The sequence below is a fragment of the Anguilla rostrata genome, chromosome 11 (assembly GCF_018555375.3).
Source record: "Anguilla rostrata isolate EN2019 chromosome 11, ASM1855537v3, whole genome shotgun sequence".
NCBI lineage: Eukaryota > Metazoa > Chordata > Actinopteri > Anguilliformes > Anguillidae > Anguilla > Anguilla rostrata.
In genome coordinates, this window is record NC_057943.1 from 1,128,810 (window position 1) to 1,256,469 (window position 127,660).

Here is a 127,660-nt window from a genome sequence, read left to right on the forward strand (position 1 = left end):
TTCAATCAAGACCTTGATAAATAAAATCAGGTGTTAAGTGTCGGGCTAAAGAAAAACTCTGCACCCACACCGTCCCTTTTCAGATAAGATCTGACTCCCCTGGTTCAGTCGCTATGAAATGTACCCCTGTTCTCCGGGTAAAGGGGGTAGGTGCAGTGGGTACAGGAGACCCAGGGTCTGGGAGCCAGTTTGGGCTGAAATCGGTGCGCTCTGAAGCATCGCTGACACAGAGCTGTGAGCTGAGCCTGGAGCTCAGGAGTACTGGCAGACTGCCCTGCCCTCATTAAAACCTGGGGCTTTTTATTAAACACCCATCAGACACCCCGCGCCCCGCCCCCGCACCCCGCCCCGCGCCCCGCCCCCGCACCAGCGCACCAGGAACACAGATTCGGGGGACGGACCGAGCGGGACAGTCACCCCACTAACCTTGCCGGTCCAGGTAAGGGATACGGGTAGGACGGCGGAATCTCACACAACGGGACAGCTGATACTCTTCTCTTATCCCCCATGACCCCGCCAGAGGCTGCACAGTCACTGCTGGCCAGCAGCCAGCCCAACCCCCCCTCCACCCCCCCGCCCAGGGAAATAAGCCGTGAGCAAGGTGTAAATGCAGCTGTCTGTGCATCTCACCCACGCTGTGAGGGTGTGAAAGATTAAAGTGGGAGGACCCCGCCCAAAATAAATCACCCTTAGCAGGAGCATAAAGCCCCCACAACCTGGGTTTCTCACCTCAAAGGTGCCATCTGCCAAATGCCAATCAGAACCAGCCACAGACCTAAAGGCCACACCTCCACACACAGAGCTGCATCCACTCACCAATCAGAATGAGCCACAGACCTAAAGGCCACACCTCCACACACAGAGCTGCATCCATTCACCAATCAGAATGAGCCACAGACCCAAAGGCCACACCTCCACACACAAAGCTGCATCTATCCACCAATCAGAATGAGCCACAGACCTAAAGGCCACACCTCCACACACAGAGCTGCATAATTCACCAATCAGAATGAGCCACAGACCCAAAGGCCACACCTCCACACACAGAGCTGCATCCATTCACCAATCAGAATGAGCCACAGATCTAAAGGCCACACCTCCACACACACAGATCTATCCATCCATCAATCAGACTGCACTACAGACCTCACCACTACACACAGAGTTGCATTCACTGAAAGGCTCAGGCGCCAGAGGAGACTGAGACAGACTCAGCTAATTCAAGGCAGACTGGGGTAAACTGAGACAGAGATAGACTAAGCAGGAAGGCACATGGGAGACCCACTCCAGAACTGAATGTCTATTTCCTCTTTCACACCTGGCCCCTTCTCCATGCTGGGATAAACACATCCCTCCAGCTGAACCCTAACCCATTCAACACAGACCAAAGCAACAGAAAACTGATCACAGAGCACTGATCACACAGACCACAGCCTTGCTTTCACGTTCCAGGGCGCTTCCTGTACACCACTCTTGTCCCTCTTCTTTTGTCTTCCCCTAATGCACTTCCTGCACAGAACTTCCTGTCTCACACCTCACTTCCTGCCAATCCGGAGCCAGACGGAGAGCAGCAGGAGACTCACCACTCTGAAGTCCTCCGCGCTGCACTCGCTGCCACGGTAACGGCAGGACAGCAGCATCTCCCTGATGCTGTGGCCGGAGCGGTCGTAGAACTCCCGCATGTTGAAGGGGCGGGGCTTGAAGTTGTGGAAGTCCGCCTTGACCTTCAGCGTCTCCAGGACGCTCTCCTCCACCAGGTGGGTGTCCCGAATCTCGTACCTGTGCAGGGGGAGGGGGGGGGGGGAGATCAGAGAGAGTGCCTCTGCTTTCCTTCCATCCTCCTTGCAGAGGAGATTCTGGTTGTTGAGGGAGCAGTTCTGGAGCTGATCATTTTGGTGTGCTGGTCATGGATCACCACGAAGCCTCTTTGCAAATATTCACAATGAGCCAACAGGACCGAGATGACTGAGCCACAGGAACAGGTCAGACAGAGTGAGCAGATGTGAGTGCATGCTGACCTGAGTACGCTCTCAGTAAAGGAGTAATCAGTCACAACAGGCAGCCGCAGAGAAAATGGCTCCGTGAGTTCATAAAGAGTCAGACAGAGGCTCCATTTAAAAACCCACAGTCCCCACAATCTTACTTCGGCTCCCAATTAACCTGGGACTACTGACGCCGTTTGTGTTATTGAGTTTTCATTGCGCTGCGAACATTCCATTTCTTCAATGCTCTTAAAATAAACTTGTGCAGAAAGTCCAGAAAAATCCCTCATTTAATGATTTTTATATCGTAGTCAGGTGTGCTGAATGCCTGATAACGACAGAATATGGAATTGCTGCAAACTCACTTTAAAAACATGTTTTATTCCTACGCATTCGGGTATTGTAATTCGTTCTGACAGTAAATCAATTCTGACAATGTCATGTATTTCATTAAAGCAAAATGGAGTACACCACGGAGGAGAGAGAGATGAAAATGAAATGAAAATAGACTATTAGGACTGTACCGGAGTTAAACTGGCAACCTCCCGCAGTGGAGGAAATGGTATCCTCTTTCACTGGCAGGGAGGTTGTCTTTCACTTTCAGCACAGATCTGGCTGACCCCAGGTCAGTATGAAGGATGTCATCTCTCTCTCTCATTGACTTGAAGCACTGATCTGGCTGACCTGCGTGTGTGTGTGTGTGTGTGCGCATGTGCATGTGTATGTGTGTGTATATGTGCGTGTATATGTGTGTGTGTGTGTGTGTGTGTTTGTGTGCAGCTTGATTTTTAATGTGAAACTGCAATGTTTATCCCCTTCGCTGGTAATTTCTTTGTCTCCACTAAACCCATTTGCGTCATCAGGCACTGGGTGGGGCAACAGCAGGTGTGACAATAAAATCCTTGGGCACTGTGCCAGTTTGGTGTTGACCAATGGGGTTTGGGATTTGAGCCCACCCAGCTTTGTACTCTAACCTGGCGCATTGTGCGATTCTGGCGCTACTTTAGAGACATGAACGGTGAAAATATGGGCCAGACAAGCGATCACATGAGTCGGTTTGAGAGGCGTTTATAAAGAGACAATCTCTACACCTGTCAAATTGTCTAAGATATGAAATAAATGCATGAATGTACAATAGAGTATCAAAGACAAAAAAACATTTTAAGGGAATTAAGGTTTTTCAGAACTCAATTTCTTATTCCAATTTTTACAATCCAAGTTGTTTCACTGTTACTTACATTACTGTTATCTTCTTGTTTAAATAGGCAATTCTCATTTTGTAGCCATAGACCTAAATTTAAATCAAGTTGTAATCCAATGAGCTGTAATATGGATCTCATTAGAACAGTTTTTTCAACATCTGTTTCTGAACATATTGATCCTACTCAGTGACCCATCTTTGGTTTCCTTTCCGACAGGCTTCATTTCAGTCTGTTCTTTCCTTACATCACCCTGTTAAGGCCGTCTGGGTAGTGTAGAGGTATAAGCACTTGCCTACCAGCTCAGAGGACCGGGTTCAATCCCAGCAGTGGTACTTCCGGCTTGGCCAGACGTTCCTACGAACACAGTTGGCAGTGTTTGGGGAAGCCAGTGAGGGTATGAGTCCTGATCGTTGCATTAGCGACTCCTACTGGTTGGTCTGGGCGCCTGGTCAGCAGGGAGGGGATCTGGGGGAGATAGCGTGAACCTCCGCACGCGTTACGCTCTCCCAGTGAAACTCCTCGCTGTCAGGTGAAAAGAAGCGGCTGGCGACTCCACATGTATCGGAGGAGGCATGTGGTAGTCTGCACCCTCCCCAGACCGACAGAGGATAGCGCATCGACCAGGACCGTGTGATTCACACAGGGAATTGGTATAACAACTAAATTGGGGCAAAAAAAAACAGCCATTGTTGACGGGGGCTACCTAACAAAACTAGACAGTGGCGCGTAGCCTACATGTGTACAACAGGAAAAAAATAAAACAAGTAATACCCAGAAGCGCATAAAAGCGTTAAACTGAGCGGAGGCAACCCGCTTTGATCTCCGCTGTTTTATGTGCTAGTCAGTGCCTGGGTATTTATGAGCTCTTCTGCTGCACGCATTCGAGTCGGGCTTACGGTGCTCGGCAGTGATGTTAATTAATTCTACACTTCACTAATACAGAGTGATAATGTATTTTTCATTCGTCGAACATAAGCTATGGTTTCTCGCAACAACCATTTCACTCCAAAACTTCCATAATTTCCCGACTTGTAGCTTATTCATCAGCAATAGCCCTGAGACATAAAATAGTAATTAGTACAATTTTGATAGTATTTAGATTTAGTATCAGTGAAAAGTAGGTCTAATTTGTTTCGGTTAAATGCTCGCCTTTTTGCACTAGAGCTTGACAATGATAAAGAATAATTGTGTTGCTGCTCAGAAGCTTGATCTGCACTGGATCTGTTGGCTACTGAGCATCCATGAAACCAAACTGAACTGGAGAGCATGTACTGTGTCGTTTAAATAGTCTGGTAAATCAAAAAACAAAAGTTCTAATGTCTATCAACAAGTCTTAGTACTACAGTGTTTAATAATAAATAACTATAACAAATAATACATTGATTGGCTACATTATAGGCTTATTTGAGCAAGACACCTAACCCCTAACCCCTAACTGCTCTGGCGAATGAGAGGCATCAATTGTAAAGCGCTTTGGATAAAAGCGCTATATAAATGCAGTCCATTTACCATTTATTTCCAAAACCGAAGTACACAAACGAAACATCTAACACGTGCCGCGTCTTCATGTGCCAGATGAGACTCGCCTGAGGTTCCGTGAATGTGGCGACCTGAGCGAAACGCAGCAAAACGATATTTTTCAAATTTAAGGAGAGAGCCATAAAATACGCTGAGGTTGCAGGCGAAGGACCCAAACACCACCTGCCGAAAATACAACTTACATGGAACAGCTTTCACTGACTCCCCTCCCCTTCGACAACACGTCCACCAGTTACAAAACTTCCAACCACACGCACAGGTAATTAATTCCTCTTATCTCAAATCCATCTAAATTAGCCCTGCCCCAAATCCATCTCAATTAGCTCCGCCCCCAAATCCATCTGAATTACTCGACCAATTCTCAATCATCCACTCGAATACACTCAGCTTAGACACTCAGCTACATCTGCCCACTAAACAACACTACACCAGCAGCTAACACTTCCACACACACACACACAGCAAGCACGCATCTCACCACAAATAGCCGCCCAACCACGCAACTCGCAACCACTGAACCACCAATACACAACAGCCCCACCAGATACACCCATGCCCAGGCACACTCTGACCCCATACACACACACACACCAGCAGCAGTCTCCACACCCACGCACACACACAGCACACACACGCCCACGCACACGCCCACACACACACACACCACACGCACACACGCACACACACACGCACACACACACGCACACACACGCACACGCACACGCACACGCACACACACCCACACGCACACACACACAACACACCACGACACACGCACACACACGCACACGCACGCCCACGCACACACACGCACACACACCCACGCACACACCCACACACACACACAACACACACGCACGCACCAGCACACACACGCACACACACACGCACGCACACACCTCACACACCACGCACGCCACAACATGCACACACCACACAGCACGCTACCACACACGCCCACACACACACACACGCACACACACGCAACCACAGCAGCATCACACACACACCCACGCCACACACACACACAAACACTGCCTGTCCGCCACGTCACGTCAGCAGCACACACGCACACACTCACTGCACACGTCGACACGCCAGCCGTCCACAGTCTGACACGCCACCACGCCGCATCACACGCACTAATTAGAAGGCTAACAGATCCCTGGCCCGAGGGTGTTTCCGAGAGGCTGACCATGAAGGGTCTCTTCTAATCAACGCACAGCTGTGCCTTTATAAACTGGCAACTGCTGAGCTGATTCCAAATCAGCCTCAGCCAACCGTGCATGCAGAAGAGGCTGCCGCTGTCCCTGGTTCTGAAGGCCAGCGCTCTCCGTGGTGCTGAACCCCTCGCTGGCAGAAGCTCGCTCTCCACCTCCGTTAATGCGCACAGCTCGAGCTGAACCTACTAGCGTGTCTAACACTCAGACCCCAGTAATCAGGCGCTGAACGGCCTGGAGGACGTCTTACAGACCAGGTACGCTCACCGCCTCTATTCACTGCCCACATTAACGGAACAAACCAGCTGTGACAGGACTGTAGTCCAGTGGCCTGGGAATGGAAGATTAGGCATCAGGAGGACCTACTCACCTCAAATAGCTCTGGCGTCAAGGAGGATTTCATTAATTCATTCATTTTTCTTCATTTTTAATAATTAAAAAATTATAATTACATATAAATATAACACATATATGATATACTGCATTATAATGAAAGGAAACACACACCACACTTAACCTCACACACACTGCATGACAGAGCATGGTTTCTACCTTAAACCGCCCACTTAAGCAAATTAATTACAGTGATCCTTGCGCCTTAATGGATTCCCTGAAGTGAGCTGGACTCATAAAAGGAGAGGCCTGGAGGGGGGGGGGGGCTGGGGCTGGGTGGGGCTGGGGGGGAGGGCTGTGGGGTTGGGGGCGGCGGTAGAGCTGGCGGGAGCTGGGGGGCATGACAGCGCTGCTCTGTTTCAAAGCCTCCTGCAGCTGCCAGCCCTCCTCCTCAGCGCTCCTTTGGTTTGATTAAGAAAACAAATGTAACTGAGAGGCTCCCCCAGAGCCCTGAGAACCACAGCAGCACTTACACAGGGAGGAATAACCAGCCCTGAGAACCACAGCAGCACTTACACAGGGAGGAATAACCAGCCCTGAGAACCACAGCAGCACTTACACAGGGAGGAATACCCAGCCCTGAGAACCACAGCAGCACTTACACAGGCAGGAATACCCAGCCCTGAGAACCACAGCAGCACTTACACAGGGAGGAATAACCAGCCCTCAGAACCACAGCAGCACTACAAACACAATAACCATAACAATAATAATAATAATAATAATAACAAACACAAGAACTAAACAACAAACTCAACAACAATAACAAAATAACAAACACAACAACAATAACAAAATAACAAACACAACAACAATAACTAAATAACAAACTCAACAACAATAACTAAATAACAAACTCAACAACAATAACTAAATAACAAACACAACAACAAATACAACAACATAATAACAAACACAAAACCAACTGAACAACAACAGACTAACAACACAATGAACATGTGAGTTTAATACTGTTCTGGTGGAAACTCCCCACAGCAATCACGCCAACAACGGGCAGAGCAGGGAGGCGGGGGTGGGGGGGTGGGCACTTTACTGGGTGATTCGGCCCCGAGAATGTTTTCTGGGGGATGTGGGTGTGGAGAGAATGTTTTCTGGGGGATATGGGTGTGGAGCTCACAACTTCAGAGGCAAAGCGAGCGCAGGGGGAATAAAGACCAGCTCCCGTTATTACAGCCTCCAACGATGGAGCCGGGGTTTGGGGGGGGAGGGGGGGGGGGTTAATCTCCACTTCCTGTTCGCAACAAGAGTGCTGTTGCACTGCAGGCTCCGCCCCCCGCTCCCAAAGGGAAACACGGCAGCCATGTTGGCTTCATCATTTGTGTGATGCATTTGCGTAGCGTTACCCTCACAGCAGAGCACTTGCATATGCTATTTTTTGCACCCGTTTAATTTTCAGAAGCTGGATGCTCACTGAGGTGACTCAGCACAAGGGCCTTCAACTCGCCACTATCGCGGCTGTGCCCAGTCCTGGATTCAAACCTGAAAAAACAAAGAATGAATAAAATAACGATCTCGCACATCCGCGGTTATTTAAAGAATAGAGTTCGGAGAAAAGGGAACGCACTCGTTTTCAGCGTGATTTTTCTCTTTCGCTCCCGCTTTGGAACGCTCGGGTGTTTTTTTGTGGAGTCGCCTGGTCACCGCTGTACCCTCTGCTCACCCTGCACATCCCGCTATCCCGCCACGTCCGCTCCCACTGCAGGACTCGCGCACCGCAGTGGGAGCAGGCGGACTGCAGGCCCCAGCTGGCCAGTAGAGGGCGCTGTTGAGCAGTGAGACGAGAAGAATCACGCCGCCCCCGCCCCACTGTCGCCCCCTTCTGGCTGCATGGGTGGTGCCTCTACAACAACAACATGGCCGACGCTGCCTCTCTAAATCAGACAGACCCGCTGGAGGAGAACTGAAGCACCAGACACAGAGCTGAAAATCCCCACACCCGCGGGGGGGCGGGGGGGGGTGCGCTGGACTCCACAGCCCCTCGCTGCCTCAGAGAGGAGGGGCTCTGTCTGTCTGTGGGGGAGGGGAGGGGAGGGGGCGCCTCGAGGGGAAACGCTGATTTTGAGCTCTTAAAGAGCCCGCTCGGCTGCTCGATACGCTGGCCGCGCGCGGTGAGGTGGGGGGGGGGGCGAGTGGGCGGGGGGGCGGAGCACTGTTTATCAGCTCCACAGCAGCGGCGTTTCAGACGCCAGACTAATTACAGGGGGGAGAAGCCGTTCATCGCGCGCCGTTCCGCCCGCCAGTCAGCTGCCTCCGCGTGCAGCCGGCCCAGCCCAGTGCAGGCCTGCAGCCCGCCGCCACGGTCACGCGTGTGCAGAACACGCAGAGGAACACGCTAACCAGCGCACACACGCAGAGGAACACGCTAACCAGCGCACACACGCAGAGGAACACGCTAACCAGCGCACACACACAGAGGAACACGCTAACCAGCGCACACACACACACAGAGGAACACGCTAACCAGCACACACGCAGAGGAACACGCTAACCAGCACACACACACAGAGGAACACGCTAACCAGCGCACACACACACACGCAGAGGAACACGCTAACCAGCGCACACACACACAGAGGAACACGCTAACCAGCACACACACACACACACACACACACACACAGAGGAACACGCTAACCAGCACACACGCAGAGGAACACGCTAACCAGCACACACGCAGAGGAACACGCTAACCAGCACACACACAGAGGAACACGCTAACCAGCGCACACACACACACAGAGGAACACGCTAACCAGTGCACACACACACACACAGAGGAACACGCTAACCAGCACACACACACACACACACACACACACAGAGGAACACGCTAACCAGCACACACACACACACACACAGAGGAACACGCTAACCAGCACACACACACAAACACACAGAGGAACACGCTAACCAGCACACACACACACATGCAGAGGAACACGCTAACCAGCGCACACACACACACACACACACACACACACACACAGAGGAACACGCTAACCAGCACACACACACACACACAGGAACACGCTAACCAGCGCACACACGCAGAGGAACACGCTAACCAGCACACACACACAGAGGAACACGCTAACCAGCGCACACACACAGAGGAACACGCTAACCAGCACGCACATGCAGAGGAACATGCTAACCAGCACACACACACACACACATGCAGAGGAACACGCTAACCAGCACACACACACACAGAGGAACATGCTAACCAGCATGCACACGCAGAGGAACATGCTAACCAGCACGCACACGCAGAGGAACATGCTAACCAGCACACACACACAGAGGAACATGCTAACCAGCACACACACGCAGAGGAACATGCTAACCAGCACACACACACACACACAGAGGAACATGCTAACCAGCACACACACGCACAACACAACACACACAGAGGAACACGCTAACCAGACACACACACGCACACACACACACACACACACAGGGAACACGCTAACCAGCCACACGCACACCACACGCCACACACACACAACACCACACAACACGCAGAGGAACTGGCTAACAGAAGCACACACACACAGCAGAGGAAAATGCTAACCACCACACACACACAGAGGAACCCGCTAAGCACACTACGCCACACGCCAGAGGAAGCTAAGCAGCACACACACACACACACACACACAAAGGAGCACGCTAACCAGCACACACACACACGCAACACACCCCAGAGGTACACGCTAACCAGCACACACACAACACACCACACACCACACCACAGAGGAACACATAACAGCACACACCACACCAGGAAACGCTAACCAGCGACCAGTCACACACCACAGAGGAACACGCTACCAGCACACACACACACAGAGGAACAGGCTAACCAGCGCACACACGCAGAGGAACACGCTAACCAGCACACACACACACACACACACAGGAACACGCTAACCAGCGCACACACAGAGGAACACGCTAACCAGCACACACACACACACACACAGAGGAACACGCTAACCAGCACTCACACACACACACACACACACACAGAGGAACACGCTAACCAGCACACACACACACAGAGGAACATGCTAACCAGCACACACACACACACAGAGGAACACGCTAACCAGCGCACACACACACACACACACACATGCAGAGGAACACGCTACTCAGTGGGAAGTCGCTAACCAGCTTTACATTGCTGGGTACAGGAGACGGTAAAAGCCACAGACTCACACAGATCAGCCCTGCTCCAGGGGTCTATAATACCTGCCACATTGTGTGCATTACACACAAATCTTGTGTTGCCAAAAAATGGAATTCTCAGGAAGAGCACGTATAAATAAATAGCCAAAACACAACGTAGCCATTACAATTACACACGTCACATGACTCAATGCTTGTACATACAGGGAAGAGACAGCGCACAGATCCACATCAGATCAGAAACGTTATCACTAAATGGTGGAAGCAGCGGCACTGTGTGCTACTTTTTTCTTTATTTGTTCATTTATCACAAAGCTCTTAACGCTCAAACTCCCACTCCTTAATAACTGCAGTGTCCTGAGGCAGATGGGCCTCGTCTACACATTTAACTAGTGCTTTTCCAGCTAGCAGCACCTGCGATTGCATTACAGAATGCATTGCAAGCACAGGCTAGCCGAAGTGCCACAAATAAGCGTACAGATCACCACGTGCGTGTGTGTAACTCCCGCTGAAGTCTGACACCCTTTGAGTCTCTCCTGCCTGGCAGCTGAAGCTAAGCAGGGCTGGACTTGATTAGAATTCCAACCGGGAATCACAAACTATTGTGATGTCATCCGCTGCTTTTATGACATAGTTAAGGGAGGAAACTGCACGGTCTGCAGAAAGGCGATCGATACCTCCCAGCCGTGTCCTCAGCGTTGCTCGGCCAAGCCGTGGTCTGCTGATGTCACAGAGGGACACCTTTAACACACGCCTCTTCCGCAGAGTCTTTTTTTACCCTGTTTTTTTTTTTTTACTCTGAGGAAGACGCTGTAGACTTTGAAGCGTCAGTACCACCCCGTTCATTAAAACGGTGTCTTTTGCCCTGAGCAATGTGTGCACTGGTGTTCCTTATTTTGGGCCTGTCCCAGTGAAGTGTCCGGGTCAGGAGTTTTTTACTCTAGTTTGACCGTCCTGGCCATTGAGCACCTGCCCAGTCCTCTGTTATTCAGCTGGTTTAAAGCGCACTGGGCATCTTCATCACTGCATTTATCCACTTAGACACATGGGCACCGCAGAGGCATAGATTTGGATGGATGTAAAAATGCGATGTTCATATTTTAACATGCGGCAGGTTACACTATAACGAGGGCCACAGGTAGTGCGTTTAGCTCCTTAAGCGGCCCGCGGGCTGAGAACGCTTCAGAACCACAGAACCATGGCACCCAAAGCCCTAAAATAACATCCTTACCCCAGCGCATCCTTACCCCAGCGCATCCTTACCCCAGCGCATCCTTACCCCAGCGCATCCTTACCCCAGCGCATCCTTACCCCAGCGCATCCTTACCCCAGCGCATCCTTACCCCAGCGCATCCTTACCCCAGCGCATCCTTACCCCAGCGCATCCTTACCCCAGCGCATCCTGCACCCCAGCGCATCCTTACCCCAGCGCATCCCGTACCCCAGCGCATCCTTACCCCAGCGCATCCTGCACCCCAGCGCATCCTGTACCCCAGCGCATCCTGTACCCCAGCGCATCCTGTATCCCAGCGCATCCTGTATCCCAGCGCATCCTGTACCCCAGCGCATCCTGCTCCCCAGCGCATCCTGTACCCCAGCGCATCCTGCTCCCCAGCGCATCCTGCACCCCAGCGCATCCTGCACCCCAGCGCATCCTGTACCCCAGCGCATCCTGCTCCCCAGCGCATCCTGTACCCCAGCGCATCCTGCTCCCCAGCGCATCCTGCACCCCAGCGCATCCTGCACCCCAGCACATCCTGCTCCCCAGCGCATCCCGTACCCCAGCGCATCCTGCTCCCCAGCGCATCCCGTACCCCAGCGGAGTACAAGCCTGAGCTACGTGCGCTTATTTATCCTTCTGCTCATCCGCTTTGCACTAGTGATGGCATGTGAGTATTTGTGAGCTTTGCACTAGTGATGGTGTGTGAGTATTTGTGAGCTTTGCACTAGTGATGGTGTGTGAGTATTTGTGAGCTTTGCACTAGTGATGGTGTGTGAGTATTTGTGAGCTTTGCACTAGTGATGGTGTGTGAGTATTTGTGAGCTTTGCACTAGTGATGGCGTGTGAGTGTGAGCTTTGCACTAGTGATGGCGTGTGAGTATTTGTGAGCTTTGCACTAGTGATGGTGTGTGAGTATTTGTGAGCTTTGCACTAGTGATGGTGTGTGAGTATTTGTGAGCTTTGCACTAGTGATGGTGTGTGAGTGTGAGCTTTGCACTAGTGATGGCGTGTGAGTGTGAGCTTTGCACTAGTGATGGCGTGTGAGTATTTGTGAGCACACACATTTTTTAGCTTGATTACTATTTTACTGTTTCCTCTGTTAGTCCTTCCCTGTGTCGGCTGTGATTGGGTAATTCTGCATTCATTTCCTGACCTGTGCCTTTTATGTTCTCAATGAATAAAGAAATTAATAGAATGTGTCTGATTCACAAAAAACCACAAGCAAGATTTCCTACACATATAAAGCTAAAATTTTAAAACCAATTTCACACCTTTGAATTATAAGCAGTTTAAATGAATGCGTAAATGAAAGCTTCCCTGCGGTTTCTTTTGGATTCAAACAGCAAACGCACATTTACAGCGAGTCTAAAAGCACAGACTGTGTAGGCTGCAGTGTGCGCCGTAGCGGGAGGTCAGTTCCCACGGCATGCAGCAGTCAGAATGCCCTGAAGCAGATTCAGAAGTTTTTGAAACGGTTTTGTTATTTTACTTGAGGAGCAGATAAAATAAACATGACATCCTGCAAACTGAAAAGACTTGGCAGCTGTCTTCTGGACAACCTTGAATATTGTTTCCCTCTGTCCCTCAAACATAATGTTACTACTCAGAGGTACTTTAAGGACAATACTTTAAGGACCCCCGTAATAATAGTAGTAGTAATGGAAGTAGCAGTAGTTGTCGTGGCAGAAGAAGGCGAATGTGATTGAATCGCTTCCTTTTTCTGGGATTGACAAACAGGCACGGCTGTAGTCCGTGTCTTAATTTAAGGTTTTGCTCACCTGCGGTTGAGCAGCGCGAGGAGCTCCCCGGCGTGGTACAGGTCGTTGCGCGTCACTTGGCTGAAGCGGAAGGAGTTGAGGTTGCAGAAAGTGACGACCGGGAACATCATCATAGGCGCCATCACCTCGTCCAGTTTGGTGACGTGCGGGTACTCGAAATAGAACTGGACGCGGTCAATACACACGCAGATCAGGAAGGCCAGCGAGCCCAGGAAAAAGGCGACCCAGAGACAGCGCTTGACGAACGCCCGCTCGTAGGAGAAGATGTGGGATATGCCGTGCAGCGTGGAAACACCGGCGAAGACTTCTATCGGAGGCGGTTGGTGGCAGTCCATCTGGTCCGCTTCCTCTTTCAGATCCATTGTCATCAGCAGCAAGTTTATTGAGCAGTTTACGCTGAAGAAAATAAAGGTTGTGGGAGAACTGGTTACTCGTGAATTAGCGCGCGCCCTTTTTTATGTGGCAGCAAGTATGCGCTGTCCGAAAGAGTCGCGCGAACGAGCTACCTCAGATTAATTTGCGTAAGAGAAAGCCACAGGTCTCTTTTGTTCATACACTGCCGTGACTCATCGGCACGGCCGCTTTCTCTTCCACCCATGAGCTAAATTGGGCGGCAAGGCTAGGGCAGTGTTTACCAATGATGATATTATGTGTTGAGCCACAGTAATTCATCATTTGATATAATGCAGCGCAGCTTCGGCGGTTCAGTGATGGGATTCCCATGCGCGACGCTGCCAAGCCAAGGGGCACTGAGAGGCGCTTCCCCCATGATTAAAAAACAACTGCCGACATGCACATGAACAATCTGTGCAATTATGTTAAAATATCTCACACATATACAATAAAAATATAAGAAAACAGTACATAACTGTAAAAATAATAATCATAATAATATCAACAACAACAACAACAATACAATTGTAATAACAGTCCACCTATAGTACACACTAAATAATCGAAGCCACAAGTATGCCAATAACAATAACTTGCTGACCTTGGTGTCGCTAATCAAGCCAAGCTCGCCGTCCTGTGAAAAATCAAACCGCAACGTGGAGAACAGTGAGCCGCCAGGAGAGGAAATAGCCACGGAGCACCGGTGGCGTTTATTTCCACCTCCGATGAGTCAGGAGATTCAGTCCCCAGAAAGCCGCAACATTCCGCTCGCGCAGTCCGGTGACCGAAGAGCGACAGGGATGGTCCGGTAATGCCGTTTTATCACAACCACTTCACCACGGTCTCGTTCAGCGAGGCGCAAAATAGGCTACACGAAGCGAGATGAGATGACAAGCGGCAGAACAATGACTGCGAGCCTTCGGATGTGGCGGGAGGAAAGGTAGGCTATCTGGCTGCGGTTTGTTAATTCTGCCACGAACCGAGAGGAGCGCGTGATTGGTGGGTGTGCATGTTTACGAAACCGGTGTGTGTGTGGAGGAGAAGGGAGGTGCGCCGAAACCCCCTAATCAAAAGACCCTACCCACAGGTCGGTTTTGCTATGATGGTGAGGTCATATGCGTTGCTCGCCTTTCCGGCGTTCGTTAAGCGGTCGCGGTTTCCAGATTGAACTTGACAGTCGAACGCGGGGAGGGAGGTGTTAAAGCGAAGGGAGCAGAGGGAAGACTTCCACGCGCTGCGACCCTACTTTATGCGCGCGGAGGGGGAGTAGGAGGGGGAGGGGGTGATAAGGGGGAGGGCGACTGGATGCGAGGGTGGAGACGCAGCACCACTGAAATACGGCGATTCCTCAGGCTGATGTGAGCCTTAAAATAGTTCCGCAGGTTAGATACGCAGCGACGACTCACTTAACCCAGCGTGACCTCCCCCCTCTCCCCACGTGCACACGTAATAAAATAAAAACATCACTGAACGCGAGGTTCGCCGGGATGCGGAGCAGTACCTTATTGGCACCGTAACGTCTTTGGCAGCGTACCGCCGGCCCATTTGAAAAATAGAAAATTTGTTGTACGTGTTCTGATTTAGGAGAGATGGTGGGGGGGGGGGGAGGGGGGCTGTCGAATGTGCCTTGAGAAACCTACCGCCTGCGGGCGAAGGTAACCCACCCATGAAATTGCTCAGTACGTCGTCCTTAACCCTCATTTGTCATCGCATCGACGGCAGCGTCCTGCCGCTGTCAGGACAATCGATAGCAATTAAAGATTGACTGTAAATGCCGGTGGTTCTGTGTCACGTTTTTTTTTTGGCCCCCCACCTGTAGAGATAAGTTTTTTGTTTTCCTCAATTCTCTGACTTCTCGCGACGAAACGACTGCGATTGGTGTGAATTTAATAAGGAGAGCCTCACCGCTGTACACACGCAGGGCAGTCTGTTCGCCGAGGCTACAGGATTTATGAAGAACATGACCCGCGAGCGGGAGTTCCCATACCGAGGCTCAGTGCTCCATCAACGCCTTGAGAACACATTAATATTTATAATACCTCTGGGGGATACGGTGCTGCCGGACTGCTGAAATTAGAACGTGTGTATACCGTCCAGCCCCCATCAGGACTGATATAAGGCAGGGTATTAATACTCTGCTATTAATAGGACATTAATACATAATTACGACTGTCATAACAAAATATTTATTACTGTGCATTAAAAATGCACCACGCATAGCTAAGTGCAGCAGGGCAGCGGGACCTGGATGCCGTTTGATGAAAGCGAGTTTAACATGACACCGCAGCGAGGGGATATGAGCGCTGTGTGACGTCACACACGCGCGCTGGAGACGGCAGGAAGACAGACGTGCCGTCGTCCCGCGTATATATATATTATAAGAATGAAGGAAGACGACGCAGGCCTTATCCCCGTGAGACAAGCCAGTGACAATACGGGTGTGGGCAAAATGTCCTCCGCTGCCTCTCTCTCCCTAAAACACACACTCTCTCTCTCTCTCTCTCTCTAGATAACAGATCTATTTCATGTTAATCACTGGGCCATGGGTGCCACCTGCAGCTGTGGCAGGATTGTTTGGGATGGTGGCGTATGGCAGAGTGTTAATACAGAGCAGAGGATTTGGGCCTGTGTGTCCTTTTGGAGGAAGTTAGCTTTGGGTGGGGGGTGGGGGGTGGCCAGGCTGATCAAGAAAGACAGAGCACTAAACTGCACAGGAAAGGAAATCAGGAGACGACTGAATGAGATGATTGTGTGTGACGGAAGCCATCTTTGGGCCGGAGGGGAACAGCTGAAGCTGTATCGGGGGGGGGGGGGGGGTGTTCCCCCTGATTCTGAGGTACTCCCTGTCCCAACACGACATGATTCTCCCCGTTACACAAACAGAGGCTCCTCTGAGCTCCCGTTCCTGCAGTTTGGCTGGGTCAGTAACCAGCAGGAGCAGCCGGTATATACGGCCTGTCCTGAGAGGTTTGCCGCTGAACCTATCAGATGAGTTATTAATAATGAAGTGGCCATTTCTCCCTGGTAAAGGCCACCGGCTGGCCGTTTGGAAGGGTGATGCTGCCCTGAGGACAGGTCTAGTGAGAGACAGAGGACTCCCCCTTCCACCCCCCCGCGTGACCACATGATAAGGACACGACCCCGTCTACTACCCTGTCCATCATGGATCACCAGCCCGGGCAAACATCCTCAAACGCCCCAGCCGGTGGACGCCGGTACACTCTGGCCTGAGTGATGGACGCAGGTACACTCTGGCCTGAGTGATGGACGCAGGTACACTCTGGCCTGAGTGATGGACGCAGGTACACTCTGGCCTGAGTGATGGACGCAGGTACACTCTGGCCTGAGTGATGGACGCAGGTACACTCTGGCCTGACTGATGGACGCAGGTACACTCTGGCCTGAGTGATGGACCGTACACTTGGCCGATGAGCAGTACACTCTGGCCTGAGTGATGGACGCAGGTACACTCTGGCCTGAGTGATGGACGCAGGTACACTCTGGCTTGAGTGATGGACGCAGGTACACTCTGGCCTGACTGATGGACGCAGGTACACTCTGGCCTGAGTGATGGACAGGTACACTCTGGCCTGAGTGATGGACGAGGTCACTCTGGCCTGAGTGATGGACGCAGGTACACTCTGGCCTGAGTGATGGACGCAGGTACACTCTGGCCTGACTCTGGCTGATGATGGACGCAGGTACACTCTGGCCTGAGTGATGGACGCAGGTACACTCTGGCCTGAGTGATGGACGCAGGTACACTCTGGCCTGAGTGATGGACGCAGGTACACTCTGGCCTGAGTGATGGACGCAGGTACACTCTGGCCTGAGTGATGGACGCAGGTACACTCTGGCCTGACTGATGGACGCAGGTACACTCTGGCCTGATGTGGATTTGGAGCACCTGCTGAGGTGGACAGGTCATCTGGCCTGACTGGTGATGGCGTGACACCGCTACCAGTTATCTGGCACGACGATGACGCAGGACAGCGAAACTGCAGATGAATGGGAGACGAGAGAGAGAGGAAGACGAAGCAGAGAGAGAGAAACCAGAAGAGAGAGAAGGAGACGCGAGAGAGAGAGAGAGGAGAGAGAGAGAGCAGAGAGAGAGAGGGAGAGAGAGAGAGAGAAGAGAGAGACGGGGAGAGAGAGGAGGAGAGAGAGAGAGAGAGGAGAGGAGAGAGGAGAGAGCGAGAGAGGAGAGAGAGAGGAGAGAGAGAAGCAGAGAGAGAGAGGAGAGAGAGGAGCAGAGAGAGGAGAGAGAGAAGCAGAGAGAGGGGAGAAAGGAGCAGAGAGAGGAGCAGAGAGAGAGAGGAGCAGAGAGATAGAGGAGCAGAGAGAGGAGCGGAGAGAGAGAGGAGCAGAGCACCAGGACAGCTGCGGAGCATGAAAGAGTGCAGCCTTTCCCAGATGCTTCATTAGCGGCATCAGGAAGGCGGGGAAAAGGGAATATTTTGGGGTCATGGGGGGGTGGGGGCTAGGGAACAGATCACACACATCTCCCGTTTACGTTTTCACAGCATTCGCAATTATTCATATCTCCAGTGCAGGCGAGCGAAGGAGGCAGCGGGAAGAGAAATGACCTCTGACCCCCTGAAAGCACATCGCCGGCTCTTACGCGCCCGAGGGGCACTGACTTCTGGGTAAATTACCGGAGAGCGTGCGGCCAGCTAATGTCCCTCTCTCCCAGCTTTCACAGAATGAGCCGTACTCACCGCTGAGGACACCCACGCCATGTCCAGCCAGGTATGCCCCCCCCCGCCCCGCGCCCACACCCCCCGCCCAGGTCCATTTCCAAACCCTACATTTAATCTCATTCTTTAGTGAGAGCACCAGTCACAATTCAGTTAGGAGGCAACTGAATGGTCTTCAATATTTTCTCTAATTTAAGCTTAATCTAGAGGTGCATGTACAGCATTTACACCATACAATGTTTCCTCAATTTAATGAACAAATTAAAGGGGAAAAAATAACATGCCCAGCCTGATCCCCCTCCCCTCCCCTACACACACCACCCTCACCGAATCTCTGGAGCACAGTATTTCTGAGGTCCTGGCTACACCCCTGTGAACAGCCTGTGTGGTTTTACACATTAAGGACTTAAACGACGGGATGTGCAGCCATTTTCTCTCACCACAGTAATTCACCAGTGAAATAAACAAGAATGGGTAACCATGTTATCATGACAAATAATAACAGTAATAAGATTTTTTTTAAATCCATCACTTTATCACAACCAAAAATTCCCCAGCTGAGCCCCCTGCCGTTTCTGCAGGCTTGTCTGAGGCTAATCTTACAGGCCTGTGCGTTTTTACTGAGTAACATGACTGTGTTCAAAACATGTAAAAAAAAATTTTTTTAATGTATAATTCGTTTTACCACACCTCCATGTCTAGACTAGGAGAACACATTATGCTACTTTCAACACAGTCTTTCAGAAAGCGTCCCTCGGGAGCTCATAAATTGTATTTATGTAACACAAAAGTAGTAACTATGAAACTAAATGAGTAGTAACACAAAAAGAGCGTTGGATATTGACATCCTTTTCGAGAGTGGCTATAAACGAAAAACAGAAGTCTGGGACTGTGGAAACTTAAAAGGGAAAAAACACTCAAACCCTGACCTTAAAATGCTCTTTCTGGCACAGTTACCATTTACACTTGAACATTTTGTGATTTAGCAGGTGCTTTTAGCCAAAACAAAGTTGCATTTCTCATGGTAGGCAAACACCATGTAACGGAGCGAACCCTCCCGTTCCTGCCGGGACACTATTTTTTTTTTTTTTTTTTAAACGATCGGGTTTTAACTGTGTATCTGCTTATGGTAGCGGGTGTTTGGCGAGTACGTTGCTCTCATAAATGTAATACGCACAATTTGTTTGCCGGTTTGCCAACTCAACCACATTCGCTATTGTACATCTGTTCACCACCATAATGTACTGCAAATACGTTAAACATACACATCTTGTTTCAAACATTACATTTATTAATTTTAGTATACCATGTTCGATCAGTGCAATGTTAGGAGTTGCTACTAACCGTTGTTCCATTTTTTCCATGTTCAAACTGGAATGACGTAATCCGAATGTCACGATTCTGGGCAATTTTATTGGAAGCGCTGGACAAGAAGAAGTGGCTATTTTAGACGGGGGGAGACCGTAAAGTGTATTCGGTAATATTTTCTCGTACCCAATTACACATGTAATTATTATATATAAAGTAGCAACTGATAATACATATATAAAGATTTCTATATGTAAAAATATACTGTCATTTCTTCTGTGAGATAATTGAATATTGTATGGAAATGGTATAAACCGATAATGTGTAGTATATAAGCAGGTAATTTGCTGTCAGTAGTGTGGGCATAATGTGTATAAATGATGTGCTGATTTTTTTGTGTGTGTTTTGTATATGTATACAAATATTTGTATAATAGTTGGAGGCACTTATGTAAATAAAACACCGCACTTGGGTTGCACAAGTTTGAGTCTCATCACCATGTTCACAGTAAAATCTGCTGACCAACCATCCTTGTAACACACAAAAATCTATAAGTGCCATGTACAGTCATATTAGTGCCACAGTAAAATTACTGCCACAAGACCAGTGCGATGAAGAGGAAAAAGGGTTTGTTTTATTTTTTTAAATAGAAGCACTGATGTGTGCTCTGAATAGATGAGTTCTGAGAGGTTTGTGGAGAACAGCCAGTGAATCTGCCTTCCTGACTGACTGGGGAAGGTCACTCCACTGTCAGGGGGAAGGGGGGAGGACAGCTGGGGCCCTTCCAAAAGCTAAATGAGTCTGACCCCGCCCCCCCTCAGATTGGCAGCGGTTTGACAGACAGCTGCTGGCCCTGACGCCACCTGCCAACGCAAGAGGATCGCACCCGCGCCACACCTGCACTAAACCTGCACCAAACCTGCGCCACACCTGCACTAAACCTGCGCCACACCTGCACTAAACCTGCGCCACACCTGCTCCACACCTGCACCAAACCTGCACTAAACCTGCGCCAGACCTGCACCAAACTGACACCTGCACCAAACCTGCGCCACTGCTCCACACCTGCACTAAACCTGCACTAAACCTGCGCCAAACCTGCACCAAACCTGCACTAAACCTGCGCCACACCTGCACCAAACCTGCACTAAACCTGCGCCAAACCTGCACCAAACCTGCACTAAACCTGCGCCACACCTGCACCAAACCTGCGACACACCTGCGCCACACCTGCACTAAACCTGCGCCACACCTGCACCAAACCTGCGACACACCTGCACTAAACCTGCGCCACACCTGCACCAAACCTGCACTAAACCTGCGCCAAATCTGCACCACACCTGCTCCACACCTGCACCAAACCTGCGCCACACCTGCGCCACACCTGCACCAAACCTGCACCAAACCTGCTCCACACCTGCACCAAACTTGCTCCACACCTGCACCACACCTGCACCACACCTGCTCCAAACCTGCTCCACACCTGCACCAAACCTGCTCCACACCTGCTCCAAACCTGCTCCAAACCTGCTCCACACCTGCTCCAAACCTGCTCCACACCTGCACCACACCTGCGCCACACCTGCACCAAACCTGCTCCAAACCTGCTCCACACCTGCACCAAACCTCCAAACCTGCGCCACACCTGCTCCACACCTGCTCCACACCTGCACCAAACCTGCAGACAAGCCGCACGACCCCTACGGATCACCTGTGCCTGAAGGCTCACAGAAAAACAGAAATCTGGCCCATTTGAAAGACCAAGAAATGCGTTCTCTTTTCAAATCACATCTTTATCTTGCCATCGCGAGAGTGTTTATTTTTATTTTTATCTTTTAGCAGAGCAAGATGAGACCACTCTCACTCAGTTTTTCTGAATCCAGCATTGTAGTCAGTCGAGAAAGGAGTTTTACGCCACAAACAGAAATCCTCACCTCTTATACAAGAAGAATCAAGGTGAGCAAATGCAATCAGTATTTAGCCTCTGAAAGAGGTTTTAACCAATTTAACCAATGAGAGAGCTGGGGAACTTAACCAATGAGAGAGCAGGACAATTTAACCAATCAGAGAACAGGAGAACTACCTGAGGTTCACATCAGGTAAACAGGGTAGCACACAATGCCTTCACCTATTACAATAGCAAAATGAGCAGAAACAAATGTTGGCTTGAAACCTAGAGGTTGCAGGTTTGATTCCCCCCTGAGCACACTAAAATTAAGTAAAATATCCAACTGTATACATGCACTCAAAGCCTACATTTTTTGCAATGTAAAAATGAACTCTTGTAAACAAACTGAGCCAATGAGTGGGGCATAAAGAGACTGAAACAAAAACATAAGCAGCTGGCCAGTTAGAATTTTAAATACCACTAATAAGGTTATTCTGTAAATGTTACGGTGCTTTGAATTTGTCCCTAAACTGATTAAAGCATTCAGAAAGCGCTGAGGGGTGTGAATAAAATGGAACGGTTTGACCCAAACCTTTTTATTTAAACGCAGGTGGAGGTGAGCTTTCTGTTCTACCCATGCAGGCCTGGGGGGAATCCAGGAAAAGGCTATCTGCCTCTGCGGCTCGGTTCCTCTCGGCCCGAATGCAGTGGGCAATTAGACCCCAAAAACTGCCCACTCCTGCCTCATCTGGAGCTCCTGATTAGGCCACAGGGGGATTCCTGCAGAACCACAGAACCAAAATGGCTCCTGTCTCTGAGCCAAGATGGCGTTCCTGTCCCCTGGCAGTGAAGGGTACTCTTGAATGTTGCTGCAGCTCCCCGGGACAGAAATTAAACAGCAGTCCAGTGCCATCTGCCAGTTTCAGCGTCCTTTTACCTTCCCTGAACATAAGTTATTTGTTGCTAGGTAACGGTGCAAAAGTTAGTAACTAGCTATACAGCTAATACAACATAGTAAACTGCAAAATATTTTTTTATTATTATTATTATTATTATTTAATCTTGGGTAGATAAAATTCTTAGATATAATTCACCCGAGACAGTGGGGATTCTACACTTTTTACAGAAGGGGAGGGTGATATGATGATTATTTTATGAATTACAAGTATGACACACATAACGGCATCTGTTAGCTAGTTATTGAATTCTCCCTCTCCCAGTTGATGCAGATCAATAGCATCATTTATAATCTAGTTGTGAAAACAGAACCCTTTCACACAAAATGTTCTACAGAGTGATTAGATCTCCCCCAATCACAGCACAAACACACGTACACACAAACACACACACACCATACACACACAGTACACACACACACCACACGCACACACACACTACACACCACATACACTACACAAGCACATACACTACACACACACATACACAATACACACCACCTACACTACACACACACATACACAATACACACCACATACACTACACAAACAAACACACTAACACAAAAAATATTTGTTCCCTGACCATTGAACAAAAAAGACCCACCAGATCAACGGCACACAACACACATTAATACAAATGTAGGAACAAAATAAGCAGCAGCTTCTTTTCGAGAAGAAAAAGGATAAGAATTACTGTCCGTTTTAATTTTTAAAACTGAGAAGTCCCAAGATGGCTGACTGTTAGGTATCATATATAACATAATGTATCAGATTCATGGATCTTTGGAGAGACGAGGTAAATGGTTTCATAATGTCTGCTTATTTCATCAGTAACCATTTGTTTCAGGCATTTGATAATAAGATATAACTAAAGATGTAAATTTAAAAAAACCTTTCAAATGCAGCAGTACATACTGCGTGCATGTCTGGCTTTCCACTTCATCCTTCATTTCATCTGCAGTTTTTGAAAGTTTGCAAGAGGCACTGAACTTTTATTGGGTTCCCAGAGTAAAAAATAAATGTAAAAACTGCTGCTCTCTTGAGTTAAAGACATCCAGGCCTGTGAGCATGTGAGATTAAACATGAATTTAAAGGTGTGCTTTCATAAAAGAACCTGCCGATCCAGCAGTTTCAGGCTCCTGCAGAAGCTGAACTAGATGATAACCTCTCAAATTAAAATAAAAAATAAAACTTTTTAAACCGTTATCTTTCCATTTAATACACATCAGCACAGGCCCTGAGACTCAAGTTTTGTAAGACAAAAAATATCCTGAATTTCAAAGACCATATTCAGAGTGGGGGGGGGGGGTGTGGGAATGTCTCAGTGACAAAAGAACTGAACAATGAGACTCCTGGTTGCAATTAAACTGGAAATAAATTGCAATTAAGTCACTCTAATCTGCAGATTATAGCAAAAAGGCAGGGAGGGGAGGCTAAGAACTGTGAGCAATGGCAGCAGCTCCATCTGGCCCCGATCAGCGCTCTCTGCAGAATAACCTCCAACACCCCGCCTTTTTCCCACTACTGTTTTCCCCTTATATAAGAATACATATGTGTGTGTGTGTGCGCACGTGTGTGTGTGAGTGTGAGTGTGTGAGTGTGTGTGCGTGTGTGTGTGTGTGAGTGTGCATGTGTGTGTGTGTGTGTGTGTGTGTGAGTGTATATGTGTGTGTGTGTGTGCATCTGTGCGTGAGTGTGTGAATGTATGTGTATGTGTGTGTGTAATGTGTGTGTTTGTGTGACTGTCTGCCTGTGTAATGCGTGTTTGTGTGTCTGTCTGTGTGTGTAATGTGTGTGTGTCTGTGTGAGTGTGTGTGCATCTGTGCATGCGCGTCTGTGCGCACGTGTGTGTGTGTATGTATATGTGTGTGTGTGTAATGTGTGTGTTTGTGTGTCTGTCTGTGTGTGTAATGCGTGTGTGTGTATGTGTATGTGTATGGGTGTGTGTATGTGTAATATGTGCGTGTGTGTCTGTGCGTGTGTGTGTGTGTTTTGGCTCAGAGCTGCCACTGACAGAAGAAATAAGATTAATACAGTATTCCAGACTTGACTCTATCACACTGCCAGTTTAAAATCTGATTAAGTTTTGTTAATCTCTGCTAGACAAGGGGAACGGTGTCTGCATTTAATTAGCCGTGAGAAAATTACATTTGAGCATCTTTGACATTTCCCAGATTCTGATGGTGAGATGTGAAATGCACACACACACACACACACACACACACACATGCACATTAGCTCTCTCTCACACACACACGCACACACACACTCTCTCTCGCATTCATACACACACACACACACACACAGCCCTGTTCCCCTCTCTGTACAGCCCTGTTCCCCTCCCTGTACAGCCCTGTTCCCCTCCCTGTACAGCCCTGTTCCCCTCTCTGTACAGCCCTGTTCCCCTCTCTGTACAGCCCTGTTCCCCTCTCTGTACAGCCCTGTTCCCCTCTCTGTACAGCCCTGTTCCCCTCTCTGTACAGCCCTGTTCCCCTCCTGTACAGCCCTGTTCCCGTCCCTGTACAGCCCTGTTCCCTCTCTGTACAGCCCTGTTCCCCTCCTGTACAGCCCTGTTCCCCTCCTGTACAGCCCTGTTCCCTCCCTGTACAGCCCTGTTCCCTCCTGTACAGCCCTGTTCCCTCCCTGTACAGCCCTGTTCTCCCTCCCTGTACAGCCCTGTTCCCTCTCCTGTACAGCCCTGTTCCCCTCCCTGTACAGCCCTGTTCCCCTCCTGTACAGCCCTGTTCCCTCTCCTGTACAGCCCTGTTCCCTCCTGTACAGCCCTGTTCCCCCCCTGTACAGCCCTGTTCCCTCGTCCCTGTTCACAGCCCTGTTCCCTCCCTGTACAGCCCTGTTCCCCTCTCTGTACAGCCCTGTTCCCCTCTCTGTACAGCCCTGTTCCCCTCCCTGTACAGCCCTGTTCCCTCCCTGTACAGCCCTGTTCCCCTCCCTGTACAGCCCTGTTCCCCCGCCCTCCCTGTGACAGCCCTGTTCCTCCCTTACAGCCCTGTTCCCTCTCTGTACAGCCCTGCTTCCCTCTCTGCACAGCCCTGTTCCCCTCTCTGTACGAGCCCTGTTCCTGTCCTGTACAGCCCTGTTCCCTCCTGTACAGCCTGTCCCTCCTGTGCAGCCCTGTTCCCCTCCCAGAACAGCCTGTTCCCTCTCTGTACAGCCCTGTTCCCCTCTCTGTACAGCCCTGTTCCCCTCTCTGTACAGCCCTGTTCCCCTCCCTGTACAGCCCTGTTCCCCTCTCTGTACAGCCCTGTTCCCCTCCCTGTACAGCCCTGTTCCCCTCCCTGTACAGCCCTGTTCCCCTCTCTGTACAGCCCTGTTCCCCTCTCTGTACAGCCCTGTTCCCCTCCCTGTACAGCCCTGTTCCCCTCCCTGTACAGCCCTGTTCCCCTCCCTGTACAGCCCTGTTCCCCTCCCTGTACAGCTCTGTTATTACCGTTCCTTTAACAGAGTCTTTAGCCCGATCCTATAGCATTCCAGGTCTGCAGGTAAGACCCGCATTCCAGTTCCACATGAAGAGGAAAGGCACACTGCTGGGTGCTCAGAGATACGAGGTTTCTGCAGTGTGAGCGGTGATGTCACGCTTCTGGCAGCAGGAAAACCTGCGTCCTGTTTGCCAGCAAAGTGCTTTTAATTCCCCACAAGAAGGGCTTTTTCATTTTGACGAGAAGCACCCGCCTGTACTGCTTGTCACGTGACAGAACTGAAATCATAACAGAAGCAATTACTCAACTTTAATCTTAAAGTAAACACATTACGGCATTACAGTCCTTAACCTTTCACTAATACTGCCTCTCACCAAGTCAGACATGCATGATATATATATATATATATATATATACACTCACAGATACACACATACATGCACGCATATACAAAAACAGTATATATGTACGTACAGATTGAGAGAGGGTGGGGATTGTCTGAAATGGCCTGTTTCGGGGAGAGTAGCAGTACCCTTTACTCCACTGCACTCATCTCCCCTACCACTGCAGTCTCACACTGTCAATCTGTGCTGATCACAAATTATCCTGTTTATGCACCTGTCCCCCCCCCAGCTTGGAGGAACAGGGCGCATGAGGATGGTACCGCAGCCGACGCCCGAGAGAAGATGCTCCCGGCGAGCACGACAGAGATCGATGGACAGCACTCCCCACGGATCGATCACGCGCTAGCGAGCCTCTCCGGATCACCTTTCCCCAAGAACCCCCCCGCCACCCTCCCGAGTCTCCACCCCGCCCCCCCTCCGCCCCATTCGTTACCTTCTAGAAAACCGGCCGCAAGAAGAGAGCTGAGCTGCTGTATTGATTGCTTCCACTGCGGTTTAATTGCAATTAAATATTGTAAATAGCCATATCAGGATCGGCGTCGCTGTTGACACACACCAGCGGGCTTCGGTTACAATGGCGTATGTATGATACTTAATCCAGGGAATGAACACCAGCGTCACTCATCACGGACCCGCAACCTTCTAAACTCACATTTCGCACTGGAACCGTTAGCCTGCCCAGAAGAGCGAGCCCAGCTGCTAAAATAAGAGCTGGCACCATCAGGTCCTGGTATTGCAGATGAGCTAACGCGGGGAACGGTTCGCCCGCGGCAACGTATCCAGTTTAAAAAGGCCTGCCATTGTGAAAAATAGAGCCAGGGGTAAAAAAGCAAACAATTCAGACGGAACAAAATGGGAAAAGGCAGGGACGCTATTGTTTCATTAGCGGCACAGGGCAAGGAGAAAATCTAATTCATTCTGAAGGTGCAAACAAATTGCACTATTGATCACAGCCCCAGTGCGTCCGCGTGGCCCAGCGGCGGTTAGCGCGCGTAATCGCGACGTTTGTTTTCTTCAGACAACGCCGTTAAAAGTTCTCTCACTTTGATTTGGACACCTGCACAAACTGTACTAACCGCGAGCTACGTTTTCCATTCAGCGACGGAAGAACTGTGGAATAAGACAGTGACAGTACTTTACACCCTGCAGACGATCTGGATGCGGTCAAAAAAGGCTATTGACCAGTCAAATGCAAAGCAAGTTTAGGTGTATTGACAACAAGGTTGTAGTTTTGTTTATTAATAAATGTTTCATTGCTCGGTTTTTAAGCAGTGCACAGTGACAGGTTTTAAAGGGACATGATAATGGGACTTTATGACATTATTTTGATTTATTAGTTTTTGATTGGCCCAGACCGTTTTTTTTGTGACGAGGGACACACGAAGCAGTTCTTCACAGCCTTACGTCTGTGCAGTGGCCGGTGTCGGGGCATCGACATATTTGTCGCGAATGTTCTCTTGGACGTAGACGACACGGGGACCAGCACAAAGAGATCACACGAGCGCGCTGCGCAAACTGCAGGCGTTGAAGATGATCACAAACAGGCGCTTCCAGGGTGGGCTTTGTTTTCATCATTAAAGAACAGACTGGCATCCACAGAGCAGCAGCCTCCAGCTGAGACTGCTAGGGCACCCCTAACCCCAACTCTAAACAACAGACAGCGTTTTCTTTCTCTTTTTTCATTTTCAAAGGGTATTGCTGGAACTAATTAGAACCTGAATTGAACAAATTTGCATTCCAAATGAACGTTCCATGTGCTTGTTAAAATGACTGTTTAGAGAGAAAAATTAATCTGTTTGATCATTTTCTGGTTCATTATTTTTTATACAAGCAAATTGCATTTCCAGCCAAATGTTTTGTTGATGCAGATTTGCATACAATGCAAATGCTCGCTCGGCAGTTGCATAGTAACTGATGTTACAACTGCCGGATATTTGTGATAAAATCAAATTCAGCGATATAATAGAGACTGATACAGTGCCGCACGTACGTATGTGGACAGTGACACAAGTTTTGTTGTTTTGGCTCTGTACTACAGCACATTGGATATGACATAAAACAATGAATATGAAGTTAAAGTGCAGATGGGTTTAATTTAAATGTGTTTACATCTATATGCAGTGAGCCATGTTGGAATTACAGCCCTTTTTATACATAGTCTCCTTATTTTAAGGGACCAAAAGTTATTTGACAAATGAAGATCATCTTAAATATAGTCATCATATTTAGTAATATTTAATACTCTTCTCATCCGTCTATAAGAGTTTACTCCAGAACTAGTTTTTTTTTTTAATGTCATTTTTAACTGTCTCTAACCTGGCCTTTCTGTTCTTGATGTTCACCAGTGATTTGCGTCTTGCAGGACCCCTCTGAGGTCATGCTGGTGTAGTCTTCTCTTTATTTCAGTCTTTCGCACATCTGTGCCTGGATCCTGGAGAGAGGTCCTGATCAGTTCAGCAGCTGAAAATTGGTTTTTTTCTCACAATTGAAAGTATTCTTTGGTCATCCACTACAGTGATCTCCCATGGTCTACCAAGTAGCTTGCTATTGCTCATTACGTGTGTTCTTGCTTCTTAACGTGCCAAACAGTCGATAGACACACCCAATGTTTTGGCGGTTTCTGATGGATTTATACAGATTTTTCCACCTTGCAATGGCCTGCTTTGCTGCCACTGACACTTCTTTGGTCCTTGTGTTGAAAGACAACAACAACAACAGACTCCAAATTCCAGACCTGGAATCAACTCTAGACCTTTTCTTAGCTTTCTGGTGCATGAACTATGATGCAACAACACACCACTGGCCTAGAAACAGCTGAGAAGCTGATTGCACAATCACTTTTGGTCGCTCAAAATAGGGGGACTATGTATAACAACAAGCTGTAATTCCCACACGGATCACCCGATACGGGTGCAAATACGCTCAAATTAAAGCAGCAGGTCTGCACTGTGACCTCATGTCCACAGTTTCATTTGACATCCAGAGAGCTGGAGGACTGCACTGTATCAGTCTCTATTATGTATCCGTATTGAGCTTCACCTGGTGAATATCCTGCAGTTGTACCATCAGTTACCGTGGACCTGCCCAGCAATGGAAATTAATATGTCCACAGCATGTATTTTGGATGTTATGTAAACCATATGATTTTAAATACCCATACTGATGCACTATGTATATTCTTAAAAGTGACAAGTGTCTCATTCTGTTACGACATGGGATACTTCACTTAACTTGGTGTATTTGAAAAGCACAAACAAACTATTTCAAAGTCAGGTTGTCAAAACATGGTTTAGTCCCTAAGACCATCAGCTAGCTAGCTAATTTGTGTACGTGAAACAACATTTGGTATCTGTGGATTCTTCGTTTTGAACGGGGTGATACAGTCAACAGCTCCTTCATTGGTGACGCAGTGTACAGACGAAAGGGGTGTTCTGGGTGCCCAGAACAGTCTGTGGATGCTTCACATTCCGTCTCATCTGCTCATAATGGTCGTGAAAACTTTTTCAAAGAGCTGTGAGCGCCATCTAGTGTGGAAACATTCTATATGCACAACCGCTGCTTATGTTTTGTACAAACATTGTTCAAATAACACGTGTCGGGAAAGTTCAATGGAATCCTTTATTTCCACTTTTTTTTAACAACGAGAAGCGCCAAATGCATTGCGACTCCACAAAAAGAGAGCAATTACAGACCTGTTTGCGACAATGGGGTCCATCCACAGAACATTTCTGTGTATCCATGACAATGGGAAAACCAGCCTTCCGGTTCTGAATTGCGCGCATGCGTACGGTAAGTGATATACTCGCAGTGTTGTTCAAGATCGGGGAAAGATGGCAGCGCCCCGGAGCCTAGCGCTGTGTAGGCGCGCGGGGCCACGAGCCCTTAACGCGGTCCTGCACAGCCAGTCTCGCGTGCTGTGTCTGTCGCCGCAGCGGCGGTACGTCAGCAACACAGCGGGGAACTGTGAGTAGCCGATGCTACTTCGTTTATTCGTTCCTTTAGCATGACTCCAGGCAGTCATATGCTATCTAGAGGTCAGATTGGGTGTGCGTATGTAGCTAGCATGCTAATTCCATGCTGTTTACCACTCTCTTCGTCTCACGTCGTTCATTTGGTAGCTTGAGTTAGCTCACGTGCAACTTCAGCCAGGAACTCTACTCTTTGTTCAAAGTGATACGACTGGGTAGACGTTTTAAACATTGTAGTTCACTCTCTTGAGTCTCATTTAACTCTGTACATTTATATGTCCGTAGACTAAGGTTTTGAGGGTAAACGGGGCTGACCATTCGTGTTTTTTGTGTGGAGTTTGACTTGGCGTGTTAGCTAGCTTAGATATGGGGCATAACTTACATAACTAGCTAACTCATGGTTAACCAAGAGGTATAGCTTTAACCAGATGAAAAGCCCCTAAATGATGCAATAAAAGAAGGAGCGATTGCGTTTGCAGTGGCGAATGGTTGGTAAATAGCCATACTTGGAGCGAAATTTGTGCAAATGTGTTGCTGTAATACCGCAACACACTTGCACAAATTTCACTCCAAGTATAATTATTAATGTGTTACACTGTCGTGTAAATGCAGTGCGATATGCAAGTGCAACGTCGGGTGCTCATGTTTACACCCCACCCCTCAAACCAGGTCTGCAATTTAAACTGGACGAGCGAACCGCCCACAGCAGCCTGGACCTCTTCAAGAAGAACACGGGCGTCATTTACCGAATTCTGGGTCTGGACCCCAGCCTGGTTCTGGACAACCCCGAGCGGTTCCGGGACTGGGCGGTGGTGTTCGGGGACGGGCGCGTGGACGGCGGGCGCCACTACTGGGAGGTGACCGTGCGCAAGTCCCAGGAGTTCCGCATCGGCGTCGCGGAGGCCAGCATGTCCCGGGACGACTGCGTGGGCACCAACAGCTGCTCCTGGGTGTTCGCCTACATGCAGCGCAAGTGGTTCGCCATGACCACCAACGAGATGGTGCCCGTGTCCCTGGCGGGCAAGCCGGACAGGGTGGGGCTGCTGCTGGACTATGAGGCAGGCTGGCTGGGGCTGGTGGATATTCAGGAGCCCCTGGTGATCCACCGAATCAGGGCCCCGTTCAGGGGTCCGCTGTGTCCCGCCTTCGCCCTGTGGGACGGGGAACTGCTCACCCACTCGGACATGGAGGTGCCCCCGGGTCTGGAGTGAGACTGATACACATTCAGATTTACACCCAAAACTGTGGGAACCGGGGGTTGTGATGTCATCGGCGGTGAGGAAAGGAAGACTCGAGGATCTCGCACTGCGGTCTCCGTGCACGTGCAGAGCGGTTTCTTAGTGCTGTTCTTAGTGCTGCACACAGGTTCCCTCCTCAGTTCTGGCGCAGTGGCGAGCAGGGACTAAGTGTGGCGTGTCCATTTTGCATGTTTTCAGGTTATAATGCCCGAGTCAAACTCCTCACCCAAAGCTCATTTTCTGCCTCATCTTGTCAGGGTGTCTTTGCAATAAACTTTACATCGTGTTAAAAGATGTGCGTTACGGGAGTTGCCTCCAGGCAGTTATGAGAAAAGCCATAAAAAGTTTAACCAGTTTTTTTTTTTACATTATTTTGTTAAAGCAAATTTAAAGCATTTCACAATGTATTAATTAGGACCTTGCTTGGACCTGTTACCAGAAACATTTACATAATAAAATAAAGTGCACTACTTGTTCAGTTGTTCATCTTTATTTACAGTAGAGCAGTATGTAGCTCAGACTTACATCCATACACATTGCAGTGAGTTTTCTCCTGTTTTGGCAAGTGACCTCCAAAGCTGTTCGCTCTGTAGGGCTAAGACCTCAAAACCATTTCCCACAATCCTGCACTGTCCTCAGGGACGCATTAATGGTGATTGAGCAGCACACATCAGACTTCTAAAAGTTGCTCCCATTTCAAGAGAATTTTCTCCTGAAATTTGATGTGCTAACTGGAAAAATAATTTCGGAGCACATCAACTAACTAATGCATTAGTGTGTTCCAAGCTTTTTCAAACTCACGTGCTCCCTGGAAAAAATGTTAGCATAGCGCCCTGCTCATTACAACAGGCAGCGTTTAAATTCCCATATCACCACCAGACCTTTCATCAGGAGGGATGAGTGCAGAACCGCCTGTGCTGTGCGAGCCAGACCAGCCTGGCACAGCAGGGCATCTCAGCAGCCCAAATTCATACGAGTGAAGACGTCCGGCAAAAAGGCACAAGTCTTTGAGTAAAAGTGATTTACAAAAATGTGAAAGGCTTTGTGGCCCAGACAGGTGGCACCTGTACGCTTGGGAAACCTGACTGGGGGGACATCCAGATGAAAGCTGTACTGGCCGCAGGTGTATCCGAGGTAATCAAAGGTTCAACGTAAGACTTTTGGGACTATCAGCATTTGCTCTTGGCAGTTTTTTTGTTTGGAAGGCACTCACTGGTTTTCACATTGGCAATATTACATACATTCATACACCATCTTGCATTAAATATACAGTTAAATACGAAAGTATTGGGACAGTGTCACAATTCTTCCTGTTTTGGCTCTGTACTCCAGCACATTGGATTTGAAATAAAGCTATGAATATCAGATTTACACAACAGTAAATTATTTTACAAAACCCCAGACTAAACGCACTCAGGAACAACAGGAAAGTATGAATACAACGTGTGCAACACCAGTTGTTGGAAAAACACTGGTACATAGAGATGCATGCTAGCGTCTGTGTGTGTGTGTGTGCCTGTGCGTGCGCATTCATGTGTTTGTGTTGTGCGTGCGTGTTCATGTGTTTGTGTTGTGTGTGCGTGTGTTGTGTGCGTGTGTGAGAGTGCCTGCGTGTGTGCATGCGCGTTCATGTGCTTGTGTTGTGCGTGCGTGCGTGCGTGTGTGTGCGTGTTAATGTGTTTGTGTTGTGTGTGAGTGGTGTGTGCGTGTGTGTTCATGTGTGTGTGTGGTGCGTGCGTGTGTGTTCATGTGTGTGTGTGGTGCGTGCGTGCGTGTATGTGTGCGTGTTCATGTGTGTGTGTGGTGTGTGAGTGGTGTGTTCATGTGTGTGTGTGGTACGTGCATGTGTGTTCATGTGTGTGTGTGGTGCGTGCGTGTGTGTTCATGTGTGTGTGTGGTGCGTGCTTTGTGTGTGTGTTCATGTGTGTGTGTGTGTGTGGTGCGTGCGTGTGTGTATGTGTGCGTGTTCATGTGTGTGTGTGGTGTGTGCATGTGTGTTCATGTGTGTGTGTGGTGCGTGCGTGTGTGTGTGTGTGGTGCGTGCGTGTGTGTATGTGTGCGTGTTCATGTGTGTGTGTGGTGTGTGCATGTGTGTTCATGTGTGTGTGTGGTGCGTGCATGTGTGTGTGTGGTGCGTGCATGTGTGTGTGTGGTGCGTGCATGTGTGTGTGTGGTGCGTGCGTGTGTGTGTGCGTGTTCATGTGTGTGTGGTGCGTGCGTGTGTGCATGTGTGTTCATGTGTGTGTGTGTGCGTGCGTGTGTGTGTGCGTGTGTGTGTGCGTGTGTGTGTGTGTATGTGTGCGTGCGTGTGTGTGTGTGGTGCGTGCGTGTGTGTTCGTGTGTGTGTTCATGTGTGTGTGTGGTGTGAGCGTGTGTGTGCGTGTGTGTGTGGGTGCGTGCGTGTGTGTGGTGTGTTCATGTGTGTGTGTGGTGCGTGCGTGTGTGTGTGTGGTGCGTGCGTGTGTGTGTGCGTGTTCATGTGTGTGCATGTGTGTGCATGTGTGTGTGTGGTGCGTGCGTGTGTGTGTGTGGTGCGTGCGTGTGTGTGTGCGTGTTCATGTGTGTGCATGTGTGTTCATGTGTGTGTGGGTGTGTGTGTGTGTGTGCATGTGTGTGTGTGGTGCGTGCGTGTGTGTGCTTGTGTTGTGCGTGCGTGTGTGTGTGCGTGTGCATGTGTGTGTGTGGTGCGTGCGTGTGTGTGCATGTGTGTGTGTGCGTGTGCATGTGTGTGTGTGGTGCGTGCGTGCGTGTTCATGTGTGTGTGTGGTGCGTGCGTGTGTGTGTGTATGTGTGTGTGTGGTGCGTGCGTGTGTGTGTGCATGTGTGTGTGTGGTGTGTGCGTGTGTGTATGTGTGTGTGTGTGGTGCGTGCGTGTGTGCATACAGACAGATCTCTCTCTCTGCAGAAGTGAAGGCGAGTCGTTGGCTTGTCATTGGCACAGCAGAGCTCAGCCCAGCCTGACCGCTCTGCGCCGGAGCCTGTGGTGGGGCCTGCGCTCCTGTTGGTTTGAGTCCGTCGTCCTCGCTCAGAAACTCCGCAGAGAGAAGCGAAGCGTGGCCGGGCCAATCCCGCCTCTGGGTTGTGGTCGTAGGAGAGCGAGGCCCGGGATTGGCTAAACCACGCTGTCCACAGCCTTCAGCTTCCCATGGTCCTCGGAGTCTGACTGCGACTCCAGCAGCAGGTGAGTGCGCTGGTACTCCTGCAGAACTTTCACCACGCTTGCCTGCCCAAACTGCATGGCATCATCCAGTGCACTGTTCCCCCACCTGACAGAAGGGGGCAGCAGAGAGTCAAGGAAAATGTGAAATCTGTATTCATTGCATGACTGTAGAGACAAACCCAGAAGGCCTTCGGCCTGATAGAACAGGTTTGACTCTGCTACAAGCCTGAGCTGAAAAAGGCCAGATTCAAACTGAATGTGACTGTGAGAGAGAAACTGAAGGAGGAAGTCACGACTCTTACCTGTCCTTGATGAAAGGGTTAACTCTGCAGTGCTCAGTCAGAAACACCACAGCGTCCACATGTCCTGCACACACAGACACGCACACAGACACGCAGGCAGAACAGAAATAAGTGGGTAAGCTTCATTCATTTAGCACTTTAAGCTCACAGTAAATCTCTCAAAAATAATAAAAATGCCAAATCCTCCCGTATGACTGATACAGTTGCCATGCTGTCACTTCACAGTCAGGTGTCAGAGCTGTAGACACATTTCCCAGCATGCTCTAAACAGCTAACATGAGCATAAAGGCACAACAATCACCTGTATTTATCAATCGCTGGAGTTTAGCAAACGCTCTTATCCAGGATGATTTACAATGAGAAATAATGCAAAGTGCAAACAGGTAATCCACTCGCTCAAGAACAGTGCAGAGGACGTCACTCATTGGATAAGAGAAGAGGTGTGTCTCAAACAGAGCTTTTAATTGGATAAGGGAGCAGGTGTGTCCCAATCAGAGCCCTGTAGACACTGACCTTCAGCGGCGGCCACATGCAGAGGCGTGCGGGAGTCATAGTCCTGCTGCTCCATGTTCATCGCAGAGAGAGCAAACCTGGGGAGGGCGGGGGGGAGGAGGGAGAGGAGGGAGAGGCGGGGGGGGGGGAGGGGGGAGGGAGGAGGGGGGGGGGGAGAGAGGGAGGAGAGGGCGGGGGGGGGAGGGGAGGGAGGGGAGGAGGTGAGGGGGGGGAGGTTTAGAGCATGTAACAAGGAAAGGAAATTTGGGTTGTTGGAGTTAAATGTCGTCTTATGGATCTTGAGCCCTAGTTGGTTCTTGTGCGGTTGGTTTTGGCGGACTGCTTAGTTGGTGGGTGGGTGGAGGGGGTGTTGGCTGCTCTGGGCTGGTTTGGCTGCTCAGTGGGATCTGGTGTTGGCTGCTCTGGATTGGTTTGCGCGGTGTTGCTCTGGGTTGGTTTGGCCCTCTGGGTTCGCTCGGGTTTTGGCTGCTTGGGCCTGTTGGCTGCTCTGTTGCCTTGGAGTTTGGTGCTCTGGCTGGTTTGGCTGCTCTTGCGGTCTGTTTGGCTTTGCTGCTCTGGGGCTCTGGTTGTGGCTGCTCTGGGTCTGGTTTGGGGTCTGCTCTGGTGCCTGGTTTGGCTGCTCTGGGTCTGGTTTGGCTGCTCTGGGCCTGGTTTGGCGCTCTGGGCCTGGTTTGGCGCTCTGGGTCTGGTTTGGCGTGCCTTCTGGGCCTGGTTTGGCTGCTCTGGGCCTGGTTTGGCTGCTTCTGGTTGCTCTCGGTTTGTGCTGCTTTGGCGTCGGGTTTGCGCTCTGGCTGTTGGCTGCTCTGGGTCTGGTTTGGCTGCTCTGGGTGTCTGCTCGGGGTTTGGCTGCTCTGGGTCTGGTTGGCTGCTCTGGCTGGTTTGGCTTTGCTTTGCGTCTGGGCCTGGTTTGGCGCTTGGGTCTGGTTTGGCGCTCTGGGCCTGGTTGCTGCTCTGGGCCTGGTTTGGCTGCTCTGGGCCTGGTTTGGCTGCTTGGGTCTGGTTTGGCTGCTGGTCTGGTTTGGCTGCTCTGGGTCTGGTTTGGCTGCTCTGGGCCTGGTTTGGCTGCTCTGGGTCTGGTTTGGCTGCTCTGGGTCTGGTTTGGCTGCTCTGGGTCTGGTTTGGCTGCTCTGGGCCTGGTTTGGCTGCTCTGTGCCTGGTTTGGCTGCTCTGGGTCTGGTTTGGCTGCTCTGGGCCTGGTTTGGCTGCTCTGGGTCTGGTTTGGCTGCTCTGGGCCTGGTTTGGCTGCTCTGGGTCTGGTTTGGCTGCTCTGGGTCTGGTTTGGCTGCTCTGGGCCTGGTTTGGCTGCTCTGGCCTGGTTTGGCTGCTCTGGGCCTGGTTTTGCTGCTTGGGTCTGGTTTGGCTGCTCCGGGCCTGGTTTGGCTGCTCCGGGTCTGGTTTGGCTGCTCCGGGTCTGGTTTGGCTGCTCTGGGCCTGGTTTGGCTGCTCTGGGCCTGGTTTGGCTGCTCTGGGCCTGGTTTGGCTGCTCTGGGCCTGGTTTGGCTGCTCTGGGTCTGGTCTCAGGCCTGGTTCGGCCTGTTTGTCAATCTGAGCTCAGTTAAGGAAGGCCATCGTACCTCCTGAGGGCTGAGACGTCCCCGCTGTAGGCCGCAAACATCACGTTGATCACAGATATGTTCTGAAAGAGGGAGTGAATGCGTTAAACAAAGAACCCTGCATTTAAATCAACAGATATTTCACAGTTCTTGTAGCTTTTCAGAGCTTTCCTTGTGTGTGTCTGGGAGGCAAACACATATAAGTGAAGCTAAGATACATGAAGCTTGCATAGATGTGCATGAGACACAAGCGTGTGTGAATCTTGCATGTGTGTGCATCAGTCTTACCCTGTCGTCCCCGGCCGGCCTGCGCGGGTCCAGTTTTTTGGCGAAGTGTCTCAGGTTGTCATAGTTGTGGAAGTTGAACAGGGACACCAACTCCTGAGATTCAGACAAATTACACCAGAGAACCCAGGTCAGCTTCCGATTTAACACACAAACTGGCACTTAGACTCACAGCACCCCAGCACCCCACAGTATATTCCCCTCTGTTCTGCAGCAGAGGTTTACACCAGGAGCACAGCTTTACTGCCAGAATGAGCTGCGCGAACATCGCTAATAATCCCCATATTCTTCCCCTCACTCTACAACCTGGAACACCTGACCAAACACTCACATCCCCATTAAGAAAATGAAACATTCTGAATCTTTTGTCTAAACTTTTGATTGAAATTTGGAGTATTAGGGTTAGGGTTAGCTATTGAGTAGAGGAAGCAAAACTAGATATTCTTGTAGTTGTTGTTATCCAGAGAGATTTACACAGATTACAATCTTTGTACATGATCCATTTATACAGCTGCACATTTACCAAAGAACTGCAGGTTAAGTATCTTTCTCAAGGGCACACTGGCAGCACCCCACCCAGTAATCAAACCTTCAACCTCAGTTACAAGTCCAGTTCCCTAACCATTCTGCCACTGCTCCACCCATTCTTATGTTCTTAATGGTCTTTAAAACTGGAACCAGGACCGATGGCAAACTGCAGCTTTTCTGGGAGGAGGTGATTGCTTCAGTCTCATGCCTACCTGGCAGAAGTGAATCCCCCGGATGCTATTCCCAACCTTGTCCAGAGGGGGCGACCAACACATTAACCCCATGATGTTGGGAACCACCAGTAACACTGCACCTGAAACTCCAGACTTTGCAGGTAAGCCCACCTGAGAGAGTGAGAGAGGGGGGTAAGGGGGAGAGAGAGAGAGACATGAAAGCTTTTAAGTGTGTGCGTTTCCATGGTGCAAGTATATTTGGTTGACTGATGTGCATGTGTGAGTGTATGTGTGTTTGTATGCGCGAGAAAGCATGTGTGTTTGTGTATGTGTGAGAGTGTGTATATGTGTGCATGTGTTTGTGCGCACATGTGTGTGTGCGTGTGAGAGCATGTGCGTGTGTGTATAGTGTGTCGGTGTGTGTACTGTGTGTGTGTGTGTGTGTGTGTGTAACTCACGTGGAAGGCGAACTGGCCGGAGAAGTCGTACATGTGTATAGTGTGTGTGTGTGTGTGTGTGTATAGTGCGTGTATAGTGTGTGTGTGTGTGTGTGTGTATAGTGTGTATATAGTGTGTGTGTGTGTATAGTGCGTGTATAGTGTGTGTGTAGTGTGTGTGTATAGTGCGTGTATAGTGTGTGTGTATAGTGCGTGTGTAGTGTGTGTGTATAGTGTGTGTATAGTGCGTGTGTGTATAGTGTGTGCGTGTGCGCGTGTGCCTGTGCGTGTGTATTGTGTGTGTGTATAGTGCGTGTAGTGTGTGTGTGTAGTGTGCGTGTATAGTGCGTGTATAGTGTGTGTGTAGTGTGCGTGTATAGTGCGTGTATAGTGTGTGTAGTGCGTGTGTGTATAGTGTGTGCGTGTGCCTGTGCGTGTGTGTGTGTATAACGTGTATTGTGTGTGTGTATAGTGCGTGTATAGTGTGTGTGTAGTGTGTGCGTAGTGTGCGTGTATAGTGTGTGTGTAGTGTGCGTGTACAGTGTGTGTGTAGTGTGCGTGTATAGTGCGTGTATAGTGTGTGTAGGATCAGAGCGTATGTGTATAGTGTGTGTGTGTGTGTGTGTGTGTATAGTGTGTGTGTGTATAGTGCATGTATAGTGTGTGTATAGTGTGTGTGTAGTGTGTGTGTGTATAGTGCGTGTGTAGTGTGTGTGTATAGTGTGTGTATAGTGCATGTGTGTATAGTGTGTGCGTGTGCCTGTGCGTGTGTGTGTGTATAACGTGTATTGTGTGTGTGTATAGTGCGTGTATAATGTGTGTGTAGTGTGCGTGTACAGTGTGTGTGTAGTGTGTGTGTAGTGTGCGTGTATAGTGCGTGTATAGTGTGTGTGTAGTGTGCGTGTATAGTGCGTGTATAGTGTGTGTGTATAGTGCGTGTATAGTGTGTGTGTAGTGTGTGTGTATAGTGCGTGTATAGTGCGTGTATAGTGTGTGTAACTCACGTGGAAGGCGAACTGGCCGGAGAAGTCGTACATGTGTATAGTGTGTGTGTGTGTGTGTGTGTGTATAGTGTGTGTGTGTGTGTGTGTGTGTATAGTGCATGTATAGTGTGTGTATAGTGTGTGTGTAGTGTGTGTGTGTATAGTGCGTGTGTAGTGTGTGTGTATAGTGTGTGTATAGTGCGTGTGTGTATAGTGTGTGTGTATGTGCGTGTGTGTGATAGTGTTGTGGTGTGTATAGTGCGTGTATAGTGTGTGTGTAGTGTGCGTGTATAGTGCGTGTATAGTGTGTGTGTGTGTGTGTATAGTGCGTGTATAGTGTGTGTGTAGTGTGCGTGTATAGTGCGTGTATAGTGTGTGTGTATAGTGCGTGTATAGTGCGTGTATAGTGTGTGTATAGTGTGTGTAACTCACGTGGAAGGCGAACTGGCCGGAGAAGTCGTACATGCCGCAGGAGTGCATGAGGCTGAGCGTGTTACGCACGGCCTCTCCGCTCAGCACGCGCTCGCCTGTGATTGGACAGATACCCCCATTGGCCAGGGTGGCGGCCATGACACTGCCCGACTCACAGGTGGTTTCTATGGAGCAGAGCTGCAGGTAGAGGAACAGCACAGGTGAGCTCACGTGTGCCCAGAAACACAGTCAAACATAGTCCTGTCCAGGTGTGCAGGAGCACAGAGATCTGCAGGGTACCTGGAAATAGAAGTCCAGCGCAGCAATCATATCTGCTCCTCGGGGAAAGCACTGCAGGAGAGAGAGAGAGATATGAGAGAGAGAGAGAGAGAGAGAGATATGAGAGAGAGAGAGAGAGAGAGAGAGAGAGAGAGAGAGAGAGAGAGAGAGAGAGAGAGAGAGAGAGAGAGAGAGAGAGAGAGAGAGAGAGAGAGAGAGAGAGAGAGAGAGAGAGATGCACGGGCTAAAATAATACTAGTCATAATAATAATAATACCACAGTGCTCTGGATGACAACATCCAAAAATGAAAGAAGAAGAAAAAGAAGCAAAAGAAGAAGTCTCAACTCACACGTTTCTCTTTGAGGTAGTATCCAATGGCAAAATTCCTGTCCCCAGTTTCTTTCTCTGACTGGAACCTGTCAAACCACACAGATGTGACCTTATGTTCATATGAGTGTCCTAATATACCACACTGCTCCCTACTATACCACACTGCTGCTGTACCAGCTAGTACCACACTGCTCCCTATGACCACATGCTCTGAAACTCTGTCTATGTACCACACTGCTCCTCTGAACCTGTCCCACTGCCTGCTCTACTGTACCACACTGCTCCCTACTGAACCACACTGCTGCTCTACTGTACCACACTGCTGCTCTGCTATACCACACTGCTGCTCTGCTGTACCACACTGCTGCTCTACTGTACCTCACTGCTGCTCTGCTGTACCACACTGCTGCTCTACTGTACCTCACATCTGCTCTGCTATACCACACTGCTGCTCTGCTATACCACACTGCTCCCTACTGAACCACACTGCTGCTGTACCACACTGCTCTCCTGTACCACATGGCTGCTCTGCTGTGCCACACCATGGCTGCACCACATTGCTGCTCTGCTGTACCACACTGTTCTGCTGTACCACACTGCTGCTCTGCTGTACCACACTGCTGCTGTACTGTACCACACTGCTGCTCTGCTATACCACACTGCTGCTCTGCTGTATCACACTGCTGTTCTAATATACCACACTGCTCCCTACTGAACCACACTGCTGCTGTACCACACTGCTCTGCTGTACCACACTGCTGCTGTACTGTACCACACTGCAGCTCTGCTATACCACACTGCTGCTGTACTGTACCACACTGCTGCCTGCTGTACCACACTGCTGCACCACACTGCTGCTGTACCACACTTCTCTGCTGTACCACACTGCTGCTGTACCACACTTCTCTGCTGTACCACACTGCTGCTGTACCACACTTCTCTGCTATACCACAGTGCAGCTGTCCATGCTCTGGGAGACTCACGTTGCATTGCTGAAGCCCACATACTCTCCGCCGGCCATGCCTTTGAGGAAGTCCATCATCTGTGAACAGAGAGGTGACAGTGAATCTGATGCCCAGAGAACCGCTCATGTGAGAGGTATCCTTTCTTTATTAATCCTCAGAACGATATGGCTGTAGCCATCAGTCGATCCTGTGTGTAGAAATTCCGGTTGGGTCTAGCAAACCTAAAATGGGTCCCAATGTATCCAGTCACAGGTCCATTAAACTAATGATACAGGTTCTGTGTGTGTGGAGTCACTACACTCAAACATGTAAAATGTAATTCTACCATAATTCAGGGACATACCATTTCCAAATGAATGCCAGCGTAATAGCAAAAAAACAAAGAAGAAACACCATATCAGGCAAAGATTGAGAAGGGGGTTTAGCACAAGAGACTTACGATCGTTAGGACTTTAAAGAAATACTCACAAGGTCAAACTTCTCTGCTTTATTGGATCCAGGCTGGAAGTAAAAGAACAGAAAAAGGTTAAGGGTTCCAAGCCTTTCTCAAAGCCCCCTAGAGTAGCACCCCTCTGATTGGGGACCCCAACATCAGTACAGCAGGCCCTGCAGCGACTATTTAACTCATGAGTAAACAGATGTACATCTAAGATGTGATGTCATATACTATCAATCAATATCAGGGGTAAACACAGTGAAAAATAACAATAAGATTTACAAGAATGACTAAAGACAAGGTTGGTTTTATCTTAAAATCAAATATATTAATTTACAAATAATTACAATATTTTATCATAAGAAACCAAATGTTCTAAAATACACTCTTCCAATTTCCCATTTCGTCAATCCCTGATTTAAGCGATCGAGTGTGAACAGCAATAAGGTGCAATAAACCCTTCTGCCACAAGATGGCAATGCAGTCTCATTTAAGTGCTGCAGATGCCGTGGTGAGGTCTTTCATTGGCTGGGGCGGTTTAGTTATTAATGAATTTGTCCCGGGATGGTAATATGAAGCCGCATTCAGGGTGTCCTAGGCCTCAAGTCATGATTGGGTTTCAGTGTCCTCTAAGATCACAAATGGGTCATAACGACCCTGCCAAACACACATGCTTCCCCAACTGCTGGGGCTTATATTCTCCTGAAAGGTCAGAGGTCATGTTGAATGTGGCTGGAGTGAGCATCTCACTGGGGTTATAATGTCCGGGTTGTGCCTTGGGTTTTTAAAAACCTGAGGTTCCCTAGGGGAGTCTTCAGGGTCTAAAACCTCAACCCCAATTTCCGTCCCAGTCCGTTCAACCAAGACCGTCTACGGTCAATCAGTCCCCCTGTGAATGCACGTCCCCAACTGCCAAACAGTCTTCGGTTTATCTGATGTCAAAAACTCACTGAATCAATGTAGACAGATTCTGAAATGTTTTCAGTTTAATAAAGAGCTGTGTAGGAGTCTGTGGTAGAGTCCGCTCTAAATCCTCAAAGAAAATGAACAAATAAGAGCTTTCATTTCATAAGCCATCGTGGATCTTTTGTTACAGTAAAAAAAAAAAAAAAGGTTTCACGTATTCTGGCCATTTTGTAATATTAACAATCAGATTAAGTATCATGTTATGTTAGATACATGTAAACATGGGACTCCGGTAATGTTAGGCCTTCCCACCCTATCAGACACAGTATCTACGTCCTTCCCACTGTCAGCCCACCCTATCAGACACAGTATCTACGTCCTTCCCACTGTCAGCCCACACTATCAGACACAGTATCTACGTCCTTCCCACTGTCAGCCCACACTATCAGACACAGTATCTACGTCCTTCCCACTGTCAGCCCACACTATCAGACACAGTATCTACGTCCTTCCCACTGTCAGCCCACCCTATCAGACACAGTATCTACGTCCTTCCCGCTGTCAGCCCACACTATCAGACACAGTATCTACGTCCTTCCCGCTGTCAGCCCACACTATCAGACACAGTATCTACGTCCTTCCCGCTGTCAGCCCACACTATCAGACACAGTATCTACGTCCTTCCCGCTGTCAGCCCACACTATCAGACACAGTATCTACGCCCTTCCCGCTGTTACGTAGATACTGTAGATACAATGGGGGTACCTGCCCATTCCCCCGAGAGTCAAATCTAAGGACAGTCTACGACAGGGTCACAGACTGCTCTTGGGGAACATGACCTGCACTGACTCCCGTTAATGTGGAAAAAGAAATTCTGGGCCGTTACAAGATTAATGATTACAGGCGTAGCTGTGTAAAGGTTATCAGCCTCCGGCTGTTGAAATACAAATTGTTGTTTGTTAGGTTAATATTAGACTTATTGCGCCTTCTTGGCGATGCTGCATATTTGTATTGCTGACGTTCTCCAGTACTGTGTGTCGCTCTGGGTAAGAAACACCAGCCAAATAACTGTAATGCAATGCATTACCACAGATTGCAACAGATTAAACCTGACCTCATATTGCCTGCTTGAGACATGTCATCTTTATTTCCTCTCGCCTTCCCTCTCACCCTCTACCGCTCTCGCTCTCTGTCTCTCTCTCCTTCTCTCTCACCCTCTACCGCTCTCGCTCTCTGTCTCTCTCTCTTTCTCTCTCTCCCTCTCTCTCTGCTGACCTCTGTGCATGTTTTACTGATGAAATTCCACACACACCTCCCGCAAGAGTCCAATCGGCTGGCTGACGACACGCCCGCACACACACACCCACTCCGTCTCACATGCCCCCCCCCCCTCCCCCTGTGACACGCACAGGAAGCAGCCAATAAACAGCCAGTCAGGAACCAGGTCACAACATTAAACACAAACGAACCCGTGTGGGGTGAGGCGGCTGGCAGGTTGCCGTGTGGATATTGAGGTTTGGCTGAGGGTGCGAGTGGACTGACCTGATGTGGTCACCTGACCTAGACTGAGGACTGAACTGTGAAAAGGCAGAGGGGAAAGACTAAATCTGCACTAACTGCTTCACTGTCACTCCATTCTGTTTATCAGTGATTAACTGCTCTCGTGTGTAAAGGCATCCAACGCAAGGCTTAATGCAAGGATAATACACACAGCGGTAGGAACAACATTATGCCACCTTTCGCAAAGCAACCGGAGAGGAGCTCTCCACCAATCACAGAGCAGCTGCCTTGAAAGATCATTTTTTGGCACAAATAGTGTGTTTTGCGTTCAAAGGCAAGAAATCCAGATGAATTAATGATTGATTTTATGTGTGCTCTGCAAATAAACACTGAGGATAGTGTCCTACATACCTAATTGTGAACCTGAGTCATTCTCAATGACAATAGTGCCCTAAAAACCTCATTCTGAACCTGAGAGTCATTCTCAATGACAATAGTGCTCTAAATACCTAATTCTGTGCATTTCTCAGTCATTCTCAGTTTTAATTTTCTTGTAATCTGGAGTCAGTCTCTGCCTCAGTGGCGGCTGATGCGGATGTTTTTGCTGACAGTTTACAGAAGACCCCCAAAAAATCCCCCGAAAACGCGACTCGCATCCATGTCTGGCCTCCAGGTCAACCAGCAGCCAGTGACGCAGGTTGCATGTTTATTTAACCTACAAATCTGGCATCACTTGCCAGCACACACACAACACGCAAACACACACACACACACGCACGCAGGCACACACGCACACACGCAAACACACACACAAACACACACACACACACACACATAATGATGCATGCTCAGAGCAGTGTTTTCAGGTGTTTTGTGCTTTACCTTGATGAGAGAGCTGACGACTATGGCACCTGCATTGACCATGGGATTGTGTGGCTTTTCTGCAGAGAAACAGGGAGAATCAGGAGTGAAACTACAGCCCAATACCTACACACAGACAGCTTCTGTTAGAGTGAGAGGGTGAATGTGTGAAGTGAGAGGGTGAATGTGTGGAGTGAGAGGGTGAATGTGTGGAGAGAGAGGGTGAATGTGTGGAGTGAGAGGGTGAATGTGGAGAGGGTGAATGTGTGAAGTGAGAGGGTGAATGTGGAGAGGGTGAATGTGTGAAGTGAGAGGGTGAATGTGTGGAGAGGGTGAATGTGGTGAGGGTGAATGTGTGGAGTGAAAGGGTGAATGTGGAGAGGGTGAATGTGTGGAGTGAGAGGGTGAATGTGTGAAGTGAGCAGGTGAAAGTGTGGAGAGGGTGAATGTGTGGAGTGAGAGGGTGAATGTGGAGAGGGTGAATGTGTGGAGTGAGAGGGTGAATGTGTGAAGTGAGCAGGTGAAAGTGTGGAGAGGGTGAATGTGGAGAGGGTGAATGTGTGGAGTGAGAGGGTGAATGTGGTGAGGGTGAATGTGTGGAGTGAGAGGCTGAATGTGTGAAGTGAGCAGGTGAATGTGTGGAGAGGGTGAATGTGTGGAGTGAGAGGATGGATGTGTGGAATGAGAGGATGAATGTGTGGAGTGAGAGGGTGAATGTGTGGAGTGAGAGGATGAATGTGTGGAGAGGGTGAATGTGTGGAGTGAGAGGATGAATGTGTGGAGAGGGTGAATGTGTGGAGTGAGCAGGTGAATGTGTGGAGTGAGAGGGTGAATGTGCAGAGTGCGAGAGTGAATGGGTGTGGGCGGGACAATGGGCGTGGCCTCACACACCTTCCTCGTTGAGTGACAGCTTGTTGAACTTGAAGCCGCTGGGCTCCTTGCCGATGTAGCGGTGCACATGCTCAGTGCCGGCCTCATGCACAGCCACAGCGTACCCTAGAGGCTTCACACAGGACTGCAGGCAGAATGGCACCTTGGTATCGCCCACAGAGTGCCTGAGCATGGAGAGAGAGAGAGGTTTTTGCTGAATTTGCAACTGTTTTTGCACCTTTTTTATACCACCCTTAATTTTTTTCCCATATCAATATTATTGTTAAACTCCTCATTAAGACCCATTATGGGGGGAATTTGTCACTATATTCATTCATTTAGAAAATCATATTCAGGTATATTTTCTTTTCTTCCACCACTGCTAATACACATGGTGCCCAAAACATTAAAAATATATATTTTAAATATAAGTTAAAGATTCCTCCTAGTTAAGCCATTTCCAAAGAAAGTCTTTTTAGAATTCATACATGTCATACATGTCATAATCACCTATTAATTGCTTCGTGACGGTTAGCTACCACGCACAAAGAGTAGGAATCGGTTTTAAGTTTTGTTCACTCTCGTAATCATATGACGTAAACTGGCCAAACGAATCCTGCTGCTTTTACAAACTGCAAAGGCTCGCTCAGCTGCGTTGAGATGTGATTTTCACAGAGATACCGATGCGCTGCCGTGTCCGTTTGTTTTTAGAATTTGGAATCGCGTTCAAACTAATTAGAAGGAACGGCGGTGAATTATGGGCGATCCGACTGAAATAGCCGCGATGCTTGCGAGTATTATTAATACGGAACTTGCCTGCAAAGTGATAAAGCTTTCTACTCTGCCTGTACGCGATATATAAGCGCATTCGCCTATTAGGCTATCAGAATCGAGTAGGCATTCATCCCGTGATAGTCATTGTATGCTTGTACGTGTTATAATAGATTTACTCTCTTACCGCTGTCCATCCACTGTACACAGTGATACGCCCCATAGAGAGGGACTAAACTTCGCCAGCTGAGGAATATAGTCCGCTACCTGTAGGAGGGAGAGACATTCTTAACAATCAAACAATTCTATTTTCTGTTCATTGGTATGCTGTAGAGACGGGGTCAGCCATATTTTCTTGTGTAGCCTGGAAACATTGGCTAAACGTTCATGTCAAGAATCCCTGTGTGAATAACTGAATTATTAAGAGAGAGAGAGAGAGAGAGATAGAGAGAGAGAGGTAGAGAGAGAGAGAGATAGAGAGGTGGTGGTTGAATGGGCTACATTTTTAGTGCTATAATATTAATGCTGTAACCCCCTAAGTGGCTTTAGTTAAAAACAGGACCCCTCTGTTGGGAGAACGGACAAGATGAATGAGACCCTGGCAGAGAGCATGTCGGGGCGGGGCAAACTCACCTGCCCCCCCCCCTGTCTCTCAGCCTGGTCGTACAGCTGATTGATGTTGGAAGTGAAGGCCTCAAAGTCTGGGATGATGAACTGCTTCTTGAAGGCTTGGGTCAGGAGGACGAGGTTACCGCCCACACACCTGCAATACAGGTACATCTGGTAACACACCTGATAAAACTCCTAATACACCCACAACACAGGTAACACTCCTAACGCAGGTAACATGCACTGTGAAGCACTGTGTCACTACCCAGTACCCATCATCGAAACAATGTGAATCACCTGTGACAGGTAACACACAGAACACTATGCCCTATAGCTGCACTGACTGTGCCTACAGCAGTACTATGTGCTCTACAGCAGTACTGACCCTGTGCCTATAGCAGTACTGACTCTGTGCCCTACAGCTGCACTGACTCTGTGCCCTACAGCGGTACTGACTCTGTTCCTATAACAGTACTGACTATGTGCTCTACAGCAGTACTGACTCTGTGCCCTACAGCGGTACTGACTCTGTGCCCTACAGCGGTACTGACTCTGTGCCCTACAGCAGTACTGACTCTGTTCCTATAGCAGTACTGACTCTGTGCCCTACAGCGGTACTGTCGCTGTGCCCTACAGCAGTACTGACTCTGTTCCTATAACAGTACTGACTCTGTGCCCTATAGCTGCACTGACTCTGTGCCTACAGCAGTACTGACTCTGTGCCCTACAGCGGTACTGACTCTGTGCCCTACAGCGGTACTGACTCTGTGCCCTACAGCGGTACTGACTCTGTGCCCTACAGCGGTACTGACTCTGTGCCCTACAGCGGTACTGACTCTGTGCCCTACAGCAGTACTGACTCTGTGCCCTACAGCGGTACTGTCGCTGTGCCCTACAGCAGTACTGACTCTGTTCCTATAACAGTACTGACTATGTGCTCTACAGCAGTACTGACCCTGTGCCTATAGCAGTACTGACGCTGTGCTCTACAGCAGTACTGACGCTGTGCCTATAGCAGTACTGACTCTGTGCCCTACAGCAGTACTGACTCTGTGCCCTATAGCAGTACTGACGCTGTGCTGTACAGCAGTACTGACTCCGTGCCCTACAGCAGTACTGACGCTGTGCCCTACAGCAGCACGGAACTCTGTGCCTACAGCAGCACTGACTCTGTGCCCTACAGCAGTACTGACTCTGAGCCTAAAGCAGTACTGACTCTGTGCCCTACAGCAGCACTGACTCAGTGCCCTATAGCAGTACTGACGCTGTGCCCTACAGCAGCACTGACTCAGTGCCCTATAGCAGTACTGACGCTGTGCCCTACAGCAGCACTGACTCAGTGCCCTACAGCAGCACTGACTCTGAGCCTAAAGCAGTACTGACTCAGTGCCACTGACTGTAATTCAGCCTGAAAGATAGTGACGTAAATAGAAGAAGCAGGAACTGAATGTGCCTTCTCACAGTGACAGTGTACACTTGACGGTGTTTATACACAAACACACACACACCCCCCACACACATACACACACACATCCCCCTTCCCTACACACACACCCACACATACAACCCCCCCCCCCCACACACACACACACCCATACCCTTCCATCACGCACGCACACACACACACACACACACACACACCCTTCCATCACGCACACACACACACACACCCATACCCTTTCATCACGCACACGCACGCTCACACGTGCACACACACACACACACACACACACACACACACACGCACACGCACACGCACATACACACACCCATACCCTTCCATCACGAGCACACACACACACACACACACACACGCACACACACAGTAGCCAGACGAGGGCAGAGAATGAGAGACAGACTGACAGGGAGGAATGGACGAAAGGAAAGCAGAACTGACTTTCTGAAGAGGTCCCGGTCCATCATCGCCCCCCCAGCGGAATCCTGGACAGACCGCCGCAGATGATGCATGCAGTCCGTCAGCCGGGGGTCAGAGGTCAGCAGCCCTGTACTCTTCAGCGCCTGAGCAGGAGCATGATGGGTAGGTTAGACTATCCAGTCTCCATGGTGATCATCAGCCAATCATACACAGCTGCCCTCACAGGAATTATCCCGTTGTCAATTCACGTTACGACACATCTTGTATTTACATACATGTTTGTTGTGATGTTTTAGTCTGACGCTACAGTATTTAGGTGGGGGAACGTCTTCTGATTTTGGTAGGCTTGATAGAGGGCTTGATACAGTGTTAGATACTATCTAGTATGTTGGTAATCAGAGCACTAATTTAGTTAGGAAAATGGCGAGCATCGTTGGGCTGAATGGCCTGTTTCGTCACTATATTATGTTATGTTAAGCCGCGTTTCCACCGAAATTACCCGGAACTTTCAGTCCCAGGAACTACTTTACCAGGAACTAAAAGGTTCCTTCAGCCAATGGTTGTCTGCGTTTCCACCGGGGTCTAAAGTACCGCGAAGATTAGGCAAATTAGCCCACTGACGTTGTCGTCGGTCCATCTGTCATATGATTTCTTCTGTAACCCCATAGTACCACCGAAGTAGCCTATATTATTTTCTAATAACCGGGACAGCCCGGAGGGGTTTATTCCACTTATATACAACGGGTTACCAACAATGACTATATATGGTTACTTTTGTATTTATTGATTTTCATATATCCTCTCAAACACATTCATTAACAGCAGAAAACATGCACACGTTGTAAACAATTAGCTGTTTTATTACTTTCTCGTCGTCAATTCCATATAGGCTAATCGCAAAATGAGAATAGAACGAAAACTCGGACTTGCGTGAAAATGTAAATTAGTAGTGGTACAGCCACCGTTTGCTTTCCTTCGAAGTTACTGCTAGCCGAGAAGCGAAGTGTGCCCTCCAGATGCGAACCATGCACCATAAATGAGTCCATAGTCTTCCTGGTCTTTTCGTGGAATTGAAAAATGGCAGTAAAATTGAGTAAAATTACGGCAGTCTGAAAAAGCTAAAGGGAAGATTACTAGAATTAACCTGTTATTTTACCTGGATAAAAAGTGCGGAAGGTGATTTCCAGTTTGCTTGTACTGTATCACCAATGTTATTTATGCAGAACTACCGCATACCTCACATAACTGTATCAAACGTTTTGAGTCAATTACAACGGGCTAACAAAGAAAATCCGGAAGAAATATTCAGCAACCGAATTAATCCGTTTGAATGTTTTGGTAGCCTACGTAATATGCTGTCCCAGCACGAATGCTTAGCATTTTATAAAACGAATACTAAAGCAAGAAAAGAACAGAAGAGCACACGTTATAATTCCAAGACGTTGATAGGCTATAACCAAAAGTAGGCTACTGCGCCGCATAACATACAAGTTTGATTTGAAGTTATTATGAAAATAAATTGGTTTGCCGCTGCATATTTTCAAACATGGCGGGTAATGGCGGAAAATAAATACAACACAAACGCTACGAGTACTCGACCAATCAGAAATGTTCAGCGCTGCAAGCTCCACCCAAAAGGTTCCTGTACTTTCGGAAAGTACTACCCCCCGAGCAGGAACGTTTTGGGGGGTAAAACAAAGCCCCCAGAACTAAATTTAGACCCTAGTTCCTGCGGTGGAAACGCACTGAGTTCCTCAAAAGGTTCCTAGTTCCGGGGTATAGTTCCTGCGGTGGAAACGCGGCTTTAGTCTTTATGGTGGTTGTCAATTTTAAAAGTAGCTGCAGAACAAAGTTTGTACTATTTAAGATTGAATGCAGTCATACAGAAATGTCAGAACTCCACAGATTAAACGCAGCGATAAGCTGTAAAATCCCCAGCGGCCTGTCTCCAAGCCCAAGCATCGACCCACGCATGTGGATCCATTTATAAACGTCACATTTCCCTGACACCGTGCGGCTCCTCGTGTGACCCTTTTTCCACACGCCGGCACCCGTGCTCCTGGCTAACTAACACGCTAGTGTCACAAAGATACATAACTTAACAACATTTCAAATGTCCAAAAATAGACCAGCGTGGACCGTAAACACTCACCCCCGGTCCCTGTATGTCTCAGGAGGTTTACCGTATTTGCCCATAGCACAAGTCCGCTTAGAGGGCTGTCTATCAAAGGGGAAGTTGTGAGTACTAATGTGTGTGTGAGTGTATGTGTGTGTGTGTGTGTGTGTGAGTGTGTGTGTGTGCGTGTGCACGTGCATGAGTGTGTGTGTGTGTGTGTTCACATGACGGCTCTGCTCCCCCATCTCTCTGTGGCAGCACAGTGACAGCTGCAGGACAGGGTGTGAGGGCATTTGGGGGAGGGGGGGGCATCAGTGTTGAGTGTCACAAGGGGACAGTTCTGCCTATGGAAAATCTCACACGCACACATAATCACACATACACACACACACACACTCACTCACACATACACACACACACGCAATTGTATACATACACACACACACACACAAACTCATAAACATACACACACACACTCGCACACGCACACACACTCACACACACATCCTGTATAGGGCCCTGTGCTCATTGTGTCAGTGTGAGTCTGTCGCTGCCTCCACACTTCAGACATCGGCCTGCTTTGAAGACCCTCTCAAACGCCCCCCCCCCCACCCCCCACCCCCCCCCCCACCCCCCCCACCCCCCCACCCCCCCCCCCACCCCCCCCCACCCCCCAGAAGCCGCAGTGTTCACAGCTCAGTCTGCGGCCTCACAAACCAGAGCCCCCCTTTCCCTGTACCCCACACCCCCACGCCCCGACAGACCAAACCCACAGCCCCCCTTTCCCTGTACCCCACACCCCCACGCCCCGACAGACCAAACCCACAGCCCCCTTTCCCTGTACCCCACACCCCCACGCCCCGACAGACCAAACCCACAGCCCCCTTTCCCTGTACCCACACCCCCACACCCCCACAGACCAAACCCAGAGCCCCCTTTCCCTGTACCCCACACCCCCACGCCCCGACAGACCAAACCCACAGCCCCCTTTCCCTGTACCCCACACCCCCACGCCCCGACAGACCAAACCCACAGCCCCCTTTCCCTGTACCCCACACACCCCACGCCCGACAGACCAAACCCACAGCCCCCTTTCCCTGTACCCCACACCCCCACGCCCCGACAGACCAAACCCACAGCCCCTTTTCCCTGTACCCCACACCCCCGACAGACCAAACCCACAGCCCCCCTTTCCCTGTACCCCACACCCCACGCCCTGACAGACCAAACCCACAGCCCCCTTTCCCTGTACCCCACACCCCCACGCCCCGACAGACCAAACCCACAGCCCCCTGTTCCCTGTACCCCACAGAGCAAACCAAAGCCCCCCTTTCCTGTACCCCACACCCCGACAGACCAAACCCACAGCCCCCTTTCCCTGTACCCCACACCCCACGCCCCGACAGACCAAACCCACAGCCCCCTGTACCCCCACACCCCCACAGAGCAAACCCACAGCCCCCTGTTCCCTGTACCCCACACCCCCACAGACCAAACCCACAGCCCCGTTTCCTGTACCCCCACAGAGCAAACCCACAGCCCCCTGTTCCCTGTACCCCCACACCCCGACAGACCAAACCCACAGCCCCCTGTTCCCTGTACCCCCACAGAGCAAACCCACAGCCCCCTGTTCCCTGTACCCCCACACCCCGACAGACCAAACCCACAGCCCCCTGTTCCCTGTACCCCCACACCCCCACGCCCTGACAGAGAGATGCTCACGTCGAAACAACAGGTGAGCAAGTCTCATGCACAGAGGGAGAGTCCCTTAATCAAATATAAATCCCGGACTAAAAATTAAAAGTACCCAGTCGAACAGATGGTTTGTAAAAATTCAAGCTACATTTCAGTTTTAAAGTCTAGTGGTTAAACTCGCTGAAATAAAAGTACATTTTAAAAAAATAGCCTTGGGCATTACAACATGCAATTAACTATTCATGGTTTAATGCTTTCCACACAAACAAGAAAGGCTTTTATTCCCGCTAAAGCAAACTCTGAAGATCTGAAGAAGGAAGAACGTTTAGGAAAACAAACTTTAAGCAGAGCTCCTTTATTCTGTCTGTGACTGATTTCAACCATTACATTACATTACATTACATTACAGGCATTTGGCAGACGCTCTTATCCAGAGCGACGTACAACAAAGTGTATAACCATAACCAGGAACAAGTATGACAAAACCCCTAGAGAGAAGTACCGGTCCAAGTGCAGGGAACAACCGCATAGTTCAACTTGGACCCTGAAGGTTAAACTGATTAACACTAACACAGCGAGAACGGCAACAACGCAATCTATGGAAAAAATACAAGCAGTAGTTAAGACAACCAATCACAGCACTTTACTAGTGAGACCAAGTCCTTCTCATTGGTTCAAACTAGTCAGTGATTGACAACTCATTTTAGCTTCATCTTTTATTAACTTCACAAAATCTCACTCAGTGGCCAATCACTGGTCAGGCCCATGATGCTTGGTTCAGAGCACTTTAAGCAGGGTGTTATGGGTCCTGTAGTGTGAGCAGGGTGTTATGGGTACTGTAGTGTGAGCAGGGTGTTATGGTTCCTGTAGCGCGAACAGTGTGTTATGGGTCCTGTATTGTGAGCAGTGTGTTATGGGTCCTGTATTGTGAGCAGTGTGTTATGGATCCTGTGGTGTGAGCAGTGTGTTATGGGTCCTGTAGTGTGAGAGGTGTGTTATGGGTTCTTTAGTGTGAGCAGTGTGTTATGGGTTCTTCAGTGTGAGCAGTGTGTTATGGGTTCTGTAGTGTGAGCAGTGTGTTATGGGTTCTGTAGTGTGAGCAGGGTGTTAGGGGTCCTGTAGTGTGAGCAGGGTGTTATGGGTCCTGTAGTGTGAGTAGGGTGTTATGGGTCCTATAGCGTGAACAGTGTGTTATGGGTCCTGTAGTGTGAGCAGGGTGTTATGGGTCCTGTAGTGTGAGCAGGGTGTTATGGGTCCTGTAGTGTGAGCAGTGCTTATGGGTCCTGTAGTGTGAGCAGGGTGTTATGGGTCCTGTAGTTCTATAGATTTATCAGGGTCTAGTTACAGTGTTCAGTTCATCTTCAAATGTTCGAGTCCAGTGGTTTCATTCCAACACTACATTACAGTGAAACCTAACAAGACTCTATTACAGGTAGGGTCCTGTATGAAGCTGTTATGGTTCTTTAGTGTGAGCAGTGTGTTGTGGGTTCTTCAGTGTGAGCAGTGTGTTATGGGTTCTGTAGTGTGAGCAGTGTGTTATGGGTTCTGTAGTGTGAGCAGGGTGTTATGGGTCCTGTAGTGTGAGCAGGGTGTTATGGGTCCTGTAGCGTGAACAGTGTGTTATGGGTCCTGTAGTGTGAGCAGGGTGTTATGGGTCCTGTAGTGTGAGCAGGGTGTTATGGGTCCTGTAGTGTGAGCAGTCCATTATGGGTCCTGTAGTGTGATCAGGGTGTTATGGGTCCTGTAATTCTCATTATTTCATCAGACTGCAGAACTCAGTTCACCTCAGCTGTTTCAGCCCCATTCATCATGAATACTAACAAGACCTGTTCCTGGAGATCCTGTAGGTTTTCATTCCAAACATTACATTACAGGCAAACCTAACAAGACTCACCTCATTCAACAGTTGGGGATCTTGTCAAGCTGCTTATTAGAAGAGTCAGGTGTGCCAAATTAGGGTTGAAATGCAAACCTGCACGATGGTAGATCTCCAGGAGCAGGCTTGGTTACCGCTGCTCTCGGGTATTTGCTCTACTGTAATACCAGGCCCTAAGCATGTGGACAATGGAGGGAATGACCACTAGGAGAGAACTGTGGTCATTAGACCTCATTAAAATGGCCGACACTAAATAGCCAGGGTCATTAGACCTCGCTAAAATGGCCACCAACACTGCCTCAACAGCTACTTCAACTATTTATGAACAAATCCAAAATATGCAGAGGCCAAACTCTTTTTTCTACAGCTCTTTTTTCAGACAGCCACGCAGTTCTTTAAAATTAATGTAAACATTCTGGATGACTGTTTTACTCTCCACCCCCTCTCTAATTACACCATCTTTATTTGGACACAGAAAGTGGGAAATAACAGATCGATGCCCTGTTAGAGTAGAGATAATGACCTACGTGGGGGAGGGTGAAACCAAGACTGGCTGCTCCACACAAAGAGTCCCTGAGGGGGCAGAAATGGTCTGAAGGCAGGTTAAATACTGACTGACGCCTCGCCCTCTTCTGCCTGCAAAAATATTTCACTCTGTACAACTCACTCCCACCGACAGAGCCACTTCAGGACTGACATTAAGAGGTCATTACAGGACCTGTCAATGTGCCTACCATTTCTTCCCTTTTAAACTCCCATTGCCAGACCACAGCTTACGGGGGAAATGCCATGTCTGAGCTGAGCAGGCCCAAGAGAAAAGGTCCCCACGTGACACTGTACAAGCAGTTTCTGAGTGGGAGGGGCCTGCTGGGTGGGAGGGGCCTGGTGAAATGCTCAGTGCTGCTCAGTTTGCTCTCTTCTCATTGGCAGAGGCGTGAGAATGTAGGCGTGGCCTGAGGTCAGAGTGTGTGGGTGAGGGTGGGTGTTGGGTTCCCGAGGGTTCTCCAGGGTTCCCCCGGGTTCTCCGCGTGCCAGTTCTCTCTCTCGGTACTTACAGAGATGAAGCGAGAGACGGGGATCCTCTCCTCTCCCTCTGTGATGGTGTAAAACAGCATGTCCTCCAGACTGGACAGTGGCCTGACAGAACACACAGAGAGTCTGTTCAATGAACCGCATACACACGCACATACACACACGCACATACACACACACGTTTGTATTGCTATACTTGTGAGGACTTCCCATTGACTTACATTCATTCTGTAACCTCTAACCCTAACCCCAACCACTACATGCCTAACCTTAACCCTAACCTTAACCTAATTGTAACACTAACCCTAACCCTAAGTCCTAACGCTAAAGCAGCCTCTTGAACTTGTGGGGACCAGCAAAAGGTCCCCACCTTGCATACTTTTCCTCATCTTTCTATCCTTGTGGGGACATTTGGTTCTCAAAAAGATAGTAAAACATGCCCACTCACACACACACGCTCACACACTCTCATGCTTACACCAGGCCCCATCCCTAAGAGGAGTGGGGATCTGCAGTGCAGGAGCCTGCATGGAGCTGGGGGGGGGGGGAGGGGTTGCACCTCTCCATGGCATGTGAGTCATTAAGACTATTGTCATGTTTATTGAAAACAGCATGTTTGGGTTCGGGGGTGATCTTTTCTGTGGGGGGGGGGGGTGTGTGTCTGTAGACCAACATGCAGGAGGCCACGGTAGTGCTGCAGGGCAGTGAGGGTGAGGTCTCTGATTTGGGCAAAGCGTGGGCCGGGGGTCACACACGGCCCGCGGGTCTTTAGGGGTCACGTCTCCGCGCACATTAATACAGAATTTGAGTGTTTTGAAATGATGCATGATGGGTAATGTACTGGGGGTGCTGTCTGTGAAGGTGAGGTGGAGGTATGTTTGAGTGTGGGGGTTGGGTATTATTCATGGGGGTGTTTTTCTTTTTTTGTGAGGGGTGGGGGATTTGGATATGAAAATGGAGGGTGAGGGCAGGTCTCTCTCTCAAGAATGCCACAGACATTCTCACATGCCCTTTTGGAATGACAATTCAATAATTCAGGGAAAAATTGCTCTATGTCTTGCAGATTTATAAGTATAACTTTACAGTCTTATACAGTCGAAGTGACATTTTTTCAGGTAAGCTACTGTAAGGTCACCGAAAAAACCTCCACCTGACTGCAACAGCAGAGAAGAAACTTATTCCAACAGGTTATGGTTCATTAATGAGCCCCACCCTCCAGAAATTTAACAGATGTGCAATTAATGCTCCAGGCATACTGTGTATTTAAAGGCAAGGCCTACTATTTTTTAGGTTTCGTATTTGATCAATTTTTTAAAGAAGCATGTATGATTTTTTTTCCATATCTGCTGGACCAAACAAATAAAATATTCAGTTGTGTACATGTAAATATGTACGTACGCATCTGTAAGAAAATTATCATTAAGATGATGTTTGCCATCTGTGAAATATCTCGATGGCATGCAAGTTGCAGCTTAGTCATTTGTGACATCTGCAGGTCTGGCATAAATCCTACATTATTTATTGGTTTAGCAGACTGTCTTACATGAATTCCCTTACCCTGGCTGCGTTTTAGATACATTTCCAACGTTTTACATGTGTTGCAGGTTAGGCTAAAACTTGCTGGGTGAGTACAACTCGGTCTGCCTGGAATTCGATACCACACCCATATGGTTACAGTGACTGGTCCTTGCCTATAGTACAGCACCGAAACCCGAACAACGGTCCAAAACATGAATTACAGTACATCGGCACAGTTTGGTCTTACTTGCAGTCCATGGCCGTGGGTTCTACGTAGGACTTCGGTTTCTGCGACGCGATGCCCCAACAGAGGCGCTGATTAAGGGTCCACATCCGGTCCAAGACGCAGCTGTTGCCCCCGAGCAAGGGTTTTTCGGCACCATTTTTCGCCAGTAGCCGCAGAACTCTCGAATTTGCCCCACTCAGGGTTCTCAGACAATGCATTGTAGACGCGCAGCGGTCGATGTGACAGGACAACCTTTTCAATGAGACCGGCCCGCTTAGCCAATCTTAGAACCACCGTTCAGTTGCGAGGAGATCCCGTCCGTTACAGGTGTTGCTCCGGTTCAAGCAGCGCAGGCGTTGGTAGAGAGTTACCCGAGCACGCGTGTGGACAGGCGTCACAGCAATGGTTCAAAAATAAAACAAGACTGCGAGATATGCGGCAGCTACGGTGACGAATGACCGCGTAGGCTACGTGCAGTCTACTGTGGGAGGTGGCTGGCTGGTTTCGGCTACTGCCGGGGGGCGGAATGGGCCAATGAATGACTGGGCGTTATCGGGGGGGGGTCGTGGGGGTCGGAGTTATTTTAAGAGCGGGAGGGAGTACGCTAAATGCATAAAACGAGCACGTGGGTTGTGTTGTGATAGCTGGTACTCGCGTCAAGCTACTATTAATAAGCTTATCATCAGTTATTCGTTTGCTCATCTGTTTTCTATATTATACGCATTTAGAACTGTTATAACGGCAGCACTACAGTATTTCCTGTAGTTCCTATATTTCCTAGAGTTCATGCAGTTACGCCAGTGATACGCTAAATAAAGCATCACTTGTGCACGCGAGGGTTTCCACTGGCGGGTCTTATATTTTATATGTCGGTATATTCGCCTACAAAATACAGCCTTAAACAACGTACTACCGTCTCAGGTTTTTATTTTAGGGTTTATTCTAAGCAAGAGCAGTTGCCTTCAGTTTAAGTTTCACCACACCGCCGCCGTGTCGGCAGGACCTTAAGAAAACTGGGCAACACGATGCGTCACTTGCAGTGTGGATTTCAGTTTTACTTCACTTACGTCCAGTGCAGTTTGTGCAATACATAAAGTGAGGGGTGGACAGTAACGAAGTACATTTACTTGAGTATTTATTTTTTTTGGAAACTTATGACTTTTACTCCACTACATTTGAAAGATAAATATTGTACTTTTGACTCCACTTCATTTCTATGAAGGTTGTCGTTACTCGTTACTTTGAAGCATAGCTTTGAAGTCAACAGTTGAATATTTTTTTATTTTCTAAAATGCGATTGGCCACACGCTGTGTAGCGGTAGCCCGTTTGCTAATTATGAAGTTGTCTGAGCTTGTAATGGTTGCAGTTTTTATGCTAAGATTGGTCAGATGAAATTTTATGGAATTTGAGCGCAGGGTCATCCAACTGTTTCACATTTCAGGTATGCTATCTATCATCAGGGGTTAAATTGGGGGTGGACGGCGTCCACCCACCTTTGGTAAATAAATAAATAATTTTGACCGGCAGTTTTACAAATAACTATGACAATCCAGTCCATTAGGCTCCAGTCCATGTGTTCCCTCTAGGCAGTTACTCGCTCAACCGATCAAAAATCCGAAGAAAAAAAAAAAACTTAGGAGGAACAGTCGTTAAGCACAGAAAAAAATATCGTTGATTGTCTTGATTGATTGGAAGCGGACGCAGTAGGTAGTTTCATTAACATGTAATTTCATCTATGCAACATTTTAAAGAGAGATGAATAAACAGCCCCCGCGAACGCCGGCTGTTATTAACGGCAACTTTGATTGCTTGAGCAAAATCAGCAGGTTGCTGGTCAGCAGCTAAGCTAAGATTGAATATTTCCCACATACATAACGTTTTATTCAGCGGCGTCTGGTGAGCTGAAAATTGTTGGGGCGCAAAACTTTACTTTAAACTAATCATTGATCTCAACCTGTTTTCATTAGTAATTTTCCTTTATAATCAAGCGTGCCAACGATCGGATTAATCAAATTACAAGTAGCCTAACACGCGTCTTCATACCGTGTTAGGGGGATTAAATCATAAATTCAAATTATCCGTTAAAAATCCGTTTCAATCACCAAGTAGTCTACACTTAACAAATAAGATACACCAGTCTGTTATCTACTGTGTTAGCTCTCAGAATAACCAACAAAAACAAAACCTGCACTTCACTTGTGTTTACAATCTAGCCTACGCATTGCAGATATTTGCCATGAATACGAGTGCGGAGAAAGAAGTGTATCCGCAAATAATGTTGATTGAAAATGTGAACAATTTCGTACTGCAAATGAAAATAAATATAGGCTATACGGCCTAGGCTACTCGCTAAAACTGCCTATTTGGGGAGCGCTGGCTATATATGATAGTATTGAGTAGCCTATTTTGTTAATTAATTGTATTGATACTCAAGGAAAATCAGGGGAAGATTCCGCCACTGCTTAGCGATTAAAACGGATTTAATCTCCCTAACACAGTGCGAAGAAGCGGTGTCTCTTTCCATTTGGTTAGTCAGATGTTTGCATGCTTGTTAATCACTGAAAACAGTCTGAGATCAATGAAAGGTTTAAAGGAAAGTTTTGCGCCTCACCAGTTTAAGAAAGATGGATAAAGGAGGAAAAAGTGAGGACAAGAGGAGGATGACCGATTATTTTCGTGGGTAAAAAAAAATTCTCAGCATTAATGACACTCAATAAACTTGAAATATATTGTGTAAAAGCTTGCATCAATAGCATACATTCTTTTTAAAACATTGTTTTCCTTAATTACAATTGTGTGCACAATACATTAAAGATACAACTATTTTGAACTGAGACATCCATTGGTTTGTACCTTTTTTCACCCACCTCCCACCGGATCTCAGGGTCCACCCACCTCCCAATTTAACCCGTCTATCATGTGTTGCTATCTAATAACAGTAAAAATGCATCTGTAAATGAGCTTCTGTAAATGCATCGTAGAAACAATACAACAGTGCATTGACATTAAAAATAAAATGTACTTTTGAATACTAAAGTATTTTTAAAAGCAAGTACTCCAGTACTTTAACTCAAGTACAAATTTGACTGAACAACTTTCACTTGTAGTGGAGTAATATTTGACCAGGGGTATCTATACTCAAGTAATGGGGTTGTGTACTTTGTCCACCACTGCATAAAGTAGCCTAGACCTAGTCTGTAGGTTGTTATCGGATTACACCATACTTTAGCATGTAGGGCTATGCGTTTTCATGTGCATACACTATAGCCGATATACCTGTATTGCATGAGATACGTGTAGTCTGTTAAAAGTCAGGTGCCTTTAATGTTCTCTGTCTTCACAGTACATTGAAACGCCTGGAGCGGTGCGCTTGGAATTCCTTCCATTTCGGCATATGTTTTCGGACACCTTCTGCGTCGACGTTTTGATAAGTCCAACGAATAGACTAAGTATTTAAAACAGAACGGTCAGCCTAAATTCTCGATGCGTGAACGTCTGAACGGAGAAAGCGAGACATTAGTGGAGAACGGGAATTGAGACATAACTGATGAAACCAAAGTTCTGTTAAAACAGGAATTAAATAGTTTTCAAATAGTCTTTTCACTGGTTAAGAGACTAGCTGGAACCAAAACGAGCATACACGGGGGGTGAAGGTGGCGGACGACCACATTTAAGAAACCATGGCCTAGTTATTTGATCCAAGATGTCATACAGAATGATGTCCTTAGATGTCTCATATTTCGGATGCTAGTCTTTCGCAATCGACGAGTAGTGGCGTCAAATACTTGAAAAATGGGAGGGATTCCAATCGTTTGAGCAACCAAAAGTTTACGCAGCGTATATGCAAGCGGTGGCAGATAAAACTGAGATGAACAGAACACTCTGATCTGTAAACTAGGCGCCTACGTTTCCCCGACTTTTATATTTAAGCAATTACAGTAAACTCGACTCTGACAGCGAAATACGGCTTGGCCTTTACTTCGAATGTCGGGGAACTTACAGTCTTGCCTCAGCAGGCCTGTGATGAAAGATAGCCAATTTCGTGTTTACAGTGACATCTTGTGGCAGGACTGACAATAACAACCGCTAAAAAGTCAGTATATTTATTCACAGAAGAAATGCGTGCGCGCACGCACTCACACACAGACACACACTCTCTCTCACACACACACACACACATTCACACACACACTGACACACACAGTCTCTCTCTCACACACACACACACACACACATTGGCTCTCTCACGCACTCTCGCACACATCTCTCCCTCTCTCTCATGCACATGCGTGCACACACACACTCTGTCTCTCCCTCTCATGCACACACACACTCTGTCTCTCCCTCTCATGCACACACACACTCTGTCTCTCCCTCTCATGCACACACACACGCACCAGGGTAAGTTTAATCAAAGAGTGGTCTCCCTGCTCTACCACTGTGACGATAGGAGGGCAGACTGCAGGCTTGTGTGCTCCCCAGCTGCAGCAAACCCAGGCTGGAAGTCTATGATCCCAAACTTATTGAGTGAAGTTGCAGAGCTCTACAAAAAGGTGAGGAGAAAACAGTCAGTGGATGCGGAGAGAAAGGAAACCGACATCCTCTCTCTCTGTGAAGATGAGCCTCCGCTCCAGGGCTGTGACTCCGGCCTCAAACGAGCCTCCGCTCCAGGGCTGTGACTCACAGACTCCTAAACACAGCCCTCCTGCCCAGGGCTGTGGACTGGCCTCAAACGACCTCCGCCTCCAGCTGTGAGACTCCAGGACCCAGAGCCAGCTCTGCTCCAGGGCGTGACTCGGCTCAAGACCTCCCCTCAGGGCTGGTGACCCCGGCCAGCGCAGCCTCCCCAGGGCGTCGGTCAGACCCTAGCCAGCTCTGCTCCCGGGCTGCTCGGTCAGACCCCCTCCAGGCTGTGACCAGACCCTGGCCAGCTCGGGCAGATCCCTGGGCTCAGCCGGTGCAATCCTGGGCCCAGGGTGGGGTCCTGGAGCCACGTGCCCCTCCCCTGGGCCAGCTCGGTGCAGACTCCCCGGGGCCAGCTCGGTGCCCCTCCCCGGGGCCAGCTCGGTGCAGACTCCCCTGGGCCAGCTCGGTGCAGACTCCCCTGGGCCAGCTCGGTGCAGACTCCCCTGGGCCAGCTCGGTGCCTCTCCCCTGGGCCAGCTCGGTGCAGACTCCCCTGGGCCAGCTCGGTGCAGACTCCCCTGGGCCAGCTCGGTGCAGACTCCCCTGGGCCAGCTCGGTGCAGACTCCCCTGGGCCAGCTCGGTGCAGACCCCCTGGGCCAGCTCGGTGCGACCCCCTGGGCCAGCTCGGTGCGGACTCCCCTAGGCCAGCTCGGTGCAGACTCCCTGGCCAGCTCGGTGCACTCCCCTGGGCCAGCTCGGTGCGCTCCCCTGGGCCAGCTCGATGCGGACTCCCCTGGGCCAGCTCGGTGCAGACTCCCCTGGGCCAGCTCGGTGCCCCTCCCCTGGGCCAGCTCGGTGCAGACTCCCCTGGCCAGCTCGGTGCCCCTCCCCTGGGCCAGCTCAGTGCCTGAAGACACCCTTGGCAGCTTTCAGGTGCAGACTCCCCTGGGCCAGCTCGGTGCAGACTCCCCTGGGCCAGCTCGGTGTAGACTCCCCTGGGCCAGCTCGATGTGGAGCAGGGCGTGTATGTGTTTTTTGGGTCTCTGAATCCGCACAGATTTTTAAAAAGAACCTGAAGACACACTTTTTTGGCAGAGCATTTACCTAGCGTTTATTTATTTATTTACATTTTACACTTTTTTATTATTACTATTATTGCTTCTATTGCCAATATCACTCGACAGCGTCACTATTTTTTTTTACTCCCTTGATTTTATTTTCTTTAAATCCACTCATTAGTATCCTTCTTTACTAAGTTGTTATCTGACCTTGTTTGCCGTTTTTGCATCTTGCTGTTGTTGCCATCACTAAGTAATCTAATTTTGGTTTTATCCCTTCCCCCTTTTTTTGTGTAAAGCCCACTGAGTTGCAAAGGTTGTATGAAATGTGCAGTACAAATAAAGTTTGATTGAGTTTGATTGATTTACAAACCATCCTAATCTCTCAGGGCCAAAGTTTCAGCTCACTGGAGGACTTGTGAAACAGGCTGCGGCAAACCAGATGGTCAGAGAAGTGGGGGGCTGCCCAAAATGTGTTGTTTTAAGGACGTATGAGGACAGGGAGTCGCCCCTTCCGCTCAGTCCCAGGCAGTCTGAACTCTGACGCTGAGCTTCCCGCCAGCGTCCCATCTCCTCTGCAAACAGAGCATGTGCACAGTTTACTCAGCCAGAACGAGCTAACTGGAACGCTAATGCCTCGGGGTGTCAGGAGGAGTGAAACGGATAAGAAACAGGTACGAGTTTATAAGAGTCAGATGTAAAGTACGGGCGTGTGGACAGACTCCCTGAAGAATAACTTACTCTCTGCTCTCTGTTTCTGTAGACTCAAATCCCGGGGGGGGGCGGGGGGGGCTCTGCCCTAATTTAATGACAGGACAGTATAATGGCCCAGGATGGGGTGTGAGGGAACAGCCGCTGACTGACAGGCATGATGGATTGAGACTGATTTCATACCAAAAACTGACCCGCCCACCCCCCAGTGCCCCGGCCTTTCTCACCAGGTGGGGTGGGGTGGGGTGTGGGGGGGGTGGTTTACAGTCCCGTCCCCAAAAAATGAGCAGAGGTGCAGAGCACAGGTCCCTTTGAAGGTTTGGGGGGCCCAAAACAGGGACAGGGGCATGCAGGGGCTAACAGGGCTAACAGCACAGATACAGGAAGGTGCAGCAGTCACATTCCTCACAGGACCTCGGACACAGAAACCAAATCCCCCCCGTTTGGACAAACAGATTACATTTGACTTCCTGAAGAGGAAAATCTCGTGTTTGGGGTAAAGACCTGCGATGCTGTGAGGGAACCGCGTTCTGTAACTGTTCGGAGTCCCGAGCTGAGCGGCAGGAACAAGAGCAGGACTGTGCCACAAACAGACGGCATCTCACACCTCTCCCTCTGCATAGGTGTGTGATTTGGGTGGGGCGGGGGGAGGGGGGTTAGGGGGCAGGAGTTCAGCCCTTCATCTCACAGGATGCTTTTCTGTGACGGCGCTCACCTCACAGTTTCTCTCACAAAAGTGTCGGTCTTCTGGTCAGTTAAATAGACAAATAAGGGACTTTACATATAGTGCTTTTCAATACAAAGGGCTTCATGTTATTGGCATTTGAAACCATTCAGATAACATGTAAAAAAAATAGATAAACATGAACAACACAATTAAAACAGAATGTGACAAAGGAAAAACATCAATTAAATACATTAAAAACCTATAAAATCCATATTAAAATAAATATTTCTTGCTGAAATCCACTCTCTCACACATACAAATGGGCACCCTAAATGTCTGGTGATTTTTAGGTTGCTAGGCAACAGTAATAGAATCCAGATATGATTGGTCCACCAGCTTGCGCAGGTTTGAGCCGGATTTCGGCGAGCTGCTGTATTTTGATCGGACACGTTTCGCATCGAGTCAGAGGCCACTGCAGACGCACAGTAATCAAACAAGCACCGTGTCGCTGCCAGCAGCCTCTGTGTGGGGGTGTTTGAGCAGTGTACCTGCGTAGGGTTCACCCCTGAGACCAAGTTTAGGCTCCAGCAACTCCGCTGCTTCTTGCATCAGTTTACATGGCAATAAGAAGTTCAGAAGTGATAAAACTTCCTAAGCTGAGTTAACATGACATGACATGACATAACAGGTCAACAATGCTCGCCATTTTCCTGCTAAATTAGTGCACTGATTACCCAGAGACTAGATAGTATCTAACACCATATCAAGCCTAGTCTTGAAAATCCACGGAATTTCTGCCTTTACTACGTGACCTGGCAGGCTATTCCACACATTGACCACTCTCTGCATGAAAAAATTCTTCCTAATATCTGTACGGAATTTGCCTTTTGCTAATTTCCATTTATGTCTCCTCATTCTACTAACACACACACACACACGCAGGCACACAAGCACGCACACACACACACACACACACACACACACAGATAAGTCAGCACTGACACCCTCAGGACGAGAGGTCAACAGTGGGTCAGGACAGTGGTTAATGTTAAATGCAGTGACAGAGCGCCCCCTGGTGGTGTCCATGCGCTGATCATAATTTCCAGCAAAATTACCAGGAGAAAGCTTAACTTCCAGCTGGTCTCTTGCACAGGCTGGCTAGGTCACATGTGCTGTGGTACAGCTGCTTTTCTATTCAGGTTCTAACCCTGACTGACACCTGTCAGTCACAGATTCAGGATAGATAGGTGCCCCGAAACCTGGCGCTGTGAATATCCCATATCGTTTGGCAGTTTTGGGGAAAGCCTCATTGTCTCTGATAGAGGTACACATGTCCGCACCCTCTGGCGTGACAGCTCAAGGGCTTGAGCTACGTAGGAGCATTTGGACACGCCTCTTTGTGTTTGGAACAGTGAGCGGGAAATGGATGATTATCTGGAAAGAGACAACATGCTCTCTGCCCTTCTACTGCATCAGTCACACATACTGCGCCTGACTAAGCTCTTACTCTGGATATGTCACCGTCAACCATCCCATCCTCCTGTCCTCCCTGGCAGCTATGGGGATCTGTGGCACAGCACTTGACTGGATTGAGTCCTACCTCTCCGGTCGCTCCTTCCAAGTCGCCTGGGCTGGTGCAGTATCAGCACCTCGCCCCCTTGCCACAGGAGTTCCCCAGGGCTCTGTCCTTGGTCCCCTCCTATTCTCCCTGTACACCCAATCTCTTGGTCCTGTAATCTCTGCCCATGGGTTGTCCTATCATTGTTATGCCGATGACACCCAACTCTTTCTCTCCTTCCCGCCCTCTGACACTCAGGTCTCTGCTCGCATCTCTGCCTGCCTGAGGGACATCCAGAGCTGGATGGATAACCACCATCTTAAGCTGAACCCAGGCAAGACGGAGATGATCTTCATCCCTGCTCCATCCTCTAACCTTCTTGACTTTTCTATTTCCCTGGGGGACACTGTGGTGTCATCATCACCCACCGCAAAAAACCTTGGAGTGGTGATGGACAACAGACTGTCCCTCTCCCAGAACATCACGGCGGTGAGTCGAACGTGCAGGTTCTTCCTGTACAACATCCGGAGAATCCGCCCCTTCCTCACCACCTACGCAACCCAGCTCCTGGTTCAAGCGATGGTCCTGTCCCGCTTGGACTACTGCAACTCGCTACTGGCTGGTCTGCCAGCATCCGCCATCAGACCCCTGCAGCTCATCCAGAATGCTGCAGCGCGTCTGGTCTACAACCTCCCCAGACATTCCCATGTCACCCCCCTGCTCACTGACCTCCACTGGCTGCCTGTTATGGCTCGCATCAAATTTAAGTCCTTGGTGCTTGCATACCAGGCAGCTAAGGGGTCAGCACCAGGGTACATTCAGAGGATCATCAGACCCTACACACCAGCCAGACCTCTCCGTTCTGCCACCTCTGGACGCTTGGCACCTCCCCCTCTTCGCGTCTGCACTTCCCGCTCCCGTCTGCTGTCTGTCCTGGCCCCTCGCTGGTGGAATGACCTCCCCGTGATGGTCAGAACAGCAGAGAATCTCACCACTTTCAAACGCAGACTGAAGACTCATCTCTTCAGGCTGCACCTCTCCCCACCCCTCCCTAGCCTATAGTTCAGCTCATTGTACCTAGCTAGGATAATTTGATTATGTTAGTGTATCTGGTAGGATTGTTTTTGTATGATTAGGTGTGATTCCAGTGCTAGTTTGTACTTTGTACTTGGTAGGATTCTTGCTGCTGAACAAGCTTACTCTACAGGGTTGGAGTCCTGATCGATGTGGTCACTTCTGGCACTACGATCCTTACTTCACTCTAGTGTTTCTTTTGCGCCTCTACATCTTGAAACCTATGCACTTGTTGTACGTCGCTCTGGATAAGAGCGTCTGCTAAATGCCTGTAATGTAATGTAATGTAATGTAAAGGTGTGCTTTCAATTCAGTTCAGGCATATTTGTTATCGTCAGTGAAAATTAAACAGCTGCTGAGACTGTTACTTTACTGTGTGAATTTACCCTTCTAAAATAAAATAATACCTTTTTTCTTTTTACATTTGTGTACTCTAGAATAGGGGGCAAAGACAAACAGTGTCTTTTTTTCAGTGAGTCTTTATGGATTCACAGAGTTGCTGTCTCTCTACCTGTCAGTAGGTGGCGCACTCCCCCTGTTTCAGTTCTGCAGCCATCGGGTCCCCTGACAGTACCTCTATGAGGCCCATGTCAAACGCACACGTACACACGCGCGCGCACATGCACACACACACACACACACACACACGCACATGCACGCACACACACAAACACAGACACATGTATACACTCAGGCATGAAAGTGGAGTCGGACTCGGGTTCTTGCTCTGTGTCTTGTCCCTCTGAACCCCAGCCCTTGCCCCCCAGTCTTAGTCCCCCAGCCCCCCAGTCCCCCAGTCCTCTAAGTCCTGCTTTGTCTCTTCTGGCTCCTCTTTCCCACAGTGCTGCTGGTGTCTGAAGCTGCACTGCACTGCCACTCAAACTGTGAAGATAAAGAATAACACCTCTGAGCTACAAGGGGATGTTCACAGAGCCCAGGTCTCTGCCTTCTTGTATTTTGTATTTTTCTATCTATATTACAATGTACTAGCTGGGTCAGATCCTATGGCTGTGCCACAGGTTATCCACCAGGGGGCGCTTTTTCCCTGGGAAACCTGGCACACAGAGAGACGTGTGCTATCCAGTGCACCAGCACCCCTGAGCCCACGGCCCACTGATCTGAATCTCACACAGTCACAAAAAATATGAGCGCATTTCCTGTATATGTGTGTGTGTGTGTGTGAGAGAGAGAGAGAGGTAACTTTCTGTGTTCAGGTTTTCTGCAGTTCTGTACATTAGTAAATACATTTTTCCAAACCTCAGTGTTAGCTAGCTACATATGCAGCTGTACATTTTTATTAATGTAAACACTGCATGCAGGCTCAGGCTCAGGCTCAGGCTCAGGCTCAGGCTCAGGCTCAGACTCAGGCTCAGACTCAGACTCAGACTCAGACTCAGACTCAGACTCAGACTCAGACTCAGGCTCAGGCTCAGACTCAGACTCAGACTCAGACTCAGACTCAGACTCACGCTCAGGCTCAGGCTCAGGCTCAGGCTCAGACTCAGACTCAGACTCAGACTCAGACTCAGGCTCAGACTCAGACTCAGACTCAGACGGATAAGGATGCTTATCTGAGCCGGTTCAGGAATAAGTGATGATTGGCTGAGTCAGTTCAGGAATAAGTGATGATTGACTGAGCCAGTTCAGGAATAAGTGATGATTGGCTGAGTCAGTTCAGGAATAAGTGATGATTGGCTGAGTCAGTCACATGTCCTCCATTTTCTGTTTCCGTTTCCTGGACGGCAGAATCACTGACAGTCTCCCGACAGACAGAAGCTCCAGCTTTTCACACTACTGCTTGGAATTCATCTTGAAGCGTCCTATTCCGACCCGGGAGCACTCTTCTCCTGATTTACTCCAGAACTGTGCGTGTGTAATGTAATGTAATGTAATGTAATGTATATAAAAACAGTTGCAAGAAAACGTTTGTGAACCCTTTTGGAAGTACTTGGATTTCTGCATTAATTACTCATTAAATGAGGCCTGATCTCCATCTAAGTCACAATGATAAACAGACACAATTATGCTTAAACTAATAACAATAAAAAGCCACACAAAGTTTGGTTACTGACAGTCTGCTCTTCTCAAGACACATCTGTTCATGTGAACCATGCCCTGATAAAAAACTATTTTCAGAAGAACTGTAGAGATGTATAAAGCTGGAAAAGGCTACAAAAGTATTTCTGAAGGCCCGGGTGTCCATCAATCCACAATAAGACAAGTTGTCCACAAATGGAGGAAATTCATAACTGTTGCTACTCTCCCTAGGAGTGGGCATCCTGCAGACATGATGGCAAGAGTGCAGCATGCAATGCTGAAGTAGGTCTAAAAGAACCCTACGGTAAAGTAAAGAACTTGCTAAAGTCTCTGTTCATGTGTCCACTATAAGAAAAACACTAAACAAGAAGGGTATTCATGGGAGGACACCACAGATGAAGCCACTGCTCTCCAAACAAACATCGCTGCACATCTCACATTTGCAAAAGGCCACCCGGACATTCCACAGTGTTCTGGGACGATGTTCCATGGATGGACAAGAGACAAGAGTTGAACCGTTTTGCAGAAATGCACAACACTGTGGAGCAAAAAGCACTGGTCACCAACACCAAAACCTCATCTTGGGGCGGCAGTGTAGTATAATGGATAAGGAACCAGTCTTGCAACCTAAAGGTTGCAGGTTCAATTTCTGGGTAGGACACCATCGTTGTACCCTTAAGCAAGGTACTTAACTTGCATTGCTTCAGACTTACTTGTGAAAGTCGCTCTGGATAAGAGCGTCTGCTAAATGCCGGTAATGTAATGTAATCCCAACAGGGAAGCCTGGTGGAGGGAGCATCATGGTTTGGGGCTGCTTTGGTACCTCAGGGCCTGAACAGCTTGCAGTCATTGAGGGAACAAAGAATTCAGAACTTTATAGAGATTGTCAGGGTAGGGGCCCGTCACCTGAATGGGCGATGACACAATGACCCAAAACAAATGAGTACAACAAAAGTGTTTAAACTGATAAAAATTCATGGAGTAATAAGGCTTAAGAACGGCTCTCCTGGGAATGTTTTATAAAGTCAAGGAAGAAAATAAGAAGTGACAGGTTTCAGGGCAAAGCTCCTTCATCAGAGTGCATGACATCACATGACACAGCATTGAGTGAGCAGATGCTCTTATCCACCGTGACTCGGAGAATTGCAGTGCACATCTCGCAGGACACACAGACAGCCCTTTCACTGTCAATCCATCAATAAGGCTAAAGTTTGCCCAACAGTTAGTATCGCGAACAAAAGTAAATACTGGTAAAATTTGAAAACTCCCTACCCTCACTGCAAATCTTCCGCCGTGGTCTGAAGACGCTCTTCAGACTATACCTGGACTAACTGCCACCACTCTGTATATCATGTCACTTTAAATCCCCCCTTTCATGACACTCGTTAGATGTATCTCCATTCCAGCACTTTTTGTAATTAGCATTTGTCCTAATATTGTAGCTTGTTCTTCTCACTAGTTTGGCTTGGCATAAGTTAGGTCAGAATAATATTCACTGCATGAACTGAACTGTGTTCTTGGCTAGAAATAGCTGTACGAAATGAGTATTGTACCTTATTAAACCTGTGTTTTGTAGTTTTCCATGACCATGATATGCACTTTTGTACGTCCGTTTGGATAAAAGCATCTGCTAAATAAATGTAATATAATGTAAAACAGTTAAATCTACCCGTACAACAACACATATAACATCATTATCCAAGCAGGACGTACAGCAGGAAAGGAAGGGGGTACCTAAAGTGGGTCAGGGTTAGCTATAGTGGGTCAGGGGTAGCTATAGTGGGTCAGGGGTAGCTATAGCGGGTCAGGGGTAGCTATAGCGGGTCAGGGGTAGCTATAGTGGGTCAGGGGTAGCTATAGCGGGTCAGGGGTAGCTATAGCGGGTCAGGGGTAGCTATAGCGGGTCAGGGGTAGCTATAGCGGGTCAGGGGTAGCTATAGGGGTCAGGGGTAGCTATAGCGGGTCAGGGGTAGCTATAGCAGGTCAGGGGTAGCTATAGCGGGTCAGGGGTAGCTATAGTGGGTCAGGGGTAGCTATAGTGGGTCAGGGGTAGCTATAGCGGGTCGGGGGTAGCTACAGCAGGTCAGGGGTAGCTATAGCGGGTCAGGGGTAGCTATAGCGGGTCAGGGGTAGCTATAGCGGGTCAGGGGTAGCTATAGCGGGTCAGGGGTAGCTATAGCGGGTCAGGGGTAGATATAGTGGGTCAGGGGTAGATATAGCGGGTCAGGGGAGCCGTGGTGGTGGCGGGATTTCAGTTCGTGTCCAGCCCACAGTGGGGAGATCACCGCACTACTAGGGGCCCAGAGCAGATGGGAAAGCAGTGCTAAACAGTGACAGGGATAGACAGCCCCCCCCCACCCCCCGTCCCCCTGCACCCCCACCCACCCCACCCCCCCAAACAGGTGCTGTCTATTACCCCAGAAAAGGGCTTCTCAAAAGAAAAGAGTGAAAATTATAGAGACAAATGCTTTATACACTCTCCATATCACTCGCTCTCCCTCTCCTGTTCTCTCTATCTCTCTCTATTCCTCTCTCTCTCCTGCTCTCACGCTATCCCTCTCTCTATCTCCCCTTCTCTCTCTCTATTCCTCTCTCTATCAATTCAATTTCAATTTCAAAGTGCTTTATTGGCACGACAAATATAGGCACTTGTGTTGCCAAAGCAGTGGTTACAACATACAACTATATACAATGAATCCGAGAATTTGAATTTGTTATATAAAAAATATATACAATATCAGTAAGTGATGTGAGGTGTGTGTGTGTCTGACTATCTGTGCGTTGTGTGCATGAGTGAATATTATGTGTCTGCTTGTACGCGTGTATAAATGTGTGCATGAGGTGGTCACACATTGTCCCTCAGAGTATGGCTGCTAGTATGCAGCAACCTTTTTCTTCTCCTAATAGGTAGGGTAATCTATCGTCATTGGGTATATCATTGAGTTGGGGACATTTCTGGATCATTTCTTGGTAGAATGTTTGGCGAATTTGGTCAAATTTGGTGCATTCCATCAGGAAGTGTTTTTCAGTTTCAATTTGGTTGCCTTTGCATTGTTGGCACAATCTTTTTTCTTCTGGCAACCTTGATTTTCTGTGCCTGCCAGTTTCTATGGCTAAGTGGTGCTCGCTGAGTCTGTACCTCGTCAAGGTGGTTCTCAGTTTTTTGTCAGTAACTGACAAATCACTTTCTATCACTCTCTCTATCTAATTCTATCTCTGCTGCTCGCTCTCCCTCTCTGTCCTGCTCTCTCTATCTATCTATTTAACCCTCTCTCTATCTATTGCTCTCCCTCCGGCTCTCTCTCTCTCTCCCTCCCTCCCCTGCTCTCTCTCTCTCCCTCTCTCTCTTTCTGTCCTGCCCTCTCTCTCTCCCTCTCCCTCCCTCTCTCTCCCTCTCTCTCTCTCTCTCTCCCTCCTCTCTCTCTCTCTCTCTCTCCCTCTCCCTCTCTCTCTCTCTCTCAGGCAGCAGTGATTTGGGCCATTCAGAGTGTCACTGGAACCCAGACACCTTGTAGACCCCTGGAGCCTGGTGTGGCTCCGTCAGGAAGGATCTACCCCCCCCAAAGCCCCACACCCTCCCACCCCACCCACCCCACCCCCCTCCGCTGCCCTGGTGCAGAATTCCTCAGGTCTGCACACAGAGGACCATTGTGTGGGGCAGGAGGAGAGCACACACACCAGCCACTTACACGGAGCAAAGCTACGCTCCGCATAGCTACACTTACACTGAGCACAGCTACACTGAACACACTCACACAGAACACACTAACACACTACACACTAACACCGGTCTGCCACTGAATGCAACTTCCATTCTTAGGGCACCAGCACCCAGAGCCTGTACCCCTGTCTCTCTACCTCTCTCACCATCTCTTTCTCTCTCCACCCCCCCCTTTCACCACATCTCTCCATCTCTCTCCCTACCCCCTCCCTTTCCCTCTTCCTCTCCACCTCTCCTCCCTCTCTCTACCTCTCTCTGGTGACCTCTCCCCTCTTTACTTCCTTCTCTACCTCTCCATCCGTCCTCCCCCTCTTTCTACCCTCCCTTCCCCCTCTGTTCATTCTTCTCTTCTTCTCAGTCTTCCTCTTTCTCTCCTTTCCCACGCAGTCTCTCTCTCTACTCCCTCCTTCTCTCCAGGATTCAAACAGGCTTAATTTGCATGACAGGAAATATCCCGTGTTGTCAAAGCATTTTAGAAAAATATACTGAGAGATATACATCCGTTCTTTCCCTTTACTCTATCCCTGCTCTCGTCCTCCTTCCCGCTCTCCTTCTGACCAGGAACAGTCTGTTTTTTCCTCTCCACTATTCGGCCCAAACGGTTTGGCTATAAGCGGGTGTTTTCGGAGATGAAGGGAGTTAGCGGGCGAAATGGAGGAGTGTGGAAGCAGGGGATGGAGGGAGGCTGAAAGAGTGGAATTCTGCCTCTCCATGAAGATCCTGCGGCTGGTTCTAAGGGGCTCTATAGCGCATTAAGGAGCTCTACAGGGCTCTAGGAAGCTCTAGGGAGCTCTACAGGCTTTAGGGAGCTCTACAGGCCTTAGGGAGCTCTATGGGGCTCTAGGGAGCTCTACAGGCCTTAGGGAGCTCTATGGGGCTCTAGGGAGCTCTACAGGCTTTAGGGAGCTCTATGGGGCTCTAGGGAGCTCTACAGGCTTTAGGGAGCTCTACGGGGCTCTAGGGAGCTCTACAGGCTTTAGGGAGCTCTACGGGGCTCTAGGGAGCTCTACAGGGTTTAGGGAGCTCTACAGGGCTCTAGGGAGCTCTACAGGCTTTAGGGAGCTCTACAGGTTTTAGGGAGCTCTACAGGGCTCTAGGGAGCTCTACAGGCTTTAGGGAGCTCTATAGGGCTCTAGGGAGCTCTACAGGCTTTAGGGAGCTCTATGGGGCTCTAGGGAGCTCTACAGGCTTTAGGGAGCTCTATAGGGCTCTAGGGAGCTCTACAGGCTTTAGGGAGCTCTATGAGATCAGCTTTACTTCACAGGCCCCGTACCCTGTCAACACTTTCCACAATCACATCATCATCACATCACATTACAGACATTTAGCAGCTCTTATCCAGAGAAACTTACACAACTTTTTTTACGTAGCATTTACGCTGCATCCATTTATACAGCTGGATATATACTGAAGCAATGCAGGTTAACTACCTTGCTCAAGGGTACAACAGCAGTGTCCTACCTGGGAATAGGTTACAAGACCAGGTCCTTTCCCATTATTCTACACTGTCACTCAGCCAGTCTTCCATGGCCAACCCAGCGGGACACTCACACAGTGACATGCCTAAGCGCAGAGCTGGAGGGCCAGACTGAGTAAGACAGGTCTTTCCCAGAGGACCCTCTTAATTACCTTCCGTGTTTTCCTAGGAGAAGCTGCAGATGCCATTAAGCCGGTGACAGATGTGAGGTTTGGGGTGGTGTTTGGGTTGGGTGAGGGGGTCCCTCATTGTCGCACCCCTCTGCGTTTGTTCAGCTGGGTCAGGCATTTATGGCGCAGGGGTGTTTGCTGCGGACCGGACTCCAGAAACGCAGAAGCCCCAACGCTCAGAACCACTTTCAAATCCCTCTCTTCTCTGTGACATCACCATTCACCACCGCTCATTACATTACATTACATTACAGGCATTTAGCAGACGCTCTTATCCAGAGTGACTTACAAGAGATTTACATTTACACTGCATCCATTTATGCAGCTGGAAATATACTGAAGCAATGTAGTGCCCAAGCCGGGAATCGAACCAGTGACCTTCAGTTTACAAGCCCAGTTCTTACCCATTATACTACAATATCGCCCCAAGCTCCTCAAAGTACTGTCAGCTAAACCGTGGAAAAAAAAAATGTTCTGTGTTGTCTCAATGGGCCTGAATGAGCAGTTCACCCAGACACAGCCGAGAGGAGCACAAGCCTCAAAGTCACTTTTAACGGAACCCACCTGTGAGACTACCTGCGAGCACAGGGCTTTGTGCTCAGAATGAATCTTTCATCGTCTCACCTGCTCATAAGGTACAATCTCACTGAGAACAGAGAGAGCTTACGGCCAGAGGAACCTGAAAATGTTTCATCGCTAAAAACTGACAACGATAACGAGTGAAATGATGTAATTTACAGGGCATTTCTCATTTATTTTTGACCTGCATGTGTAATACGCTAATTTAAGCACCTGGACACCCGGTGTAAAATAACTTAAAAAAACAGAAAGGTGAGGTCCCTCACAGGTGTACTCAGTTAATGACAGCTTTTTCACCAAGCCTGCCTGTTACCTCGCCCACCAGCATGTGTTTGGTAAAGCAGGTTAACCATGTCATTGTCAGAGAACCCCAACGCATACCTGGGTTATTTTTATTCACCTCTTCTAATCACACAGCAAGTTCAAAAAGGCACAACATACACACGCACACACACTCACATGCACGCACGCACACACACACACACTCACGTGCACACACACGCACACACATGCACACACACATTCACAAACACACACATTTGTTTTATTCTCAATAACAAATGAACTCCACACTGCATGAAATGCAACCCAAATCATTCAGTATCACTGCATCCGACAGCCATAAGGCACGGGTTGGGTTGATATGATTGCATCAGACAAATTTAACACCAATCTGGGGAATAATGTTGCACAGAAGGGGAACTGGTGTGTGACATGTCTTGATACTGCAGAACAGGTGGATCTGAAAGTGACTGACTTCAGGGGGAGTACAGCAGTTCTCTTTCTGTGTGCAAACTGTGCTCCAAATAAAAATCTCAATTACTTTTTTATTCAAAAATGCTTCTCAGTCATATTTGTCTAAAAATGTATTCAGTTACCCTCAGCTCTTCAGCCACGGGACGACGTACCATCTTTTATTCAGACATGGATGTGAAGCTGTCTGTTCACACAGGACAAAAGCTCCAATTTACCCAGAATGCTTCAGGGTGCCTCCTCTTGCCTTTCTTTACCCTCAGACCCAGCACTCCCCCAGAAGTCTGACACAAGCCCCCCCCCCCAGCCCGGCAGTCTCTGTGTCATTGTGCATGATCACTCTTTGTCATTCTCTGTGTGAGAGAGCTCAGGCCCTATAACGGGTCGTTGTCATAGTGAGGGAATGCTGAGGGGTCAAAGGGCTTCACTTCCTGGGCTGTCTTTGCTGACGGTCATGTGACCCAGAAACAAACAATTTAATTTGCCTCACCATTTTCTGTTGATGATCTATTTCTGTCCAGCTTCTATACATGATAATTTAGGGCCTGCTTACCCCCAGCTAACCACACACACACACGCAATAAAATACAAACACACAAACACACACAATAAAATGCAAACACACAAACACACAGGGAATTTGCTACCAGGGGTCCTCAGGAGCTTGTTCTTCCAATATCACCAGAAAGAGTTGCAGGAAGAGATGCTTGTGGACGCAAAAAAGAGAGATAGTGATGGGGACACTGTGTTTAAGGAGGTACTGACTTAGACCCCTGATATTCATTCCTGGTCCTGGCGGGCCACAGGGTCTGCTGGTGTAGTTACTCGGTACTTAATTGATGAATTAAAGCCGTATGTTACACAGTTAACTCACCTCCCCAGGTTTTTTGGGTCCGAACTGGTTGCTGATATGAAGGTGAAAACAAAACCCAGCCAACCCTGCGGCTCGCCAGGACCAAAAGGAAAGGTCACCATATTGGATGGTCCGAGGTCCAAGCTTCATTTATGGCAGGTAAAAGTTTCTGTTACAGAGAGTACGCTCTCACACTGAAAGCACAACTTTGTGAATGCACACACAGAACACAACTGTCTTCACTTTCAAAAGTAACCGTAAGTGACATTAGCTGGCCTTCTCTCATCCACCACCATGGCGATGCAGAAACTGGTGATAGATGTGTGTGATGGACACGTTGCCTGGCAACAGCAGTCCATGCGCTGTCCGTGCATCTCTCCTCATCCCCACTGTACAGACACTCTGCCCACTCCTGATCACATCAGATCTGAGAGAACCAGGGAGCATTTATCTTATTTAAACAGACCATTTACTTCCTTTCACCATTCATTTCTTATTCCTTCATTTTTCACTCCTCTCCTGCGAGTCGTCTGCATTTGCCAGGGGCCTACGGTGCTATGGCAGGGGTCTACAGTGCTATGCCAGGGGTCTACAGTGCTATGCCAGGGGCCTACAGTGCTATGCCAGGGGCCTACAGTGCTATGCCAGGGGTCTACAGTGCTATGGCAGGGGTCTACAGTGCTATGCCAGGGGCCTACAGTGCTATGCCAGGGGCCTACAGTGCTATGCCAGGGGTCTACAGTGCTATGCCAGGGGCCTACAGTGCTATGCCAGGGGTCTACAGTGCTATGGCAGGGGTCTACAGTGCTATGCCAGGGGCCTACAGTGCTATGCCAGGGGTCTACAGTGCTATGCCAGGGGTCTACAGTGCTATGCAGGGGCACAAGTGCTATGCCAGGGGCCTACAGTGCTATGCCAGGGGTCTACAGTGCTATGCCACAGGGGTCCTACAGTGCTATGCCAGGGGTCTACAGGTGCTCATGGCAGGGTCTAAATGCATCGGTCCAGGAGGGCACAGTGCTCCATACATGCAGGGGTTACTGGAGCACAGCACTGAGGAGATTGCTTAGTTGTGCTACTAGAATATTTGTCAATGGGAAAAAAATGTTAGCCAAGAGCTCTGTATGTATGTGTGTCCATATATGGTCTTTGATTGGTGTGTAGTGGTGTTCAGCTGATATCACAGCCCTGTATGAGTGTGCGTACTTGTGTACAGGGGTCTATGTTTGGTGTTCAGCTGATATCACAGAGAGCAGAACTGCGGCCAATCGAGACTGAGCATGCAGGGTGGTTAGGGGCGGGGCAGGAGATCAGACGCGCGGCGGTGTTTTTGTTTTTGGGCCCGTAATCCTCTCTATCCTGACACCAGCCCGCCAGACGCAGGCTGGGCAGGGAGGCCTCACTCAGAGAGGCCACACAAAGACAAGCGTTAAGGGCCAAGCAAAGCCGACCTCACCATCTCCAGCAGACCACCTCATATCACCGTCTCTGCCATATCATCTTAGTGAGGGATGACCAAAAGTTTGTAACATCACCGCACTGTGATAGGCCACTGATGGACGATGGATATTTAAATGGTTAACAATTCAATGAGTACTGTACTAGTACATATATTCTGTATAATATTACTGCCAGACCTTCCACCAAAAAATGCTTTGGATAAAAAACACTGACTTAAAATGTAAAAATGAAAATAATGTCTTATTCATGATATTTCCAGTAGTCATGGCCCAAAAATAAACATAAAATTAAATTTAAAAAATAAAAAAAACTCCATAGAACATTCAAATGAAAATTTCAATTCTGCATCAGGGTCCACCAAGTGTCCAGCTGATGATGTGACCATGGCAAACTCTAGGACGCCCCTCCCATCTCAAGAAATTAGACCAAAGGTTCCCGCGATTTTTTTAAAGGAGGAAATTGTGGTGGCTTGCATCTCATACGCGCGTGACGCTTTGACACAAAAAACCTCGAGTCCTCTCCAGCGAAGAACTGTGCGCGGGCCATGGCCTCAACACGACAATCCGCGCGCCAAATTTATATAGAACTCGGCCGCGAGGCGCGCTTTATTCTCACAACCGTTGCGTGAGTGGCAGCTCTGTGGGCAAACCAGGTGATTAACACCGGCTTCCACATTCATCATACGAAGCCCCATGCCAATCATTACTTTTTTAACCAATCAGACAAGCGGCGATGCCCCCTGGCCACTCCTCCCCGCAGAAATGATAATGAGACTGGATGCGTTCGCGTGTGTGTAATAATCATAAACTTTGGCCATATCCTACAGGCCTTAACGGGGCCTGGTAGTTATGGATGCCACAAATAAATCCGAGACACTTACGTCGCCATTATTACTCACGTTTGTAACGTTCCTTCATAAAGAATATATATTTATATAGAGTAGCCAATACAAGACCATTATGTCTCATGGTATTTCAGTTGCAAATCCTATACTTCGATTCAAAGACACCGTTCAATCAATAGCTTAAACGTTCGTTTTTTTACAACGACTTGCATGTTTTTAAACAAGTTTGAAGTGCTATTGTCTCAAGACTATTCCTTTTAAACGTCAGTGCTCAGTATATAAACGTTTTTCCTTAGCAATATTACACGCACGAGCTGAGAAAAAGCAGAATTTCAGTGACCGGTCCCTCATGTATTTCTTAGCAGGAGGAATCAAAATTCTCCGTTGAGACATGTTACCTTTCTTACCAATAGAGACATTTTCAGATGCAAATGTGATACGAAATCGCATGTGCTTTAGGAAAAAAAATGTTCAGAAAGTTAGGAAAGGGCAAAAGTCGCGATCATAAACGCCTGTTCATGTTCCACCATCCTGGAATCGTTGAGACAGAATATTACCGACGGTAGCCAAGTGGTCGGAAGATTTAGCAAGATATGTTGTCACCATTGTCATCAACTTATTTTCTGCTTTACCGCGTCTGAGTCATAGTATTCAAACGCACATGTAGCCAAACATGTAAAATATGATAAGCCATACAGCTTAAATATTTTTTTTCACCACAACACCTTTCCAAATGCAAGACTCCGTGCGTTAGCTTCGGAGAGCCTGCCGGTGAACGTTCCTCAAATCAACCATTCAACATTAATTTAATAACTTAAAAAGAACCTGCCGAGTAACGTCACAGCTACCTGCCTGTAGCAAATCTGCGAAGAATGCCACGGGCCTATTTACAAGTTTATGAAGTCCGGTGAGTTTCTTTTTATTTTTGTCAGGGCAACAATAAATATAGCAATATTTCTTTACTACATATGATATGATTACCAATTAAACATAAGTAAACTAACGGTTAGCAGTTTAAATATAAGAGCGTCTTCCAGGCGCCTCGTCGGACACTGAGAGAGAAGTATGGCAGTGGATAGCGATAGGCAAAGGGGGGTGTTGGAGGGGTGAAGGACACTTTTGGGCACCCCGTTTCATGGTTGGATTGAAGGAGGGGTCTGGGGAGAATGGCTTTTGCGAGACAGAAGGGGAGGGATGGGAGGCTCCGGTTTCAGGGCGGCTGGGGGGTAGGGGCTGGGCTGGGGGTGGACTGGCGCTCAGGAATATACGAAGACCCGCCGGAGGACGGGACATAAAACCGCAGCGCTTGTGGAGGAGCGGGCGGGTACCGAATAGCTGAGGCGGCCTGGCGCTGGATCCCCCATCGACTTGCGGAAGGTTGTCTGTATGGTTCGGCTGTCACCGGGAACACACACTCACTGAAAGCAGAGCTCTGTGTCCAGTCGCGGACTCTTTTCTTCAGATTCCCCCTCGGGTCCTGCATGTCTAATATTTAGACATGTTCAGCTTTGTGGATTCCAGGACGCTTCTGCTACTCGCAGCAACGCAAGTCCTTTTATTAGCCTTTGTCAAATGCCAGGAAGAGGATGACCGTAAGTTGCAACTTTTTTTGTTTTGTATTAGACCGTTATTTTTTCTCTCACATTCTCTTGAAGTTGAGAACAAGTTTGTATTTGTATAGATATGACACGAAAAACGTTTTTTATTACTTGAACAGAGGGGCTTAACGCAGAAAAGCTATGAGAGTGGTGATGTGAGTTAGTTGGCTTACGATCATTTGTGCTTGACTTGTTCGATTCGAATTGTTAGCATCTCAAGGGGCTTTTTAATTGAAGCATTTCAGATTAATTCAATTAAGCATTTATTTTCTGTGTTTGTATTATATGTATTTATCAATCCTAAGTATTAATCGTATGGTTAATAATAATCACATTTCTGACTTAAAATTCTGGGGTTCGTCATATTTTGAATAAATTTAAGGTAAAATAGGGGACTTTGTGAATTCTTTGGAGACTAATAGTAAAAATGTTGTTGGAAAATAAGGAATTATTGAGTGAACTAACAGCACGAGCTGTGTTAGATACCTGCGCGAGACAGGCAGCCCCTGCGATGGCACACAGAGGAGCCTGTTGTCCTGAAGCGCGGTCGGCAGGGGGAATTATGAAGAGTAACAGGTTGTCAAAACGGGAACATTGTCGAGGATTTCAAAGTTTTGAAAATTAGCGGTTTTTTTACTGATAGCGGTTTCACCCCTCCCCTCAATTTCATAATTAAAAGTGGGCACATGCCGGCTAGTATTCCAAAATTGTTTTCACAAGTTTACCTGAAAACGAACAATAACAAAGGATAGGCGCGGGGGCCCGGAAATCCCCCCCCCCACCCCAGTTTAATGTTGACATTCCATCGCAGTATGTTAACAAAGACATCGAGACATTTCTCTGATGAGAACAACTGACCATATCTGCTGTCGACACTCGGCAATGTTTTCCACCCTTAAGGAAGTTTACTGACTAAAATGCTACTGCTGCAGAAACAACACCTAACGGTTTTACTGTGTTCAAATGTCCGAATAATAAATTTGACTCGAAGCCCGAGTGAAGGTGCGCGGTCCACAGCGCGGTTGGAGATGAGGGAAAGTCAAGCGAACCTGCTAGAAAAACGCACAATACACTCACTGTGCGCTGTCGCACCCGGGGTCAAGAATTCAGACTCAGAGCGAAGCCGTCGAGCTCTCTCCTTTTTTTTTGCAGGTAGCGCGCTCTGTTTCTGAGCAGGTTCCGCGCGATCCCGAGACTAGCAGGCTCAAAGGGCAGCTCGAAGCGGCTGGCATCAAAGTCTTTTTTTTTTTTTTTTGGGGGGTGGGGGTGACTTACAGTTGAGATGGCAAGGAACTGTGCCAACAGCAAATTCCTTTAAAGAGTAATATCCGAACACCTGTGTTTGATTTATGTGTTCTCTCCTCATTTTTGCCATACAATGTCTTAATATTCAATCCTGAATTCTACGTCCATTCATAGACCCCTATATATTTTTTTAAAGCATCAATGACTTTTTATTTTGGAACTAAGTTTTCAATTGGTAATTTTCACGTCCTGATCTAGTGCACGAAAAACGAACAAAGAACCAATGTTACATTTTCGTTCTAATCCATGTACGAACGTTGCGCAGTGTCAGTTGTTCACTGTGTTTGTACCGGGCTTTGACTGAGCCATTGGGTCCCTACGGGCAGCTGGAAATACAGCTCTCGTGTTTGCACAAGGCAAGTGGCTGCCAATTTGCACCGGCTCTGAAAGAGACCCTCATTCATGTGCATTTGCAGGTCTATTAGGGTACCACGCGCTATCCTGGCCTGCAAGGCAAACAAAGCGCCTGTCCGCGAGCGCTTAACGTCATACAAACTGATCTTCAACCGTTATTAGCAGCGTACCTACTTTGATGATGTGGATCTAGGGCTTTTCTTTGTAGAACGAACCATGGAATTAACTGGACCTACGCCCATGCGCACTGTACGTTTATAGGTCGTCTCTGAAACGTGAGCGACTGTGTGTTCTGAAATTGTTGTCAAAAAACGCGTGCGGAGATTTGTATGTAAAACATTTTTGAGGGCAATAATATAAAAATAATGATTCAAGCTCCTGGCTAATCGTGTTTTCAGCGATGCTGTGCAATTGATGCTAAAATCTATGAATCTTCTCTGCCACACTGAGGTCTACTGTCGAAATTGCAGGTATCCAATAGAGAAACGTCTTTACCGGTAGTTGCGATCATGTTTCTGAAGGTAATATCAAAAACTGTGCTGCTTGTATTTAATCTTTGGTCGGCCTGAAGAGTGGTCGTGGATGTGCACTGGAGGTCACGAGTTCCTGAAGGTCACAGATTAATAGATTTATTGAGCTGTTTACATGTGCATATTGAAGGACACAGTAGTTACTAAATACCAATTGCTTTATTCTTCTGTGTTCATGGGACTTGGTGAGTTCAACTGGAGTGAGCGTTGTGTGAATGAGTGAATGAGCTTGGACACTGAGTGAGTGAGTGCGCACAGTGAGTGAGTGAATGAATGAATGAATGAATGAATCAGTGAATAAAGGGAGTATTGTCCAGACTTGATAACTTGTGCCTCTCTCCCTCCATCCTGTCCCATTTCCTGACCCCGAACCCCCCACCCGCGCCCCGTCCCGTGTGCGCTCCCCCGCGGGCGTGCGCAGAGCTGGCGGGCGGCTGCGTGCAGGACGGCCAGCGCTATAGCGATAAGGACGTGTGGAAGCCGCAGCCGTGTCAGATCTGCGTGTGCGACAGCGGGACCGTCCTGTGCGACGAGGTCATCTGCGAGGAGCAGAGAGACTGCCCCAACCCCGAGATCCCATTCGGAGAGTGCTGCCCCGTCTGCCCCCCCCAGCAGACCCCCCCCTCGGGTGCTCATTTATTTATTTACCCCCTCTCGCATAAATAAATGACCCTCATTTCACTGTCTCCCCCCTCCCCCTTCAAAAAAAACAAAAAAAAAAAACAGCAGGGCCATTGCAAAGCACCATGGGTAACTGCCACACGCTCAGGTGAACAGGTGTGTCGGTCCCAGCCAGGGCTCACATGGTGATTGGACAGCTGCTGTTTTTTTTTTTTTGTCTTTCTTTGCACGATTAACAAATGCAATTAGGGGTGAAATAACAACGGAGGAAAGAGACACTTCTAACTGAATTCAAAAATAAACATTCAGGCCATTTTTGAATTGGCTACCTTCTGCCAGACTAACAGACAGAAGAAGAAAAAATAGACAGAAATGAAAAGGCCATTTTTAAGAATATAGCGCAAAATCAGCTGTATCAGCCCTTGTGCCATTGGCATTTAAAGTGTGAATCTTCCAAAACAATGTGGTCAAATTTCTGCAATACAGGCAGTGATTACAAATTATTATTACTGTTATTTTTCCAGATTTAGATCTGGTAAATCAGAGATAACATTCACTTCAAAATTATACATCATTGGCATGGCATATTTGAAAACTGGCCTTTCCCCTACTTTTTTTAGTGTTGTAGTAAAATCTGAATTAAAGTCATAAAAGTGTCTACAGTTAAAATGGTTCTGAGCACAGAAATTAAGATAATATTTGATGCTGAAAGACAGCTGGTGCAGGAAATGGGTTTGTGCTGAAATGCCCTCGTTCTGGTTGACACGGCAACGCATCAGAACCGAGCAGGATCCAACGTGGGCCGCAGCCCCTCGCCTGCAGCTCCCTGCACTGCCACTGGCTGCTTAACAGCCCAGAATAAACGCATTTATTATCTCCATGGAGACAGAGAGATCCCTTGGGATGTCTGTTTCACAGAGAGAAACACTTACCCATCCGCACCAGTTATTTTTTATTTTTACTCCCAAAAGGCAAAATACACCCTTTTGGGGGCACAAATAACCTCCAGTGACTTTTGTTGCTACCACTCACCACACCCCCTAACCCCCCGCCCCCCCCCATGCCAAGCCTAACGTTACAGCACCCCTCCTAACCAAATCCGAATGGGCTCCGTGGGTCCCCTGTCCACCTGTTTCGGGTGTAGGTCACAAGCTGTGTTCTGCCAGTTGCCTTTGATTTATGGGTCCTCCCCCTCCTGCCCCTGCCCCCACCCCCACCAGAAAGCAAAGTGACAAATGTTCATCACCAATGTTATGTGTAAATTAATCATACTTTTTCCTCTACCTTTTAAATCCCTCTGAAACCTCAGGACCACTTGGTGCTAAGGTGAGGCAGAGCTTCAGTTACCTCTCTTACTCTCACCATGTGACTTTGAATTAAATGCACTGTTTAATTATCGTGTTTATAATAAAAGTGCCCACCGCTGCAAAGGACAGCAATGTTTTATGCCAAAAATAGTCCAGTGTTAAAAAGTTAAATGTAAAAATGTAGGAAAATCTTCTGTGTGCCAACACTTGCAAAAATGAGTGTTTTCTAAGAGATGAGGTATAATTGGGCTTCACTTTACACCTAACATTCTGTAGCCATGGCAACACTTATGAGACACCAAACTCTCCTGTGATTTACCACCTCATTATATTTTATAATATTTACAATCCAGAAACAGTACAGTTCATATGTAACTGCATGATTACCATTTCTGAGGGATTAGCATGATAAGAGAAAGATTTCCATGTTTTTGATTAGAAAATGTAACAATTTTGTGCTTCTGCTTTTGTCAACAGGGACAGAAAGGAGAGCCAGGAGACATCACAGACGTAAGTTTGCAAACAGTGGATAAACACGCTTAAAAGCAGCATGGTTCAATCCACACACTGGGCACAACTGCAGTTTGAAAGTTAGTCCAATGGACGGCAACCTGACTGATGTCAAGGGAAAGTCACATGATGGAAAGGAAGAGGTCACATGAATGGGAAAGCAGTATACGCTGCTTTCTTTATATTCCAAAAGGCTGTAGAATGTCAGAATTGACATCAACAAGAACACTTTCTCAAAACAAAACAATGTCTCATCATTCCTTGTGTTGTATGAAAACCACTGTATTGTTGCAATGTCGCCACCTGCTGGTGGCCATGCATACTGAATGGGTGTTTCTCTCTGCTCTCCCGTCTCCAGGTCGTAGGACCACGTGGACCAGCAGGCCCCATGGTAGGCATGCTTATGGGCCTGTCTCAGTGTGGGATGTGACCTGCAGGGTCTGTGTTCATCTCAGTGTGGGATGTGGTTGTGGTTTGGATGTGACCTGCAGGGCCCATGTCCGTCTCCGTGTGGGATGTGACCAGCAGGGCCTGTGTTCGTCTCAGTGTGGGATGTGGCTGTGGTTTGGATGTGACCTGGAGGGCGTGTGCCCGTCTCAGTGTGGGATGTGGCTGTGGTTTGGATGTGACCTGCAGGGCCTGTGTTCATCTCAGTGTGGGATGTGGCTGTGGTTTGGATGTGACATGCAGGGCCTGTGTCTGTCTCAGTGTGGGATGTGGCCGTGGTTTGGATGTGACCTGCAAGGCCTGTGTTCGTCTCAGTGTGGGATGTGGCCGTGGTTTTGATGTGACCTGCAGGTGCTCATTCTCACATCTCTCCACCTGTAGGGCCCCCCAGGAGAGCAGGGCATTCGCGGAGACAGAGGTGCAAAGGGGGAGAAGGTGAGATATACCTGTGTCTGCTGTGTGTGTCCCTCTCCATGTACTCTCAAGGTGCACTGGGCTTTTCGCCAAATACAATTACATTTAAGTTTGTCCAACTAAAAAAATAATTAAAAATTTGTGGGGAACAACAAGTAGGTCAAATGCCCATCTCTGCATGCTTAGCATTGAAAACTCCAGCAATTGCTGAGCTAAAGATGTTTTGATTTGTACCTGTTAGTAATTGGGAGTTCTAGAACCAGAGCCTCACTGAAAGACAGTGTTCTAGAGGTTTCTCGACTTCCTGCACAATGGCCTCTTCCTGGGTGTGTGTTGGGAATTGTAGTTTCTTATTAAACTATACATTTACACGCCGTCATGCTTCTGTAAGAGCAGTTGGGGCCTCAGTTCACACGCAGGTGAGAGAACGCAGGGCTTGGTCTGTGCATGAGTAGATCACCTCTCCAACAAGCAATCTGAACATGGCTGCAGGAAGTGTTCTTTTGTGGCGTGCCGAGGTGGAACAGGGTATTTTTCTTGAGAAGCGTTCACCACTTGGACGTAAAAGCAGCATTCCCGAGGTCACGCGCGCGATTGGTCAGCAGTACAGTGGTGTGAGATTCAGGTGTTTGAATCTGGATCAGTTTAATCAGTTTCAGTCTCTGTGAATGACAGTACACCAGCAGGGCTTCCATAACAGTTTTTACCTAATACACGCTAGCCTTGTTCCAGCTCCTTTGATAAAATGCCTATTCTACCTTTATGTTTTAAACATGTTATGTAGATATAACGCTTCATTAAATATATACTGTATATGTATATGTGTGTAAAGCATCTATATATGTACAATCTATTAAAGCTATTATAGTTGATTAAGAAGTTCATAACAGCAGGGCCAAGACAAAAGTAAGATCCTAATAAGAAAAAAAGTACTTAAAAGCTCCAGGATTATGACCAGTCCAAGAACAACACTGCCCCCTATTGGCCCATCATAAGTACTCAATATAGTTTTCCTGTGTAATGTATGAACTTCAGATTCTTACCACAACCATTCAAACTCAGTCTCAATAAGCTTAATATAGAGAGTCTAGGGCCACAGTACAGGGCCACATTATAGGGCTATAATACAGGGCTAATGTATAGAACTACAGTACAGGGCTTTAGTATCAGAATGCAATATAGGACTACAACATAGGCCTGTACTATGGGGCAACAGTCTAGATCTGTACTATGGGGCCACAGTTTAGGTCTGTACTATGGGGCTACATTATAGGTCTGTAATATGGGGCTACTCTATGACTGTGCTATGGAGCTACAATATATGTCTCTACTATGGGGCTACAGTCTAGGTCTCTACTATGGGACTACAGTATATTTCCATACTATGGGGCAACAGTATAGGTCTGTACTATGGGGCCACAGTATAGGACTATATCATGGGGTTGCAGTATAGGACTGTACAATGCGGTCACAGTATAGGTCTGTACTATGGGGCTACAGTATAGGACTGTACTATGGAGCTACAGTATATGTCTGTACAATGCGGTCACAGTATAGGACTGTACTATGGGGTTGCAGTATAGGTCTGTACTATGGGGCTACAGTATAGGACTGTACTATGGGGTTGCAGTATAGGACTGTACTATGGAGCTACAGTATAGGTCTGTACTATGAGGCTAAAGTATAGGACTGTACTATGGGGTTGCAGTATAGGACTGTACTATGAGGCTAAAGTATAGGACTGTACTATGGGGTTGCAGTATAGGACTGTACTATGGAGCTACAGTATAGGTCTGTACTATGGGGTTACAGTATAGGACTGTACTATGGGGTTGCAGTATAGGACTGCACTATGGGGCTGCAGTATAGGTCTGTACTATGGGGCTACAGTATAGGTCTGTACTATGGAGCTACAGTATAGGTCTGTACTATGGGGTTACAGTATAGGACTGTACTATGGGGTTGCAGTATAGGACTGTACTATGGGGCTGCAGTATAGGTCTGTACTATGGGGTTACAGTATAGGTCTGTACTATGGGGCTGCAGTATAGGTCTGTACTATGGGGCTACAGTATAGGTCTGTACTATGAGGCTAAAGTATAGGTCTGTACTATGGGGCTAAAGTATAGGACTGTACTATGGGGCTACAGTATAGGTCTGTACTATGGGCAGTATAGGTCTGTACTATGGGGTAAGTATAAGGACTGTACTATGGGGCTCAGTATAGGTCTGTACATGGTGATAGGCTGTACTATGGGGCTGCAGTATAGGTCTGTACTATGGGGCTACAGTATAGGACTGTACTATGGGGTTGCAGTATAGGTCTGTACTATGGGGTTACAGTATAGGACTGTACTATGGGGCTACAGTATAGACCTGTACTTCACAGTCAGGAACTATGTGTAATGCTGGGTCCCTGCAGTAGATTTGAGTATAAATGCCATTTTGGGTAGATTTAGGCATAATTGGGCATATCTGAGCAGATGCCTGGCAAGCCAAAAGGCAGATGTATATTTAGGCAAATAGAGGCAAATCATAGTCATGAGCATACTGTGTGCTGTTGTTGCCACGACTACTACTACTAATACCATAATAATAATAATAATAATAATAATCATAATTTTTAAAAATATGACTGCTTCAGGTGACAACAGAAGAGAAAAAATATAAAACACATAAAACAAGTCTGTTGGGTTTCATGTTTTAATTGAGCTTAAATTAGCCTATTTGATATTGTACCACCACACAGTAAAAAGGGCATTCTGAGGAAAGCAGTGATGACAGTAGCCAAGATTAATTTAATGCGAGTTATTTAACAGTCACTTGTAATCAGATGTATGGACCTGTAATTAACCTAGCATTGATATATTTCTTTGCTACGGTGTGTTTATAATGAACTGCTGCTTGTTGGCCAGCAGAGGGCAGTATTGAAAGTCCTCCTGAAGTGACTGCAGGAAAAATAACTAATATTTTGAAACATGAAGAAAAAAAACATTGCTGGACATAACGAGAACATATGATCATATTTCCAGGGAAGTCTTGGCCCCCGAGGAAGAGATGGAGAGCCCGGTACCCCTGGAAACCCTGGACCCCCCGGACCCCCAGGACCCAACGGACCGCCAGGACTCGGAGGAGTAAGTGTGGTGGAGTGGGGTTGGGAGTGGAAGGCTGAGCTGTGGTCGTTTCCATGGTTCACGCTCGAGTTAAATAATTAACCAGAGTACGAGGTGAAAAGTGAAAGCGCTGTGGCAGCCTCAGACCACTAGGGGGCGCGATAACTACAGTGACACCAGTCTGTGGCGGTATTACAGGATGCTAAAGCTAATGCTAATGGATGTTAATGCATGCTAATGCTAACTGATGCTAACGAATGTTTTTGACAACGGTAGCTAATGCTAGCGGATGACTCTCCTTCGTCTTCGCACAGAACTTTGCTGCACAGATGGCGGGTGGAATGGACGAGAAGGCTGGAGGCGCACAGATGGGGGTGATGCAGGGACCGATGGTGAGGACGGGTGTGACAGGGTCTGAGTTAGTAGTCTGTCCCTGGAGATACACTCTACATGGCACAGTCTATATCTGTCTACAACCGCTGTCAAACACTGCCATCGAGTGGCAGGAAAGTGTTACTGCAGTGTCAGTTCTATGAGGGTGTTGTGTATACATTACATTTATTTAGCAGATACCTTTATCAAAAGCGACGTACAAAAAGTGTATGTAGGTGGTTTGCTGCAGAGACACAGACACTGCAAACTGTTTTTTCAATAAATTACCCTATTGACAAATTACTGGCAGATCTGACCTGTGTATAAGAGAGGAGGAAGTCGAGACCATTCAGTTATAGGAATGCCAGGGTTGTGTCTGAAGTCAGTTTCCTTGTCAAGTAAATGAAGCTCCATTTGGATTAGAATTTGATTTTGAATGTAATGGCTGACTTTCCTTCTCCCCCCCCCCTCTCTTTCCCAGGGCCCTATGGGTCCCCGTGGTCCACCTGGCCCCAGCGGAGCACCTGTAAGTACAGGAGCCGTTTCTCACTTTAAAAACCGTTTCTGTGGCGCTGCGTCTCCACAGAGCAGCTCTTCAGCCGGAATCTCACCCTGTCCTCCTCCCTCCCATCCCAGGGTCCACAAGGTTTCCAAGGCAACCCCGGGGAGACCGGAGAACCTGGCGCAGCTGTGAGTGTCCCCCGCATATCCCACAATGCACCGCTGCATTGTCCACTGCATGAATACTCCTGATACCCTGAGCAACTCAGGACTCCAAATGCTTCCCGTTTAATCAATATCTGGCATTAGAGACCAGGGTAATATGTTACAGAACAGGGGAGTATGTCAGAGACACAAATTAAAGGAATAACTGCAAGCGTACATTTAAAAATCAAATTGTGTATTTACTCTGATTCACACTCAGTGAATCACAAAGTCAGACTGACTGTCTGGTTTCACTCCCAGCTGAGTTGTGTGTCCGGATAGCACGTGCTTTTATCCGTCGGAAAGTGTGCATGTTTTTGTTGGTGTGTGTCTGTGTGTGTTTCCCTTTCGTTAAGAGGGAAGTTAATTATTTTAATTATTTAAAAATTAATTTTCTCTCCTTTTCTTGCTCAGGGCCCCATCGGCCCCCGCGGCCCCCCCGGACCCTCTGGAAAAGCAGGAGATGACGTAAGGAGTCTCAGAAGCACCAAAAACCTGCCCCTCATTCCATCTACCCTCAGCTCCCCACCCACCAGTGTCCAACACACTGCAGAGTTATTAATCAACATTGCTGATGTCAGAAATGCTCACCTTCATCACCCTCAGAAACATCAGAGCACCTGCGTCCCCCAAAAACTCTCAAATAAAGCTCCCCTAGAGCAAAGCGCTAACATTTAGCCACGCAACTCAAGCGTGTTCATTATGATACCACAGAATTTCAGCAAAATAGTAACACCCCTGCATTTCAGTAAAAACACAAATGCCTCAGATTTCAGTGGTATAGCTTGAGACTTTGGACCTTGATTCCAACAGAAGGGAAGTTTGTATGGCACTTTTCATTGAGGGAATTGTAGTTTTTGCATGGATATGGTGGCTAAAAATATGTTTAGACCAGATGCAAAAGTGCATAGACAAACAGCAATAAAATCACTTGTCTATTTGAGTGCACACAAAGCCCTATGAGTATTAAAGCCTCAGATCTGAAATAGAAACAAAAGATACAGGCTTACAGTTTGCAAACACACACATACACACGTGAGCACACACACACACACACACACACATTCACGCCCACACATCCACATGCACACACACACATTTGCCCCCACACATACACGTGCGCACACACACACATTCACACACACAGACACACACACACGCACACGCACACTCACATTCACACACACACACAAACACTCACATTCACACACACACACACACACACACACACCATCTCTCTTTCTGACCTGCTTTCTTTCTCTCTACCTTTTAGGGTGAAGCTGGAAAGCCGGGTAAAGCCGGAGAGCGAGGACCACCTGGGCCTCAGGTAAATGCATTTAACCTCAGAACTACAAGAGCGCAACACATTCACACTGGACAGCGTAGCCATAGCAACACCAACGATTTCAGCTACTTGAAGGACTGTGCTGTGAACTACATAATCGCACGATTCCCATGTTATCAGCTTTGCTTGAGCCTGTTCACTGAAACCACTGAAAGTATTTCAGATGGTGAGCCTGAGAGATTTGAGTGTGATTGGGACCCGTCCCACGCTGGGACCCGGCCCAGGCTAATCTGAGTGCGATTCGGGCCGTTCCCTTTGCTGATGCGTTCTTCATTTCCTCCACAGGGTGCACGCGGTTTCCCTGGGACACCCGGACTTCCTGGGATCAAGGGACACAGGGTGCGTGTGATTGGCTGACTGCCTGAGAGTGGATCCCTTCAGAGCAACACGCCTGATTTTAATATCTGAACTTCTGAGCACTGCTGTTTACAAATACTGAGCTACCAGTTTACACTCTCTCTGAGCAGCATTATTAACACCTGTACCTGTGCAGTGAGCAGTGTTATTGACACCTGTACTGAACTGTACCTGTGCAGTCAGCAGTGTTATTAACACCTGTACTGAACTGTACCTGTGCAGTGAGCAGCGTTATTAACACCTGTACCTGTGCAGTGAGCAGTGTTATTGACACCTGTACTGAACTGTACCTGTGCAGTCAGCAGTGTTATTAACACCTGTACTGAACTGTTCCTGTGCAGTGAGCAGTGTTATTAACACCTGTACTGAACAGTACCTGTGCAGTGAGCAGTGTTATTAACACCTGTACTGAACTGTACCTGTGCAGGGCTACCCAGGTGTGGATGGATCGAAGGGAGAGTCTGGAGCTGCAGGAGCTAAGGTAAGACACCTGCCCCACCTGACCACGCCCACGCCCACGTACAGCTTACAAAATTACTATCCATCTTCCCTTCCTCTCTCATCTTCCTCCTCCATCTCCATTCCCTTCATCACTGCCCATCCCCCCTCCAGGGGTGGGGGTTGGGGGGTCTAATACTCCCTAAAGCCAGGCGAGCGTCAGCATTCTCTAGCACCAAGCCAGCAACTTCCTACTACCATCCCTCTGTAGCCAATTACATGGGCTGCACAGTTACAGCTGCTGGTAGAAAAACCAGTCACAGGTAGTTATTATAGACCAGTCACTAACAGCGACTGACAAAGAGACCGGTCCCTAATAGATACTGATACAGAGAGAGAGACCGGTCACTAATAGGTACTAATACAGAGAGAGAGACCGGTCCCTAATAGGTACTAATACAGAGAGACCAGTCACTAATAGGTACTGTGACCGACAGAGAGACCGGTCACTAATAGGTACTGCTACAGACAGAGACCGGTCATTAATCGGTACTGATACAGAGAGACTGGTCACTAATCGGTACTGTTACAGACACACATAGAGACCAGTGACTGGCATAGATAGAAAGACTGGTCACTAATAGGTACTGATACAGAGAGAGAGACCGGTCACTAATAGGTACTGATACAGAGAGACCGGTCACTAATAGGTACTGATACAGAGAGAGAGACCGGTCACTAATAGGTACTGACATAGATAGAAAGACTGGTCACTAATAGGTACTGATACAGAGAGAGAGACCGGTCACTAATAGGTACTGATACAGAGAGACCGGTCACTAATAGGTCCTGATACAGAGAGAGAGACCGGTCACTAATAGGTACTGATACAGAGAGACCAGTCACTAGAACCCAGGAGGCCACAGATCTAACATATAAACTGGGTCCCCCTCTTTCTCACATTAAACACGCCTTTACATTACAGAGCATCTCTCTCGGCAGCTGACTCTTCTTATTCTCTCTCCCTCCAGGGTGAGGCAGGTGCTCCCGGTGAGAACGGCGCCCCCGGACCAATGGTGAGCGTTGGAGGACTGATACTTTTTTTTTTTTTAGCAAATAATCATAAACTTTTATTTTGCCAGAAGATACTGTTTTTTCTGTCTCATTGGACTGAACCCCTCCTCTCTGCCTGTCTGTCTCTGTAGGGCCCACGAGGTCTGCCTGGTGAGAGAGGTCGTCCTGGAGCCTCAGGAGCCGCTGTGAGTACCGCCCCACTCTGCACACCCGATTCCCCCATGCCCCTCTAACTCAAGCCCCAGGCTTCACGCCTTCGACTAGGCCGAGCCCATGTTTTATACAGACGGCTGGTACACCTTGGTCTTTAATCTCTCTGCCAATGGTTGAGTGTCACCATCATTAAACTGACATTAACCAGCACACATCTGTCATATTTAACTCACAGACTATGCAGAGACATCATAGCTTTCTGAGCCTCTGATGATATTCTGCACATGTATACATTCAGGATTAATAAATGGTCTGAGGACTTCAGCATAATCCTCAGTTCCTACAGTCATACACACCTCAATCATATCAGCTGTGACTGCTCACTCTCTCCCATTTACCACCTCATTACAGCGCCCCCTTCTGGCACATTATACTAATCTCCTCAATGCCACAACCACCCCTGATCTTTTAGCTAAAAAAAGAAAACACACTATCCATTGTTCTATAATAGACACAGAGAGTCATTGTTGATTTTCTATTTTTAGTAACCTCAAGAAGGTCAGTTGATGAAAACTTTGCAGCTGTTTTTGCTCAAATGAAATGATCACAGTTCCAGTATTTTAGTCCCTAAAAATACCAATTTTCCTCACCGCCTATAAATATGTATTTTTTGTCAGTAATGTTGAGAGTTATTACCAGTCTTGAGCACCTCCTGCCAGTAAGTGGTGTAGAACAGAACAAGATGGATGTTAACAGAGCAGAATTATCCCTACAGAGTAGAGAGATGGACTACTGACCCTAGAGTGCAATGGTGCAATCATATTCACAAGCTTGCACACTATGAGTTTGTCAGTGAAATCCATTCAATAATCCATCTAAAGCCATCCAATACATTTAATAACTGTCCTTTCCCTCCCTCTCTCTTCTTCTCTCTACCTCTCTCTCCCTCTCTCCCAGGGTGCTCGTGGAAATGATGGTTTGGCTGGCCCTGCTGGTCCTCCCGTATGTACAATTATGATTACATTTTACAGTGTTTTACTTATCAAATGCTTTTGGCATTGTGAGGAATTTGTAAAGTCTCCAAAACATAGTCACACAAATTAAATTTTTTTACAATAAGTCAGAGGTGATCACAGATTTACCACTGGCTTCTCTCCTCTCTCTCTCTCTCTCTCTCTCTCTCTAGGGACCTGTTGGACCTGCTGGGGCTCCTGGTTTCCCAGGTTCTCCAGGTGCTAAGGTGTGTGCCATTCACCTGCGTTACCGTGCACACAATCCTTTAACAGTACAGCCCCCGGAGAGAAGCACTCCATAGTATCAATGAAACACATCAGAAGCATATTCACCGAAGACCCAAATCAGCCGTTTATTGAATGCGCCTGTTTGCTGATATTGTTCTGTTGACCACTCTGTTGGGTCCAACCTACCGTCTCTTTAATTAATTTCACATCGTTTTATTTTTACTGTCCTGTGAGGACCTGATCACGCATACCTGTACACACCTGTCTCAGTCTCCATAGCAACTCTAAGCCCACACCTGAGTGACCTCACTGGGCACCGCAGTGCTGCCCCAGGTCTTGTGTCTTTTGGGTTTAATCATAACCCCCCCCCCTCTCTCTCAACCCCCCCAGGGTGAGGCAGGTCCCACAGGAGCTCGTGGGCCTGAAGGTGCACAAGGACCCCGAGGAGAGTCTGGAACCCCTGGATCCCCAGGCCCAGCCGGTGCTGGGGTAAGTAAACCCCCCCCCCCCCCAAACGGCACACTCCACCCTGTCCCGCCAGGGAAAGAGAGAGACCCTCTGGGGTGTTCCACACAAATACTGACAAAGTTTTCAACACTCTGTAGACCGCAAGCAAAACAATAAGCCCATTTGTCATCAAAAAGCTTTTATGTTCTGATAAATTTCCCACCATAACTCCATTTGTGTCAGTCCTCCAAATCATATGCATCCCACTGCATGTTCATCCCAAAGCCCCAAGTGTTTATAGTACACTCCAGCTGGGAAACCTACACAGTGTAAACGACATGAACACTGAACTCAAACTCTGTTTACCTGCAACCACATACACACACACATGGGAACTAACACATTATTTACAACTGACACATGCAGATGTGCGTTTTTAAACACGCTCATCACAAAGCATGAGAACTCTCCTTAAGGCAGAGCTCCCTCACCTGCAGGGCTCACCTGCAGTGCTGTGTTATAAGGTGTGAAGGTAGGGCTGTTTCAGTCTCAGTTTCAGTCTCTGATCCCCGGCTGTGTTTGGTCTCTACAGGGTAACCCTGGTACTGATGGCATTCCTGGATCCAAAGGATCTGCGGTGAGTTTATTCTCTGAATGAATTATACCCACATGCCCAATCATATTCACAATTAGCCACCAACCAGACTATACAGCCATTTTTTCATTTAGTAATCAATGAAAAACTGCACTCAAAAGTACTCTCAGCAAAGCATATCTGTGTGCATTACCTGTATAAGCTGCATGTGTATTACCTGTCTAAGCTAAGAGGTAGAGAATGAAGAATGCAAAGGAATTCTTTAATGCAAAGATAGATATAGAATAGAAATAGATTTTTTTCCCACTTAACTGGCTTTTAGTTGATGGTTTAGTTGTTTTATATTAATATTGTTGGCTTTAATTGATTAATCGGTGGTAGGTGGCAGAGTGAGTGATACTCTGGTCCTCTCTGCCTCCCTCTGCAGGGCGGTCCTGGTATTGCAGGTGCTCCTGGTTTCCCCGGTCCCCGGGGCCCCCCCGGACCTCAGGGAGCCACAGGCCCTCTGGGGCCCAAAGGACAGCAGGTAAGCGTATCTTTAAGGGTGTACCCCAAACTACAGGACACCCCAGTGCTTATGTGCTTCCATGTCCCAGATGGAGACACATGGTTCAGTCTCTTATGGAAATCTCTCTCTCTCTCTCTGTCTGTAGGGTGACCCCGGTATCCCAGGGTTCAAAGGTGAAGCTGGACCCAAAGGAGAGCTTGTAAGTCCTGCCCCCAGCTCGTCTGCCCCTCCCACTTCCACCTGGCTCATCCAATCCGAGCAGGCCTGGTGCAGAGTGACAGTATTCAGTTTGATCTGCACACCCTCTCTGTGTTTAAATGAGTGGTGGTGTGATATATACGTGTTAGCAGAGCAAACTGCAGGGTCCCTTATTACCTGAGTGCTTATAGCACAGGTACAAGTGTATCACAGCGCTTCAATTCGAGAGGCGTCCATCAAGGCCACTCTTATATCATTATATAGTCGTAATACTAAACAATAGAGTTTTCACGAATGAAAAGTATTTTACTCAAGAGTAGCTTTTACTCTCTGTCTCTGCTTAGAATTTAAAAATATAATTTGGCCAAGACAAAAGGAAAGCATGTGTGTTTGTGAAAGGATCTGAAAGCTTTTCTTTACTCCGGAGTGATTATTAAATGGATTAGCTCCTGGCTCTGGAGTGACTGGCCACAGGGTCAGAGAGATTAGGACGTCCTGTCACTGCCAGGTTCTTTACCCACAGCCAGGCTGCTTCCCCACATGTCTAACGGATCTTAGTGCCGCACGCACTTCAGACTAATCAGGCATGTGTTTGGGCGCCTGACACAGGGCCCTGCAGGTCCCCTGGGAGCCCCAGGGCCAGCGGGAGAGGAGGGGAAGCGAGGAGCCAGAGGAGAGCCTGGCGCTGCCGGGCCGAACGGACCTCCCGGTGAGAGGGTGAGTGTTCATCGCCGCCAGGACACGCCCGCTACACCTGCCGCAGGTGACACTAGACCCCTGAAACGCTCACCTGGCCAATCTATTCTGTGTACCCATCGTGCTTGGCCAAACCATGAGGAATCTCACTTGTGATTGGCTGAGAGTGTTTTAAAGGACAGTGATGTCACAAAGCCACACTCTGCCTGTCAGTCACATGACTTGTATTGCCTTAAATGGAAGTGACAATTGCACCCTATTCAACAATCAAAATACTGGCGTGTAATAGTTAACTACTAAATGAATATCATGTGACACATCACTCCCTAAACAGGACACACCCCTTCGCAGTATACAGCATCTATGGGAGCAGTTCCAACCGACTTAACTGCACCAGAATTTTACTTAGTGATTATTACCCCCGTGAAAAATTAAAACTGTAAATGTTTTACTCAAATTACAACTTGCTAAAGTTAAATAAAATAAAGTTCAACTTTCAGAAATGTCTGTTAATGTTGTAACAGTGCGTGGATGTCTTCAGTGCCCAGTGAATGTGTTTCTCTCGGTTTGTTTACCACAAGCACAGTGTGTGAGAGACGCTTTGCGTTTCAAGATGGCGGACTCACCCTGACACCTTGTTTCTAGGGCGCTCCCGGTAACCGTGGTTTCCCAGGTCAAGATGGGCTGGCTGGTCCTAAGGTGAGTAACACACACAGTCCATCAGACCCTGACTGTCTATGCAGCTCTATCCTCTGCTGCCCACTGCTGCAGTCGGAGGGAACTACTCTCACTAGGAAAATACACCTGTACACCTGTCAGCAGCGCTTCGAAATGCAAGTGCTGTCATATCACAGTTTCTGTTTAACTGATTTTACAACAGCTGCACGCCTGTAATTTCTGTACAGCATATTTTGACCTTTAGAGCCACAATCAAACAGCCCTACAGTTCAGAGTGATGAGTGAACTCATATTTCCCTCTCCCTCTCTCTCTCCCTCTCTCTCTCCCGTTTAGGGTGCCCCTGGTGAGCGAGGGGTTGCAGGTGTTGGAGGACCCAAGGGAGCCAACGGAGACCCAGGTCGTACTGGGGAGCCAGGCCTGCCAGGTGCTAGGGTGAGTCACCTTTGCCCACTGCGGTGATGTCAGAGGTTGCCATGGCGATGCTAACAGAGGTTATACAACTCATTAGCGTTAGCATTTTGGGCTATTACGGTGGGTTTATCCCCACAGGTAAAAAGACTTGTGATCAGCTTAGACTGTACAAATATTCATACTTCATATCCAGTTAAGCATAAATATTTTGCTTGACAATTATAAAGCAGCTTAAAGCATTCTATAGTCCCAGATCTAATTTTCTAATTGCGTTCAGTGTGCAATTTTGCCATGGAAATGTGTCTGAGGTGATATGCCTGAGTACAGGTTACAATGCTGTGACTTTTCAAGTGATCTGCGGAGTCAGGGTCACTGTACAGACTGAATTTGCCATAACTGCAGATTAGCAGCTCATTCTAAAGCCTGTCTGATCGGAGGCAGACTACAGGCCCTGGTGTCATGTGACCTGTGATGTTTTCCTCCATCCATCCATGTGGAATAATCTCTCTCTGTGCTCGGCTTGCAGGGTCTCACTGGTCGCCCTGGTGACGCTGGTCCTCAAGGCAAAGTTGGTCCTACTGTAAGTGCAGCTGATACTGTCTGTCCTGCAGACACTGGATGCTAAACCCTCACTGTGTTAATGTAGCACAGTAGAGACCCATCATTCCGCATTATCTGCGTAACCCCTCCCATTCACGGCACAATCCGAGTACCAAAACATGAATATTTTATTTTGGAAAAATATGACACTGATTTATAAACTGTATTGAAAGTACAAGGCAGTCATATTCACCAAAGTTCTTCCATAAGCGCTGGGGAAACTATGAGTGACTATTATAACCAGGACTCGCTTCCAAACAGTAGTTCTGACTAAAGAAAACATTTTTATCCCTGTACTACTCCACTGCTAGAAGCACAAACCCAGACTACATACATGAAGTCAACAGGATGAAATTAAAATAACAATAACATAGCACAAGGCGTGCGAATGAGGTAGACAACTACATATCAGGAACTACAAGCTATCAATGGGGCCGGCTGACAAACGTGTAACACGTCTAAGCAGTAGTAGCTACCAATCAAACATAACCCTCTTCAGCCGATGGCTAGTTTTCATTTTGAGTAATAACCTCAACATCTTTGTACAATCACTGATACCAATGTCCAAAGAAGTCGAAAAGTACCATATACCTGTACGGCAATGGGGAACCCAAAAATGGCTAAACCAGAGTTCTAAACTTACTTCTTCATTATAATGTCGAGACAAAAACAAAACAGCCAGCAGGCTAACTGTGACCATGCGCGTTCGAATGATGTTAGGAGAGTAAACATATCAATCACTTGGCCTTTATCCTCAGGCAAAACAATAAAACAATGCCCTTACCCGTGAATGAAAAGCACTCAGCTGTTGCTAACTTGCTAGCCAAGACGCTTAAAACTCCAACTACACCAGCATGCGATGCTCATTTTTCTAGCTAAGTCAAGTGCAAAGTGGCGATGTTATCTTCTGGCGAACTAAAAGGAGATCCAGGTCCAGGTTCTTTGGCTCCATTTCTTAACAATGGAGTGTTCATATATTAACAGCGCATATTATTCTCTGATATTAAGCGCTGCGGAACATATTTGCGTATTACCGGACAGCGCAGGTGACTGTCTGGTCTGAATTCTCTACCAGACATTCGACCAGTGCGTTTTCAGAAAAGCGCGAGCGGTCGCGTGCAGCTGTCCATTAATCACAGGTGATCTCGCTCACTTTCAATACATTATCACTGCCAATAGAGGGCAGAAGACGCGAGAATGCATGGGACCGATAATGAAAGGGGGCCAATGGGGATAGGAGAACTCACCATAAAATCCACCTTAAAAGCCATTCGGCTGATGGAGAAACTCCCAAAAACAAGACCCTAAGAATGACAGGTCTTAATTTCCTCATAGGACCGGATTTTTAAAGACGCTAACCTGTGGCTACCTAATTCTGGTTGGATGAGCATGGTTATGACGAATAATAGTTATATATTTCACAGAATAGTTAGGCAAACTACATTTGCAAAATCGTATTTGAAAATGAGTCATACATTCTCACGGCTTGTTAGAATGTTAAGTTGTACGTTTATATGTACGTTTATAGGGTACAGCTTCATTTAGTTCCATTAAATCTGTATTTGTTCTCGTCTGCCCCCTAGTGGTAAAATATACGAAGCAGTGAAGTGGTCTCTCAAAGATTCAACTCTTCTCCCCCTTGCTCTTTTCTCATTGTTCATTGGACATTTAACCAATATATTTATGAGCACAACATAGCCATTATTATCAGTGTCAAAGTACTGCTCATTTATTTTACCCTGGTTATATTTATTTATAAAATATGTATGTAATATTTTGATAGTCCAAGTGAACACACCTTTACAGGACCCCTGTAATTACCCCTGTCACGACTATATCCTCATTCCAAACATGAAGCAAAGTTAAATAAAATATAGAAATTCCTGATACTTCATTTGCATTGCTGCCAAAACCGTTTCCTTATGCTCTCAAGTCTGTAAGCAGCAGCATCGCAATGTGAGATCTGACTCAGGAAGGTGTGCGTGTGCTGGAACGGTTCTCTCTGCTGCCCCCTGCAGGGCGCTGCTGGCGAGGATGGTCGCCCCGGACCACCTGGTCCACAGGGAGCCCGCGGGCAGCCTGGAGTCATGGGATTCCCAGGACCTAAGGGAGCCAACGTGAGTGTGTGTGTGTGTGAGAGAGAGAGAGAGAGAGAGAGTGTGTGTGTGAGAGAGAGAGAGAGTGTGTGTGTGTGTGAGAGAGAGAGAGTGTGTGAGTGTGTGTGAGAGAGAGAGTGTGTGTGTGTGAGCGAGAGAGAGTGTGAGTGTGTGTGTGTGAGAGAGAGAGAGTGTGAGTGTGTGTGTGTGAGAGAGAGAGTGTGTGAGAGAGAAAGTATGAGTGTGTGTGTGTGTGTGAGAGTGTGTGTTTCTGTGTGCGTACACATGCATGTCCAAGTGAGTGAGTATTTGTGTGTGTGTGTGTGCGAGAGTGTGTGCATGTGCACGTGTGTTTGTGTGTGTTTATGTGTGAGTGAGTTTGTGTATGCACGCATGCATGGTGTGTATGTGAGTAATGCAAAATAAATTTACATGGAATACTTAAAACTAAGATTAATACAGACATTATGATAAAGATATATGTTCTTGTTTTGTACCTTAATACATTCAATATGCACTAAATATGAAGTTTGTGGGAGTTTGATTTAACTGTCTGAAGTGACTGCAGTTCCACGCTGATGGTACCACACTGTGTGTGTGTTTGTGTGTGTGCACAGGGAGAGGCTGGTAAAGCTGGAGAGAAGGGCCTTGTGGGAGCACCAGGCCTGAGGGTAAGCTACCTTTCTGTCATATTCATTTTTCTTTCATGTGTTTTGACCAAGATATCGTACTTACACCAGGAGATCAAAAAAAAGCCTTGAAATCTGCCTCCTGTTAGAAATATAATTCACTCTGCATGTGAGTTTTCTCCCATCCACTCACTGATAGAGGCACAGCAGGAGGAGCAGTAAACCCAGCAGGGCAGGAAATGAACTTCAGGCCAAACATTTCATAATTTCCCTTACAGTTCTGAAGCGATTGAGTGCACACTGAACACCCATGCTGTCCCAACTGCAGATTTCCCTGGAGAAAACACATTGATGAGCTCAGTTAAAAGCAATCTTCTTCAATGGCACATTCTTTTATTTGTTGTGCACATTGATTAGGCCTTAAGTATGAATCAGCACCGCAGATTAATTTCTCACCTGTAAAGTGGCATGTCACCATTGGCCAGCAGCAGGTCTCTTTTAAATACAAAGCATATTTTCTGTTAGTACATTCAAGGTTTTTCAATCAATGATGTTTAATGTTTGTTAAAACATTTTGAAAAGTGAGCTATCAAGTTTTTTTTACCCATTTGTGTTGAGGCTAAAGCTCAATTTGGAGGCATTAAGCTTGTGAGCTTGTCTCGGGAAGGCCTTGATCATGAACCTTGCCATCGACCAAGAAAAATGGAACCAGGAAAAAAATTATCCACTTGAATCAAATCAAATCTACATGTGACCAGACCCTTTCTTCCTGCTACAGGGTCTGTCAGGTAAAGATGGAGAAACTGGAGCGGCAGGACCTCCTGGACCAGCTGTGAGTACCGCTGCCATTAAACCAGTGATGAAGAGCAAAGATCAGAAGAGTAACGGTCCAGTGATGCTTTTATGGCTGAGGTTTTACACTGAGATAGGAGAGGGCTGAAATAAATGTTCATCGATGATCGCAGTGTGTTGAAATGTTTTTTATTGTCATCTTTCATAAAGAATACTAAAGTGCTTTGCATAAAAGGCATGTTTCAGGATATTAAAATTTCCAGTAAAGCATGAATTGTACTAGTGGCTCATATACCTTTTAAATCTAAGGATATTTATTTACAAGGCCTACCTTTTTTATATTTATATTAATATTATTTATGGACAATAATGGAAATATGAAAACATCACTGATACATTAAAAATGATTTGCAAACTGATAGTGTTCCACATCCTTTTAAAAAGCCATGTGGCATTCAGTCATGTGCATCTTTTATTGTTTTATTGCATTTTACTTTCTTTTATTTACTTTTAAAACCTTTCTGTGTGACATATCCCTGTTTCATTTTTAATTTCTGTAAAATGTTACAGCCATGCATGAAAGTTTCTATGTGAATAAATACTTTACTCCACCAGAGGGCGATGTGGACACAGATGAATGAGTGATGTGTCGAGTGTGGGTTTGGCCCCTGGCCTGATGTCACTGTGTGATCTCTCCACAGGGACTTGCAGGAGAGAGAGGGGAACAGGGCCAGCCTGGTCCCTCTGGATTCCAGGTGAGCACCTTTTCCTGTCACCTGTCACTATTAGCTCACAATCCACAGACAAACCAGGACCATGCAGAGGGATTGACCAATCAAATCTCTGTGCTCATGTGACTCGCATGCTCATTATCTGACTGTAACCTATAAGTGGGATTACCAATAGATGGTACATTTACAAAATTGTTGATATTTTTTATCATCAATTATTGTTTTCAGTTTCAATAATGTTGTAATGTAGCATGCACCTCCCCTCCCCCTCTCATATAGGGTCTACCTGGACCTCCAGGCCCCCCAGGTGAAGGAGGAAAGCCTGGTGACCAGGTATGTGTCCCCAGTGTCTCACCTGTTACACCTTTTTACCTGTCACATCAAACAAGATGACCATGATATGCACTTTTGTACATCACTTTGCATAAAAGCGTCTGCTTTTACAAAATAAATGTAATTTAATGTAAAGATGGGATCTTATTGTTGGATGAAGATACTACCCTGTATTCTGAGTGATTGATTAATTGACTGATTGATAAATTGATTTATTGATTGACTAATTGATTGATTGATTGATTAATTGATTGATTGATGTTCCTCTCTGTGCAGGGTGTCCCAGGAGAGGGTGGTGCCGCTGGTGCTGTTGGACCCAGAGTGAGTGTCTCCCCCCATCTCAGAGTTTAGGATGCTGTCAATATCAGTCAAACCAGCCAGGAACTCTGAACTCCTGAAATAAATGCGCTCCTCCTCATTCTCCTCTCTCTCTCTTTCCCTCCTCTCTCTCTCCTCCCTCTCTCCTCTCTCTCTCCCTCCTCTCTCTTCCTCCCGGCAGGGCGAGCGAGGTTTCCCTGGAGAGAGAGGTGGCGCTGGACCCCAAGGCCTTCAGGGACCACGTGGTCTCCCTGGGACTCCAGGGACCGACGGACCCAAGGTAAGCCCGAGTCTACCTGTCTGTCTGTGTGTCTGTCTGCCTGTCTACCTGTCTGTCTGTCTGCCTCTCTACCCGTCTGTCTGTCTGTCTGTCTACCTGTCTGTCTGTCTGCCTGTCTGTCTGTCTGTCTGTGTCTACCTGTCTGTCTGTCTTACCTGTCTGCCTGTCTGTCTGTCTGTCTGTGTGTCTGTGTGTCTGTCAACCCCTTGTGAAATGTTCATTCGATTAGCTCATTGCATTGGGCTCATGTCTGTCCGTGCTGAGGTCTGTCTGTCCGTCTCGTTTCAGGGTGCCATCGGGCCAGGTGGTAGCCCAGGGGCGCAGGGGCCCCCCGGTCTGCAGGGCATGCCCGGGGAGAGGGGCGCCTCCGGAATCTCAGGACCCAAGGGCGACAGAGTGAGTGACACCCCCAAAAACTGACACCCCAATACGCACCCCAATTTGTGGGTTTGTCACATGATCACTCATCTCTGTATCTCCTTCACAGGGCGACAACGGCGAGAAAGGACCTGAGGGAGCGCCTGGGAAGGACGGCTCAAGAGTGCGTATCGATCCGAGAAAACTCACACTAATCAATCCGATAAAAATCACACTAATCGATCCGATAAAAATCACACTAATCAATCCGAGAAAACTCACACTAATTGACCGAGAAAACTCACACTAATCGGCCCGATAAAAATCACAATAATCGATCCGATAAAAATCACAATAATCGATCCGAGAAAACTCACACTAATCAACCCGAGAAAACTCATACCAATCGACCCGGGAAAACTCACACTAATCAATCCGATAAAAATCACAATAATCGACCCGAGAAAACTCACACTAATCGATCCGATAAAAATCACAATAATCAATCCGAGATCACTCAAACTAATCACCTGCAGGTAGCATATCGGTCTGCACTTATCATCACACAGTGCCAATCACTAACATGCACCATATCAGTCTTGACGGTTTGATGTCCATTCATCACTATCCGTATGAATCTACTCAGTCTGAAGTGTGCAGTCTACATCACACTGTGGAGATATGTATTATACACACTAATTGATTCTCTCTCTCTCTCTCTTTCTCCCTGCCTCTCTCTCTCTCTCGCCCTCTCTCTCTCAGGGTTTGACAGGTCCCATTGGCCCTCCAGGTCCAGCCGGTCCTAATGGACTGAAGGTGATAATTGTTTAATTATTTGGTTCAATAAAACATTTTTTTTCATTTAATACAATTAATTTGTACTCATTATGACTCATTTTATTCAGTCATTCTCTGATTTGCTGGCTTCAGTGTTCCTTAGTGACCGAGGAAGAATCTAAAACACTCTCTCCTCTTTCTCTCTTTCCCTTCCTTTCTTCACTCCCCCCCCCCCCCTCTCTCTCAGGGTGAATCTGGACCTTCAGGCCCAACTGGTGCTGCTGGTGCACGTGGAGCTCCTGTAAGTCTGTCTGGCATTTCTGTCATATTTTTCATCAACACACAATATACAATGTGTGCTTGGAAAAAAGCATTTGATTCACACAAAGAGGATCATATTAGATGCTTAAGCAGATTATGGAGGGCTATGAAATAAATGATAGTGCCAAGTGGGAATGCAGTGGACTCCAGAAGACTGATCCAGATTATTACAGTGATAGACCCCCCCCCATCGCAGCTGCTCTGACCCCCTCCTTCTGCCACCCCCCCCCCTTTTACAGGGCGACCGTGGTGAGACCGGACCCCCCGGGCCTGCTGGGTTCGCTGGACCCCCTGTAAGTACCAGCGTCCTAAACTCATCTCCCAAAAAACTGACTCCTTCCCTAGGTCCTGCTAGTCTGCTAGAAATACTATAAATGCTTGGCAAAGATTTGCAACATGGTGGTAGGTAAACTCCTCAGGTAGTACCTGTGCAGAGTCAGGCCACAGTTGTGATAAAATCACAGGTTTGGCTGGTGGCAAAATCCTACCTGTGTATTCTCAGCATGTCAGAGCTGCAGCTACAGTAATGTAATGTAATGAACTATTTACACACACTTTCTGACTGTCAGTAAAAAACAGAACCCTAAATCAGGGGTGGCAAGAAGGCCGTATCAGGTTCAGGATTTCATAGCAACTTCTGCTGTTAATTATGCAATTAACCCATTGATTATGGATCTGCGCCGTTGGGTTGAATACGGCATTGCCGTTGGGTTGAATATGGCAGTGCCGTTGAGTTGAATGGGGCAGTGCTGTTGGGGTGAATATGGCAGTGCCGTTGGGTTGAATATGGCAGTGCCGTTGTGTTGAATATGGCAGTGCCGTTGGGTTGAATATGGCAGTGCCGTTGGGTTGAATATGGCAGTGCCGTTGGGTTGAGCTCTTTCTGTCCGCTGTGTGAAGGGTGCTGACGGCCAGCCGGGAGCCAAGGGCGAGCTCGGAGAGGGAGGACAGAAAGGAGACGCTGGAGCACCTGGCCCCCAGGGCCCCTCCGGAGCCCCCGGTCCACAGGTGAGTTCCCCTCTTCACCTGGGCATAGTGCCCTATCACTGAACCCCTGTTCACCTGAGCATAGTGACCTATCACTGAACCCCTCTTCACCTGGGCATAGTGCCCTATCACTGAACCCCTCTTCACCTGGGCATAGTGATCTGTTACTGGGCATAGTGACCTGTTACTGTTTGCTGTTGAAGGCGAGATCCTGTTTGCTGTTGAAGGTGAGATCCCAGCTCTGACCCCCGTCTCTCTCGCTCTCTCCTCAGGGCCCCACCGGCGTCTTCGGACCCAAAGGCGCACGCGGTGCTCAAGGCGCTCCTGTGAGTCATCACCCCGTTTCTCCACCCAGATCCCTCCATCTTTCCCTCCTCCCACATCCCTCCATCCTTCCATCCACCCACATCCCTCCATCCTTCCATCCACCCACATCCCTCCATCTTTTCCTCCATCCTTCCATCCACCCACATCCCTCCATCTTTCCATCCACCCACATCCCTCCATCCTTACCTCCTCCCACATCCCTCCATCTTCCATCCCCCACATCCCTCCATCCTTCCTCCTCCCACATCCCTCCATCCTTACCTCCTCCCACATCCCTCCATCTTTCCCTCCATCCTCCTCCACCTCCATCCTCCACATCCCTCCATCTTCCCTCCCCCAATCCCTCCTACCTTCACCTCCATCCTTCCCTCCACCCACATCCCTCATCTTTCCCTCCACCTTCCCTCCACCCAACATCCCTCCATCCTTCCCTCCACCCAGATCCCTCCATCTTTCCCTCCATCCTTCCCTCCACCCACATCCCTTCATCTTTCCCTCCACCTTCCTCCCATCCCTCCTCCTTCCCTCCACCCAGATTCCTCCATCCTTCCCTCCTCCCTGATCCCTCCATCCTTCCCTCCACCCAGATCCCTCCATCCTTCCCTCCACCCAGATCTCTCCATCCCTCCCTCCACCCAGATCCCTCCATCCCTCCCTCCACCTTTATTCTGTGTTTCCATATTTCACAGTGGTCATCCCTCCATTCTCTCTCTCGCCCCACCCACTTCCTTTAGCAGCTCTAACAGATCTGACCCTTGTAGGCCTGATGCATAAAGAGTTGCTTTGATGATGACCTCATATCTGCTTTTATCCCCCCCCCCTTAGGGTGCCACTGGTTTCCCAGGTGCTGCTGGCAGAGTCGGACCTCCCGGCCCCAACGTGAGTCTCCCACCCAATCACTGCTCACACTGCACACTGTCAGGCCCCAACACACTGTCAGGGCCAAAACACATTATCAGGACCCTAACACACCGTAGGGGCCTCACTACACCATTAGGGCCCCAAAACACTGCTGGGGCCACGACAACACTGACAGGGCCCCAAAACACAATCAGGACCCAACGCACCGTCAGGGCCCCAACACACAGTCAGGCCCCAACACTCTGTCAGGGCCCCAACACACCGTCAGGGCCCCAACACACAGTCAGGCCCCAACACTCTGTCAGGGCCCCAACACACCATTAGGGCCCCAAAACACAGTCAGGACCCAACACACCGTCAGGGCCCCAACACACAGTCAGGACCCAACACACCGTCAGGGCCCCAAAACACAGTCAGGACCCAACACACTGTCAGGGCCCCAACACACAGTCAGGACCCAACACACTGTCAGGGCCCCAACATACCAAATCAAATTTAAACACAAATGAAATTAAATTTACTGGCAGGAGAAACAGAAAGCCTAGCATTACCGAGCATGAACACCACAATGAAAATAACCCAGTGTTCAAGCTGCAAGCGATTCAGGCTAGCATTTGCCGGAAGCCCATTAATTCTCTATGAAGCTGAGCAATAGCTAGCAACCTGAGCAACTGGGAAAGTGAGCAACAAATGTTACCCCAGAAAATGTTGGCCACGGTTTATTTTGTGAATAATAGTTCCGCCCAGCTTCACTCATTGCAAGGGAGGAGCGGCTAAAAACTTAAAGGGCAGGCAGCAGGATATATGCAAATATGTCATTTGTTCTGCCAAAATCATTCACATTGACACCAAAACACATTGAGGTTTAAATGCCACTAGATAGCTGGCGATTGCTAGCGATCTATTTCTCTCACTATCTAGATAACATTGGCTATTGAGAAATAGAGAGACTGCAAGCAAGCTTGTGAGAGCAATATATAAAGATTGCTAGCTAGGTAGCAAGTGGGAGAGATAGAGGTCAGTTGGTAGCTATCTGGCTACCAAGAGAAAGATATATATAGTTAACTAATGAGCTAGCAGTAACAAAATAATTATCGGTGTCATTAAATAATTATAGAAACAAAAGCATAGGCTATATGGCAAATGCCTGTCCTTGATACACTTCATAATGCCATTATTTCTCTTTAAAAATGTGTAGCTGCACAAGACTACTAAGAGGACACAATGGGAAGCTCTTGCCCCACCTTAGTACACTCAAGCGACCCATCAGCCGAGCTGCTTGCTGTGTGAACACGGGGCAGCTCTCCCAAGATCAGGGAAGCAGACAGTTTGAGGGCCTTATTATTCCCTTAGCATCATAGCTACATGACTTGTACAGTCTGAATCATATTCAAGGACCTGAATCGCCTTCATGGACGATATGAATCCATATAAATCACAGTCTGAGTCATCTGCGCACATTGAACATACATTAATTGTCTCTGTCTCCTTCGTCCTCACTCCCTTATCTTCTCTCTCTCCCTCCCTCCTCTCTCTTCCCTCTCTCCTCCTCTCTCCCTCTCTCTCCCTTTCTCCTTCCCTCTTGTTCTCTCTCTCTCTTCCCTCTCTCCTCCTCTCTCTCCCCCTCTCTCTCCCTCCCTCTCCCCCCCCTCTCTCTCTCTCTCTCTCCCCCTCTCTCCCTCTCTCTCTCTCTCTCTCTCTCTCCCTGTCTCTCTCCTCCTCTCTCTCTCTTCCCCTCTCTCTCTCTCTCTCTCTCTCTCCCCCCCCCCCCCCCTCCCCCCCTCTCTCTCTCTCGCAGGGTAACCCCGGTGCTGCAGGCCCTGCTGGTCCTGCGGGGAAGGATGGGCCTAAAGGAGTGCGTGGAGACGGCGGTCCTCCTGGTCGCCAAGGAGACGCTGGACTGCGTGGGGCTGCCGGAGCCCCAGGAGAGAAGGGAGAGCCAGGCGAGGATGGACCCCCAGTGAGTGAACCAGACTGCTTCATTATAACCCTTTCCCACTGTAGAGCTAGAACCAGGCTGGCTCATTATAGCCCTTTCCCACTGTAGAGCTGGAACCAGGCTGGCTCATTATAGCCCTTTCCCACTGTAGAGCTGGAACCAGGCTGGCTCATTATAACCCTTTCCCACTGTAGAGCTGGAACCAGGCTGGCTCATTATAGCCCTTTCCCACTGTAGAGCTGGAACCAGGCTGGCTTCATTATAACCCTTTCCCACTGTAGAGCTGAACCAGGCTGGCTCATTATAGTCCTTTCCCACTGTAGAGCTGAACCAGGCTGGCTCATTATAGCCCTTTCCCACTGTAGAGCTGAACCAGGCTGGCTCATTATAGCCCTTTCCCACTGTAGAGCTGAACCAGGCTGGCTCATTATAGCCCTTTCCCACTGTAGAGCTGAACCAGGCTGGCTCATTATAGCCCTTTCCCACTGTAGAGCTGAACCAGGCTGCTTCATTATAACCCTTTTCCACTGTAGAGCTAGAACCAGGCTGGCTCATTCTAGCCCTTTCCCACTGCAGAGCTGAACCAGGCTGGCTCATTATAGCCCTTTCCCACTGTAGAGCTGGAACCAGGCTGGCTCATTCTAGCCCTTTCCCACTGTAGAGCTGAACCAGGCTGGCTCATTATAGCCCTTTCCCTCTGTAGAGCTGGAACCAGGCTGGCTCATTATAGCCCTTTCCCACTGTAGAGCTGAACCAGGCTGGCTCATTATAGCCCTTTCCCACTGTAGAGCTGAACCAGGCTGCTTCATTATAACCCTTTTCCACTGTAGAGCTAGAACCAGGCTGGCTCATTCTAGCCCTTTCCCACTGTAGAGCTGAACCAGGCTGGCTCATTATAGCCCTTTCCCACTGTAGAGCTGAACCAGGCTGGCTCATTATAGCCCTTTCCCACTGTAGAGCTGAACCAGGCTGGCTCATTATAGCCCTTTCCCACTGTAGAGCTGAACCAGGCTGGCTCATTATAGCCCTTTCCCACTGTAGAGCTGGAACCAGACTGGCTCATTATAGCCCATTCCCACTGTTGAGCTGAACCAGGCTGGCTCATTATAGCCCTTTCCCACTGTAGAGCTGGAACCAGGCTGGCTCATTATAGCCCTTTCCCACTGCAGAGCTGGAACCAGGCTGGCTCATTATAGCCCTTTCCCACTGTAGAGCTGAACCAGGCTGGCTCATTATAGCCCTTTCCCACTGTAGAGCTGAACCAGGCTACTTCATTATAACCCTTTTCCACTGTAGAGCTAGAACCAGGCTGGCTCATTCTAGCCCTTTCCCACTGTAGAGCTGAACCAGGCTGGCTCATTATAGCCCTTTCCCACTGTAGAGCTGAACCAGGCTGGCTCATTATAGCCCTTTCCCACTGTAGAGCTGGAACCAGACTGGCTCATTATAGCACTTTCCCACTGTAGAGCTGAACCAGACTGGCTCATTATAGCCCTTTCCCACTGTAGAGCTGAACCAGGCTGGCTCATTATAGCCCTTTCCCACTGTAGAGCTGGAACCAGACTGGCTCATTATAGCACTTTCCCACTGTAGAGCTGAACCAGGCTGGCTCATTATAGCACTTTCCCACTGTAGAGCTGAACCAGACTGGCTCATTATAGCCCTTTCCCACTGTAGCGCTGAACCAGGCTGGCTCATTATCTGATGCAGACGCAAAAAATTGTTTGCGATTTAGCTAGCAACCTCATTACAGAACACTTAGTAAGGTAACTTGATTTTAATGATTCAAAGGGTCATTTTTAAATGCAGGTGAAACTGGTGAAGACAGAAATATTCCTCACCTGCTTTTTTGAGAAGCAGATTTTTAAAGCTCACGCCGCCTCTGCTTCTGCTCGTAGGGTCCAGACGGCCCCTCAGGACCTCAGGGTTTGGCCGGATCTCGCGGTATTGTGGGTCTGCCGGGACAGCGTGGAGAGAGGGGGTTCCCTGGCCTTCCGGGACCTTCTGTGAGTACCAAACACACACGCATGCCCACACACCCGGACACATGTACGCGCACACACACGCACACACTGAATGGCCCAACAATACTTGCCATTTTCCTAACTAAATTGTACCTTGTGTACTTGTCATTATGCTATATGTTATTTTATGTTGTTTAACACACTGGTCTGGTTACCAGAAGGAAGGCTTTGGTGTTGCCCCCGGTGGCCACTCTGATAATTGCTCTCTTTCTCTCTCTCTCTCTCTCTCTCCACAGGGTGAACCAGGCAAACAGGGAGGTCCAGGTGGGGCGGGCGACCGAGGACCCCCTGGGCCTGTGGGGCCCCCTGGCCTGACTGGACCATCAGGGGAACCTGGCAGAGAGGTGAGCAGGGTCGCTGGAACCTGGGCCAGGTGACTCACCTGGAGGGAAACAGGTGTAACGAGCAGTGATGGAGGCGGAGTTTACAAACTCTGGCTTTTACAAGATGCAGTTACCTCACAGGGGTAATGGAACTGACCCTACTCTAGTGCTCCACCAGAATTCAAAGTGCTCGACCAGAGCTGCTTTTATACTGAATAGATATAATAGATATAAGTTCTAGATGTTCTGAGCTCTATAATCTTTTGGTGTGTGACTGGTATCTATGGTGAAACTGCTGGCAGACTAATGCATTGGACGCATCTGTAATCACAGTGAAGTCTCAGCATCCTTACTCAGCTGAACTAACCTGTCAGGGCAGATTTCATAATACATTCAGAAATTAAATAAAAACACTCCAGCATTGCTCGTTGTCTTACAATATCGTATCTCTCTGGTCTTATGCAGCCTTATTCTTTCTAGTCTGTAAGACATATTCACAGCCTCTGTACTGTATGAATAAAGAGACAGAGTAATTGGCGGCAGAGCTATGTAACCATGGAAATAGTGCCCCTCCCCTCCTCCCCACCTTTTCCCATCCTAATCATCTGTGACATCACAGGGCACCCCTGGATCCGATGGACCTCCCGGCAGAGATGGAGCTACTGGGATCAAGGTGAGAATCTCACAGGGAAATCTGTTTCTCTAAAATCAGAAAAGACTGTTGTTTTAAAGTCATAGACATGTCAGGCTTTTTGCTGAACAGACAGACAGACAGTATTTAGTCATTTCTACAATAAGCAATACATTTGCCACAATCATTAACCAAATCATGTTCACTGACAGTGTGAGTTTAAAGTAGTTTCATGAAGTGATGGTTCTTACTGGTTCTCACTGACGGGATTGTGTCTCGCCCCCTGCAGGGCGACCGTGGTAACACAGGACCTGCTGGGGCTCCAGGAGCTCCGGGGGCCCCTGGGGGCCCGGGACCCGTAGGCCCCACCGGCAAACAGGGAGACAGAGGAGAGTCTGTGAGTATTCCTCTCTTAGACCCGCCCACTCGAGCTGGCCAATCAAACGATAACAACCTCACGCAATTCTCTGAGCGATGGTGTTTAATGCAGAACTGGCCTTTCGGCCTTTAGTTCAAAACAAGCTGTTTTACTCTGTAAGATATTAATGCAAGATGTAATGTAAGTTATTGAAATGTGTAAATATAGCTATTCTTTATTAATCATATTTAACATTATGTAATACGTTTGGGTGCTTTTGCAAGAAATATATTTTCTTCTTGTAAAATTAATGTCACATATGGTACTGTTTGTGTTGCACAATGTGGCATGTTTATATATGTTTAACCTATCTCCTCTCCTCCCTCCCTCACTCTCTCTCTCTCTTTCTCTCTCAGGGCGCTCAAGGACCCTCAGGGCCTCCAGGTCCCGCTGGAGCCAGAGGCATGGCTGTAAGTGTCCAACACTGTCCCCACTATGCACACTACTGCCATACACACACACACTGTCCCCACTGTGCACACTACTGCCATACACACATACACTGTCCCCACTGTGCACACTACTGCCATACACACACACTGTCCCCACTGTGCACACTACTGCCATACACACACACACTGTCCCCACTGTGCACACTACTGCCATACACACATACACTGTCCCCACTATGCACACTACTGCCATACACACACACACTGTCCCCACTGTGCACACTACTGCCATACACACATACACTGTCCCCACTGTGCACACTACTGCCATACACACACACACTGTCCCCACTGTGCACACTACTGCCATACACACACACACTGTCCCCACTGTGCACACTACTGCCATACACACACACACTGTCCTCTCAGTGCACACTACTGCCATACACACACACACTGTCCTCTCAGTGCACACTACTGCCATACACACATACACTGTCCCCACTGTGCACACTACTGCCATACACACACACACTGTCCCCACTGTGCACACTACTGCCATACACACACACACTGTCCCCACTGCGCACACTACTGCCATACACACACACACTGTCCCCACTATGCACACTACTGTCATACACACACACACTGTCCCCACTGTGCACACTACTGCCATACACACACACACTGTGCACACTACTGCCATACACACACACACTGTCCCCACTGTGCACACTACTGCCATACACACACACATTGTCCTCTCAGTGCACACTACTGCCATACACACACACACTGTCCCCACTGTGCACACTACTGCCATACACACACACACTGTCCCCACTGTGCACACTACTGCCATACACACACACTGTCCCCACTGTGCACACTACTGCCATACACGCACACACTGTCCCCACTGTGCACACTACTGCCATACACACACACTGTCCTCTCAGTGCACACGAATACCATACACACACACAGTCCCCACTGTGCACACTACTGCCATACACACACACACTGTCCTCTCAGTGCACACTACTGCCATACACACACATCGTTCTTGTTCAAAGATACACAATTGCAGTGCCCATACACATTATATTATGCTGCCACTGAACACTCAAAGCAAACGGAAGCAGCTTAGGTTGTGATAGGAGTGCTCTTCTGTGCACCAATTGCTTCCTCCTTCTCTTCCTCCAGGGACCTCAAGGGCCACGTGGAGACAAGGGTGAGGCGGGCGAGACAGGCGAGCGAGGGCAGAAGGGTCATCGGGGTTTCACTGGCCTGCAGGGTCTGCCAGGACCTCCCGTAAGTGACCGCTCGATGACCACTTCCTCCTGTAACAGGAAATGGCTTTCCACCATATCCCTGGCACAAGCTCTGTCAATCGCTCACAATATTATGACAGAAGGATCTGTTCACATGATGTTACTGTGTCATCTGCTAACTCTGAGTAGTATTTCAGCATTATACCACAAAGCCAAGTTAAATCTGAGTAGTGCACAGAAGAAGACTCTCAATTGTTACCTGAAGTTTTTGTCTGCCCCTCCCCCTCCTATAGGGTTCCCCTGGTGACCAGGGTGCTGCTGGACCTGCCGGCCCAAGTGGAGCTAAGGTCAGTTCAAGGTTATGGGACAGAAAATGACACCACCTTGCCCTCTCATACTTTTTTACTGATGAAAATGAATAATATATCAGTAGTGAAGACGAGAATGTGTGATGCTAAATGAATAATATATCAGTAGTGAAGACGAGCATGTGTGATGCTAAATGAATAATATATCAGTAGTGAAGACGAGCATGTGTGATGCTAAATGAATAATATATCAGTAGTGAAGACGAGAATGTGTGATGCTAAATGAATAATATATCAGTAGTGAAGACGAGAATGTGTGATGCTAAATGAATAATATATCAGTAGTGAAGACGAGAATGTGTGATGCTAAATGAATAATATATCAGTAGTGAAGACGAGAATGTGTGATGCTAAATGAATAATATATCAGTAGTGAAGGTGAGAATGTGTGATGCTAAATGAATAATATATCAGTAGTGAAGACGAGCATGCCCAATGGTGATTGGACAGGCCAGGCGTTGTGTTTAACCCTTTCTGTGTCTCTAGGGGCCCCCTGGGCCAGTGGGCCCCGGTGGGAAGGATGGTGCGAACGGCATTCCTGGACCCCTTGGACCCCCCGGGCCTCGCGGTCGCTCTGGAGAAACTGGACCTTCTGTGAGTAGCACATCGGACCCTGCGTCCTGACCTCCAGCCCTACCTCACTGTGCTGCCTCACTGTCCTACCTCACTGTCCTACCTCACTGTCCTACCTCACTGTCCTTCCTTATTGTCCTGCCTCACTGTCCTTCCTCACTGTCCTGACCTCACTGTCCTTCCTCACTGTCCTGCCTCACTGTCCTTCCTCACCGTGCTGCCTCACTGTCCTGATCTCCAGCCCTGCCTCACTGTCCTTCCTCACTGTCCTACCTCACTGTCCTTCCTTATTGTCCTGCCTCACTGTCCTTCCTCACTGTCCTGCCTCACTGTCCTGACCTCACTGTCCTTCCTCACTGTCCTGCCTCACTGTCCTTCCTCACTGTCCTGACCTCACTGTCCTTCCTCACTGTCCTGCCTCACTGTCCTTCCTCACCGTGCTGCCTCACTGTCCTGATCTCCAGCCCTGCCTCACTGTCCTTCCTCACTGTCCTACCTCACTGTCCTTCCTTATTGTCCTGCCTCACTGTCCTTCCTCACTGTGCTGCCTCACTGTCCTTCCTCACTGTCCTGCCTCACTGTCCTTCCTCACCGTGCTGCCTCACTGTCCTGATCTCAGCCCTGCCTCACTGTCCTTCCTCACTGTCCCGCCTCACTGTCCTTCCTCACTGTCCCGCCTCACTGTCCTTCCTCACTGTCCTCCTCACTGTCCTTCCTCACTGTCCTGCTCACTGTCCTTCCTCACTGTCCTACCTCACTGTCCTTCCTTATTGTCCTGCCTCACTGTCCTTCCTCACTGTCCTGCCTCACTGTCCTGACCTCACTGTCCTTCCTCACTGTCCTGCCTCACTGTCCTTCCTCACTGTCCTGACCTCACTGTCCTTCCTCACTGTCCTGCCTCACTGTCCTTCCTCACCGTGCTGCCTCACTGTCCTGATCTCCAGCCCTGCCTCACTGTCCTTCCTCACTGTCCTACCTCACTGTCCTTCCTTATTGTCCTGCCTCACTGTCCTTCCTCACTGTGCTGCCTCACTGTCCTTCCTCACTGTCCTGCCTCACTGTCCTTCCTCACCGTGCTGCCTCACTGTCCTGATCTCCAGCCCTGCCTCACTGTCCTTCCTCACTGTCCCGCCTCACTGTCCTTCCTCACTGTCCCGCCTCACTGTCCTTCCTCACTGTCCTTCCTCACTGTCCTTCCTCACTGTCCTGCCTCACTGTCCTTCCTCACTGTCCTACACATCCATGATTCAGACTTCCGTAGTACTCTCACTCACCACACGACTCACTCAAGACCCAGTAAACATGCTGTAAAGTCTCAGGAAAGTTTCAGTAAAAAATGCTATAGGCTCAATAGGGATGCTTAAGACATAAGGCCTCAGGTAAGACTCAGTGCAATGCTTTAAAAAACGCCCAGTAACATCTCAGCAAAAACTTTGTATATATTTTGTAAAGTCTCGTTTAACTCTTAAGTATACCTGAGAGCAAGTCCTAATCTAAGTTACCCAGTAATGTTCCGACACATCTCCCTCATCCCTGTTCTCTCCACCTGAGGTCGATGCACACCTGTCTTCATGCCCTTTTCTCTCTCTCTCTCTTTCTCCACCCCAGGGTCCTCCTGGTAACCCCGGCCCCCCTGGACCGCCTGGCCCCCCAGGCCCCGGGATCGACATGTCGGCCTTCGCTGGCCTGTCCCAGCCGGAGAAGTCCCCGGACCCCCTGCGCTACATGAGGGCCGACCAGGCTTCCGGAAACCTCCGCCAGCACGACGCCGAGGTGGACGCCACCCTCAAGTCCCTCAACAGCCAGATCGAGAACATCCGCAGCCCCGAGGGCTCCAAGAAGAACCCCGCCCGCACCTGCAGGGACCTCAAACTCTGCCATCCCGAGTGGAAGAGCGGTGAGTGTGTGTGTGGGGGGGGGGGGGGGGTCAGTGCGGGGGGGGTCAGTGGGGGGGTTAAACTGCACCACAGAGGGGACCTGCCCATGGGCTCCAGTGTGGCCTCAGGGTGCAGGGCTGTGGAGCTCAGTTTGGAACCCAGAGGCTGTAGCTTTGATTCAGTATCCGTGTTCCACACTTTCACTTCCACTTGAGCGAGGCCCTCACCTTGCTGCTCATTAATGCTACTCACAGAATAGTTATTAAATGCTTTTACATGTTACATAAATATATCATATGATATAATACTACAAAAAAAAAACACCTTGCTGTAGCTGAAATGACTCGGTTCTCTCCCTCGTCTCACAGGTGAATACTGGATCGATCCTAACCAGGGCTGCACAGTTGATGCCATCAAGGTCTTCTGCAACATGGAGACTGGAGAGACCTGCGTCCAGCCCAGGCCCGCTAGCATCCCGCGCAAGAACTGGTGGTCCAGCAAGGGCAAGGAGCGCAAGCACATCTATTTCGGAGAGACTATGAACGGAGGCTACAGCGTGAGTTACGCTTTTCAAATTTCAAAATCACAACTTTTGAAACAAAAAAACCTCGGTTTCTAGAGTCATTCTGACTCTTCAATGATTCTTCACAGAGTGAGGCTTCATGACCCTCGTAGTGGGCAGTTCTGGCAATGTACTGTCAATCACGCTCACATGCTCATAGTCTTTTGCTCCCCATAGTAACACAATGCGATTCATTCATATCTACGATATGTACCACATCATAGCCCCACCCATTTAGCAGGTAATGAAGCCACACTCTCCAATCACAAGGTGGTGGTGATCGCTTATGTGTCATACCTGTCCTCTCTGGCTCCCCCTGCAGTTCAGCTACGGCGATGACAGCATGGCTCCCAACACGGCCAGTATTCAGATGACCTTCCTCCGCCTGCTGTCCACAGAGGGCTCCCAGAGCCTCACCTACCACTGCCGCAACAGCGTGGCCTACATGGACCAGGCCAGCGGCAACCTGAAGAAGGCCCTGCTGCTGCAGGGCTCCAACGACGTGGAGCTGCGCGCCGAGGGCAGCAGCCGCTTCACCTACAGCGTGCTGGAGGACGGCTGCACGGTGAGGGAGCCGCGTACACAGAGAGCGCACACACACACACACGCACACGCATGCGCGCACACGCACGCACGCACGCATGCGCGCACACACACACCACACACGACACGCACGCACGCACGATGCTCACACACACACACACGCACGCACACACGCACGCACGCACCGCATGCCGCACACACCACACACACACACACACACACACACACATACACACACACACGCACACGCATGCGCGCGCCACACACACACACACACGCATGCACGCTCACACACACACACACACACACAAACAAACTCACACACGCACACGCATGCGCGCACACACACACACACACACACACACGCACACACACACACACACACGCACGCACACACACACGCACACACGCTCACACGCACACGCGCACACACACACACACACACGCGCACACACACACACACGCACACACACACACAAATATAAAACACGCACAATCATCATGTTGAGTAGCCCTCGCGTAGAGGACGTACTTTAACGTGTGCTGGCCTGTCCCCTCACAGAAGCACACGGGCCAGTGGGGCAAGACGGTGATCGAGTACAAAACGCAGAAGACGTCCCGCCTCCCCATCGTGGACATCGCACCCCTGGACATCGGAGGGGCGGACCAGGAGTTCGGCGTGGACATCGGCCCCGTCTGCTTCTTGTAAAGAGGAACAATGTGACAGAAGAACGAAGAAGTGAAGGAAAAACAACTCAGTTCTGAAAACAAACGAATCTCACACACCAGAAAAAAGGAAGATAAAAGAGAAAAAGAAAATCAAAGTTCTTGTAAGTAAGAAAAAAAAATGAAGAAACAAGAGAAGTAATTTTTACACTCCAGAGATATCCTTCCTCAGGATGGCATCAGCTGTGACCGTGTGCGATTCTCCATACAAACCACGCCCACCCCTTCATTTCCCAGCCCACTTAGCCACACCCACCACCTGAAGCTCCTCCCCCTCCTCCACCCACACACACCGTGTAGGCCCAGCTGTGAATGGAGAGGAACGATGTCCAGGATCGTAAAGGAACAGGCCAGTTTGAAACAATTCAGACAGGAAAAACATGACTTAGTGTCTCTTATTTATTGTCAAACAATTAGGGTTGAAAGTGTGATTAAGTGCCTGGGTGTGTAAGAACAAGAGGCTCCGCCCCCTTCCCCTCTTTCTCTCCCCCCTCCCCCCTCTCCCCTCCCAAAGTACAGTGTGAGACCAAAATTAGATTTATTAAGTGCAGGTATTCCCACTTCTACCACCATAGTGTCTATTCAGATAATTACTGTGTATTATAGTGATGTCCATGGTGCTACTTTTGTAAAACAGGTTTTTTTTTTAACCAGATATTGAAAATTTGTACTTTTGGAAGGGCTGTTTCAATCTGGGATTTTTTCAGTGTTCCAAAAAAAGTTTTTTTTGTCATTTTATTTTTTCCCTTCAATGCCCTTAACTGGTTATTTGTGTTAACCGTGTAAAGAGACTTCCTAAATTTTTCATTAAATCTGATGAATTCATTTTGCTTTGTAATTATAAGACTGTTGTTGTTTTTTAAAGCTACCTCGTGCTGGTAAAAACAGACATACAGAAATCTGAAAGTTGAACCTGAACCTTGTATAAAAAAATTAAAAATTCTAAGTAAAAAAAAAAAAAAGAAAAAAACCAACTCTGGGTGAACATGGTGCCTGATTGGTTGACTGCGTTGGGTGGGCGTGTCTTCCTATGGTTCGACAAGTTCCAGAGTGAAGTCTCGTCCAAAATTGCCCGACACACCCACCCTGCTGACCTCACACAGAGCACCCCCCCTGTTCCGGCAGGACAGGGTCAGGCAGACCGGGGAGGACAGGGGGCTTCACCGGCTGCCCTGGTTCTGCCGCAGAACGACCAGTCACCTGACTGTTCAGAACCTTCCGGGTCCCGCAGCAGGGGGTCTGTCTGTGTGAGCGTGTGTATATTTCTTATTATTATTAATAATAATATTATTATGATCATGATCATTTTGTTTCCTTTTTTCATTTTTTTTTTTGTTTTGTTATGGTTTTAATTGATTGTAAGTTGGAAATAAAAGAAAACGTAAGAAGGAAACGGCTTTTTGATTGGGTCCCAGGAGACGGAATGCGAGAGCGGGGCTTTCAGGGAGACCTGATTGGTTGAGATTTCTCAGCTTTCACTCCCAGAACCCTGATGCTCATTTCCCTTGTGTCTGTTCTTCTGTTTGGTGCAATTCCCTGAAAAGAAAATGGCTTAATGTGATCACATCTGTGTGTGTGTGTGTGTGTGTGTGAGAGAGAGAGAGACAGTGTGTGTGTGTGTGTGTGTGAGAGAGTGTGTGTGTGTGCGAGAGAGAGAGAGACAGTGTGTGTGTGTGTGAGAGAGAGTGTGCGTGTGTGTGTGTATGTGTGGTTGTGCATCTCTGGGGAAAGGTGCAGAGTTCAGCACACAGGCTCCACCTACAGGTGGGGTGATTTCTGCTTTAATTTTGTTTAGTTTTTCAGAAATAACAGACAAAGTAAGAAGTTAGGAGCTGAACTTGGAGGAGGCAGCCCTGCGTTATTTTGTAAATAGAAGGTTATTTTCTGTGAGCATGGAGCAGGATGGGCATGGCTATAGGTTATTTTCTGTGAGCGTGGGGCGGGGTTAGGGTTAGGAGCAGAAGCAGGCATGGCTATGGGACACCCACCGGAATCCTGTCACTTTACTTTGCCACCCTGTACTTTCCTTTTTTTGCGTTTCTTCCCAAACACCTTCTCCTCAGCAATAAAATTGAGAAACTTTTCCATAAATGCCACAGGACCACGTTGTTTGATTTCCCATCCCCTCTTATGTTCTTACTTCTCTACCGGTTTTCAAACTAATGGCTCCTTTAGGAGTGAGGGGTGGAGTCAGGGCTGAGGGGTGGAGCTAGGGGTGAGGGGTGGAGTCAGGAGTGAGGGGTGGAGCCAGGGGTGAGGGGTGGAGCTAGGGGTGAGGGGTGGAGTCAGGGCTGAGGGGTGGAGTCAGGAGTGAGGGGTGGAGCCAGGGGTGAGGGGTGGAGTCAGGTCTCAGGGGTTGAATCAGGGCTGAGGGGTGGAGTCAGGGGTACAGTATTAATAAATAGGAGAATATGGCACATTCAGTAAAGGGGGGGGTTAATTATTTAATGGTGACAGGATGATATGGAAGCGATCATCCCACCCATGGTCTGAATCAGTAAACACATCAGCCACTCCACACATATCTGCTTCTCAGTCCGTTTTGGCCACACAGCAGAGATCTACAGAGCAGCCCATCTGAGGGCTTGAGAAGGTGGCCTTCGGAAGGTCACCTCACAGCACATGGGGCTGCACATTTCACAGCACACCTCACACAGGTAGGTGTGAATTTGGAGTGCAGACTCTCATAGAATCATTAATTCTATCATTACCAACCAGAGGAGTGAAATCCCCCAAAGCTTCTCCCGGTAGAGCAGCAGCAGCACTGACCTGACCTGACGCTGGAAACACCTCCCGTGATTGGACCTGTGTAAAGGGCCTATCACACTGGCTGTGGGCTCCTGCTTGAGAAAGCAGTTAGCAATTGGTCAGAGATCGTTATTCAGGGGGTGTGTCCCATCGTTTCCATGGCGACATTACCAGCAAGACGTCACCAGCAGTTGATCGTGAGAGCAGACACACGTGATGCAGAGGGCTAAAGCCTGTGTGGTTGAGTACTGTTACGCGAACTTAACAAGCAGCGAAAGATGTAAAAACCCAAAAGCCCAAACAGCTGGCAGCGCGACCGAGAGAGAACGCGGTTTGTTCCAAAATTCTGGCTCGCCGAAGTTACCGCCGAAAATTAGACACGGTCACAATGACCGCAGGCTTTGAGAACAGCCCCTAAAGCAGCGCTCTCAACAACTCATTTATAGGATACCCAACACGGCCACGTTACAGAACATATCTCAGAGTCAGAAGGGCCACCCTCCAAGCCTATACGAGTGGAACTCCTCTATCCCTAACTCCTCTATCCCTAATCCATATCCCGACTCCATTTTCCCTATTCCACATCCCTACCCCATTATCCCCAATCCATTACCTCTATTTTACATTCCTACTCCATTATCCCCAATCCATTACTTCTATTTTACATTCCTACTCCATTATCCCTATTCCCTACTCCATTATCGCTATTCACATCCTACCGTATCCTATTCCACATCCTACCCCTTCCCCAATCATTACCTCTATTTACATTCTATTCATTATCCTATCCACATCCCTACATCATTATTCCTATTCCACATTCCTACCCCATTATCCCCAATCCATTACCTCTATTTTACATTCCTACTCAATTATCCCTATTCCACATCCCTACATCATTATTCCTATTCCACATCCCTATTCCATTATTCCTATTCCACATCCCTATTCCATATTCCTACTCCATTATCCCCAATCGATTACCTCTATTTTACATTCCTACTCCATTATCCCTATTCCCTACTCCATTATCACTATTCCACATCCCTACCCCATTATCCCTATTCCACATCCTTACACCATTATTCCTATTCCACATCCCTATTCCATATTCCTACTCCATTATCCCCAATCCATTACCTCTATTTTACATTCCTACTCCATTATCCCTATTCCATATTCCTACTCCATTATCCCCAATCCATTACCTCTATTTCACATTCCTACTCCATTATCCCTATTCCATATTCCTACTCCACATCCCTGCACTGGATGGATGTGTCAGGCCCAACACCTCGGTTCAGTACAGAACCAGGCCGGAACAAAACCCAAACGCAGCAGCAGAATGAAGAGAGCCACTTCATTACAGAATTTTACACAAAAGGAGACTTTATTTCAAAGAAGAGTCTGCAGCTCGGCTGGTCTGTGAATCAGCCTGTCCGTCAGTGCGGTCTGTCTGTCAGTCTGTCCATAAGTCCAGTCTGTCCGTCAGTCTTTCACTGCAGTCCGTCAGTCTGGTCTGTCTGTCAGTCTGTCTGTCAGTCTGTCAGAGCGCTCAGTGAGTCCCCAGTGGTCAGGAGCAGAGGTCAGAGAAGAGTGGCCTGTCCCCATTCTCCATGGTCCTGCACAGAGGGACAGGGAGGGGGGGGCTGCCCCCCACCCCAATGCGAGGCCCCCCCGCACTCACAAAGTAGAAGGGCGTGTGGGTGATGCGGCCGTTCGACCAGCACTGGGGAGAAACAGCAGGCAGACACATCAGAGACGCCCCTGAGCAGTGCTGAGCTGCTGTCCAGCACACAGGGGTTTAACCGCAGTGCCCCTAAGGACCACAAGGGGGTGCTCACGCACCACGCAACAAAACCCAGCCCTCACCGCAAAAAAACACTGCCATATCTAATTTTATATCAAGATTTTTAAAAATCAAGCATGTGCAAACATTTAAGAACACTGTAATGACACTGTAATAAGAGATCATGTGATTAAAATGTACAGATTTAAAATATACATGCAACAGCATAATATGGCCACAGACCAAAGAGCCCTGAAGGTAGCTGCATAGCAAGACCCCATTGGGACCCATGCTAAGTGAGATCTGATTGGTTGAGTGGGTGAGTGACAGACGTACCACTGTGAGCAGGGCTCCATTCGAGAAGCTGGGGTGGAACTGAATCAGTCTGGGCTCCGCCCCCGCCTCACCTTGAACAAAACCACTGAGACACACACACACACGCATGCGCACACACACGCGCATATACACACACAAGCACAAATGCAAACACAAAAAATATTTTTAGGTACATTCTCTAACCGTGGCTGCAAAGCTGAAACAGCCATGGAAATGAGGATCATTGATGTACTTAATCAGTAATATCCAAAGGTACTGATGCCAGATTCTTAAACTGCATATTCAATAAAACAACATTACAGTGAATGGGAGCGTTACTGGAGTGTCTATTTACACAGAAAAATATTCTCACTATGACCCCTATAACAGGAACTCACTATGAGCTCCTATAACAGGAGGATCTCACTATGAGCCCCTATAACAGGATCTCACTACGAGCTCCTATAACAGGAGGATCTCACTACGAGCCCCTATAACAGGATCTCACTATGAGCCCCTATAACAGGATCTCACTAAGAGCCCCTATAACAGGAGGATCTCACTATGACCCCTATAACAGGAGGATCTCACTATGAGCTCCTATAACAGGAGGATCTCACTATGAGCCCCTATAACAGGAGGATCTCACTATGAGCCCCTATAACAGGAGGATCTCACTATGAGCCCCTATAACAGGATCTCACTATGAGCCCCTATAACAGGAGGATCTCACTATGAGCCCCTATAACAGGATCTCACTATGAGCTCCTATAACAGGAGGATCTCACTATGAGCTCCTATAACAGGATCTCATTATGAGCTCCTATAACAGGAGGATCTCACTATGAGCTCCTATAACAGGAGGATCTCACTATGAGCTCCTATAACAGGATCTCACTATGAGCTCCTATAACAGGAGGATCTCACTATGAGCCCCTATAACAGGAGGATCTCACTATGACCCCTATAACAGGAGGATCTCACTATGAGCCCCTATAACAGGATCTCACTATGAGCCCCTATAACAGGAGGATCTCACTATGAGCCCCTATAACAGGATCTCACTATGAGCCCCTATAACAGGAGGATCTCACTATGAGCTCCTATAACAGGATCTCACTATGAGCCCCTATAACAGGAGGATCTCACTATGAGCCCCTATAACAGGATCTCACTATGAGGCCCTATAACAGGATCTCACTATGAGCTCCTATAACAGGAGGATCTCACTATGAGCCCCTATAACAGGAGGATCTCACTATGAGCTCCTATAACAGGAGGATCTCACTATGAGCCCCTATAACAGGATCTCACTATGAGCTCCTATAACAGGAGGATCTCACTATGAGCCCCTATAACAGGATCTCACTATGAGCTCCTATAACAGGACCTCACTATGAGCCCCTATAACAGGAGGATCTCACTATGAGCTCCTATAACAGGATCTCACTATGAGCCCTATAACAGAAGGATCTCACTATGAGCTCCTATAACAGGAGGATCTCACTATGAGCCCCTATAACAGGATCTCACTATGAGCTCCACTATGAGGGGTGACATAGCTCAGGAGGTAAGACCGATTGTCTGGCAGTCGGAGGGTTGCCGGTTCAAACCCCGCCCTGGGCATGTCGAAGTGTCCTTGAGCAAGACACCTAACCCCTAACCCCTAACTGCTCTGGCGAATGAGAGGCATCAATTGTAAAGCGCTTTGGATAAAAGCGCTATATAAATGCAGTCCGTTCTATAACAGGAGGATCTCACTATGAGCTCCTATAACAGGATCTCACTATGAGCCCCTATAACAGGAGGATCTCACTATGAGCCCCTATAACAGGAGGATCTCACTATGAGCCCCTATAACAGGATCTCACTATGAGCCCCTATAACAGGATCTCACTATGAGCCCTATAACAGGAGGATCTCACTATGAGCCCTATAACAGGATCTCACTATGAGCTCCTATAACAGGAGGATCTCACTATGAGCCCCTATAACAGGAGGATCTCACTATGAGCTCCTATAACAGGAGGATCTCACTATGAGCCCCTATAACAGGATCTCACTATGAGCTCCTATAACAGGAGGATCTCACTATGAGCCCCTATAACAGGAGGATCTCACTATGAGCCCCTATAACAGGAGGATCTCACTATGAGCCCCTATAACAGGATCTCACTATGAGCCCCTATAACAGGAGGATCTCACTATGAGCTCCTATAACAGGAGGATCTCACTATGAGCCCCTATAACAGGAGGATCTCACTATGAGCCCCTATAACAGGATCTCACTATGAGCCCCTATAACAGGAGGATCTCACTATGAGCTCCTATAACAGGAGGATCTCACTATGACCCCTATAACAGGAGGATCTCACTATGAGCTCCTATAACAGGAGGATCTCACTATGAGCCCCTATAACAGGATCTCACTATGAGCCCCTATAACAGGAGGATCTCACTATGAGCTCCTATAACAGGATCTCACTATGAGCCCCTATAACAGGAGGATCTCACTATGAGCCCCTATAACAGGATCTCACTATGAGCTCCTATAACAGGAGGATCTCACTATGAGCCCCTATAACAGGAGGATCTCACTATGAGCCCCTATAACAGGAGGATCTCACTATGAGCTCCTATAACAGGAGGATCTCACTATGAGCCCCTATAACA

At 48.2% G+C, this 127,660-nt stretch overlaps 5 protein-coding genes and 1 long non-coding RNA gene across 10 annotated transcripts in view; 2 read left to right on the top strand and 4 right to left on the bottom strand.

The window, feature by feature from the left end:
* The window catches only part of asic1a (acid-sensing (proton-gated) ion channel 1a), a 115,330-nt gene extending 84,920 nt beyond the window's left edge, over positions 1 to 30,410 (bottom strand). For 2 of the 3 annotated variants that reach the window (XM_064300385.1, XM_064300389.1), the window contains exons 1-3: positions 30,336 to 30,410; positions 13,558 to 13,953; positions 1,584 to 1,779 (exon numbers count right to left, since the gene is read on the bottom strand). In XM_064300385.1, the coding sequence (XP_064156455.1) occupies positions 1,584 to 1,779; positions 13,558 to 13,953; positions 30,336 to 30,358 (615 nt within the window). In that variant the 5' untranslated portion in view covers positions 30,359 to 30,410. Of the gene's footprint in view, positions 1 to 1,583; positions 1,780 to 13,557; positions 13,954 to 14,551; positions 16,587 to 30,335 lie in introns of those variants that run through there. The other variant, XM_064300388.1, reaches the window with a different exon arrangement.
* A 28-nt stretch (positions 30,411 to 30,438) lies between these two features.
* Positions 30,439 to 32,327, top strand: spryd4 (SPRY domain containing 4). The gene is made up of 2 exons (XM_064300393.1): positions 30,439 to 30,606; positions 31,281 to 32,327. Exons 1-2 carry the CDS (start codon positions 30,474 to 30,476, stop codon positions 31,820 to 31,822), a joined length of 675 nt encoding a protein of 224 aa, XP_064156463.1. The 5' UTR covers positions 30,439 to 30,473; the 3' UTR covers positions 31,823 to 32,327.
* Positions 32,328 to 34,552: 2,225 nt separating this feature from the next.
* On the bottom strand, positions 34,553 to 58,579 carry LOC135235151 (glutaminase kidney isoform, mitochondrial-like). Its single transcript, XM_064300383.1, has 18 exons — positions 58,084 to 58,579; positions 56,342 to 56,423; positions 49,621 to 49,742; positions 47,748 to 47,877; positions 47,302 to 47,381; positions 46,365 to 46,528; positions 45,495 to 45,553; positions 42,239 to 42,271; positions 41,789 to 41,847; positions 40,825 to 40,891; positions 40,495 to 40,545; positions 40,216 to 40,392; positions 38,403 to 38,534; positions 37,666 to 37,758; positions 37,399 to 37,460; positions 35,825 to 35,901; positions 35,312 to 35,375; positions 34,553 to 35,115 (listed from the first exon to the last, which is right to left on the bottom strand). Exons 1-18 carry the CDS (start codon positions 58,278 to 58,280, stop codon positions 34,962 to 34,964), a joined length of 1,803 nt encoding a protein of 600 aa, XP_064156453.1. The 5' UTR covers positions 58,281 to 58,579; the 3' UTR covers positions 34,553 to 34,961.
* Positions 58,580 to 80,925: 22,346 nt separating this feature from the next.
* Positions 80,926 to 120,973, top strand: LOC135235157 (collagen alpha-1(II) chain-like). 2 transcript variants are annotated; one of them, XM_064300394.1, is made up of 54 exons: positions 80,926 to 81,244; positions 83,861 to 84,067; positions 85,370 to 85,386; positions 85,845 to 85,877; positions 86,236 to 86,268; positions 86,706 to 86,759; positions 89,771 to 89,872; positions 90,166 to 90,243; positions 90,705 to 90,749; positions 90,860 to 90,913; positions 91,343 to 91,396; positions 92,202 to 92,255; positions 92,559 to 92,612; positions 93,058 to 93,111; positions 94,100 to 94,144; positions 94,274 to 94,327; positions 95,253 to 95,297; positions 95,482 to 95,535; positions 95,927 to 96,025; positions 96,576 to 96,620; positions 97,006 to 97,104; positions 97,232 to 97,285; positions 97,894 to 98,001; positions 98,626 to 98,679; positions 98,993 to 99,091; positions 99,597 to 99,650; positions 101,689 to 101,787; positions 102,384 to 102,437; positions 103,174 to 103,227; positions 103,889 to 103,942; positions 104,198 to 104,251; positions 104,528 to 104,572; positions 104,751 to 104,849; positions 105,138 to 105,245; positions 105,337 to 105,390; positions 105,969 to 106,022; positions 106,231 to 106,284; positions 106,544 to 106,597; positions 107,205 to 107,312; positions 107,564 to 107,617; positions 108,444 to 108,497; positions 110,278 to 110,439; positions 112,317 to 112,424; positions 112,679 to 112,786; positions 113,385 to 113,438; positions 113,686 to 113,793; positions 114,171 to 114,224; positions 115,419 to 115,526; positions 115,780 to 115,833; positions 116,341 to 116,448; positions 118,036 to 118,324; positions 118,673 to 118,860; positions 119,189 to 119,431; positions 119,972 to 120,973. In XM_064300394.1, exons 1-54 carry the CDS (start codon positions 81,151 to 81,153, stop codon positions 120,116 to 120,118), a joined length of 4,473 nt encoding a protein of 1,490 aa, XP_064156464.1. In that variant the 5' UTR covers positions 80,926 to 81,150; the 3' UTR covers positions 120,119 to 120,973. The 2 variants fall into 2 exon arrangements, with proteins under 2 accessions (XP_064156464.1, XP_064156466.1); XM_064300396.1 differs by lacking the exon at positions 83,861 to 84,067.
* LOC135235158 (uncharacterized) lies at positions 96,166 to 100,799 on the bottom strand. 2 transcript variants are annotated; one of them, XR_010324298.1, is made up of 5 exons: positions 100,455 to 100,799; positions 98,607 to 98,674; positions 96,891 to 97,350; positions 96,488 to 96,633; positions 96,166 to 96,303 (listed from the first exon to the last, which is right to left on the bottom strand). It is a non-coding gene; the product is annotated as an uncharacterized LOC135235158 (long non-coding RNA). The 2 variants fall into 2 exon arrangements; XR_010324297.1 differs by having other exon boundaries at positions 96,166 to 96,633.
* A 3,256-nt stretch (positions 120,974 to 124,229) lies between the features above and the next one.
* aaas (achalasia, adrenocortical insufficiency, alacrimia) overlaps positions 124,230 to 127,660 on the bottom strand; it is a 10,702-nt gene continuing 7,271 nt past the window's right edge. The window contains exons 16-17 of the mRNA XM_064300397.1: positions 125,009 to 125,093; positions 124,230 to 124,612 (exon numbers count right to left, since the gene is read on the bottom strand). Of these exons, the coding sequence (XP_064156467.1) occupies positions 124,457 to 124,612; positions 125,009 to 125,093 (241 nt within the window). The 3' untranslated portion in view covers positions 124,230 to 124,456. The remainder of the gene's footprint in view (positions 124,613 to 125,008; positions 125,094 to 127,660) is intronic.

What these genes read in the sequence shown, in the direction of transcription:
- spryd4 (XM_064300393.1), top strand. Translation starts at nt 30,474, where the DNA reads ATGGCAGCGCCCCGGAGCCTAGCGCTGTGTAGGCGCGCGGGGCCACGA. An exon ending in CAGCAACACAGCGGGGAACT is followed by an intron (nt 30,607 to 31,280) that starts GTGAGTAGCCGA and finishes CCCTCAAACCAG; the next exon opens with GTCTGCAATTTAAACTGGAC.
- LOC135235151 (XM_064300383.1), bottom strand. Translation starts at nt 58,280, where the DNA reads ATGCATTGTCTGAGAACCCTGAGTGGGGCAAATTCGAGAGTTCTGCGG. An exon ending in AGAGACAGGGGGGGGGGCAG is followed by an intron (nt 47,382 to 47,747) that starts GTGAGTTTGCCC and finishes TCCCTCCTACAG; the next exon opens with GTAGCGGACTATATTCCTCA. An exon ending in AAGCAGAGAAGTTTGACCTT is followed by an intron (nt 41,848 to 42,238) that starts GTGAGTATTTCT and finishes CTCTGTTCACAG; the next exon opens with ATGATGGACTTCCTCAAAGG.
- LOC135235157 (XM_064300394.1), top strand. Translation starts at nt 81,151, where the DNA reads ATGTTCAGCTTTGTGGATTCCAGGACGCTTCTGCTACTCGCAGCAACG. An exon ending in CTGGAGCTGCAGGAGCTAAG is followed by an intron (nt 93,112 to 94,099) that starts GTAAGACACCTG and finishes CTCTCCCTCCAG; the next exon opens with GGTGAGGCAGGTGCTCCCGG. An exon ending in AGGGAGACAGAGGAGAGTCT is followed by an intron (nt 113,794 to 114,170) that starts GTGAGTATTCCT and finishes TTTCTCTCTCAG; the next exon opens with GGCGCTCAAGGACCCTCAGG.